Source organism: Lonchura striata, chromosome 12 (assembly GCF_046129695.1).
Source record: "Lonchura striata isolate bLonStr1 chromosome 12, bLonStr1.mat, whole genome shotgun sequence".
In the NCBI taxonomy this organism is placed as follows: domain Eukaryota; kingdom Metazoa; phylum Chordata; class Aves; order Passeriformes; family Estrildidae; genus Lonchura; species Lonchura striata.
In genome coordinates, this window is record NC_134614.1 from 19,546,561 (window position 1) to 19,688,098 (window position 141,538).

Genomic DNA, 141,538 nt, shown 5'->3' on the forward strand with positions numbered 1-141,538 from the left:
AATTTACATTTTAAAAAGTCTGAACCCAAACTGCAGTAATTGCAATTTACTGAAACAGGTTTTTTCAACTAGGCCTGTTCCTTCCTTTAAATTCCCTCAGCTGATGAATAAGAATAGTTGAGATTTTGGGTTGCTGTCTAAATTTGAGATAACAGCATTTTTCCAATCGTGAATTCCTCAGCAGTTAGGAAACAATTCCTACGGTGCCATAACAGCCACAAAAACTCTATGACAAATTGTAGCAGGTATTCAGATGTCTGGAAGTTCTTGAGCATGGTCAGTGCACATGGTGATGATTAACTCCTCAAGTTCTCTTTGGTGGGCTGAGCATACCTGGGATCAGCATCAGACATTGTAGAGAGAATTATTTTGTGCAAGGCCACACCAGTTGCAATGACAGCGTGACATAACAAGCAAAGGTAGTGCCACCCAACTCATCTCATCATAGAGAAATATATAAGGAGAATATATACAAGGAGAAATGGGATTCAGTCCAAATGAAGGAAATCCTCACCAGCTGCTTCCTCCCAGAGCTGCCCCCGAGGTCCCAGTGAGTGAGCCCCAGGCACGATGGCTGGTGGCACATCTCTTCCCAGGGTCATTTCCTCCTCCTAGGGCTGTATTCATACAACTATCTGTACCAGAAAAATACCTAAATCACAACCAGACCTAGATAACAACCAGAGGTCCCAGTTTTATTCCTCTAGAAAGCAACCAATGGACACAGAACATCCATCTTTAAGATGCTCCTCCAATTCACACCACAACTCCTGAGGCCTCCAGGCTGATATACACCATGGGAAGAACATGCCTGACAGAAGGCAATTTCCCTCCCAAGGCTCACCCCTGTTCACAGCTCCTGTCTTTACCCTATTTGAATCCCCTCTGCACAAACAGCCCCGCTCTCACCAGTTCCTGCCCCCTGACACCGCATTCCTAAAGGCAGCACCCCACAAAAAGTTTGCTTCTCATTATATTTCTTGATCTTCACTGCTGCTGTCACCTCCTCCCCCCACACCATATGTTCCTCATCTCTTCCCTGCTGAGCACTCTCTGGTCTCTGAAATGTGACAGCTGAAGTGACCTCCCCTCCTGGTCCCCAGCTCTGTCTCAGCAGAAGTCAGGGACTGCAGTTGGCACACACTGCTCTCCTCTGGAGCACACCTGCAAACAAGGGTAAAAGCACGTCCTCATTCCACCCTTAATCAGCTCTCTCTCCTGATGCTGGGGGGTTTTTGGGACATAGAGGTCTTCTGTTATTTGGCCATAGAGTGTTTAAGCAGATTCTCTCACCTGGTTGAGGTCACTGGGTGCTTCACAACACAGAATCTGCCCCCCTATTACTACAGACTATCCATTTCTAAAGCCTTTTTGTCACATTTTTTTCTCACCAGTGCCACAGAAGAGCTTCTGCCATAGTGTGAACTCTCAAAGAGATTCTCAAGACACAAGGTCAGAATCTCACCCATATACAAACCAGTTACTCCTGTTCGTGCTTCAGCTCCACAGCCAGGACTAAAATAAAGCAAAGTCAAGTTCTCTAATCTTCCACAGTATAAAACACCCAGCAATCAGAGCTTATTAGCAGATAATGATTTACTTTCTACCCACCAGTTATTTGCAAAGATCATCCTCTCTCCCTGTCTGAAGTATCATCAGGGTTTCTCCAAAAGTCTACTCCATTTATCATTAGGGGGATTTACACTGTAAACAGGACAGCTGCATTACTAAGTCTAATTACCCTGAGAAGACAAAGCACCGTGTGCCTACACATCACCCTGGAATTAGAAGTCCAGGTAGAACAGGAGAGAGGCTTTTAATTAAACAAAGTCAGTTACCTCTCACAGAAAGCCTATGATTTAATTTAAGCACACATACAGGAAGAACACCAGGTCAAGCACCTTCCCCATCTTGTGAACCTGAAGCCCAGTGATTGCCACACACAACAATCATTTCTACCCACCTGGCTCACATTTCTCTTTAGGAGTATTTCATTCTCTTCTTGGCTTTCTTTCCTTTAATTAGGAGTAAGGAAAATGTTGTAGTGACTTCATAGCATGTCAGATTTAATCTGCGTAAGACCCCACCACATGTTGGGGGGATGTGTGGCAGGAGTTTTTAATAAAGGATTACAGAATGCACCTGCTGTGGCTGAAATATTGTGAGCTTTCCAAAGCTCTGGGAGGCCTGCATTAGTTCAGCTCTGACTTGAACATTTATTACTTATCAACCTTTGGCATTGGGATGGAGTTTGGAGCATGGTGATGATATCAGCTGATTTAAATTGCCAAAAAAGTGATCAAGTTGTTTGCACAAAACCAGAGAAGTGTTTGTCTTAATGGCTGCTGCAAAGATGGGTATGATTCCTCTGCCCCAGACAATATTGGTTTTTTTTGTTCCCAAATGTCATCAGATAATGACTTTTATGCCAACAAGTTAATTGCAAAAGCAAAGCAATGAAAATATATACTGAACCATAGTCATGTATTTTCTACATTTGCTTCTAATTTAATGTAATGAACAGAGAGTTTTTTGAAGGAAGATTGCAGATGCCATGGAAAATAAATGCTGTTTCTGAACAAAACCATCATGCAGCCAAATGAGCTGCCAACTCCCCTTTTCTTACACCTCTTGCACTGCTCATTTCTTCTGTTTTCCACAGGGTGTAGGACATGGGGTCAATCACTTTCTCCATATGAAGGAGTTCAGCCCAGATCTGCCCAGGACACACCTTTGGCCATTTGATGCAGGTTTGGGACAGACATCCTCACTCCAAGCAGCTGCAGCAGCTCCACCTGGCTCAGGCAGCTCCAGGATTACTGGGGCAGGCAGAGGCAGCCCCTGTACACTCCCCTGTGTGTTTGAGATGCCTCCTGCTCACACTTCCTTTCCATTTTCTGGTTTTGAGGTGATCTGAACTAAGAAAAGCTCAGCGTAGAGCAGTGCTGGCATGTGCAGCCGCACTGCCTGGTTCAGCAGCTCTGACACCCTGAGCAGAGCCAGGCAGCAGCAGTTACACAGATCACTTCACCAGGGCTGCCAAGGTGGACCAAGCTCTCTCAGAAACAGCCCCCTTTGGAGTTTTAGATGTCTCCTTTTGGATAAATCACTTGTCAGTTCATCGCTCACAGCTGCCAGCGTGCACCAGACTATTTACTGCATCCCAGCCCTGTGCTTCTAATGGCTCACAAAAGAAGTGAGAGACATCCTGAAAATACACGGAACACTGACAAGTGCTAATGGGGCTGCTCTCCTGCTTTAAAGCAATTCTATTAACACATTATGCTGCAACTGAGGGTAATTATTTCCAAGGGAAATGGCTCCATGACCCAGGATAGGCTCTCATAATGGCGATTAAACTCACATGTGACTAATACACATAAGACATTAACTGAAGTTTGAGGATTTATTAAGATTTGCAGAGACATCTCCAGGGCCATGGAAGACAGTCTGCTTGAGTTGCAGAAACCAAATATAAAGTAAGAAATGTTCTTATTGGCTTATAAAGCTGACTAAATTCATTTCAGATTTTTAGTAATACTTTTAATTATAAAGGAATACCTCTGCAAATCCAACATTTTATTTAGTAAACATGTGAAAATGAAAGGGTTTTCACTCATAATATATAATAAAATATTACATTTCACCTTCAGTTAACACTAACCTACAAGACTGAAGAAGATTCAAGAAGTATTTGGACAACACTCTCGGGCCCATGGTGTGATTTCTGGGGCTGTCCTGTACAGGGCTAGGAGTTGGACTTTGATGATCCTTGTGGGTCCTTCCAACTCAGGTTATTCTATGATTCTACCTCTAAATATTAAGACAATTTAGAAAAAATTAGAAATGGGTTAAAAAATAGTGTTTACATTCCACTGTTCCTCATCTAGCATTCTCTCCCTTCCTGCAACCTGATGGCAGCACAGCATTGTGCATTCAATCCCTCCCTGCCACACATATAAACAAAATACTGATAAATGGGATTCTCCTTGTTCCTTTGCAGCACCCAACTGGCTAAACCAGTGCTGGAGAGGGAGGAAAGCCAGCAACTGATTCCTCTGCCACTGGAAAATCTCCACTGTCTCCCTCATGACACTGGCTCTGTTACATGCCAGTCATGCTTTCATCCACCACCAATGCAAATCCAATCCCAGCAGGGCCAACAGTAAAAGTGACAATGCAACTTCTGCTGTGCCACGCATGCTGCAGCCTCCGAGTGGAGCAGCCTTGCCAGCAGCATGAAAGGAAACCTTTCCAGGAGGTTCCACAGTGGCTTGTTGTGAGCTACTGAGCTCCCTCCCAGACTGCTGAGAGGGTACCAGTGAGCCACCAGCCTCCCACACCTCTTGGGTGGCTCTGCTGTGTCAGGATGGCAGCTGGTTGCAGCTACAGAGCAGTTGGCAAACCTTTAGCCCTTTACAGGAAACCATTCTGCAGCACCTGTCTGCAAGAACCAAATGCTCTTATGGAGAGTTTCCCCGGCTGCACAATACTGTAAATGTTCCTGAAGAACAAATTGTGCTGTTTTGAAAGGATAAATGACTCTCATCTAATTCTGTCCATGCAGGAGGCTTTAATGACTATCTCTCCATTGCCTTTTGAATGTGTGTTTATGCACAGTTTGGATATAAGGAGTGGATGGAAGAGGAGAACAGAAATGAGGAAAATTTAGATCTACATCTCGGGCTGAATGAGCATAGCAGCAGCTTTTACCACGCAGCCAAATTTCCCACTGCCTGTAAAGCCTCACAGTAGCTGCACACAGTCAATATTTGATAGACAAGTTGGCAAAGCTCTTACATCTCACATTACCTGCTTGCTACACAGCAGACTGGCTTGTAGGCAGTTGGGCTGCAGGAATCCACACTAGGGAAACACCAGTCTGGCTTCTCCCTTGGACCTGTGCCCTGGGGACAGGATGGGAACAGCTCTTAGCTCTCACTGTCACAAGCATAGAGCAGAGAGGGACAGAATTGCTTTCCAACACTGATGGAAAACCTTTGGGCTCCATCACTCATGCAGGATTTCTATGGGTAAAGGTGCACACCAGGACATCCACTGCATTTACCAGCCTATCTGCATTTATTCAACCAGCTTGGCACTGCCTGTGTGTCACAGCCTGCAGCTGGGTCTCAAACACAGTCTCCATGGCAGGACTCTGGCCAGGAGCAGCACCAAATCCAGCATTCCTCTCAAGCTGGTGACACTCTCTCCCAGCCTCCTGCTTGGCCACTCCCTGAAATCAGCTGAGAGCTAAACCCCATAGGTGCAGAACAGGACATTTATGAGTTTGATAGATGAAAAAAAAAAAAAATTTAAAAAATTAAATTAGTGACTTCATCAGTCATCAAATATTGATTTGTCCTAGATCTGAGGATACAAGGAATCACACCCCAGAACATAACGTGCAGTGGGCAAAAACATTAAGAAAGGAAATAGATCATAATTCCACAGGCTATTTATTAATATATATATGAATAGCATATATATATATATATATACCTATCCAGCAGGTAAAACACAATTGGTAGGCTCAATAATGTCATTCATTCATTAAAAACACTTCTAGAATCTCCAAAGGAATCCTTGAATCGGGCCTCCCATAAGGAAAAAATAAATATTATTGGAGAATACAGAAAACATTCCTGCCTCTTTCATCTTGTCTGACAGAACATAATTCTGCACACCTATGGATCAGCAGATCAATGATCCAGGAACATAACTCTGTTGAAATATTCTTGATGTGGTGAGCATTAATGGCCCAGAATAGGCCTATAGGGTCTCACCCATCAGTGCACCTGCAGCAATTCAGAAAACTGTAACATCTCTGAAACTGCCATCAGCCCATTAAACCACTGATCTACAGAAGCACCTCTCTCTAAAGGAGGAGCAAAATCTGATTTGATTTGGCAGACTCAAATAGCCTCATCAGAACTATAAAGTAAAATATCTTCAAAGGTGCTTATGGGGGCTTTAGGTTCCCCATGGTTGAAAACCCCACACCTTTTGCATGCTGTGAACCCAATGGATAAACCAAGACTCCATTCATGAATTCATGTCAAAACAACACAGAAAAACCTCCCCTCATAGCCTAGCCAGCCTTCCCCATCCATCGGGGTCTTTCCCCAAAGAGAGGGCATCCAAAAGGGGCTGGATTTGTGCCATCACTCTTCAAGGGTACCAGGGGAAAAACAACACAACATTTAGAGCTATACCCAATCCATATTTTAAAGGTTTCTCTGCAAAAATGCTTACAGATATTTGGATAAAGCCTCTTTAAAATAGAAACTAAAATATTGATACATTAATCATAAATAAACATGTACCATAAATGCAGCTCTGTAAGAAGAATACTGAATTATAAACAGCTCAAAAAAATTCTTCTTTCATGAACTTCAACACTCCAGATCTGTTCGTTGCTAGGCTTAATTTTCATTCATGGGAAAAAAAAGGTTTTGTTGAAAGGATGCAAATATCCCTGTGCTTCATAAAAGAAAGTTCCTTTTTTGACATGATTACCCCTAATCTAATTAAAAACTGCGCTTGTCACATCTTGGAAAATTAACTGTCTTCACATAGGGCGAATGCTATCATTTCAAGAGGTCACAATAAATTACTTATAAACAAGAAAACAAAATTAATTCCTGATCTAAGCACCAAATTCTTTACAGACCTAATTAAAGAGCAAAACTCAGCATCCTGAAGTGACTGAACAGAAATCTGCAGAATAGAAATCTGTGTGTTTAAGGGAACAACTCAACACATTTGGGAAAGAGATGGAAAGCACCAAATGAATAATATAAAAGATGAGAGACAGGATTGTATGCAATTGCAATATGAATATCAATACACCCCAACACTAGAACAGTGAGTGCATCATTATTGTGGAAACTGGAGAATTGGCTTTGTTGTCATTCAATGCCAAAAATCACTGCTCAGTATCCTTTTCTCATGACACTGTTACAATTCATAAATTATTAACTGGAGTCTTTTGTAAAAAGTTCCTGTTTACAAGGTTACTCTGTAAGTTAAAATGTTTGTTTGCCCTCAGATCTCTACTGTAAAGCATCTGTGGGTAGATTTACATGATGAAGTTGATAGATTTGTATTTTGACAGTACATCTGTCATCCTCGCTTCCCGTGTCAAGAGGTCAGGTGTGCACTTGGAGTTATCAGGTGGCTCATTAGTGTCCTGTGGGATGTGCTACCTTGTCTGCTTTGCTTTAAGTGACAAAAAAAAACGTTTTTCTAGCCCTTGCTGCAGGAATTCACAACCCATCTGCAATTGTTTGTGTTTTCCTGCTGTCAGATTGGACTCTTAGCACATGAACAGAATGTCTCTGGACACAAAACCATGCGGGGGCAAAGCCCAATCCTTTCACACACACCCTGATCCATCAGAGGGTGTGAGCACCCCCATGGCCTCTTCTTTACAAGGCCTGGAATACATGCTTAGAACTCAGCACAGCCACATCACATCTTGCACCATCCCTGGGTAAAAAATGCACATTAACCAGAGGCAAGAAGCTCTGAGCTCGCTGCTAACCATGGGCAGGCACTTGTGCTCCCTGCAGGGGCAGAGCCTAATCCTCAGGCTGTGCAAGCCATGGGCTACTGCAGGATGAAGCAGCTTTCCCATGACTTTCCAAAGGCCCTGTAAAAGTTGTTGAAAGCAGCAGTACATTCCTCTGCTCTTCCTGCAATATTCCTCCCGGATTTGCTAATGCCTCCTGCTGACTTGCAGGCACATCTTCAAAAGGCAGATAGAGAACATCATTGTGCATTCATCTGGGCCCGTGTGAACTCATCAGCTCCAGGAGTTCCACAGGAATCCTAGTGACAGCAGAGTTTAGTCCTGTGAATAGCAGGGCTGTTTTACAAAGCACCGATTTTATTTTGTTGGGAGTTAGAGTAATGCATTTTACATTGATTTTACCACTGTAGTAGATTACTTTGTGAGCTACTTAATTTAAAAGGTAAGCAAACAGCTGACAATTTTGCTTGCAAATCACTTGTTCTAGTGAATTTTAAGCGATGGGAATATTTATCGAAAAATGTGGTAAAGAAAAAAAATCATCATGATTCTGCAAACTTGAAAATCACCCAGCGCACAACGAACTTGGGTGGATCTGCATAGTACTGTACAGCAGATAAATAGATTCTGTACCTAATTTTGTGTTGCCTTTTAGGCTGTTTTTCCACTGCTGTAATGTTCATCTCCTTCTCACAGTGGCTCATGGATGGCCTCGTAGATGTTCCTTTAAGTTGCATGAAAATTATTTTGCAATTTATTGTGGCTGTCTAAGGTCTCAGCCATATGAAGGCCACAGGTTAACAGTCCTCAAAATGTCTTGAATAATGTTTTGTATCCATAACATGAAGTGTCTTGAGGTAAAGTTATTTACCCATGTCACACTGCCACTCTTCTGGCTGACTGAGAGCATTTGTGGTATTGGATGAGCCTTTGCCCCTCATAAATTTCTTTTCATGTCTGAGCCAACCATTCCCTCTACTCAGAAGACCCAGTAAGAAGTTTCCTGACTGGAAGGCATTTCTGAGAAAAACCTCTCAGGTGATTCAAAGTTTTTTTTAAAAAATGGAAAAAAAATACATCCACCCACAACCTTGAACTGCAAAGAGCACAAATCAGGATTCAACAGCCAAGAGTCACAAATGGGAGCTCCAAACCTTCACCCAGAGAGAACACTAAAGAGCAGAAGGGATGCTGAATTATTACAATTTATACAAATTTGTGTAAATTCCTGTACCAACCCATGCAACCCCATGGCAGCATGGATTGTGATCAAGGGAAGCACAGCTCCAGTGAGCAAACACAACGTTTGTGCTCCTATTTCTCTGCTGGAGGACTTCAGTGCATCAACACCAATCATGTAAGTGGGGTCAGTTTTGCAAAATTTCATTCACAAAGACGTGAATATTTTGGGGTATTTTAACACCCCAAAATTAAGAAGTTACTGCTAGTGCTGGATTATCCAGTGTCCCTAAATAACCCCATGAGGCAGATGCAATGCAGGTTATGGCTGAGACAGACAAGTGAGAGAGTTAAGAGGGCTTTAAAGGCTGCAACCTTCACAGCAGCTTGAGGTACCTCCCTTTATAACCACAAGGAAATAGGGTACCTGCATTTCAGCTAAAGCCCAGTGTCCTGGTAAGATCACTGCTTGACCACTCTGACCATACCTTCCAAAATAGAAAACTTCCATTGGCTAGAAGAGATTTATAAATCTCTGAGTTTCAGTCCTAGAAAAGGGTACAAAGACTGAAGGTGCAAACATTATGTTCTCTGTTATGGAATGGGACAGGAGAGTGAAAACAGAGCTGATTTTCCACTTAAATCTCCCTCATGTCTTTTACACCTTTTACAAGTCATTACAGTTCAAAGGACCAGAAATATATATACATTTCCAAGACCCATCTTGGGCTGGAAAAATTCAACAGTGCCTTTTCACAGGCTTGAGCCTTCCCATTCAGAGCAGCCTATAATGATTTTTCTGGCAACATTTCACTGACTGTCATTTTGCATAAATGATTGTAATAACAATATGCTACCAATAAAATGTGCCACCAAAACTGCTCTTCTTTTGAGTGCATGTGATTTCTCTGTATTAATGGGAATGTCACACTCACACACACAGAGCAGGGCAGAATGGCCCCTGAAGTGTTTTTACTCAATTTCTCCTGGTGGGTGACTTTGTCCTCATAACCATAATAAAGCAATGGTACTTTATAAAATGCAAAAGGTCTCCTGAAGGTTGACACATGCTGTTATTCTAACCCCCATTTGTGAAATTTCATCCAAATTAGAAAAATCTGGTAACTGAGACATATTCACACAGCAGAATTCTAGATTCTAAAATACAAGCTGTTAACTCTGCCTGGGCACTTTTTTGTTTGTTTTTCTTAAGTAACTTTAGCAGCAAAAGACATAAAGGCAAATTATTTAGAAATATGCTGCTTATTCATCAAGGCAAAGTCATGATTTGGGGAAAAACACCAAGTTTTTTTCATTGTTTAGTTAATCCTATTCTTGAAAATGAGATTCTAGTTTCTCAAATAAGCTCTAAAGTAACTGAAGTGAAAAACAGTACATACTTCATATTTTCAGGTGTAGGATTCTCATTTCTAGACAGCGAGAATCCCTGCAGCCTTAACCACCCTCCTGAACATAACCAATATATTCCAAATTCCAAGGTGAGCACATCCATTCTGAGTTTGTCCAGAATCATTACCCCAGTGCACTGCTGAGAGACACCGTGCTGCAAAAAGCAGTTCTTTAAATGGCATTACTGCAGGTTAGAGGTACTAATTTATCCCAAATATTTGTTACAGGATCGTCTCTATCTTGATAGCTATAGAAGCACTATTGTTATGACAGAAGTCTTAACTGTTCTCTTACCTCAGGGTCTTTTCAGTCTGCAAGCAAACAGTAAGTCTTCAAAGCCATTTTCTATTGTTGTAGGTTTGTTATAAGCTAACCCTTGAGAAAATTTACAGCAAGTGTAAAAAATTCATCCACTCTCTTTAGATCCAGATTTGAACAAAAATCCTTGAAGATAAGACTTAGAGGTAAATGGAAAATGGAAAAAATCTATCATAAATTTAACGGAGTTGTAGGATGCAAGAGAAACCTTGAAGGGGGTTATATTATGATAATTTAATTTCTAGATAAAAAAAGCCATATATCTAGTTTAATCAATATATTCAAGCATTTATTTTGATACCATAGATATTTCCTTATCTAGCTGGACAAGACAAGGATGGTGGTAAGGAATGGCTGAGGAGTGAACAGTGGCTATTCCTGCTCCTAGTGAGACAGGATGGAGCTCCTCACCAGTCAGTCCTGGCAGTGTTCAACACTCCCAAAAACCAGCAAAGGCAGATGCTAAATAGAGCACGTAATTCTGGCAATCTGTGTTCAAAAATATTCACCAAATCTGCAAGGGGGGCTACAAAGACAGGCAGAGGGGAGAAAAGGGGACATGGCCAAGCCACAGTTTTATTCCTACTCAAATGTCACCTGGATGAAAGGAAAAGCATCGGGGTCATCCTGATGAGGGACAAAAAGAACACAGGTAAGAAATAAGAGATAGGTTTATGAATCAGTTCAGCTTGGATATTAATATATCATCAGAGAAGTGAGTGTCTGCAATCATCTCTGTTTGAAAATTTATGAAAAGACACTTCTACTTTTAGAGCAGGAGGATGATTCTCTGAACCAGGACAGGAGAGTCCCTGTCCAAACACAACCCTGGGTGTGATGACCCACAGGATTTAGCCTCCAGAGGCTCAACAGGGGCTGCAAAGAGATGGTGAGGATTGCTGCTTACAAAATCTGCTCTTCTAGACTCAATAGTTAAACACAAACTGTTCCAGAGAGAACACACCAAGGATCTGAGGTACAGATCTCTTCCACTGACAGAGCAGCTGGCACAGACTTGAATTCTGCTGTCCCTCAGCAGAAGGGCAGAGCTGGTGTCAGATGCCAGACAACAGCATTGGAAGCAGCAGCAATGCTCCAAAAAGAGGCAGGCACACATCACAGCATCTGAGCAACGAGTCAGAAAAGGCTGTAAATCAACCCAAGAGCCTCTGGAACAAAGCTTCCTTAGGAATATAAAATCTCTGTCATGGCCTGGGCTTCTAGGAAGGCAAGTCATTCATTTGGGCCATATTCCATCATCCCATGCTACCAAATTTACATTATAGCTTATCCCCTTCCTCAGTGACAGCAAAAGAACCTTCCAGGGGGTTATTTCAGGGCATGTGACATCCTGCACCCCTTTGGGGTAGGACTGAATTAGTGAAGTTCTGGTTTTGTTCTCAATTCCACCACAAATCCAATGTATGAACACTGGAAAGTAACTTAGGTTTTTTTTTGTATTTAGCTTCAAAAATAGAAAACTTTTCTTTAAAACTCTTTTTTTCCCACCTAGAACATCTCAGCAATGGTTTTAACTAAGCGTCACCATAGAACACTTAACAAAATAGATAAATAAATTCCAGTTATGGGTCAACACTGTATAAATAGCAAATAAAAAGGATTTTCCCTGATGACGCCATGAATATATATGCAGAAAAACAATAGAAATAGTAAAGGTAATTTTGAAATTTAATCAGAAAATCAAAACAATGGAAAAATATTGGGAATGTAGAGCTCATTAGGGCAAGCAGAGTCTATTAACTGTTCAGCTGTCCAAGCACAGAGCAGAAAATCTCGTTTGCTTATCACTGAGTACAATGACCACTATGATCCCAGCTGTAATCACATACAAAATTGAGAGTGACCTAAACCAAGGAAATCAAAACCAAAAAACACAAGGTCAGATATTTCCACCCCTGACTCTGGTGGAATTAACTGGCTGAATGCTCCCACTCACTCCAGCAAATCAGAAGTTAATAATAATGACCCTGAACAGCTTCCCACTGCTCATGGGATCTTTCCCATACACTAGAGACCTTATGCACAATGACTTACAATAGTACTAGACAGCTTTTTTTTTTTTCCACCTTTCAGTCTATATAAAAATTGGATGTGCATTATTACTCCAATATTTACAGAAAGCATAAGAATGACTTTTGTCTCTGGGTCAGCAGGAGTTCAACTGCACCACTGCACTTCAGCCTGCTGCAATGTCAGGGGGAACAGACTGGCTACAGCTTCACCTCTACCCTTTATTCTATTTATGAAGACTGATGACAAAAAATTCTAACAGGCAAATAAGAAAAAGAGCATGAATGCATCTACAATAATAGGGAACAATTATGTGTCTCAAAATGTAACTACTTGGAAATTCAGTCTGTCAAGGAACTGGACATTTAATTATTATAATCATTCTAAACAAGAACTAATTGAAACTGAAAATTCACTTTTATCTAGAATTTTGCTTATGAATTTTAAGTCTGTTACCTATTAGGATATAACCAAAGCAATGAAAATCTAAACAAATTACTCCCCTTCCAGTAAGCCTTCCTTATGCAGTACAAGCCTGCTCTCCTTTTTCTGAGGCATCTCAATGAATATTTCTAGCTAATGGCTAAATTCTTTTCCATATCTAGATTCAAAGAGGCAAGGAATATGTATACTTTGCTATTCCCCTAGAGAATGGATTTATTTTAGGACAAGAAAAACTATGCCTGCTTTCAAATTTTATCTCTTCCTCATGCTTTCCTGCCATCACTTATGAATGTAAAGGTTAAACTACCTAGAAATATCTAAGGAAATAAATCCAATTGCACAGCTACAACCAAAGTTTGCCCTACAATAATTGCTACTAATTCTATAAAAGTTCCATCTTTTCACCTTCATACCACCTTGATAGGTACTAAATTACAGTTGAAAATACACTAAGACATAATTTACTAACACGATCCCATCAGTTCATTTGGATCAGCTTTGTATTTTTATGTTGTACTGTATGCAAGAAACACCTCAGACAAATCCTTAGAATCATATAGGTTGAAAAGACCTTAGAGATCATCTGTACCAGTTCTAATGTCAGCATTTTCTTTCTATGATCCCCTAAGTTACATTCATGACCTAAACTCATTTAAAACAATTTTACATATCTTTGTGTCATTAGGAAAGTCTTATCCTTGGTGCACCACAAGAAGCTCAGGTGTGTTCTTCCACAAGACAGGTCTCAGATCCTCGGGAATCCAAGGTGCATTTCAGGTAGAACCAAATCTCCTTGTGTTTTCTTGTGAAATTACAATGTACCACTGAGCAGCAAAATCCAGGCTGAGGAACTGCAGCCACAGCTGAAAGGAGAAGTGCTGTCCTTTTTCCCAACTCCTTTGCAAGTTCAAAGGATGAAGTCAATAATAGCATGACAAAAATGGGTCTCTGTGTAACAGCCAAGGAACAGTCCCACGTGCCATAGTTCTGGGAGTGACCCTCAGGTTCAGCCTTTGCTACCGTGTTACCTATAAAAGAAGAGGAAAGAGTTACTAATATAGAATTGACCAAGAAAAGGATGATATCAGGTGCATTGTTACTGCAAAAGAACTGTGTACACAAATAGACAATGAATAAACTTGCCCTAGCCACACCTTTAAACCACACAGAGAGGCAGAATCTCTATAGAAATATTAATTACATATTATTTGATAGCATGGGGTGGGATTTGCAGACAAAGAAATGGCAGTTCACCATTAAATTTGCCTCCAACATCTCCTGGCCATCTCCTCTTTTACTTTGCTTCATGCCATTCCCAACACCGATGCCTCCAGCACAAGTGTAGGATTTACATCCCAAAGGACCATTCATGTAAACTGCTGCCCATTCCCAGGGGTCCATCCTGTGGGAGGGAATCAGGGACCAGGCAGCACATGGGGGAATAAATTGTCCTTGCAGCAGAAATCCCCCCCAGCCAGCAGAACTCCCCCAGGACCCTGGAGGGGCTGCAGGGATGTGTTCAAGCCTTGATGCACACCCAGGGCACAAACCCAGCAGCTCTGGCTGCACAGTGAGAAGGGTCCTGCTGGATTTCCTGTCCTGGAAATGGATGAGAACAGGCAGCTGGAAGGAGGAAAGCTTTGTCAGCTCTGCTCTGCAGTGTCTACATGTGTCACAAAACTAAACAGACACTCAGCACAGAGAAGTTTTTATTTCCTTCCCTGAGGGAACTGATGGAAGATGCAAATTCCTCAGCTTTGCACATTTTAACTGTCCCACTCAGACACTAACTATTCATCTAAACACTGAGTAGTGTCAGCAGTCTCCTCTGCTTCAAATATTTTAGTTACACTATTTTTTCTTATTTTCATGGAATGAAAAGATAGAGGACTTAAAGTTGATTAAATAACATTTCCTCCTTCAGTGTATAATTAACCTGTGGAAGCCACTGTCCCACATAGCACTGATCCCAGGGTCTTAAAAAGCTTTAAAAATTGATTACAAATTTAAATTGTAATGAGATCACCTTTGGTGCATAACACAGAAAAAAAATGAGTATGGAATGGATCTCAACCATTGTGTTTTAGACATAAGGCAACTATTAAATTGGAAAAAATTCATGGATGAATACACTTCTGTAATTGTTCCCAAGGGTTTTGCTGTGATTTGAGCTTCCCATTGCTGAGGCTCACAGGTGGCTGAACAGCCTGGGCTATGGGTCTGACAGTTCAAATAGTCCTCTTTTTGTAAAATTTTAATAACATACCTAAGAAATATTTTTTTTATTGATCTAAGACAATTCTTTGGTTCATTTTCAAAATAAAAATGTATGTTATGCCATACTTCCCTTTTCCCTGTGATGAAGGAACTTGCCTTTCCATTCTAGTTTCCTTACAGCTGTCCAGAGAAAGGAAGAGGCAGCTGCATGAATGAGGATCTGACAATTCAGACATCAGTGCCAACATAAAAGTCTTTGTTCTGCCCCCCACCCCTTGAGCGGTGCCAAAGGCATCAAGGATAATTAACCCTCACTCAAAGGATAATTAACCTGATTCACTCTTCTCCAATGAGGTCCTTTTGGTATAGACTGTCATCTCTCTTCTGGTTTGGCCAGAGATGAAGTTGCCTTGTACAATATCTAGAGCCCCTGATCACCAGTCTCACCCTTCAGTGTGATGCTACAATGCCACTCCTTATCTACAAATGAGTAGTTAAAAATCAGCTCTGGGAAGAAACTGAAAGGCTGAGGGTAATCTTTATCTTGCAATAACTGAGTGCCAGTTATCCACATTGATTCCAGAGTTTGCAGGCCAAATTCCAGGTGTAGTGTCCACCACAGGAGATCAGCAGGACCCAGGCATGCTACAGACTACATCATTGGCACTTGATAAATATCATTGGCTATACAATCATAGAAAGGTTTGGGTTGAAAAGGTTCTTTAAGGTCTTCTACTTCCAGCCCCTCTGCCATGAGCAGGGATGCCACTTCCTCTGTGCCACTGTGCAATGTCTATAGATCAGCAGTACCACACCACAGCTGCCCAAAACATCCAATTTCCTCTCATCCATCCAGAAATTAGTGCAGTTTTCACTCCTCAGAGCAGCCTTCACTAAACAACATTTGGTGACAGTATTGCTTATTAACTCAGACTGTAACCTAATGAACAACATTCTTTCCCAGCTAGAAGAGGCTGTAAAGGGAAAAGCTGAGCATATGTCTCTCCTTGCCACTGCCTGCTAAAGACTCCTGGTTTATGATGTATTTAGACAGGCAGTTTGCTGTGACTTGTTGAACTTCAATGCACTGAACCCTTTTTAAATTGCCAAGCAGACAGAGGACACAATATTTTCTCTCCATTAATTAAGAAATAAGATGACATAGCAAAAGTTTGGTTTGAAAAAAAAAATCAGTCCAGCTACAGGGTGGTCTGTAATTAGAAATATTCTGAACCAGCCTAATTTCCAGTGGTGCTCAGTGTGGCACAGTGTCATCACTGCAGGTTCCCAACAACTCCCAAGCCAGACTGGTACTTTCAAAAGGTAAAAGTTTATGTGACAGTGGTAAAGATGTTGGACCCCTGTACTCAGTCTGCAAATTGAAGAATTGGTTCTGGAACATAATTATCCCTGAGCACAATGAAACAGTTTCTTTGGTTCACTACAGACAGAATCAGGACCATTTTCAGTTTGACTGCAGGAGTGAAGGGGCAGTTCTGACCTAATATTTCCTATCTGAAAGCAACGAATTAATCACAGCTTTCCAAAACCTTGAGAAGGCCAAGACTGGTGTTCACATCCCCCAGACACAATGCAATAAGAGCAATCAGCAGACTGGCACCTTTAAATATGATGATCTCTGTACTTGCCTTTGTGGTTTTGACTTTATTTCCACTGCTGCAAGACCAACCTGAATAGTCTGGTAGTACTTTACAGTCCTCTCCATCCAAACAGGGGTTCATGTGACACCACCACTTCTGCAGGACAATGGAAGCTAGAAAAAAAGAAGCAGGAAAGAGAAACAGTATATTTTTTTATCACCCTTGTGGTTTTTTTTGCAGGGAGATTTTCTATGCCATGTTCAATTAGTTGATTCCAAAAGGTAAAATCAACAATTACTGGTTTAACAGTGAATTACATGGAGTGTGTTTGAGATAAAAAAGTGACTAAACACTTCACCAGCCCTCAGAAGGGTAAATGCCATATCCAAATGGTAAAGAGGCAAGTACCAGCAGAGACTGACTCCAACATTTGAACTGACCTCTGGAAGTGCCTTTCCATCTCCACTGACTACAAAAATTACTTCTCTCCTTCATTTGCATGTTTGTCAAATACCTGCTGAAAGGGGGAATGAAGCTTTGGCTTCTTGTTTAATCCACAGATGCATATGGGAGACTGGACAGAGAAATGCCAGTTTCTTCCTTCACTGGGTGAAAAAATAGAATTGCACAGAGATGTAAACCCAAGAGGTGTGTCAGCAAATACTGCAGGTAAGAATGGAAACCTCTGGCAAGCACTAGAATATTGACTAAAATCCACTTGCAGTCACACTGCCTCTTTTGCAGTATGTTTTGGAAGGCTACAGTTGTACGCCTTAACTGGGCAAATGCATTAACTTTCTACCCTTAAGCCAGTTTCTATTAAGATCATGCCTATTATTTTTAGAAATGTAGTCATGACTTTATAAACCTGCTGTTAACAACAGCACAAACACCTGCATGCATTTCTCAGTTTTGCATTGTTCATGGCACTCATCAAAACCCAGAAAATTATTACGAAATATATCAGTACACAATCCTACATAATCTATATTGGATTTCAAAATAAAATAAGGCTTAAGATGTTGATTCAGCTAGTCTGCATTATACTGCTATGTGCACAAACTATTGAATCACATCCCTTAAAAGATAAGACATTCAGAAGAGATGAACAAAAATAATGGAGTCTACTTCTTGTAAAGCACTTTTTTTCTTTTTAATTTCAAGACATATTTGTTCTTCTGCAACCTTTAAATTGGGGTGTCAAGCAGGCAAGCTGACATCAGGATATTGCTGAAAGGTTCATTCAATTACATTTTTACTGAAAAATGTTACGAAAAAAATACACTTCTGGAACACTGCTTTGGCTTTTATAAACTAATCTTTCAGTCTTACAACATTGCAAAATAAATGCATGAACTTCCACCAGTCATCTGGGTCTTGCATTGATACTGACTGGATGTGGGCATCAGATGGTGGACAAAAAATGGGTGAAACCTGACTGTGCTTCCTGGGAGGTGAGAGATCATTTCTGATAAGGCCAGAAAAGGTGGAGTGAAAATCACCCAGAGAAGATGGCAGCAGCCAACAGAGCCTGGGGCACAGAGAAAAACACAAAACAAGGGAGTGTGGGATGGATGGAGGCACCATGATCCTTCCTGGAGGAGTGGGAATGAGGACTGGCAAGCCACAGGTCTGCTGGGGCAAACAGGGCAGGGTGATTTGAGGTAAAAAAACCAGATACCAATCACAGCAGTGATCAACAGCAGAAAGAATTGCTGTCCCAGTCACCACTACTGGATAAGGTCTGTAATTCAATGAAAAAAAAAAACAGCTACAAGCCAATTGCTTTATAAAATATACAATTTAAAATTTTTTTTTTCTTATGTTTTGGGTGTATCCTTCTCTTTAAACCCAGGGCAAAATATAGGCAAATTAAACAAGCCTGTATTCAGGACAAAGGTGCTGGGAAAAGACCCTAAATATCTGTATCACTCTGTAGCATGCAAATTGAAGACTCAAGCAGTTTCTTGCTTTCACAGTGTAGGAGTCTACTGAAGGGTATGTACAGAGTGGGAGAAAACACATCAAATCCTGAGGCTGAGGAGAGAGTTTCAGCTTCTGTGCTGCAGCAACTCACTGTAGTCCCAGATGCTTGCAAAAATAAGTAAAGCCTGCTAAAGCATTACCCTAAGGAGTGAGGGGGAATCAAAAGCTTCCACTTGAAAAGTCAAAATCTTACATTCATAATATTTTGCTGCACTTAATTGCAACTACACTTGAATACAAAAAAGCTGTTAAATTCCTTCAGCAACTGTTGGCTGAATCAAATTTCTGCAGTGTTTATATATTTCTGCCATAGAATGACAGTGTCACCTTTGCAGTCTTTATGTGAGTTTAAAATAAGGCCTGTCTTCTATTATCTGTTATATGTAAAATATTTCTGTTATTTGATGTGTCACCTAAAAATGCAGAAGACACTTCTGACTTCTGACACTTTTTCCCTAAGAAAATGCACTGTTAAACATTACTGTATTACTCAATTACAAAGCATAAAAAAAGTAGGCATCTAAATTTCTTTCTAAATCTACTTTTTTAAAATATCTGTTTTGACAGCTTCATAATAGGTTTTTAAAAAATCAAAAAACAGATTCACACGTATTTAGAGTTTTACATCTGACACTAAATATTTCTGAATATTAGATTAAAATTAGACTTTGAAGCTTTTTGTTTTATGTTTAAGTGAACCAGTTGCAATTTCATTTGCAAAAGAATAAAAACAGGATCTTGCTTATGAATTAATGAAATGAGGGATTTTGTTAACTTTAAGATTAAGAAAAAGTCTGTATTTGAGTAGATTTACTAGCTTAACAAGAGCATCAATGTTTACAAAAAATAGGCACATTAAATGGTGAAATATTGATCTAGAGAAAAGCTCTCCATGTCAGGTGTCCCAGCACCACCTGCATGCCCAGTCTTAGGGCTGCATTTATTATCCAGTGAATTTTTAGCCAAGCTACTAAGTCTTAAGACATCTGGAAGAGTTAATATCATAAGCTCAAATTTTTTGGCTCATGCTTCTTTCAAACTAGCTTCAATTCTTGTGTGGAAAAAATTAAGAAGTTTTATTGGCACAGGCATGAAATGGACCAGTACATATATTAAGAGGATTAATTACACCAAGATTTATGCACAGGCTCATTATCATCAACTCGCAGAGATGTTTCCGAAATTAACAAAAAGGATGGATTACGCTTTTTGAGGCAGTGGGAAGTCAGACATCAAGGAGACTAAACTAAACCTTTCAAACAGTGCTAAGGAGGCAGGAGTGAGCAGAGGCTCTCACCTTCCACGCACGAGGGCTGAGCCCGCGTGGTCCCGGCCACCTGCCCCGGGAAGCAGGAGCACTTCACGGTCTGGGAGCGCTCCTCGATCCGGTTCTTGTTGCAGCACCGGTGCACGGCCACCACTTCACACGTCCCTTGCTTCACTTGGTGCTGGCCTGACAATTCCAGAGGGAAGGGATGGAGAGAAAAACACATCAGTGCCTTAAGGAGCCAGGTTGTGCAGCCCTATGTCGGTCTCAGATTCAGTTAAAGAGAGAAATGGAAAGTTTCTAACCAGGCAGAAGCCTGAGAAGGTGCTGAAAAGAATGTAAATGAGGCTCTTTATCTCTCTTGTTGTTCACATTGTTCATAGTTAAGTTCTACCACTGTGTGTCATGCACTGTGCACCAGTGGGGTGAATTCTTTTCACTTCAGGACCAATGGAGTTGATCTGCATGAAGCTCTGTATAAAGAGCAATGCATTTTGAAATAAATCAGAGTTTTACTCTCTCAGCCTTCTGAAGTGGAGTCATATCATTCCCGTTCTGCCTCAACTACATCAGCCCTACAAGATACTGAATCTCCTCAGTACCAGCTTAAATCCCAGGAATGCAGGGAAGCAAAGAGTCTTGTAGGATCTTGCCAATTCTTTTGCTTCTTTTCTGCCAAGGTCAGGCTTAAATCGTGAAATGGTGTTTCTTATTTGGACTCAGATGTTTATTAGTTCTTATCTATCACAGTCTCACGAGCCATGAGTTCTACAGCACTTCACTAACAAACTACAAAATGGAGCCCCATCTCTCTCTACCTACAGGCCTTTTAAGGATAAACTGTCCAATTAAGAAATGACACCTAAATTTATTTTTACTTTTAACCCAATAACCAACCACCCGTGGCTTGCAATGTGGACTTTTTATCCAATTACACAAAACCACCCAAACCCATGGAGAAGAAGATGAAGAAGAAGGATCCTCCCCCATAAAACGTCCATCTTGCTTTATATCTATTACAATATTCTAAAACTTTAAGTTTTCTACCATGCAATGTTACACACTTCTATTCAAGCCACACACCCATAATCCAAGTTCCATCATTCAATTTTGGAAGCCTTCTCCACGGCCTCAGGACAAATGCAGTGTTCTCTTGGGAGTCAGTGTCTGTCAGCACAGAAAGCCTAAAATTTTCAGCAACCAGGGTTCCAACAGGATCTGGCTCATTCCCTGAGTTTATATACTATTCTCTCTTATGAAATTACTTTTATGTAAGTCAGTTTTCCAATCTATCTGCCCTCATCCTTACAAAGCCAGAGCAGCTTGGAGTAATCAGTTAGATGATGAAGGCAAAAAGACAGAGCACACCCATCTTCCTTTGCCTTCCTGACATCCATCAGGTTTTATATTTAATTCTTTATTTAATTATTTTCTTTCATAAATGGACACAGTGGATAGGATAATATTTAAAACAAGAGAGACATCTTAAATAGTCGGGAAACTTTTTAACACATCAACATGTAAGCGCTGCTTGCTATGTTTGTCATCACAGACAGGCTGAGAACAAGGTAGGCTGTAAAGCTGTTATAGATAGTCAAGTTTTATCCAAAAAGAAAAAAAAAAGCTGATTTTTCCCCTCCCTTTCTCTTCTTTATTCTTGCCTTCGTGTCTCACCTCACCTCACTGCTCCTTGCAGCTGATCATTTTCCTCCACTGCCAAACTTCCTCTCCATCCTGCCAAAACCTTCTCTCAGAAACTCCACTTCACCAGCCCCTCAGCTCCTTGCATAAGTCATTTCCATGTCCTCACTTTCCTGAATAACCTTCAAGTGCTTCAGCTTGCATTTGTCTTGTCTTATTTAGAGTAGAGCCTTGGATGGCTCTTATCTGTGTTTGTAAAGCACCTTGTAAATTAACAGCACTACAGAGCAGGGTGAGTTATTTCACAAGAGAGCCAGACAGAGAGACAACTCTGAGAATAACAAGAACAGTCACCATCAAAGCAGCACGAGGTATGAGAATAGAGACAGGCAGATATTGGTGTAGGTGTGGCTGATATCAAAGGCACAGAGAATAAAAAAATGCAGAGGGAAGGCAGAGAACTCTCCACAAACAGCCAATCCTCCAAGTGACAAACCTGAGAATTATCCTCCTTCCTCCCACTCCGTGTTTGCCCTGTTTGGATGGTTTTTTTTTGATATTTTGGGTTGGTTTGGTTTTTTACAATATCTTCTGCTAGCTAACATTGGGCACACCTTTACAAATGAAATTTTCCTGAGGGATAAAGATCACTGTAATTTTTGTGCAGAAAATGTTATTACTTGATTAGGTGTGAAATCTTAACTTTCAAAAAGAGTTAGCAATGCAATTTAGGTTTCGGTAGGGGTTCTTTTTTTTTCAAAAAGTATTAAATACATACATATAACTTTTTTAAAAAGTTGGCTTGGCATTATTCCTTGCTGTGTATGTTTTGGTTTCACAAGTATTACAAGCACAGCTGAAATACTTGTGAAAACACTTGGCTGCCTGAATTTTGTTGCCAAATTTGTATTCATAACAACCTCAATGGACAAGAAACTATGCATATTCAATCTTTGAGTGGAAATATGGTGTTCTACTTGAGCACTCAACTTTTTAAGAAATAATATATACACAGATTTTTGGGGTTTTTTTCCCTTTTTTTTCCCCGAGGACAGAGCTACACTACTTAAGCAAAATGTGCTACAGTAGAGAAATAAGGTATTTTACAGAAAATTGGAAAAATGCTGAAGATAACATAAAAGTATCTTACAGAAACACTGTAATAATTTTATTGTCAGACTCTGACTTTTCATGCAAGTACCTAATAGTCATATAATAATAAACATGGAAAAAAATTGAAAACACCTACTAGTCAGAAGGACAGCAGCTTCTCTGTAAGTCAATATGGAAAACAAACACACAAAAGAGAAAGCAAATTTGCTACTTCATCCCAAAGTATTGTTCCTCAAAATATCTGACATGACAATGTTTGGAGAAAAGCACAAGTGGCACAAGTTCTGACAGAAAAGATTTTGTAAAATGAGATCACTATTTAAGAGAGGTTGTTAATTTATTTATTAAATAAATTTAAAATTTATTTCATTATCTGTTTTTTTAGTGCTATAGCCTGAATCAAAACTCTTTGAAGTAAACAGGAGAAAATTTACATTGGTTTCCTACAGTACCCACTGTGGTGGTCCTGCATTCACTGGAATCAACAGCAAAGTTTCTATTCTCTTCAGGAGAGCAAGGTCAGAGTATGCTTGGTCTCTTGAGAATGAGATTTTATGAAGCAAGCAATAGAAGCAAAAATTTTGAGCTGCTCAGGCCACATATTTGTGTTTGTCATGTATCTTATCTGAAAACCAAGTGGCCAGGCCTTGCCCTTAAGCAAAGTCACTATTCACCAGACTCTGGGATAAGAGAATAAACCTTTTTTTCCAGAAGGCACATCATAAGGATGCCCAAGATCCAGCTCCAAGGATCAATATGTAGCTGCAAGGATGTCTGTTTTCCACCTCAAATCCTTCTTCCTTTAGGTGAACAGTCCTGTTAAGCCAATACCAAAGGAAATCAAACACGCTGGCCCTGAGCATACAGCCCCAAAAACCTGGGGCTCTCTTTCAATTATCTTGTTTGACTTTTAAAGCAGTGACAGTGGTGCCCTGAAGAGCCAGGAGTCAACAGACACAGTGCAGTTTGCAGCAGCTGAGGTTAAGATACCTCATGAAAGCAGCCCTTGGTTGAGGAGCTGTTTTATTGTCACATTCCTGCCTGGCAGCTCCACAAGCAGGTGAGGGAAGGTGTCTCCTCTTCATCTCCTGGCAGGAGTGGGATCCCAGGTTTGAAAACACCACTGCCACACAAGGGAAGGCAGCACTCCCCTCCCTCACCCCTAATGCACAGCTCTCGTGGAGTACAGCAGTGGAGGCACTAAAAAGCCACAGACATCTGCATGCATCATTTACATTAATTGGATTGCCCTTGTAATAGTCTTTCCCCTCCTACACGCTCACATCGATATTTCCTCCTGCTTGTTCACACACATCCTGACACTTTTTATGCTGCTGAGCACCATATGAATTTCTCCTTAATATTCAGACACATCTGTGAGCAGGTGCTGAACAAATGCTGAGGGTTAAAGTGGTGCCTTTCAGTGCTGTTTTTGCCAGTGTTCAGAAATCTAGAGGATAAACACACTTTCACATTTAAGAAAATTCACAGAAAATCTTAACCAACCCTAACTCAATCTATTCCTCCCTAGATCTACTGAAACCTGTTGTATCTGCATTCAGGGGCCCAACAGCAGCAAAAAAGAAAGAATATAAGAATTCTCTCCTGCATGTTTGAATATTCATCTTGCACTAAATAAACCTTCATCTCAGGTTTAAAGTACACTTAACATGCAGCTGACATTATACCAACAGAAACGCTCAAGAAATGCTTTAAAATATAATTGATGGATTCTCTGGAAGCCAAGTCATTAGAAGAGCAGGGAGTGAAGAGTTTTCAAAATGTGAAATCACAGTAAATGAGTTCTATGCTGGACACGTCAAGAAAGCCATTTCAGGGAGAAATGCAGTGAGAGGGAGGGAGAAAAGCTGTGGAGAGCAAAGCCCATACATTCATAGCTCATCACCTGTGAACTTATTCAGATCTGTGACTTCAGGGTTGTTGGTATTTTGGGTTGAATTTCGGTTTCATCTTCCCTTTTAAATAAGAAAACTCTCCAGAGGGAGAAACATTTTATCAGCAGCACCACCACAGCAAGGTCTCTGTCACAGAGCACCCTCTGCAAACTGAAGGGAGAGCATGGGCCAGCCAGGCATGGGGCAGGACAGGGGATGGGTGTTGAAAACCACACATCTCTGAGTTCCCTCTTATCAGCAGTTTGGCATGTGTGTTGCTATCCACATTTTAGCTTCTTTACAGCTTTTCTTCCCCAGAAACACCAGTGCTGTTTGGTTCACTAGGGACACCTTCGCTGTCTCCCAGTACAGGGCACAGACACAATGGGACAGGGCTCCCTGATGGAAGCAACCCCCAGGATTCTCCCTGCTGTGAATTTTGCTGCCTTCCATAATGAGATACCTACAGATAACAGCAGCCCCCAGGTGCCCAGATCTAGAATGCTTCTTAATGACCTCAAGAAGTGGCCACATGAAGGTTCTGTGACCATTTATTTGTCATCTGTAGGGTTTTTATCCCAGAAGAATGTTCTGTGTAGGGCTGCAAGGCAGCACCCCAGGATTTCAAAGAACACAGACTTCTCTGAAGAACAAGAAAGTACAAACCAGGAAGTTATTGGACTTGACATTACAAGCCAACACAAGTGTTGTCAGTAGAGATGACTCAATAATCACTACTGAACTGTTTATTCTCAGTGGTATTCTTAATACTCTCGGTATTATTCTTAATATGTTTTTTTCAACAAACATATTTGACAAGACTTTATTTTCACTTTCCCCATAGAAGTCAGAGGGCAGATACCAATTAATGCTTCTAAAACTTCGAAATGCTCAAAAGAAAAGAGGGAAATACAATTATTGTTAATAAAATATCAAACATGGTAGTGATGCACTTCAAAACCATAGGGAACATATCAAAGAAGGAAGCAGGCTTTCAGAAGGTTGCTAACCAATTCTGTCCACATGCATTTCAGCTCTGTGACTAATTCTGATCACTCCCAGGGAGTGCTGTCTCAATGCAATATACATGCAGGCAGCACGCCTCTACCAGAAATCCTGAAAAAACGCCTCTTTCTTCTAATTTCTTGGCTAAGAAACATAAGGAAAAGACAAATTTAAAGGGAGTTTTCATCTCTGTTTCATAATCTGCCACCTCTGATGAAGAGGAGCTACAATGCTGTGGAGAGCAGCAAATCTGGAGTAGGATGAGCCCAGCTCAGCACATTCCTCAGAAAGCCTCAAAAGCAGCAAGCTTGGTCTGCACAAAACCAATTGCATCATTTATTTAAAGGGTAAGAGGATGGATGTCAATAGGAGGATAAACAGCTATGGAACTAAATATTGCAGACAACATTAAGAGAAACAAATGAGTTTAGAAGTCAGCACTGATGCTGTTTGGAAGAGGAAAGCACTTTAAGAAGCATGGAGCCAGTTTATCATCTGCCTTCATCTCATGCAGGCTTTTGCTTACAAATACATGAGCACAGGAAGCACACACCAGAAGGCAAATATTGTTAGAAAAAGACAAATATGAGAGGACATAACATTTGCTATTTTTCATATTCTTTGCCAAACATACTTAAAAGAATCAATCCGGCTCACAGGGAGGGGTTTTTTGAGGGGTAAAAGTGGAAAAGGGCTGTTTCTAAAGATGACAACTCTTCTCAAGAAAAGAAGTTAAAAGTCACTTGGAAAGTAAAATTTAAATACCATGTTAGAGGCTGAGAATATCACCAGAGCTTTTTCTTTACTACCATTTCATCAGTTACTGTAATTTTTAATAATTTCACACTCCTGTCACAAGGTTCTATCATAGATGCTCTCCTCCTTCAAGGGTATACAGTATAGATAAATATATACGCACACACTTTCTCAGAAATTGTCTCTGAATACACAAATCAGTCCAGTTCCACTTCGAAAGTTCAACCGTTTCACTTATTGGCAGTAAGGGAGTGCTCAGAGATAGTCCAGAACTGCCCCAAAAGCCCAGTTCAGTTGTTCTAGGAATAAATAGACAAGAAATGTTCTCCCATAATCACCTGCCCATGATAGCAGGAAAAGTAAGATGTAACACACAAAAAAATCAAACAAAAAAAAATGGGAAAAAAGAATCCTGTTTGCTAACCACTACTCTTACAATCCTCAAACACACTGCAGGATTGTGATTCCTAGTGCTAACATCTGTAAGGAAAAAGCAAGCAAAGGTACAGCTATTTTACAGATGTACGAATAGAGGATGGAGCTTCCACAATGTGCAGGTTTCAAACCAAAGAGTTTTTATATAGTTACAGATTTGTCTCATCAAGACATTTGTGCTTTTTCTCTTGTGGAAACCAGCAGTGTGGTGCATGCAAAATCACAATCAAGATTTTAATCTTGATTCAGGGAATCATGGAAGCAGCCCAGAACCACTTTAACTTGTTTCAGGTGAGAAGTAACACATGGGGTAAAAAAATCCAAAGAACTCTCAAAACAAGCAACTAAGTAGAAAGAAACACCAGGGGTACAGTGGGTGTACCTCTATATCTGAAAACAGGTGAGTGACCTCAAACCCTGGTAATGAGACCCAAAGAGTTAATGAAATCATAACCCTTCAGAGCAGGTGGAGGAAGCTGCTGACACAGCTGGAGAGAATCTTGTAACACAGTGTGTTGAGTGTCAGAGGTCACATCCATATGGAGATTAAAGTCCCCTGGAATAAGTAGCACAGGTGACCTTAGATCAGACAAAAGCACGGAGACTTCTCCAAGGAATGAAGCATTAAATCTGAGTGGTCAATAAATCAAAACAGCTGAGAAGGTGCTGGAAATGCAGGGGGGAGGAAGGGAAAACTGCTGCAAATGGGAAGGTGGATGAAGGGTGACCTGGAAGCAAAAACAAATTAAAAAATGAGTGTCTCTATCTGCCAGGGGGCTCTCTGAAGTCAATGAGGACTGCTGCCTTTCAGCTGGGCACCAATACTCATCTGCTTCAAGCACACACTTCACTTGTACAGATAAAATCCAAGACTTAAAACCTCATAAGGCATCTTGGAGTAAAGCAGTGTTAATCATTTCCTATGGGCAGCTTCCTGCTGTGGGGCTATTTTAGGTGAGGCAGAGGAGAGAATGCAAAGGAAAGATTTGGTTTTCAATCATAACTTGTAGCAAATGAGCAACATTGTGCTCTCTAATGTAGAAGAATTTCCCAGGTGTCCCATTAACATTCACTCTCACTATTACACACAGACCACTCTTTTTCTCTCATTTGTTCCTTTCTTCACAAATTTATCATGAGAGAAGGGAAAGAGAATGAAACCAGTTCCCTGGAGAGGTTTCTGCTTGCCTGAAGAAAGCAGGTACACACACATCCATACAGGCCAGACTTATGGTTACTCACCACTTCGTAAGCAAAAATTTAATTCTCTGCCTCAAGTGGGAATTGATTTCCTCTTACAAAAGGGTTGTTCTTGCCATAGGAAAGCAAAAATTGCATATTTGGGACCATAAACTGAGAAAGGCAGTCCCATCCACACCAAAAATGAAGCCATCCTGCCCAAGGTGTCACTAACACAGCCCTTGCAGGCACCAGGAGCTCTCTGCCATTTGCAGTTGCTCTCCACACCCAGTCTCAGGGCTGTGTTTGTTGTCTCAGAGCAGCTTATTGCTGCTCATCTATGGCATGACAGAAGTTCATTTAACAGTATCATAATTTTTAAGAAATTAAAAAAAGGAAGAAAAAACAAAAAATAAAATCCTTTTAAGTCTGTCTCAGGCATGCAACAAAATATATTTTGAGGATTAAGCCCTGTGCCTTTCTGAGCATTCCTCCAGCACCTGAAATAGCTAATGATCATTTCAGGCTTACTTGTGTAAAACAAACATTTGTAATCTTCTAAATACCAGAGGTATTTTTAACCCAGTTCAAGGTCGTTCATCAGAAAAGAATGATATTTGTTTAGAGAATATGAAACACTAATTGTCATCTAAGTCATTAGGCTCTGCAGATTAAGTAAATGGAAGCTGCCAGAAAACAAAGTAGATGTTTGGGGAAAAAGCATTCTCTTTATTTCAAGTGAAAATTGAATCTTTATTCTCATGTCCAAATAGAATCAGTAAAACTGGGGAGAGCAACCAAGGAAACATGTACTGTACTCCATTTCACTGCTCAAAAGAGCTCATATCTCACAAGGCATAAAGAACTTCTGCTTTTCTGGGGTTTATTTTTATAATGCAAAAGTACATCAAAGGTACATTTCCCTCCTTAAATTACTTTGATGGGACTAGCTAGAGGTAGGCAAATAAATAATTATTAATTAATTAACCCTCATTTGGCAAACTGTTCCAGAAGAGCTAAACATAACTGTTATCACTAAATGGTGTGGTTTATGAAACACTTCTGGTTGTCCTGTTAGACATTCTTAATTTAAAAGATAGGCTGTGAATCCCTCTTTCCACTAATTGCTCTGTGTTTCTTAAAATCATAGAGCAGCATTTGTTGCCAGTGGAAGAACTGTTTTCTGCAAAAACCAGAACCAGCAGATAAGACTGAATTTGAATGATGGATTTCACTGCAGAAGTGGGATGAAGTTTTCATGTGACAGGCAAATTGGGCAAATGGAGTTCTGAGGAATGTTACAAGCAATCAGACCAGTTAATGCACTGGGCACCAGGCCACCATCTCCTCAGCTGCTCTTTAATCCCTGGGAAAAGCCCTCTGTCTTGATCACCACTGATTAATTATTTTCAAAGTTTGTCTCATTTTATATCAGGTTTTATACATCTGTAATGATTACCTTGGGTTTATCCGATGGAATAGACAAGGAAAGCATCACAGCAAGCCAAATATAAGATCCAGATGCCAGTTAAGCAATAAAAGGTCATAAAACTAAATTGAACAAATGCATTTTTAAGTCTGAGTGGCATGAGGATTTCTAAGTGGTTTCAGCATGTACAGACTCTATCCAGCCTGGCTGAACAGTTAATTGAAGTTGTTTTAACTGCTAGGTCCAGAAGTGCAAACCAGAAGTGAGGTTTCCAGAATGTCAACAGACATTTTTTTTAGTCAGCACTGTTGAACCATGGGGGTTTTTATTGCAAAAAAAAAGCCACTACAGGCTGCCCACCACTTCATGTTGCACTGTGACAGACACACAGTAAAATAGAATCACAATGAAATAAAGTGAGAATTAACCTGGTAACTGCTTCTCATAGGCCCACATTTAAACTCCTGATCCTCCTTTACACTGCTAATAACAGAAAAATAATTTAAAGGTCAGAATTCAGAAGTTGTCAGGGTCTGTACATTTCCTATTTTATACTGATGACTCTCTGTCAAAGCATCACCATTAAACTTTTGCTTTTCAAGATTCTGCAGCTGTCTTGAGCCTCTCAACTTTCACTTTTTAATCTCCTTTACCTAAGAATAAAGGTGTAAGACTAAAATTTTAACATTCCAAATGCAAGCTGTAACCCAAGAAAACCCCAGAAGGGTGCAGTTCAAAGAGCCAAATGTGGAGATCTCTGCTCAGTAACTGGGCATGCACAGGTGGGTGCTGCCACAACACAAACTGTCCTGATCTCTCACCTTATTTCCTCCATGCCATTTATACTATTAACCCCATTATTTTATGCAGCAAAAAAGTTAATTTTGAATTGAGTGTACAGCTAGTTCGACATAAATTTAGCTTTTTTCATTTGGCAACTAGCAACAAGAAAGATTTCACCCAGGCTTAATATGTGAATTACTACAAAAAGGCTGCTCAAATCAGTAAAGACAGAGTGTTAACAGACCCTTTTCAGAAATTAAAGAACTATCAGTTAAAACATTATTTTTTTTGTTCCATGCATCCTATTCCAAGTACCCATGAATTCAGCTCTTCTTCCATTCTTATTAAAATTGACAGTTCTTGACAACAATTAGGTATATTTTCCATTTTAATTAAGCCATTGAGCTTGAAGTGAAAAGTTAAAACGTAACTTTATAATGGTACAGAAGTCACTATATCCTGCAATATGTACCACAGGAACAAATGGAGAGTAGCATCAAAAGCCTCCCCAACACCATGTCACAGCTTCAACAGAAAGAGATCACAACTCTGAAAAATCCGAGAGTTTGATTCTTGAATCAAATCCAATCCTCACTACCATCCCTCAAAAGAATAAGAGAGCTCTTGACTCTTGCAGATTATGGGATTAGGAAGAGTGTTTTTGAGCATGAGATGGAAATTTGCCCCCAATAACTGAGCACATTTCTTTTGTGATGCAGCAGATGCAATAATAGAATTTCCTTGCGCCTGTACGAAACCAGACAGACACTGGCTTAGCTCCAGGACACTTGACAGAGCAGATTTGGATTAGAAACTCAGAGGAGTTAGAATTGAAGGGAAAGTCTCAAATTCCCAAGGGCTTTTAAATGTCCCATTCTTATGTTGGCAATGAAATCTATTTGAAATAACAGTAATTAGATGTTTAAATAGCAGGAAGACACATGGATATTTTTCTAGATGTTGGCGAGAAAAAAGCAAATTATGCAGTTAAGTCTGAAAAGAAGATTTTCTTCATTTACTACAGAAAAGAGGGATTACTCTTTTTAGCAGGAACACTTGTCACAACTGGGCAAATTGCAGAAACAGTGTAGTGAAATTGTCCCTTGAAAGTATCCCAGCCAGCTTGTCAGATTTGACAAAGTTGCATTCTTACCAGAAAACAACAGGCTTCCTCACCTGGAGAATTTTCCCTTGGCCCTAATAAGACTATCAGCAAATGCAGAGATGAATTAGAATAGTCATTAAGGAGGCAGAGCATAAACAATGAGCCACAGGAAAGGTCAGAGCAACGAGGGTGAATAAAGAAGAGCACGTGCCCTGTCACCACCACTGCAGATGTGGAGGAAACAACCAAGGGAGAGAAGCAGATGTTCCTGTTAAAGCTGTGCAAATTTCATGGCTGCTTTCAAGGATAATGGAGCAGCCATAGGTGGCAGGAGGACATGCCATTACCTTCTGCAGTGCTGGTGAGGCTCCCCCAAGAGCCATTGACTTTAACAGCAATGCTGCAGCATCTCCTGTCTGAGGAATTTAGAGGTGACCTGGCACAGTTATCATCAGTTTCACTCTTTCCACAAGGATGGTACTCTAAATAAAGCAGTTGGGTTTTCCTCTTGAAGTCAACATATGAAAAAGGGGAAACTATTACCAGGTTTCTTCTGATCGTATTCTCAAAAAAAAAATTCAACCCACAGTTTATGGGGAGGTTTTCTACCCTTAAAAATTGTGTTGACTTTAACTCACTAGAAAACAGTTTCTGCCAGGGTGGTTGGTTTTTCTTGATCTCAAAACACACATTGCCCTGCAATATAAATTGTCAGAATAGCAGATAGCTTTGAAAAATCCATGCACATTGTGAGATTATATTCAGTGTCCTTTTGATACTTCCTTCAGCTCAGTGCCTCAGCAGGGACAGGGTGGGAAGCAGCCATTGTTTGCAATGGCTGTTCCCACAGAGCAGCAGCAGCTCCATAAAGGCACATTTCTCTTGCTTGAAGGTCCTGAGAAGCCAAGAAAAGGTCAGTTTAATCTGTAATGAATCCCAGCAGCAGTGAGAGCTGCATTAGTGCCACACAGCCCTGCACAGCACTCTTGCTGCATAGCCCATGGAAAAAGACTTCCCTTCCATTCACACTTGCTCAACTCCTGTTATTTTCAAAGCTTCTCAGGATGCTGTGTGGGGTTGGACTGCCTCCCTCACACTGTTCTTTGAGCCTTTAAACGTGAACTTCTAGCAGGCTCTGCTTTAAACACGAGCTGCTGTCCTGCCTCCTGCTGCTGGGCTCCTTGCAGTGCCCACGCCAGAGCCCTCGTGTCCAGCAGCATCATCACTGCCCAGCAGGCAGCTCCAGCAGCAGGAGCCTGCCCAGAATCACATTCATCTCCCTCAGCCAGCACAATCCAAGAAAACTGCAGAAATTCTGTCTCCTATCCGGATAAGAGGGAAGGAGACAGTCAGAGAGAAAACCACAGGCACGGAGATTTTTCCTCAGCGAATTTGTACTTATCAACAGCCCTGAGAGCTCCAGCTCACTGCAAACCAAGCACCTGGCTGAGGGCATTCCCAACAGCAGCAGCAGGCAGATCTGCCTTAGGAACAACCTGGAGGTGAAAGGCTCTGCATCTCATTACCAATCCATCAAGGCTTCCTGATCTCATGTGATTGCATCTCGTAATTATTTAAATGCAAGCGCCTCTTTCGAGCACAAGAAATTACAAGGTTTTCTTTGTAGCGACTGTCCACCTTCAGAGCATGCAAACCTGACCAGCTGAGATTAAGCAATATAATTAACAGGTTGGTTCCTGCACTGCCACTTACCTGGAGAGAACTCAATTGTCAGCACACTGATAGTGTTGGCTAGCCCAGTTTAATTCTACCTTGGCAAACAGAACTTTCTAGGAAAATAACTCACCCACTTGAACAGCCATGACTTTTCTTTAATGAAATAGTCTGAGTCCTGTAATGTAAAAATGTCTGCATTTCTGTATTTAATAAAAATATGAGTTTTGCTTAACAAATATTTTTAAAAATTATTGTTAGGGAACAGGCATGGTGGTATTCAACATGACAATAAAGAAATAGAAATAGCTTTTCAAAAGTCTTTTGTTATTTCATATGTGATTAAGTGCCTGCAAGATTTCTGTTTAAATACTTCTAACAAAGTCATTTACTTTTTAGTCCTGAACTACAGGTGAAACATGTAATAATTTTAATTGCAGTCTCAAACAAATTGCTTCTGAGAATGCAAAAATGGCAGTACAGAATCTAAGGTAAAATTTCCCCTTTATTTTTGGGCAAAGGTTAAGAGAGAGACAAAAACATGGAAGACTCAAAAGATTCTAAAATGAGTATAAAAAGCTTATTGGGTTTAAAACAAGAAAATACAGCAAAAGACACATTCCACTGTGAATCAGTGGCTGTGATAAGGCAGGATATATCTAGACTGAATATTTTAACTCATTCTGAAATCAGTGCTGGATGGCCTGAGGTTATCATAAATATGTACACTTTGGAAGTAGCCTTAGCTGAGAAGGGATCCAGCTTCAGCAGCAAAACCCCAGAAGAGCTCACTGACAAACAAGAGAACAGGTTTCTCACTGTCCTGTTCCAAGCACTCTAAGTTCTGTGAGGCTGCAAAATGATGATTTATCTTTAAGCACAATTCAAAACTACACAGCAAGCCAGATTGGTGAGCTGACACTAAACATGCTCATAATTTGACCTGGCCATGTGTAGAGTGATCCTAACTCCAAGTTATACAAAGCACTGGTTTACATGGCTCAGCACCAGACAGAATTAGACCTTCAGATATTAAAAAGATATGACACTTCACTTAGAGTGTCCTGCTTTTACCTGAAGGAAATTTGCCATGCAAGTTTCCTAAAAAAGCAGGGAAGCCCCAGAAACCACATCTACCAGCATACCCAGTTTCACATGGGGTGAGTAAACTGCACATTTCAGCATCACCTCTTCCTCAGAGGCTCTTAACTCTCACACACCCTAGGGGCAGGAGCTGGACAACTGAACCACAGCAAGATGTGATTCTCCCAGGTATCAGGACAACCCCAAGGAAGGGAGCATCTACAAGAGTTCCTGAGCCAAACATTCTGCACTGGTGGTGGACAGGACAGTGGAAGAAAACTGTGACAATCATAAAATCATCAAATCACAGATAGGCTTGGATTAGAAGGGACCTGGAAAATCAGTTCCAACCTGCCTGCCATGGGCAGGGACTCCTTTCTCTAGACCAGGTTGCTCCAAGCCCCATCCAGTCTGGCCTTGGACACTTGCAGGGATGGGGCTGCCACAGCTGCTTTGGGCAGCCACCCCAGAGTCAAGAATTTCTTCCCAATATCCCACCTAAAGCTGCTCTCTTTCAGTTTGAAGCCATGCCCCCTTGTCACTACGGGCCCTTGTAAATCAGCCTCTCTCCATCTCTCTCACAGCCCCTTCAGTCCTCACAAGGATTTCTCTGCTGTCTTTCCACAGAAACACAGTACAGCACTCTGCTGGAGCCAGCTGGAAAACGATTTCCAGAAAAGAACTTGGAGAAGTTTTCAAGTTTCCAAACTGACTGCAGCAGTGGGGCACCTGAAGGCCTGAACCACTGAACTTAGTATAAATTTCACTCCTTACATAAGTTTTAGGTATAATTACCTTAAATATCAAGTACCTGAAATATCAATAGTAAAATCTCAGAACACCAACACTCTCCTTTAGTTAAAAGGCTGCCCTTTTTCACTCCTCTTGAAACCTATTGAGCCTGTGAGCCAGGGTAGATTTGTTCCCAGTGTGCCCTGGCTTCACATTTATTCTTTCACACAGACAAGGCACTGAGAGCACAGAATTGCCACCTGTGGGTATCTTTTACAAGCAACTGAACAGCAGGGTGTGTCAAAAGAAGAACTGAGCTCCCTTCCTACTGAGAACCATTCCACTTTTCAGTTTGTACTCATTAAATTCCACTAACTATTAGACATGAAATCAGACATGTTATTTGGCAACAAACCTGACATCTATTTGCAATGGTCTAGAAAAAAAACAGCATTATTTCTCCTTCAGGAATGCATTTTGCTCTCTAAGATTACAAGGTACAGTCTTTTGAAAATCATAACTCATTTCTCCTTTTATTTATTTAAAATAATTGACATTTCATCAGGAACTTCAGCAATATATTGTTATTCAAAAAGCACTGAAGTTAGGTAAGAGAGAACAGATTTCTATTTCTTCTAATATTCCTATCAGTTCAAACAATAAGGATATTTTTTTAGTTAACTTTTTACATGTCCATCAAATTTCAGAAAAAATTCCAGTCAGTAGAGAAGAAAAATTTGTTAATCTAGACTTCATTAAACCTGAAAATACTGCAAGTGAAGCAACAGACATATTTGTGCATGAAACACCTTGTCAAAATTGGGACTACCCTCCTTAAAAGAGTTTCTCACCTCTCACTTCTCCCTCCTAGCATTATGAGAGCAGAGCTGTGACTGATCATGATTCACAGCTTGAAGCACAGGTGAGTTCCATAGGAGAGGTGGATGGGAATTTCCAGGATGAATAGATTCTGTGTCAGAGATCCAGCATGCTGCCAGTCCAACACATCAGCCTTTGTCAGCTTCTGAGCAATTTTAAGCATCTCTATAGGGCTGGATTATTTGGTAGTTTATGTTTTATGGCACACAGACCATTTATGGGGAGTCTGTTAGAAGTGGAAAAGAGCTTTTTTTTGCAGGAATCTCTACATGGTTTCCTCAGATACCTTCACACTGGAAGGTGCTGCTTGCATGGGGGCTGAGCAGGGACCCTTTTCTCTCAGCTGACACCTCAGACCACACAACAACTTGGAAAGTGATGAATTAAAGTACTGAGACACAATCCTGGAGCAGGGAGTGACCATTTCTAGCTAGAGGCAGAGAGAAAAAACAGGATCTGTGCTGCTTTCAGTAAGCAATCAGGCCTGGGTGTAAAGGGAAATTCAATGTGGTTTTTTCTTGTCTTCAGAAGTACTGAACCAAGACAGGCAATTAGCCAAAATGAGAATGGACTCAGTGAAACAATTTGTTATTTGTTTATTATTCACTAACATCTGATAGAGACTCCACAGAAACAAAATCCCTTCCTGGAGGTCTTTGCCTTGCTTAGAACTCATTACCCCAGAGACTGGAGATATCACTGATTCTATTTTAATCCACTAAGCTGCTGTTGCTTAGCTATGTGGCAATTCTTATAAAACTCTGCTCTCCACAAAGCAAAATCTTCTCTCTCCTGGCAAGAAGTCCTTGAACTTGAAGGTTTGAATCTCTAGCAAGTCAGACTGTGGCAAAATGACTAGTCATAATAGCAGTGCAGGATAATGCCTTACATTTCCAAATTTTAGGTTTTGCTGTACTGTATTAGTGCACATCCAGCAGCTCTTGTCACCAGTAATTACTATCCCACAGCAACTACACTCAAGTACCCACCAATTAACTAATTTCATTTTGACAGTTTTAGAAGCAGAAGAGGAGAAATATTGATATCTCCGAAGCACAGTCAGCAGCTGACACACATCTTCTTTCTATCCAAAGGAGCTGCTGTCAAATGAATTGCTTAAAAACTCTTTGAGGTGATTCTATAGAATACAGCAAGGATGCACTGCAGAGCCTCCTGCGAGTATTAATTCTTGGGGTGCTGTTAAGATTGGTACAAATGAAAAATACTCCATGCCGGCAAAAATGACAACTTGAGAAAAGTGGTATTTATAGATGGCCAGTGTTTTAAAGGCTGAGTGAGTTTTTAGAATAGACATTTCTTCTAAAGAAATAAAGCAAATCTTGACTTTTTCAGCAATATGCACTAAATATTTAATAAGGGATCCTGGAGCTCAAGAAGGTTTAAGACATTGTGTTAGAATATTGAACTAATAAGCTCCTCCAGAAAAGCCTCTAAATAGGTATAGTTAAACATTACCTAGTTTATTTTAATTATTTAACACAGAGACTGAAGGAGGTTAATGTGACCCAGTGGACTTGTTTATGTTGAAAACTATTGCCTCTCCTTACTCAAAAATCTGCATGCTGAGCTGCATCAGAGCACAGAGCTACAAGGGAGCCATAAGGAATAGAGGTTTACAGCCGCCTGCTAACACCAGGATGGGAGTGTTTGCACCAGGGCTGTGCCTGCACGGAGACACAGCCCATAAACAAAGTCAGGCCCATTAATTTTATTTACATCACTTGGAAAACTAATATACTTAAGTTAGAGGTATAGCTGAGAACGCCCTGGATGAAAGGGGATATTGCTCATTTCCAAAATTCAGTTTTAGAAATATAAAAATCCCCATCATTTACTCTTCAGTTCACACATCCTGATAGCTAGTGGTCCTTTCTTCAGACTATGGATGATACTTCACTTGGATCTTCAGCCTGGTCCTCCAGCTACAACAGGAGAGAAAGCTGCCTTCACTAAGCTACAGAAAATCAATAACTCAAACCACCCTAGAAAACTCAAGTGATAGAGGATAGCTACTAAATATTATGGAGAGAAGGCCAGATTTGCATACAAAAAGAAGGAGATGCGGGAAATTTAACTATTCATGGCCCCCACCAGGGAAGAGGGGGAATAATCCAGTTTTAAACAATGCCAGCTAAGACCCAGCATATTCACCTGGATATATCCTCTATAGAAAGACTAAAAGCTAGTCATGCATAAGTAAAAGGTTTGAGTTTCATTTTAACTGGGTCTCTTCTTTATCAAAAGAAATCTTGTTCAATGTTTGTTTTCATTTGTCCTTGGGAATGCCAGCACAAGCTAAGGCTTGTGTTCCTTCTTGCACATGGAATGCAAAATCATCCATCCCATGCACAGCACAACGTGCCAGTGAACAACATGGCTCAGCTCTGCAATGTCTCTGCTTCAGAGAAATGTTCACTGTGATTCTATAAACTGGTATTTTCCAGTAAAGGTTGTTACAGACTAAGGAGAAAAGCCACTGAGAGCAGAAGTCAGGGGACCCTTAGAGGATCAGCTGGCAGAAGGAAGGCATTGGAGTTCTCTGTGCTCATGGAGCCACGTGCCCTCAGAAGAGAATATAGAATGAAAATTTTGCATATGTGTTTCCTAGAAACAAAGAATCCTCTGTGCTAGAGCAATCCTATCAGCAGATCCATGCACGACGCCCTGTGCTGCTCTGCCATGGGAGAGCTCCTGGCAGAATCCTGCCCAAAAGGATGGCAACCACCTCTTCCAGCTTCACAAGAGACCTGCTCTGCCACCTCCACCCCTTCTGACCACCAGCACCTTCCTGGGGGTTATAACCATGACTGTGTTTTGTTTCTAATTCATTTCTCTTCTTGAGTGAAAGGTGTTGTATTTTTAAACCTTCACAATTCCACAGCTATTCAGTTTCCAAGATTTAAATAAATTGGGGGTTGTGCTTTGGAGCTTTGCCCTCTAGAAAAACAAAACTTCATAACTTCATGGAGATTATTGATCTCACAGTAAAAACAGCCTGGTTTTCATACAAAGCTGAGGTAAAATGATGCAAAACCTCCAAGTAGCATCAAAATCATCTTCAATCACCTAAAAATCTCAGTACTGGGGAAATCAATGGGGCAGAAACTCATCCACACAAAAAGAATATAATAATTAGTGATTCAAATGTTATATCTGAGAGTGAGCCCAGGGGGTACCAGAGTCTTTTTTAATCCCAGTCCTGAATAAAAATAGCACGCTTAAGTCTTAATTTTGTTGGCTTATTTTTCCTTTTCTGCAGGAATTTCATTAGTGCTTTCCTTTAAAGCTCTCCCAAAACTTGGTTATGTGCCTGGAGAGATTTTAAAGGAAAAGTTCTTACTCATTTGGCATCTCCCTCCAGCCACTCTAGCTCTAATTACAAGGTACAGATTAAAAATACAAATTAGTTCTATCGCCGCATTCATGGCCTTTTGGGAAAAAAAAAAAAAGGGAGGGGGAGCCCAAAAACACAAACAAAAACATAAGCAAAAGCCCTAGGAGGAAAAAAAAAAACAAAACAAAAAAAACAGTGGAGCATCCAACCTAAGGTAAAATGTTAAAGTCAAGCAGCTTGGACTGGAAGAGGGGGGAAGAAAAGATGAAGTCCAATTTTTTAAAAATTTCAGTGAAAAGCTCACATGCCCGTGGCAGTCTTGCTTGAGTACAAAGTTGTGCAGTATGCAGGTGACATAATTAGGTCACTGGGGGCAAGGCTTCTTAGAACTATTATATAAAGAAATCCATAAAAGTTCTCAAATTACACACCTTCCAGGTTTCAAGAAGGTTCAAAACAGCAACTCTGCAAGCAACCTGGTGTAAGCCCTTCCTGGCAGCACAAAGCATTGCAGTAATATGATCTGACTAACTAGCTGCTTTCCATTATTCTGTTCTCAGCTTGCAGTTTTCTATGGGATCCTACTAAACATATTTTATAACTTTGTCATTAACACAAAACAACATTAAAGAAATTAAAGGTGAGCTACTATTGGTGCTTCCCTGTCACTTGAGGATGAGGAATGACATTGTTCATGTAACAAATGTGACTAATAAGAGACTTTTCAGATGGGATTTTTCAGAAGAGTCTTAAGGGAACACTGAAAACAACAACCTTTCCTGTTCAGCATTTGCTGATGATATCTAATGCATGATATCTTGGAGGGATGGTATCTAATAATCAAAGTCTAATGGCACAGAAACCCAGTTTGAGCTGGACACTCACACCTGAGAACAGCACAGGCTGTGCTGGCAGGGATGGACCCAGTGTTTGGGTCACAGTCTGCACTGCACAACCTCTGCTGGCCCAGCACTCTCAAAAATTACTGGGGACTCACTGACAGGTGGAGGCACTGCAAAATATCATCTCTCCTGCTCCTTTAGAACTTTCAGTCCTTCGGGGCTAAGAAGTGTTTGAAATTCAAGGTGAGCACATGGTTCCCCTTTAAGAAGGCATAGTGAAATGCAGAGTCTCACTAAACTCAGCAAACCACAGAAAACTCCTCTGCAGCAGTCCCAGTTCCATTTACTCTGAAGCATTTCATAATTAATTCAGAACATGCTGGATTGTTGGATTGACAAATATCATAAGAACAAATTGAAATGTAAGGAACTAAAGAGAAGAAATCTCTTGCTTAGGAGCAGAAACAAAGCATTGTTCTTATCACCTGCAGCCAATCCCTACACTTGGAACAAGACACCAACATCAGGATGAACTTAACAGCAGCCTGTCTATACCATTGTTACAAGAGCATAAATCATCTCTTGATTAAACTGTATCATTTCATGATGAATGTACAGGACCAAATCCCAGTGCAATTCTAAGCTGTACCCTTACAATTTCCAAAGTTCCCTAAAACTTCCCAGTTTCATATGGATTATTTTATGTGTCTGCCAGCTAGAGCTGTTCTGTCCTCTCCATGGATATTCCATCTTCTGTCACCTGGAGCATGCACAGTACTCTCCCACAGGGCCAGGCACAGACCTAGATTAATAATGCTAATGAAATATCTTCCCTGAATGGCACAATTAACCCAAACTAAGGGATCTCTTTACTTTTAAAAAATTCTCCTTCAAAGCAATTTTTCCTTTCGGCTTTTAAGCCAACCAGATAAATCCAACGGCTGGGAGAGTCATGTAAATCAAACAGCCCCAATTTCCATAGTGCAGCATCAGATAATGCATTCAGGCAGTGCTGGTGTTGATAAGTTTGAAACAGTTTTGTGTCACTGTATCTGCAAGCAAGTTCAGAAGGAGGTGAACAAGTTGCCAAAATCTTATTTCATTCCAAGATGAAGGGCTATAACAGAGGTCATGTCTGTACCAGCTCCAAGCCTGCATTTTTTTTTTTTTCCAAATAGCAATTTTCTTCACTTCATTGTTTCCATATTCTTGCCTAAAACCACCATAAAGGCCTGTGGCTGGGATTGTCTCTTCTACATATCCAAAAGGAAATACTGTAGATTTACTGTTAATAATTCAGCATTTATAGCACTGATATTCTAGGGAAATAGTCTGTTCTGATCTCATATTTCCTGCTTGCAACAAAGAGCACTATCCTTATTGCAACCACTTAATGCTATATTCACACCCTAGTAAACACAAGCATTTTCTCTTAAACTTAAAACCACCTCCAAAGAAAGTAGGTGTGATCTAAAATAGAGATTTGTACAATCAAGGGTCTCTCTTCAACATGAGAAAGCCCCACAAAAATTAAAATTCAAATGATAGTCATATTTTGGGTATGTAGGTAGAGCCTGAACTTCAATCAGCAAAACAAAGCTTTTTAGTTTTTAACATCCGGTCTCCTGAAACTAAATGTGGAGAGTCAATGCATTGCTTTAAATTGTTCTTGGCTAATTAGTAAATATAGTAGCTGACAGCAAGATATTTTCTCTCACAAGACAGAGTCCACATGTGAATAGCTAAAAAATACAGCAGTGACACTGAGGTGAACTGGCCACAATTTCATCCTAATAGACTGTTAGCCTTGGAGCTGAGCTGGATCTCATTTAAATACTAGCACACATATAAAGTACTGCAGGTCCGAGCACTCAGCATAAAATCATGACAGCTGGTTATGAAACATTTAGTTATTATGTACCTTTATAACATAAATGCTAAACATCTTGATGCTATACGAGATGCTGTTACAAATTTTAAGAAACGTAATTTACATTTTAAATAGACTCCAAAATTCAGATACTGCTGCTAACGTGAGGATACTAACATGAGGAACGTGGGGCTGCTTAAGGTCAAACCTAATTACAAAGCCTGCTAAGATGAGGATCATTTTTTAAGCAGTGCGAAATTAAATTATTTGTCAGCGCTATCAGGCAGTAAATACCTGCCTGTTTTAATTGCTGTTGATACAGCCTAATAAAACTTGGAAAGAAAACACTCGGGTTTAATTTAATTTCCCTTCTCAGGTCCAGATCTGCCCGAGCAGCAGCGGGCTGGGCTGGTCCTGGCTGCAGAGTGGCCACGCCAGGGACGTGTCCCCTTCTCGCTGCCTCACCTGGCCCTGGTTTGGCAAAACCTGGAATACCAACACATGGGCTTGGACACTGAGCAAACGGAAAACAGAGCTGTGCCTCTCCTGGACACACAGAGGCAAATGAAAGATTAAGCAGGGAGAAAATCCCGTGGGAATCTGGGAGGATACGTTCCCAGCGGGAGCGCGGCGCTGCTCGGGCAGAGCCTGTGGCTGTCGCGCTGCTGCCATCCAGCGGGGCTCGGCACAGGGACCCCGCAGAGGATGGAGAACGAGCCACGGGCACAGGGATGCTCCTTCTGCACCTCGTGGCAACGCCCAGCCAGGCTAAGTTCTGCAGGGAAAGTAAAATAAAGGCAGGCGTGAAGAAGAAGCCTTTGTAAGAGTCGGCTTATTGTAAATGCAGGCAAGCCTGATGGGAAGAGATGATGTCTGACTGCAGTTCAGAAGGCTGAATGATTTCTTTATTATAATTATACTATAATACATTAATATACTATTTAAAGGAGATATTAAATGTAGTTTTAATATCTCCGTTAAATAGTATATTAATTACCTACTTTTTTCTAACTACCATATCTAACGCACAACTCATGACCCTTTCTCCAGAGTCCAGCCACAGGTGGGTTGGATTGGCCACCAGCTCAAACAATCCTCACCAGAATCCAACCAAGCACTCACCCCAGGTAAACCATTCTCCAAACACATTCCACAAGGAGCACAAATAGAAATAGTTTTCTCTTTCTTTCCTCTGTGCTCCTCTATGAAAAATCCTGCAAGAGAGAAAAATGTGCCTGCCACATCTGCTCCTTCTGCATGAGAACAAAAGAGGCACCTCCTGCCCAGACTGCTCCTGGTGCTGCCTGAGAAATCACCCCATGGACTCGATCCACTTCGACCCTGCAGCTCTTCAGCTGGTTTAAGATGCTGGAGCTGAGAGAGGAATGGTGGCACAGCTTTGTAACGTGCAGGAACTTATCTTATCTATCTTACACCAGCACAAATTCCAAGTCTTCAGGTCTAGAATTTCATTGAATTTCAAATGGAGGTTCAGCACATACCTTGTATAAACTCTCTTGAAAAATCCTACTGGCTGTTAATCTGCTGTGATTGGTATCTAAATATCTCATTGAATCTAACTTTAACAGTTTGTATCTGCCTCGTTTCAGTACTTGGGAGCTGAGAATACGTGTAAAGCAAAATGAGATTCTGATATTCTGCTATCTACTTATCATCTCCTCAAAGATAACAGGCTAAGAATTTGTAAATGATAGCATAACATTTTCATTATCAACATCATTACTTGTGGATGATGAAGCAAAGAGAGTGACAACAATTGAAAGCCAACACAAATTGTTAGGGTACCGTCTACAGGGCAATTTATGAAGAAGATAAATTTCTGATGCTAATAGGAGACTACAACAAGACATCAATGGCACAAACTCCTCCAAACCTAGGAGAAAGAGAAGGAAGCGGGGGGAAGGTTGGCTGACTTGGGACCAGGAAAGGAAAAGACAAAGCTTTCCTCAGCAGTTGAGCTGTACTCTGCTCTGTGAGACTCTGAAATGCTGCTGAGAGAGAGAGAAACAAGTGTCAGTCTCTGTATTTTTCATACCTTCATATTTCCTGTCAAATTGCTCCAAGAAACATAAAGTGATCACTTTTAGTTTAACTCCTCTTTAAATCCCACTACACAGAATTCTCCCAAAGAGCAGCAGTGGTGTAGCAGTCAACAAAGAAGGGGATGATGCTTTATGGTGTATGAGGGAAAACAGGTGAACTGTGACTGATAAACACTTAGCAGTACCTGATATTCAACTACACCACAGGCAGAGTGGGAGAATTATAATCCACATTTCATCTGGTTTGATTATTTTGGGGTTTTTGTAACACTTTGAAAGCCTGACATGTTGTCCTCCCTGTACAGTCAACCTCCCTGAAAAGCAGGGGCACAACCAGAACTCCTCCACTCTCCAGAAAGTCCTGAATGCTATAAAAAACACTCTACTGGAGCCTCGGGCAAAAGCCAGGGCTGCCCTGTGATTACAGGCTGTACGTTGCACCAGGCACCAAGTCAGCTTTTACAGAGAATCTGCAAGGGTATCTGCTTTGATTTGCTGTCATATGTTCAATTCAGCTTTGAATGACACACCCAACCCAGGACATTCCCAGTAAATAACTTCAGGAGGACTCATTTAGGATAGTTGTGTTCTGTCAGTAAAGAGATATCCTTGATTTACCTCTATACCAAAACACAATAAATCCATCTGCCTGTTAAAAAAGTTAACTGGGGCATTAAAGCCCTGGTAATTCACACATCCCTATAAACAAGACTTGCACAGCATCTAACATGGAGAATAAACTCAGCTTTGCACATTTCTACCATGTTCCTTCTCAAATACATTTTGAATTTTAGCACTTGTTTGGATACAGGACCATAGGCTTAACTCAAAATATGTTATTTGATTCTAGCCAAGAGGTCATGTAATCATTAGTGCAGACCAATTAATCTCCCTCTCATTTCATCATTCAGAAATTTAAATGTGATTTTTGAATTTCAATTGGCCTATCAAGTGCTCAATGACATCATGAGATCCTGTTTCCACTGAAAAGGATTTCTGCCTTTCTTCTCCATGGAAGACTCACATCCTGTTCACTCTACCATGCAGTCCATTCACAAAGCAGATAGCTTAAGTCATCAAATTTATACAAAAAAGACTAAATAACTATCATTGCCCCAGAGAGCACATTGCAATTGGATGCCGTTTTTACACACTCTTACTGAAGCACGGTGTTTATCCTTGTGATTTTCATACTGATTCCTTTTTCTATTCAGAATTACTTTGTTTAATGCTTTATTTACAGTGTGTTATAACATCACTGATCCCTTCTCTGCTGGAGGCCAGTACATGTTGCCCCTGAGCTCCTGGAACCTTGGTGTCACCTGTGCTTCACTCTGCATGAAACGAGGGTCAGCCAGTGGGTACACAACCTGTGTCCTTTACATCTCACCCACTCACCTGAGACACAAGGACCCCATTTCTTCTCTCCCCATCCCCACAGCAAACCAGTCCCTAATCACCATGCTGATATAAGAGCAGTGGCAATTAGCAATTTCCTCTCAGTACAACCATCTGCTGAGGCTGCCACTAACCAGACATCTTTCCTCTGCTTGTCCTCAGACTGAATTCATCATTGCACAACAGGCAGTTTTCCCTTGGTCAAGGAGTGACCCTGCTGATAATATTTATCATCTAACAGATCTCAGACTGAAAGGTCATGTCATATTCCACCAAAAATATATAGTGAGCAAAACCTAGTAAATAAGGATAAATGTCCTTGCTTTGCAGTGCCTTTTGACCAGCTCAGCTGACAGACTCTGGACTGAGAAATGCTGGAAATAAGTTTGAGAAGGATCTCCCCAGTCACTTGCCAGCTCTGATAGGTGGTTGCAGTGATGGTATTTAAGTGTATTGTTCACATAAAATCACAGCCCAGCCACCAAATCCCAGGCAGGATAATCTAAACCTGACCCCTGGCTCAGTTCTGCACCTGAGACCTGTTGGCTCCCAAGGCATGGAAGTGCTCACCATGCACACAAGGCTTTCATCCCCCATCTCTTAAATGAGAATAATCACACTTCCGTTGTACAGCAGGTCACGTTGCTGACCAACACCTTATATTGCTTTGATTTGGCTGCCAGAGGAGAGATCACTGTTTATTTAGGCTGCAGAATTTGGGGCAAGGACCCTTCTGGTTTTTGGAGAGACAATAGAAAAAATGCTGAATCACCTTTATTCCCTGAATAACTGGTCCTTCTGCAGCCATAGTTCTTTTTAATGCTGCTTTGATGCTGTTCTGGCTACAGCTAAAAGGAAAATGGAAATGATTTTGCAAAAAAAACCTACTCAGGTTTTGGGTTTGATCCAGAATTCAGTCAATCCAAATCCCTTGATACCAGGGAAGGGTCAGGGAAATTCTTTCAAGTCACTGCTGGATTAGATTTGTTGCCCCAGAAGAGGACATGTTTTCAGAGTAAACTCTCTTTTCTCTCTGGCTTGGCACAAAATATCATGTGATGCAGCCTGATAAAAGGACGTTTCATTACATTAGCATAGCAGACTTATTTGTCAGTTGCACACTAATTATCTTGGCTCCTCATTTGGGGACTGTGGCATCCCTTGCAGTAAATTGCATTTTGCTGAGGGCAGCAATTTTACTCAATTTCTAAAGAATGTCAACACAAAGTTGTGGGGTCTTTTGTATTTCCAAATAAAATATTAAAAATACTGTGTGGTGAGGGGAGAAAAATAGCCCATCTGTCACAGTATTTCTAAATGAAATATCAAACTATTGCTTTTTTCTATATAATTCAAACAACATTGAACACAGGTCTGATAATAAAACCCATTATATTGTCTTCATATTTCTGAAGCCTTGGAAGAGGAACAGAGCCTGAAATATTAACTCTATGCTAGTAAATTATTAAACTCTATTGTCAGCAGCCATTCCTAAAAACAGACAACAGAGTTGGACACCCAACCAAGCAAGTGACAATCCTTGCAGAGCAATCAGACTTTCTTTTAACAATATGCATTTAGAAACACAGAAAATAAAATTATCAGCTACATTTTTTTCCTCAGTGACACAACAGTACTAACTCTAATAGAGCGCACGTAGAGAACAGCAAGGAACTCTTTCTCCATTCAAACTCTCTTTTAGATGAGAAATTCCAGTCGACTTAGTTTTAGTTCAGGTTGGTTTTTTTTTGTTTTGTTTTGCATTATTTTTTCCATCTGGAAGAACACCAGCATCTGCTGAAAGGACTCACTGGACAGAAATCATTAGCACAGCCACAATTCATGCCAGCCACTCGTGTTGCTGGGGTGAGTTAAGCCAGCTGATACCCTATGCTCTTTTCTCAAGTTATATTCTGACTTGATTTTAATATTTTCAATCACTTATGTTTTCTAAAGACAAATCTGAGAGAACTTAGTAACAAGTGGCACTGCTGACACACAGTCTTAAGATCTTCCTGATTGATTCCCTCTGAAAAGGGCAGATCCTCAACATGGCAAGTCAGGAGAGATTTTGTGTCCCTTTCAGAGATAATCCAGGGATACCACAAACAAGGAAGGTCAGTGTCTCCATCAGCCTTATTTCCTCTTATGGAGGAGGAAATGTCCTGAGAAAAGAAAGGAAGCTGTAGAAGATGGGATATACACAGCACAAAAGATACTTTAAGGTTTTACACCCAATCTGAAAATGAAATGAACCCAAAAGACTACTTTGGTACATTTTGATTTTTGCTTTACAATCACAGTTTTGTTTTTGCCATCAGGCAAAACCAGCCAATGTGATGCAGCACCCTACAAACAGCTGTTAACACACTCCAGGTCTGCTAAACACAGAGGCTGCCATTCCACCCCAGCTAATTTGTGTCTGTTTGTGCAAAAAAAAAAAAAAAAAAAAAAAAAAAAAAGACATCAAAAGAAATCTGCTTATTCCAAAATATTCACTGCATCTTAAGATGCTACTTAAAGGAAACACAGGTATAAAACAGAACTGGTATCAGGAGGATGCAAGCAGGAAATAAAGCTAAGAGAAATCTTGCCTCACGCTTACCTGGTCATTATTTCTCAAAATAACAACATAAATCAGAAGACTAGTGACCATTCATGGACTGCAAGGTGTATGTATGATATCCATAAGGAGAAAAAAATAGGTGGAAAGAAAGGAAATAAATAAATAAAGGCAGGCCAATCAGTAAGCAACAGGACTGTTGATCCTAGAATTTTTCACTCATAACTTCTGGCATTTCTGGAGGTATTATTAAAGATTGCCACCCTGGCAGATAATGAATGTCAGGTGTAGCTTCCATCTCCAGTGTGATGAGGAGAGATTACTCTGCTGAAGCCTACAAGACATCTTTAATCTCCTGATTTAGAATCCATTGTCTGCTATCAGTTGTCACTCTCCTGAAGGAATGCAAGAATGCTGCCAAACACTGAAAAACAGCTGCAGCAAAGGGCTACCAGCAGCAATCCCGAGGTGCTCTGCCAACAAAACACTTAAATGTTAGTTTAAAAAAAAAAAAAAATCCATCTCCAGGTTCTTCCATTGTTAATTAAACATTTTCTGGTTTCCAAGAAGAAGTGCTTGCTCAAAGATGTCCTTGAAAGCAGGAACATCAACACCACAAACTTTCAAGGATAAAGTCGAGGGGTAGCTCTGTGGAGTCTGAGTGGGTCAGGCACAGGTGGGGCATGTTGGATGCTACAGCCAAGGATGCCAGCAGATTTCCTGCTCTTAAATCAAAGGTGAATGTTTTGTACTCACCCACAGCCAGGTGGGCAAATGAAAGCCACCATGGGGAGTCAGCCCACCCTAGGCAGCCTCTGAACCACCCTTCATCAGGTAGCACAGACAAAAACAAACAGTCTAAATCACCAGAAACTGCAAGCCATTTCCATGGACATTTATTCAAGCCTGTGCAGCCACCCATTTGGGATGAAAGGCCTTACAAATGGATTGAAATGGGACTTTGTGTTCGGGGCAGGCTCTGCAGGGCTGTCACAACCGATGGACATGGAGGCTGTGGCAATGCAGCCCAGCCAGTGAGCACAGACATGGGGATCGATAGAAAAACAAGCCCTAAAACAGTTTCCATCCTTCAAAATGGCAGTGATTTGCCAGTGGTGAATTCTGTGAGTGACTGGCCTAAGCTTTAATAAAATCATAACTATGCAGTTTAACTTTTCTGCTGAGACACATCCGGAGTGGGCTGGAAACTAAATGACAGAAGAATCAAACTCACACTTCAGTGGGGTCAGGGCTTCATCTTAGGCAGGTCTTTTAATCATTTCAGAGCAAGGAACTCGATGCAAGTCCTTTACATCTCAATCTCTTGCCTTCATCACTCTGGCATCCATCCTCCCAAGGACTCAGCATGCTGACCTCCATGGAAACCCAGAACAGAGCTTTTTGTTGCATCACTTCACTAAGTGAACACCATGGACAAGATCTTTTCCATTCTATTTGTGGATTTACACTTATCTAACCGTTTCTGTCTCACACTGGCATAAGACAATCCATTTGCAATGTAATATTTTTTTCTGTTATCAGATCTAAGTTTGGGAGAAGTGGATTTAAAATAAAAGACACAGTGAAAAGAAAGCTTTCCTGGTTAGAATTTTGGTCAATGGAATATGAAGATTATCATTTACAGCAGGTGGCAGCCATGTAAAAAAAAAAATATGGTGTCAATGAAAAATGAATAAAATAAAGACAATATTTTCACAAGCTTTCCCCTATGGCTTTAAAATAAGGTCACTTTGGTGGTTTTCACTGCAGGAAAGAGCTTGGCATCAGCCTCCTGCTCAACAGTTTGACAAACTGTGTTTGACCATATGTGTTAAATGAGACTCTCTCCTTTTTGTCACAGAATTTCCACACCCGCTTTTGAAACAATGACGTTTGAGACATCAACCTGCACATTTACTAGTTTGTAATTCTGCCCTTCCCACCCATCAGCTCCCACAAATACACAAATCTTTTCATGTGCAGTCACATTCCACACAATTAAAGTATACATTCTTGAAAAATGACACCAGAAACTACATTTTACCCTATTAAAAAAAAAAAAAAAAATCAACACTAAATTGTTACTTACTGGTAACATAGCTATGCATCTAATTTGAAGTCATTGTCAAAGTCTGTAATATATATCAAAAGCTCTCATTGTTATTTAAGGAAAAAAAAATTAAAGGAAAATAATTATTTCTTATGCTTTTTTCTCCTCAAAAATAAGTACACCAGCAAACTTCACACAGAGAATTCTGCTCCTTTTTGTCTTAAAGGGAACCTATTTCTCAAGTGAATTGCCTTCCCTACCTTATTACTTGAAGAGATTACAGTCAGGGTTGTATATTGTAGCTACCCTATATTTAGAAGCTGGGTAATAAACCACATAAATAGCACACTGAATAAAACATTAAGACATAAAAGGAGTTAAATAGAACAAAGGGCTAAAGCTTATTGTGCAGTAACCATGTCTGACCCGTGGAAATACAAAGGACTCATAATTCTAGTTAGCAAAATGCAGAGTTGGGATTTAAATCAGGAGGAAGGCAGTGCTGGAGCCCCATCCACAGCCTTGCAGGGCCCTCTGGTGGAAACAGGAATCCATCTCACGGCTGCCCAACAGCACCGCCAGGAAAAATGATGCTCCAACCCCAAAATAAAGGGAGAACAAGCAGCATGGATTTTCCCTATTTTCTTGAAAGCAGCAATATTTCTAATATAAAGCTGCATTTTTCAGCTCTCCTTTAAGGAGATTAAATCCTGGGGCCTGTGTGAGTAAAGAAGTTTTCCTCTGACTCCAGTGGGAACAGAATCTGTCCATAAAGCCCTGAAAGTAGAGAAAATAAGTCCTTAAAGTTGTTGAAAACTGCAGTTAATGTGGAACATTCTGCCCAAAAATTTAGACCCTTCAGCAAAGCTGGAAGCATTGCAGGTGAGCATCATCACATAAAAGAGTCTCAAAAAAGCCAGGCTGCACCAGTAATTCATAGCAGAGACTGCTCAGCTGGCTGTGCCAGCTCAGGGTCTGCAGGGCCAGCCCTCACATGAGCTGACCTGACAAAATGTCTTTTCAATGCTTCTTCATTTGTGACTTTGAGCAGTGAGGTGGTAACAAACCCTTTCTGGTGCTAAATGTATGTTCTTTCATCCAGCACAGCATGGAATTGATCATTATATTGGTATTAGGTACTCAAGAGCCTGAAATACTGCCCATTAAAAAAAAAAAAAATATATTAAAATTGGTGCTTATACTTCCCTTAGTTATTGTCAGGGCAGAAAAACTCTTCAAAGGGCATTCACAGCAAGAAAGTCAGATTAACATTCTCATGTTTCTTCTCCACACAGATCTACAAGGAAGCTGCTAAAATAACCTGCACAAGCAGCATCTTCAATGATCTAATGGTGAGGAGAAGGAAAATTCCAACTCTGCCTTTTGCCTCTATCAGTCAGGGCAATTACTGTTCCAACGAAAAACAGGTTGCAGCCTCCAAGCTGGATTCAAGATCCAAACTGCTCCAAAGCAAGGCAGGATTGACCTCTCCTCTGACAGGTATTTCAGGGGATATTTGTGATTAATATTTCACAGAGCAAAAGAAAGAACCAGGCCTGTCTTACACTTCATTACAGGGGAGAGGCCTCCATTGTGAAAGGGAATTCTCAATGCCATTCTCTCCCACTTTTCAGGAACAGCATTGGCTGTTGGGTCCATAAGATCCAGTCTCTGTGCCTGCCTGAAGAGGGCAGACAGCTGAGAAATGACATTTTTTTCAGGCACCATCTAGCATGACCTAGGTCAATAATTGTCTTTTCCCAGATTAGGCTCCTTTAAAACAGCAGTATTTTGAAAAGCAGAAGTTGCTTCCCACTTTTCATCTTAAATTCTCTTGTCTGCTCTTAGTTAATAAAGATTTTTAGCTGTGGTGAGTACACATTTATTTAAAGGTGGTGATGATGCCAAGTACATCACTTGAAGCACACTGATTGTCAGGAGCAGACACAACCTGCTCTTAAAAACCAGCTCCTCTGGACCTAAGGGACAAAGCTTTTGCTGAACCCAAGGCTTGGATTCAATCCTCTAATGTGCTTCAGGATGTTTTACTTTGAAAAATGGGAATGCTGCCTATTGACTGCAAAAATTTTATCTCCATTGCTACCAAGAACATGTTAATTTGTATGAAATAAATGAGGCTAATTATTTGCTTTCCACAAAACAGGCTCTGCTAAAAGCCCTGAATTATTTGTTTTCCTGATGAACAAGGCAGCACCTTGCTCACATAATAGATTCCATCAGAGATTTGATTATCCATTAGAAGGTAAATCTATGTGTCGTGTAAGGCAGCAAAGATAAGATGAGGCTGGGAAACAGGCTCCTTGAGGACAGAGCTGGAGAATCAAAAATGGGATCACTGCTTCATCTACCACATGGAATCAAAGTGGGATGGGGGTCACTTTAGTGTACAAAAGAGGGAAAATCACATTTGGGGCAGAACAGAAAACCACAGTCTAAAATGTACATGAAGGCTCCAGCTTCAAGGGTGTCCATTTAAAAAAACATCTCCACAGTTGGACCAAGCTATTGATGAGAAGCAGAACTGTCTTTTAGCTCATCAGAGAAATCAGAGCACACAAAAAGGCTTAAAGTCAAGCAGGTTGACTGTGTTTGTGGTACCTCTTTGGTAGGGCAGAAAGAATTCCTGGTGACAATTTATGGTATGCTCTCAAGCATTCTGAAATTCTATGTAAAAACATGGTCATGATTTACAGAATACACTGTGCTCATCATACAACACAAGGTCACTGCTGCCTTACTACAGGTATTACCTTAGGTACTCAGGCAAAGTGCATCTTGAAAGGACAAAAATAACATTTCTTCTGACAAGACCACTCCTCAAATAATAAAAGCTGCAGAAGGCTCTTGTCCAGGTTTTTCTGTAAAATCAGCCCTGAAATGCTCTGCTATTAACTTGTGATTGTGCACAGACTCCCTTCCTCATGGAAGGGATACAACAAATTCCCAGAACAAAGCAGCAATAGGGGTCATCCTCCACCACTGCATTCACTGGGGCCACTCCTCAGGCTTTTGCCTCACAGTGCAGTTGTGGAGTTTGTGGAGTTTGTGGAGTTACTCTCCATAAGCTTGGCTGTATTTTACAGCAAACATGAGTGCTGCACAGCCAGGGGAAGCAGAGCAGGTGATGGGGGAAGGCAAGGGGGAGGTTTTGTAGCTCTCAGAGACACAGCAGCTATGTGCAGGTCAGTCAGTCCTGCTTGCCAGGTCTGAAGATATTTTGGTGAGCACAGGAGGAGCCTTCAGCTCCTGCCTAGACAACCACTGGAAGCAGCCAGGAAAGAGATCAATAGTTTGTCTCTTCTGGAGGATGGAGCCTCTACCAAATGCATCCTCACTTCCCAGCCCTGACCTGAACCCACAAGAGTCTGGCTCAGAGCTAAGAACATTGCATATGGATTTGGGGAGTAACACCTGATTTAAGAACAGGGTCACATCACAGAGAGTAGCACTCACAGAAATCCCCAGGCCAGCATGAAGCTATGATGCTGAGAACAGACCCATTGTGGGGTTTGCAGCCAGATTTTGGCCTCTCCTGAAAAGCAGCACTGACAGGGGGTATTTTGTCACCTTATCTCTCTCTCTAGTGGGATCAAAGGTGGCACAGTCTTAGCACAGCTATCCCATTCTATTTGGGACTTGCACAGATACATTGGCATTAGCACTGGCACATCTTTTGCTGCTTTCAAGCTGATGCCTACATGATCCTACCAGAGATGTTGCTACAAAAATCCAGTCTGGAATTCAATCCAGCTTGTTCTGAGCTTTTTCTGGCATTTATAATATGATAACACATCATGGCTGGTAGGTATTTCCCTACTACAATTGTGCATCCTCTTAAATGTCAGTTAGGAAAAGGAGAATATCAGAGGCTGATCTCAGCACAGGTCAGAATTTGTGTCAGTCAGTGAAAGAAGTGGCTAACATGAGTCTGAGGGCTTCGATTTATTGCCCACCAGAGCAAATGATACTGCTGTAAAGTCAGTTGATAACAACAGGATTAAGAGGGTGAAGATAAAGATACATCTCAGCATGTTTTTGGATAAGGATAAAGCAATATGACACAAACAAATGCCAAAGTCCTAGCAGTCATCAAGTCACTCCAAAAACCCCCTGGCAAGCTTCAGTACATAAATAACTAGAGAAAAGCCATGAAAATTTACAATAACTCTTTTCCTTGTTGGTGGTGTATTTTTAACCTATTGCACTGATTATAACATGCTGTCAACAGCCTCATCAATTATCCATTGCTAGAAAGTGGGCTCTAACATGCTGCAAGTGGTATTAATTGGTCTCAGTAGCACATAATGAGTTTAAAAGCTCCTACCTGTGTGCCCCCGGGGATGGTGACTAGAGGCGGACAACAATTTACAGCAGACCATTAACACATAGACCAGAAAGAGCCAGTCAGACAGAAGCATTGATTTGGCACAGAATCTCATCCTGGAGGCAGAAAAGGAAGCAGTTGAGTGAAAGAACAATGCGAGCAGGGAATAACATAAAAACGATGTGGGGAAGGAAAAGCTGAAGAATAACTGATGTGGCTTATTGCAAGGCAAACACTCACAAAATCATATTTATTACTTGGTTGAGATCAATTCTTTGTTAAGGACATTTTATAATTAGAAGCAATGTCTAGCACACATCACATTGCCCACAAATACATGTTTATAATAACACATTATGAGTGTAATACAGTTCTATGAATCTAAGGGATGGGTTTTTTTTGTCTTTTATTAAGATCCACCCACATTCAAATTTAAACATACATATTTATGATTTCTACTATGCTTTTTGAACTGCATCTCCCCCAGTGATTGAAGAAAAAGAGGCATTTTTACTTAACACTTCTCAGGACATATTTACTAAACTACCAACTCCCCTGTAGCCATGCACAGGACTTGGTTGGGTCTCCCAAACACACAATATTTGGGAGATTTCCTGGAGATCAGTTAATTTACTGAAGGTAAAACACTCATGGAGCAGCATCTCAGCCAAACATGCAAGGACTCACTTCTCTGCCAGGGTGTTGGAAACTGCATTTCAGAAAACATTTGCTCTAAAGAAGGTGTTGTTATTCTTATTCATGTTATTCTTAGAACTAAGATCCCAAATCTTCCATAATTTTTCTGCAAATATCTACAATTAAATCCCTCAATAGCTTATGTTATGCCATTCATCATACAGAAAGGGAATCTAATCATCTTTTTAAACTGAGTTATGGTGATTTATTGCTTGCATGATACATAAATGGGCGTTATGTACTTGAACCCTTAGATACTGTGTTCCACAATTTCAGCAAATTCTGCAAGCAGGAATACATCAAATTAATTAAAGGCAATTTATAGATTTGCATAAATTGAACCAAATACTGTTTTCATGGCAGTGATGTTAGTCTGCAGTTAATCAGCACGGTGGGATTTGGGCAAGTTTATCACAACTTTATTTGCACCAAAATGTCCTTTGGGAACTGCTTTTCCCCTGCAGATTCCAGTTCTGAGTCTTGCAAGTATTTTCTAAAAAAGTTTATCTGTATATCTTAAAAAAAAATAAGACTATTCAGCTAATCCAACATTCAAGTGCTGAAGAGACAAATTTAAAAAAAGAAATCCCAAGCAACACAAGGGCTGCCGCAACCAGGTGACACACTTGGATGCTGCTTAAATTTGATAATCTACCAATGAACCAAAACAGAGGCCATGTTTGCTCAGTTAAAATTGCTCACACAATTTCCCTTTTCACACTTTGCAGAACAGCATTTTTTCTCTAATTGCAAATGCTGATAAAGCCCAAACATATAAAAAATATACTTATTAATAACAAAAGTTAAGAGACCAGAAGCCTGCTGCATGTGAATATATTTTGGCAACAAATTCTGGTTTACACTGTAGAAAGAAATACAGTGGTGCAAACCCCAGCACTTTCAGCCTACAATTTTTTTTTTTAAATTACATTAATATTGCAAAAAAAAAAAAAAAATAACCAACTCACCATATTTCAGAGAATGAAAATTATATGTAAAGAAGCCACACTTTAAGCACTGATTTGGCAAGAGGGTACCTTTTCTGGCTTTAAGAAGATGCTCTGTTCTGACCCCAATATGTTTCCATGCTGAATACAGGAACAAACATCCTCATGGCCTTTTACAGCTGTGTATGGGAGACTTCCATGTGTGTGAACCAAGCCCAGAAGATAAAGACATCACTGCTCCTCACCCACCTGTAAGTCCCCTCTTCTGCAGCTCTCCCAGGCTAATTCAGAGCAGCTGAACCAAATTCACCTCTTGCATGCAGCTGAACCACATAATGTCACTGCAGCTAATGGGATTGAGTCACTGTGAAAGCAGCATAAATGTCACTATTGCTGTTGGCCCAGTATTATCCTAAGAAAACTATCTGGTAAGTTCTAAAATCAGTGTGCCATTTCAGATTTTGGTCATCCAAATCCTTCCTGGGTGACTGGTATTGTTTGTTTGTTTGGTTTTTTTTTTTAGGAGTGAGCAGAATTTAACCTTTGTTTTCTTGGCCTGTCCATGAGAAACACACAGGTTACAGCTCATGAATAGAATGTCATCATCCACTCAGCTTCCAATCCCATCCTTCTGTTGCTCTAAATGCCAACACTCAGATCTGGTCCAAGTATCAGTGGATACCCCCAGCTCTGGTGTCACTCTGACATATCACCACAGAGACCTTCCTCCAGATTTCCTGTGGAATTAAAGACCCCAGCTCAGGCATTCTGAACATGCCATTTCTGGTGGAAGGGGCAGGTGTGATGATGGACAGGTCCCAAATTATGCATCATATGCTCATCAGCTGCTGCTTCAGCACTTTAGTGGACCCAGGTGTTCCCACCATTCCCAGTGCAGTAGCAAAACTGGTCTCAGTGGAAATGGTCTTGTACTGGCCTCTTTTCAAAAGTTTTCCCCAGCTGAGTTTGACTCTTTTGAGCCATTAAACAAGGAATGTGCAACCAGGGCTCAGCAGGTTAACAGGATAACCTCACCCCTGTGTAAGAACATGGAATTCCAGGAATAAGTGTATCACTACAAAGCATCCACTCCATCATATCCAAACTGAAAGGCTGCTAAAAGCATCCAGTACCATCCAAATGACACATCTGCAGACTTTAGTCTGCCTTGCAGGTAGACAGGACACAAGTTTTCAGCCTGCTAATGTAAAGAAATACAAGAGGATCTTTGAAAAGGCAGAGAAAAAAATGAAATTTGGCAGACAGATGCAGCAAGGGGTGCCGAGCCCTTCAGCGCCAGTGAGCTGCTGCTTTCAGAAATGTCAAGCCTTCATTCTCTATTGGATTCAAGTGGATATTGTTGCTAACCAGAACAGAGAATCTTCAGTGTCATTTGAAAGATAAAAAGTACTCTTACCTTGGGGACTTTGCAAGAATTTTGTTCCAGTCAAACACAATTATTTCAGTGTGTTTTTCATAGTTATTCCAGATTCCCATTTGCAGCAGCAAATAAGCCTTTCTGCATCTCAGAATTTTCCTTCACTTCGGGGACCTAGAAAGAAAGCCACATTACACTGCAATTAACGTCTGCAAAGGTGCTGTAAAACACATCTTTGTTACCAAAATCTTAGTTTCACAGTGCCATCTACAGTGCAATCCGGGGCAAAAGGCAGCAGCTGCATTTCTATTTTCTCTCTGAGAGCACAGAGGAGCTGTGGTGAGGCAGCTCTGAGGTATCCCTACATTAACCAAAGGCAGAGTTTGCAGCTCACTGGGGTCTCACCATCACCTCCCTCTGTCCACCAGCTGCTGGGAAAGCTGTGAGGCTGCAGCACAGTGCAAACACATTTCCACCTGGTTCCATGAAGCCTCCAACGGTTTGAAGCAGAGATTATTGAAGATAGTGAGAAAAATCTGTCACTGTCTTCATAAAGATTTGGCCAGGCCCTGGAGCCTGCTTCAGCAGAGGGTCAGATCCACAGCAGTGTGTCTGGGATTATGCATTATTGCATTATTGCATTATTGCACCCTCTGACCCTGCTGCCTCTCCTCCCTTCCAGCATCAGCTCTCACACCCAGCCCCCTACACCTACACCCACTGGTAAATTCTAAAATCAGTGTACCATTTCAGATTTTTGTCGTCCAAATCTTTCCCAGGTGACTGAACCTCTTATTTTTCTTTTTTTCTTTTTTTCTCTTTCTTTTTTTTTTTTTTTTCAGGGGAGAGCTGAATTTAACCTTAGTTTTCTTGGTCTCTCTGTGAGAAACACACAGGTTACAGCTCGTGCTGTAACCCAGGAGTTACACTTTGAAATCTCCACATGGAAACACTTTTACAGCAGCTCTGACACATGCTCTGCAGAATAAGGAGCTCAAACACTCCATTTTATAGACACTCCGGCCTCTTTGCTTTTGCTGTTTATATTTGTTCTCTCACTTCCATCCCTGGGCACAACTTGACCTTCTGCTACTGAAAACATGGCACAGAGCAATTTGTGAGAGTAATAATAATGTGGTCTTCACCTAGACAGCAATCACAACAACCTTTTCTCATCTTACCCACCACTCTTTTCATTGCTCTCCTCCTTTGCTCAATCAGAAATTTGCTTTTAAGAAACACAAAATTACAGCACCACACTGGAGGGCAGAGCACGTCTGGGGTTATAAAAGCACAGAGGCAGACACTTTTCAGTAGCTCAGGAGAGGAAAACTCCTGGCTCAACACACTCACAGAATCCCAGAACCTTCCAATCACAAGCTGGAAGGGACCTTAAAGCCCATCTTGTTCCAAACCATGGGCAAGGACACCTTCCACTGGATGAGGCTGCTCAAAGCCCCATCCAACCTGGCCTTAACAGCTCCTTTTTGTTCAGAATGCCATGAGAAAATACAGTAATTGCTGGACTTAAGGAGGGGCCAGGCCAGCAATCTGTAATTAATCACATTTTACTCTCTTTGCTTTCCAAGGTGGAATTCCAGGGTGAGCCAAAATCAGCATTTCTATCAAATCAGCAGTGGCTATCAAAACAAAATGCAGGCAAAGAGTTGTCTTAAGAAAAAGCACTACCATCCTGCATTAATCCTTTCTTCCATAAATATACATAAAATAAAAAATAAAAATAAAACAGCAGTGTGCCTCAAAAGACCTATTAAGAAGAAGCAAACAAACAGGATTTTCAATATAGCATTGACTGACTGAAATGGTTATGTGGTACATTTTTACCCATTTCATAATAGGACAGGTAGATAAATACATTCTTACAGCGCTCTTGTAGAAATCAATACTGCGATACACTAACTTGGGTTTTAGTGCTTATCTGTTCCATAATTTTTATTAGAGAGGAAAATAAAACCCTGTGCAGATGCGTCTGCAGGTAAATACAAATATCAGTGTAACCTGTTGTGTAAACACATGTTAAACACTGGTAAAAGGCAAAGGGAGTATTGATTAGTCCAACTCATTCTAATTAAGTAGATGCAGTGAAAGTGACAGACGATACGTCCACCTGCATATCTCCAGGCTTTCTGATGCCTTCCAGGCAGTGATATTTCTTTTAAAAATAGAGTTGTATTAGGGGAGATTAAGGCAAACTCCTGAAACCAGCTTCAGCTGGTTTATGTCAATAGAGGAGACAGATCAGAACAGAAGCAAGAGGCTCACCTGGTTAATAACTGTAAAAGGAATTCCAGGCTTTTCATAGCAAAAGCATGCTTTGTGTGTGTTTTGTGGGTTTAGCTGCTGGCCCCTGTCTTGTCTCAGGGTGACACGTTACTTTGGGAAACAGAGCTGCCTGTTTGTTTTTATACAAAGCTCTGGCCAGTGAGCAGCTGAACCCCAGCTCCATCTGCAGCAAGGATACAGAAAAGGGGGAATGGGAGAGGGGAAGGGCCCCATTTTCAGCATTTATGCATGGACTGGCCACGAGCAACTCCTGCTTTGCACAGAGTTCCCCAGAGGCTACAGCACTTCCCTGGCTCAGTATTTAGGGCAAACGAAGTTTGTGGGTTCTGGGATCTGGAGGGAATTGCAATGGTCAGGTCTGCTGTGCCTTGGTCCCAGCACAATCCGTGTCTTTGTGGCTCTCTGTGCCCCTGCTCTTGAGTAAAATCGGTATAAACAGCATTTCCCTGTGCCAGGGAAGAGCTTCAAGAACAGAAACAATAAAAGTCTAAAGTTATTTGAAAACTGTGTAGGCACTGTATAATTCCATTGACAGATGGAATAAGATAACACTTTAAATTAGGTACATTTCCTACCAATATTTACATGTTGTAAAATGCTTTTTATGGCTACTTTCTGCAAAGAATAAATTACTAAACCATTTTGTGCCATCTTTTATAATAAGCTATTAAATAATTTAGAAAACCTCATTTCATTAAATATTTAAAAGGCCTTAATTTCTCCATTCTGAATAATTCCTCACTTAAAATACAACTGTGCATCTCTTAAAGTCTCCTCTTCTGTAAAGCAAGGGGTGAGAAGGAAAGAAATTTGGGGGCCATGGGGATTTGTCAGCCTGACTTTAACCCCAATGTCAGCCTGGCCAAACTCTTATCTCATACAGAATAAAGGACAAAGGGAAAACAGAGGTGACATTTCTTAGAAGAGGGGGGAAAGATCTGGTCACTGTGTGTATTTGAAAACTGCTGCTATTTGAGGAGAGCTAGAGACAAAGAGAGAGTTAAAGCAAACACCTACACACTGGCTGACCAACCCAGAACCCATTTTGGGGCTAAATCACTATACAAAGGGTAAGTATTCAGTGACAGTACTTGGAGGGGGCATATAAAAAAGAGGAAGAGCAACTTTTTACACAGGCAGGGATTGTAAGGACAAGGAGGAACATTTTTTAATGAAAAGAGAGATTTATATTAGATGTTATATAAAAGTTTTTCCTGTGAGGTGGAGAGACCCTGGAAAGGCTGCCCAGGGAAGCTGTGGCTGCCCCATCCCTGGAAGTGTCCAAGGCCAGGTTGGATGGGACTTGGAGTAACCTGGGATAGTGGAAGGTGTCCCTGACCATGACAGGGGGTGGAATGGGATGGGTTTTAAGGCCCCTTCCAACCCTGACCATCCCTCGTTGTGTGCTGATGCTGCCCCATGGCCGGGTGCAGTTCCAGGGCTGCAGGTGAGTGATGTCCCTGTTGGGGTGCAGGGGCCACAGGTGACTGTTCCTGTCAGGACACAGGTCACTGTCCCTGTCACGACACAGGTGGCTGATGGCCCTGTAGGGGTGCAGGTGATGTCCCTGTCACGATACAGGTAGTGATGTCCTTGTCGAGATGCAGGTCACTGATGTCTTGCATCTTGACAGGGATTGGTGATGAACTGCATCTTGTTGGGGTGCAGGACACTGTCTCTGTCGGGACACAGGTCACTGTCCCTGTCATGATACAGGTGGAGATGATCTGTTGGATCACAGGTCGCCGCTGTCCCTATCAGCACTCAGGTCACTGTCCCTGTCAGGACACAGGTCGCTGTCCCTGTCAGGACACAGGTCACTTTCCCTGTCAGGACACAGGTCGCTGTCCCTGTCAGGACACAGGTCACTGCTGTCCCTGTCAGGACACAGGTCGCTGTCCCTGTCAGGACACAGGTCACGGTCCCTGTCAGGACACAGGTCGCTGTCCCTGTCAGGACACAGGTCACGGTCCCTGTCAGGACACAGATCACTGTCCCTGTCAGGACACAGGTCGCTGTCCCTGTCAGGACACAGGTCGCCGCTGTCCCGGTGCCGGGGCCGCTCCCAGCGCTTCCCGAGGATCCATCGGGGCGGTGCTGCCCCCTGGCGGCCGCGCGCCTCTCTCCGTGCGGCTCCTGCCCATTCCCAGCTCCTGGCAGCACTCGGGAATCTCCCCCAGCCCCGCTCCCTGCACCCCCAGCCCCGCTCCGTGCACCCCCATCCCCGCTCCCTGCACCCCCAGCCCCGCTCCGTGCACCCCCATCCCCGCTCCCTGCACCCCCAGCCCCGCTCCCCGCACCCCCAGCTCCCTTCCCGGTACCCCCAGCCCCGCTCCCTAGCCCCGCTCCCCTCACCCCCAGCCCCTCTCTCCCCGCACCCCCAGCCCCGCTCCCTGCACCCCCAGCCCCGCTCCCCGCACCCCCAGCCCCTCTCCCCTCACCCCCAGCTCCCTTCCAGGTACCCCAGCCCCGCTCCCGGTACCCCAGCCCCGCTCCCTGCACCCTCAGCCCTGCTCCCTGCACCCCCAGCTCCGCTCCCGGTACCCCATCCCCTCTCCCCGCACCCCAATCCCCTCTCCCGGTACTCCAGCTCCGCTCCCGGTACCCCCATCCCCTCTCCCGGTACCCCAGCCCCGCTCCCGGTACCCCATCCCCTCTCCCGGTATCCCAGCCCCGCTCCCTGCACCCCCATCCCCTCTCCCGGTACCCCCAGCCCCGCTCCCTGCACCCCCATCCCCTCTCTCCCCGCACCCCCAGCCCCTCTCCCCGTACCCCCAGCTCCCTTCCCGGTACCGCAGCCCCGCTCCCTGCACCCCCATCCCCTCTCCCTGCACCCCCATCCCCTCTCCCGGTACCCCATCCCCTCTCCCTGCACCCCCATCCCCGCTCCCGGTACCCCAGCTCCGCTCCCGGTACCCCATCCCCTCTCCCCGCACCCCCATCCCCTCTCCCGGTACCCCATCCCCTCTCCCTGCACCCCCATCCCCTCTCCCGGTACCCCAGCCCCGCTCCCCGCACCCCCATCCCCTCTCCCGGTACCCCATCCCCTCTCCCGGTACCCCATCCTCTCTCCCCGCACCCCCATCCCCTCTCCCGGTACCCCAGCCCCGCTCCCTGGCCCGGCCGAGCCCCGGCCCGGGGGACCCGGCTCTCCGTGCCGCCTCCTCTGCAGCTGTCCGGGGCAATTAGCGCGGCTCATTAACCGCACGGAGGCGTCGCTGTGGCAGGCGCGGGCTGCCCTCGCAGCGTGGGCAGCGCAGGACGCGCTGGCCGCCACCCCACGGGCACCGCCGTGTCCTCCCGGCGCCCATCGGGAGATAACGCGTCCCACATTCTGGATTCGGTCCCCTAACCCTCAAACAGAAATCACTACATCGGCTCACGTACCCGCGGCTTGATCTGAAGGCTCTGAGGGTCAGTAAATCCACCTCGGCCGAGTTATTCCAACAGTTAATTAACCTCACCTTAAGCACTGCACCTTCCAGCTTATACTTCCCGATACATTCTCATTGTTTTCTCAGCTGGCACATCCCACAGGGATGTGTCAGACCTTCAGAGGCCTGGACTCTGCCAACCCTTACTCACAGCAAGTAAGGGTTACACCAGGTAGGAAGGCACTGGGCAAACGGAGAGAGGACTTAAAGTTACCCATGTAGTACAGTCACAGGATCACAGGATCACAAAATCACAGAATCACAGACCTTTCTGCATTGGATGGGACCTTAAAGCCCATCCTATTCCACCCCCTGCCATGGCCAGGGACACCTTCCACTATCCCAGGTTGCTCCAAGCCCTATCCAACCTGGTCTTGAGCACTTCCAGGGATGGGGCAGCCACAGCTTCTCTGGGCACCCTGTGCCAGGGCCTCATCACCCTCACAGTAAAGGATTTTTTCCTATTATCCAATCTAAACCTACTCTCTATTAGTTTGAATTCATTCCCCACCATCCTGTCACTTCATGAACTTGTAAAAAGTCCCTCTCCAGTTTTCCTGTAGGCTCCCTTCAGGTACTGACTAGAAGGTAGCAGAAGACTAAGCTCACAGTGCAAGAAAATAAAACTTTTGTTGGACCTATTCCCTCTTCCTCTTACTCCCAGAGCTGACATCGGCTCTTCTGCTTCCCTACAGGAATCTCTGAGGGATGCAAGTCTGGCCACATCAAGCTCCCCACAGCAAAGTGAAGTGAAAATTCACTTTGAACCACACAAAAATCATCCAAGCAGGTATCCAAAAACCACAGGGTCACTGCAGCAGTGCCCAGCACTCTCAGACCCCAGCAGACTCCCTGAACAGTTCATGGGCATTTTTTGAACTGTTTTTTTATGCCATTACATCCCATTTACAACATCAGTCTCTGCTGGAAGCAGCTCAGTCTGTCACCCCTAGTCAGGCCTTTCCACAGAAATATTTCAAAATCTCACTTAGCAAGAACTGGGGGTGGCGGGGAGGAAAAGAAAATAATGCCAATGAGAGCTAGAGGGAATAAACCCCACATCCTCTGGAGGAGGGAGAGCTGAGCTGCTGTTATATCCACATAACAGGAGGCATCAACCACACCAGCAGCCAGACCATGCACACACACACAGACATCCTCTGTGCCATGGGTTTGGAGGGACCAAGTCTGTCTTCAGCAGCACTTGGACTTCTCCAGGGTAAATCTGTCCTCACCACTTCCTTTAAACATGAGAACAAACCTTTTGTCTGTTGTGGGCATGCCCTGGGAGGATATCCTGCAAAGCAAGCCTAAATCGCCTGAATTTTCTAGCCCAGACACCACAGATTTCATTAGTTAATAGTGCCAAAGTCATAGTAATGACTTGGGTGGATCATCTATAGGAAAGGTTTTCAGCTGGACTCATTTTATGTGAGTCTGTGGCCTCCAAATTTGAGCCAGCAGAGCTCAGGTCACAGAGAAGCAGAAAGAGCAGTGCACAGGATCAGGAAATAAATTCAAGCAAAGGACTGAGAGCAAGAAGCAGAGGGCTGACTGCCAGAAAACCCAAAGTCCAGGTAGAGTAAGGAAGAGTTTAAAATCAAGGCTGTTGCTTCCTCTGCTCTCTCAACACAGAGTTCTCATCTTTCCTCCAGGATAAAGTCCAGCAAAACCAAGAGGACTGCTCAGAGAGCAAAGTGCAGACTGTCAAGTGTACAGAATAGACCCTTTGCTCCATACAGCATTATTTATTATTCATCACCACCCCACTAAGGACCATTCTGCCAAACTCCAGAAAAGGGAGGTATCACCATCAAGGTTTCATTTTAAAGGTTGCACATGTGGACAGCCAACACAGGAGGTCTCATTACAGCACAGAATTTCAACTCTTTCAATTACCCTTATCAGAAAGAATTTTTCCTTGTGATTATCCAGGTTCTTTCAGTTCCTCACTGCAGCTCAAAATCTTCTCCACCCCCCTTTGCAAGCCCTGCTTAAGAGGTGTGCAGGCTTCAGGCACTCTGTTCAAGGGAGAGCAGAAATTACTCCAACCATGTTCAAAGAGGACACAGAGCAGAGAGTGCCCTGCTCCACTCCCAGCTGCCCTCCCAGAAGCAGAGCAGCTCCCATCTAAAGCAGGCTGCACACCAAAAAAAAAGTGGAGAGAAATATCTTTGAAGGAAATCTCTCCAGCAGAATGTTTCAGACACAGCAAAAACACATTTTCTCCTCCTGTAAACTTTGCCTGCCAGGTAGCAAAGCATTAAAGTTGTTACACAGGGTATCTTGAGACTTAAAACACTGTTTTCTATACCCTGAGCTGATGGAGGAATTTAATTTCTCCCATGGAAGGCAAAGATAACTGACCTGCTGTCAAGCAGGTCACTCACATTCCTTTCCTCCCACCAGGGACCCAGGTGAGCTGGTGGTTGTTTTGGTCACTCAGAGGAGGGAGGAACGGATGGAAGGGATGGAGGAGGAAAACTCGTGTCAATTTGTGCCTCTGGGAGGCCCCAGACCTACTCTGGGTGTGTGGTGGCTCACATGCAAGAAGCAGGTAATTCCTAGGGGTGGCTGTTCAAATTAAGAACAAGAGGCAACCCAAGGGAAATAACATGAAAATTAAGAGAGGCAGCAAATGTAAGTGGTAAGAAAAGGTGAAAATAACTGTTTGTTTAGTCAAGAAAGAAGAGTTTGCTGGAGACATGTCAACTCTCCCCTTGAAGAGGCTTTCTTTAAGGAAGGGCAGGATTTAAAGTGATTCTCTGTAGCTACTGCAAATAGCATTAAAATCAATTCAGTGTCCTGCAAGGATTAATTGTGTGCATGAAGAGGAACTTTCTGTATCTAAGTGGGGGAAACTAGTGGTACAAACTGCTCAAAATGTCATGGAGCCTGGTTGCTGGAGATTTCTTTAAATTGGATGAACACCTGTGGGATGGTGAAGGCTCCCCTCTCCATCCACAGGGTTGGATTACATGTTTGCTCAGGGTATGTGACAGGACAACATATCCTTTATGCCCTGGAGCAAAAAAAACCAGTGGGATATAAATGTGAGGTAGTCAGTCACTGTTCAGTGTCCCCTCTATACCCTGAATCAAGTCAGAGGTTACTGAGGAAAATCCTGGCAGAAACAAAGTCAAAATGCCTCCTGCACATGTTGGGTTTTCATGCAGGCAGAGTCAGGGTGGGTTGTATTTAGAGATCTTTCTGGTGGTTCTTAGGGCCCTCATGCAAACAAATTTGGTTCTTTCTGGTTCTACTGCATTAGAATATTTTATTGTCTTGTTATTCCCAAAAACACCTCACTCACAGCATGTCCACTCGTGCTTCCCTAAGCTGTGTCAGGCCCTGTCCATTTCTGTGTCACCAATGTAACCTGTCCCTGCTTTTGTTTCAATTCCCAAAATGCTCCAAGAGGAAAGCACAGAACAGCCACCTTTGCTTTTAGAACACAAGCATGTTTTATGAGCTCTGGATGAACACAGGCTGATGAAGAATCCCCACTGTCTGGGTATATGGGATAATTGTTTCACTTGGGACTCATTAGCTAATTATTTAAAGATTCTAAGGAAAAGCATTTCATAAATACAGCACTAAATTTCCAGAAGTGTAATTACAGGCTGAACACACATTTTTTTAGCACCTGTGTTATCCACTACACAAGCCAAGAGCAAAGTACCTTGTGCTGTGCTGTCCCTGCTCCCTGGCAGGCGTGGGGCAGGACAGGAAAACTGCTAGGAAATTGAAAGGGAGCATTTTTGGTATTCCCATTTTGGTAACAAAAACAACACAGTCATCTTGGGGTGGTTTAAAATTCTGCCCCTAACATACAGAATCTCAATAATGAAGCATAAAACCTGCACAGGTGAGGGAAGCACAGACCAGGCAGCTCTAACCCAGATTCTTAATCTGGATCAGCTTCTTACTCAGTGTTAGAACACATTTTTTGCTTATCAATAACTTCCTCAAGTTACTCTGGAAAAACATTGCTCTAGTGAGCAGAAGAATTCCAGACACACCAGTTTGGGAAATAAAAAGTGCCACATCACAGACTGACAAAAATGAGGCAATTGTGTGGAGACTTGGACTTGGGTCAATAAACAGTTGCATTTAAAAGAGAACCCAGTCTTGTTCAGTCTGGGTTCTCATTAACTGAGCAAAAGCATACTTAGAACCTACCTCAGAGCTGTATTTGCTTTTCTATGGTTTTGTAACTCATGCTGGATGGGAGACCTGCCCATCACACCCAGTGCACCCACACTGTGCATGGGTTCTACATCCCTCCAGCAGCTGCTGCCTTTCTGCTGGTAACCAGAAAAATCCCAATATGAGTGCATAAAGCAACACCCCCAGCTATTTTGTTTCAAGAAACACCAGGAACTGCATTCCCTTATGCAAGAAAATTTCATAAATTTTGCTCCTCACTTCCAGAGGGAATTTCCTCCATCCTTTCTTCTTCCTGCCCAGTGCTTTATGCCTCCTTCCCTGCGAATCTCAGCCCTCTGTGCTTCTTGTTTCACAGCCCCTCTCCCTGCCTCCTCTAGGAAGTTCTCCTGCTTGGCAGCAGCCCGTGTGTGAATCCCCAAAAAAAGGGCTGGGAAGCAGGGGAAGAGACCCCCCTGAGGTACCTATTGATGAAAAAGATCTCCCATGGCAGGTTAATCATCTGCTGGATGCTGTTTTCATCCCTTCACAGGCTCGAGGAAGCTACACAGAGCTCTGGGTGCTGCTGCAGTGGAAAAGGAACAAACCTCTAAAATTCCCAGACACCTTCCTGTGGCTGCACTGCCAGGAGAGGAGAGCAGCAGCCACAAAAAGCTGAAACTTGCTCTTCAGAAACAGTGAGAGGTGTTAACATGGTGTTTCCTTCTCAGGTACCTGGATTGTCAGAGCTCTCCTGGCTCAGCTGAGGAAACATGTTACCCTGCACGATGCTCAGCCAGTGCCTCTGCTGAAGGATGACCCCAGCCAGGCTTTGAATGAGCAACACCCTGTCCTCTTCATGGCTGAGGCTGGAAACTTTCTTCTTTACATGGGGTTTCTCTCTCTCTGTTTTTTTCTTTTTTTTTTCTTTTTCTTTTTTTTTCTTAATAATAATCCTTTTCACAAAGCTCAGAGAAGCCTGAACTTCAGTTCAGACTTGCAGTTCCCAATCTGCCTGCAATGGATTTTTCTTTTCTTCATTCTTGGAAAAGCCTCTTCATGATCATGTAACCATGTGCATGACGGGAAGGGCAAGGGGAAGGGCAAGTAGTATAATTTTGATTATGCTTTGAAATGCTCAGGGTTGGAAATGAAGTATGAGATTCCCCTTGCTTCCCCTGCCTCTCTTGAAGGCAATTATGATTGCCTTAAAGATGTGAGATCTGTTGAAAGTAACAAATCGTTGATTGTTTATTTTCAGGGTAGACAACAATCAGCTTTTAATCAGCTTCTACTCACTGCTAGAGAGCTATTACCTCTCTTAAAAATAATTAGAAAACAGAAAAGAAAAATCTCCAATTATTATCATCCAGGAAACTGAGATTTTATTGGGGGGGGGGGGGGGGAACACACCTCAAGACTCACATTAAAAAAAAAAAAAAAGGTTAACATAGTGGTACATTAAATTCTCTTTTAGCAATGAGATATTGTTTGCCAGAAGTTGGATTGTGCTTCCTGAGTTTGTATGAGGTTATGGATATTGGCACCTGAATAAGAAGCAGTATTTTCAGTCACCTTGGGCAGACACTCAGATATTTCTGCTGAACATTTTTGTTTAAGGAAATGGATTGCATGAGTCTTCCATTTCTCTGATTTCTGACTGTTCACAGAACCCTGGCTTTCAGATTCCCACAGCACACATTTTTTCCATTTTTGAGCAAATAGTCTGTGAATTTCTGTCCTGGGGGAAAGAGTACTCAAACTTAACTACAATAAAGAGAGCAACCTCCACATTTCAATTATATTGGAATTAGCAACAAGTATGAAACATCTCAGATACCACTTTTTGTGATTTCAGATGGGCAACTGGATAGACATTTCAGCTCGTGCACAACTTTCCAAAAGCTTTCCCTACCAAAAATGCCATTAAAATGTCCCCTCAATGTGCCTCATTTACTACTACCACACAGAGTTTTAATAGTACACTGCTTGTAACTCAAATGTATCTCAAATAAAATCAAGCAAGAGCATTTTGCAGGGTCCTGAGACAGCTGCTGCTCTCCTGGCCAGCAGGTATTTGCCTTTCAGGTGATGGCCAGGCAATTCTCAGTGTTCCTGGGGGGCAGTTACACAACAAGGAGCCTTTAGTAAGGGGGACAGACAGGTTTTGTCACTGTCACATTGCAGGGAACCTGCCCTCCAAAAATGTAATGAACTGCAAATCCCTCATGGACTTTAAGGGAGAGCTCTCTAAAGAGTGTGTAAGTGCTCAGCTAATTAAGTTCTCCCCCACCAGGACCTCAGTGGCTGTGTCTTTTTATTTTACTTTCTCTATTGCCCATTGGAGATGAATTGTGATTCGTTTAAAAAGGGATTCTTCTTGTCCATTGATCAGTGTTGTACCCACTTGACCTACTAGTGTCTCTTTAAAGATTGATGAACTGGAACACAAAAGTGGAGCTCTCTCAGTTTAACTGTTCCCACCTGAGTTTCCTGCCCTGTGGGATACATTTTTAGAGGCCCATGGAGAGTTTGCACCATTGGTTCAAATTCCAGGGTTATTGCACACAGAACTTCCCTGGCCTGGCTACAGGCAAGGCAGCAAAGGCAGTCACAGGACTGGTTTACATAAAAAACTGCTTAGTTAAAAATGTGCTACATGTCAGGACCAGAGCAGGACTTTAAGTCTTCTGCTTCAGTACTGGTCATTAATTAGATAAGAAACAGCAACACTAATTTAAAGAAAAATATGGAAAAATTTACTTACTGGATTTATATTTTCCCCTCACCAACTGAAACCCCTCCTTGCAAATGACCATTTTTTTTTGGCTAAGATTAGCAAGAGAGGCTGCAGGCAGCCAAACCTTCACTCACCAGAGGGTACCACCACATCCAAAAAGGAAGATAAATATTTTTAATTTAGAGATGTGCCTTACACTAAGTAAACCCCACATGTTCTCACATAATTGTGTACTGCCAATTTAGTCTAATATATAATTTTCAAACTATGGATTAAGTCCTGTCCACCTCTATCCTCCCTTAAAATTGACAGGCAATGGCAAAAACTCACTTTTCTGCTTACAGAAATTGTTTGGTGAGCCAAACCCAAAGGACATTTTCCAGATAGTGCAACCACCCTTTTTTTACTTTACTGGTCCTTTTTGTTTTTCTAAGCTGATGGCTTTGGGCAAATAGAATAGCTACTTGGGTGTTTATTTGTTCAGCTTCATTCAGATTGTATGATTTTGAGGAGTACTTGTGAGTATAAAGTGTCTTGTAGCAGCTGTGTGTCAGAAAGACGGAAGAACCCACTTGGAACGCAGATATTGCTGCATAAACCAGAATAAATGGCCAGTGGAGAGTATGGTTTATCATTTTAAATTATTTTCACTCTCCAGCCAAAGACAGTTGGTTTCTTAAGCCATGATTTTATCCTTTCTAATTTGACTTCTCAATTGTACCAGAATTCTTAATTATTTCGCTGCTTGCAATAGCACCATCCAATTTATCACCTGAGAAAAGCAGCATAGCATAAATAATCTATTGACTTTTTAACCTGAAGGTCTCAGCATTTAGTCTTCAAGAACATGAAAAATTTTGAATTCAATAATGGAAAGTTCCTGTGACGGTCACCCTAAGTGGAAAGTGTTGGTTTCTGAAGTCTCCTGTTCTCTCAGGAGAAGTCAGCAGAGCTCTCTGAGCTCAAGCCCAGCTTAAGCTCCATTCCAACAGCTGGAAACAGCTGGAGGTTATCTGGGATGCCCTGGAGATCTCACCTACCAGAAACCCCTGGCCACTCACGTCCTGAGGTGCATGTCCCAAAACACAGAGCCACAGCCAGGTCCTGGCTGTGTGTTGAACAGTGTTGAGCAAAAACCATGAATAAAAGGGAAAATCCAGAGGTTGCTCCCCAGCACATAGGACCAGGAATCTGTGCTGTGAGTGGGTAAATTAAAAAAAAAATAATAATTTTTATGACTTTTACATTTTTTATATTATTAGGATTTTTAAATTATCTCTAAGAAAGATCTGCCTTGTAATAAGAATATAGACTATTGATTTTCTTTGGCTCATATTTACATCTTTGATTCTGAAAGTCTTGTTCTGGACAAGAAACACTGACTCCCATCCATTACTCCTAACAGAGCAAGACCCACAGTGTTTGTTACTCATCCCAGAGACACAAATATTATGCTTAACCAAGAGCTGAAGTGAGATTAAATTAATAAAAGAAGGTAAAACAAAGTAAAGCCTGAAGCACCAGAGCATCCCCAGCACTTTGCAGTTTAGTGTGGCATTGCTGGGTAGAACAGAAAGAGTAAAATTTGCTGTCCTAATTGCACTTTACTGTCAAACCATCCTGTGGGAGCTGTACAGAGGCATCCTGCTCAAATCATGCCCTGTCTGCCAAGCAATTCTTTACCCAGAGGTCTTACAAAGCCTCCCCAGCCCCTTCCTTTACAGGTATGGCCAACCTGCAAGCTGCTCCTTTTTCTCAGCACCCAGCTGAGTCTCTTCACACAGGACAGCCCTGAGTTAGCAGAAGGCAAAATCTGCAGATCTTTGTGCAGCATCTCTGTCCTGCCCTAAAAACCAAACAGAGATGTCTAAAAAAGACAGGAATAACTGAACTCCAGCCCAGCCATTGGACAATGCATTTGCCACAGAAAGGCAGTGACCCAAGGGCCTGAGGCAGAAGCTCAGCCATGCTTGTCAAATATTGCATTTGTAGCTGCACTGAGATTTGAGAGCCAGGCTTGAAAACCAGCAGGACTCATGAGTCCCTTAGAATGGAAGCATGAGGGCTGTGAAAGCTTTATTGCAGGTGCAGAGCCATGCACAGCATTACTCCACCAGAGAATCACTGGTGGGATTGGTGTGGGTGCCTGCTCCATTAACAGGAGACTGGAAAAAGCCCTGAGTGTGAGACACAGGGGAGCCCTTCCAGCACCAGGATGTTTGTCTCCTCCTTTAATAACACCAGCTACACATCTTAATGGAGCAGCTCCTCCTCCCAGCTCCTCCTCTGCCCTGGCACCCTGATGATGCCTCCTCAATATCAAAAGCAGCGTTGGATGAGAGACGGAGGTCCCGAGCCGTCCCTTTTCTCATCATGTGTAATTTGTAAAGCTAGCCAAAAAATAGCAAGCAATCTAGCCTGGAATTTTGCCAGCTGGGATATTCATAGCACATGTGATCAAAGAGCAGAATTTGCCAGTCACTGGGAAAACAATCAGGCTCCGTAAGCCGAGTTCACCGCCGAGCACTGAGGCTGTAAACATCACTATTGATCAGGGCAGAGCTATTTCCATCAGGCTGCACTGCTCTGGACATGATACATCTGCAGAGTCAACACCTACACAGCTGAAGTTAGAGCAGATAGCTCCAAAAATTTAACCTTCTGAGACATGAGCGATTTCCAAAAGAATTAGCAGCCGAATTACACTGAAAATTGGAGAGAAAGATATCATAAATGGATTTTATGTAAAACTCTGGGTTATGGTACAGCTTATTGACATATACAACAAATTAAAACAGCTAATTCATCTTACTACCTTCCACTGATAATTTTTTAATTAAGTTACTTATCTTTATCTACATATTTAAGAATGTAGGTCTTTCATTATTCATCTCTTAAAGAAAATCAATGTTGTCCTGATTTGCTACAGCTCAAACAAGGGAGCAGTATTATCTCTGCTAGGACTGACTAATAGAAAAAAAAATTCATTAACTTTATTAGGAAACCCTAAGAAAATGCTATTGAGCACATTTTCATACTCCTAAAAGTCTGAATTATGAACCAAAAGCTTAATAGTGTTCAGTATGACTAAAGAAGGCATCATGATTTTTTTAAAATGCTTATAAATTGAAAAGGAAAAGGTACAAAATTATTGAAACAGTCTAACAAAACGTTTTAGAAAGCTCAGCCTTAGTTCTGGATTGTATTATAAAAACCACTAGCAAAAAAGCTTTATATTCTTGGTTTTTATTATTTATCAATTATTATTCTTCATTTTCTTTATTACTCAGACTGGAAGCTCATCTGTAGCACTTGTTAGATGTGAATGTCTAAGTGCCTATCCACTACACAGTTTTGAAATATTTGCACATCAAAACAGACTCTGGTTTTATACTTGGGATTCTAAAGCTTTATAAAAGACACTGAAAAGAGTAAACTTTGAATCTCAATATCTGGAGGAAACAGACCTTTTCTAGTCATCTAGAGTGTCCTTTTCTTTTCAAGGTGACCTTAAGTTTCAGATTTGTGAAATTGTTTCCTCTTGTGCTGAATGCTACGGTGTAACAAGTTTTAAAAATGACTATTTATCTTCTTTAATATATTAGTCATATATAGCAGGAGAAGCCTCTGTGGGAATTTTTGCTATCAGGTTTTCTCAAGCCTAAGTCAATGCTGATTTACAAAACATAACTTACCCTTAGTAACAAACAATCATGGATATATTTATTGGAATAACATCTTCCCATTCTCCTCCAGCAGCGAGCTTAGTTTATCAGTCCCAGTGCTGCAGATTGGGGGATATTTACAGTGACCAAGGCAATTTGAAAGTAATGCTTTTATGTTGCCCATCTTATTACAATTTTACAAGCCTGAATCGCTGGCATTTGGCAAAACAAATAGATGGATCTGAAAAATGTTAATGACATGCAAATTAGCCAGGCAGGTGTAAGTTATATTTATGTCAGAGAAGTGAGAATTGGTGCATTGCTCAGAAACTGCCCATTGCAAAAGTTATATTTAATGAAGTTTAAATTTTTTTAGATTTTGCCTTGCTAATCATGACCTCGGCTGCCTGCACCATGTAATGACAATAATGAATAAACATGCTGTGCTTATGAAGAACTAGAACCTAACAAGCTGATCAATTGTTAATTCTATAAAGTGACTAAAACGTGTCTCTACTATCAATAAGTAAATCAGCTTCTATTTGCAGTACTAATGCACCTTGTACATATCCTCCAGCTATCCTGCCCTTCTCTGTAATAATGTAATTATCAGTTTGGTCATATTTAAGTACAACCTGAATGGGATTTGAAGTTATTTTTGTCTTGAGGGTGGAAAAATAGGAGGAAAAATTGTTTGGGTATTTAAAGAGACACAATACATTTATTTGGAGGATGCAGATTTTCCACTTGCCCTCCAATTAGTTATAGAAAATTATTCGTTTGAAAGCCAATTATTTTACAGCATTATTCTTAAATCATACAGGCTATTATCAGACAGATATTCCAGAGAAGAAGGCCTTTTTATTATTAAAGCCCTTTTGCTCTAAGCCTCTGTAACAAAGACTTTAAACAAAAGACAACAGTGCTCATTAACTATAACAGAAGATGTTTCTTCTGTTGGGGGGAAAAAGCATTTAAAATAAGACTAATTTGGCTTTATTCATGCTTTATTTTTCCTCTTACATGAGGAAAGCACAGAAGGTAGATCAGATCTTTAACCATAATACAATTATGTATATTCCAAATATGCTAATTGCAAAGAGCTGTCTCCACTGCATTTCCAAACAAGATTTAGCAGCAATAGTTCATCCATTGCTGAAGAACTTGTTCAAGAAAAAGGATGTTTAACCCATGCAAAACCCAGGAGTTTTGCTTGAATTATCTGATTTCCTTCTCATTCCTAGAGCTGTCTGCAAAGACATTGGGAGGGAGCAGCTCCCTGTTCATCCACCCAAAACCACCACCCACCTCAGCCTGGGGTGGAGCATTTCACAGGTGAATGATCCACACTGGAGGGTGAGTAATTGTATTTAAATTGGCTGCACCAATTGTATTAAACCGGCTGCCCCCTTTTCAGAGTTATAAACAGTAATTTTTCTTAATGTTTACAGATTCTGTAACTATTCTTCTGTCCTTAAACTGAAATACATGTCGCAAAAATACATTAGAAACTTTGCAAGGAGGAAATGTTCTGGAGGGAACTGCTCTTAAGAGTGTGGATAAGCTCACTATACCAATTAATTTCTAACACTTAACCAAGTGTCATTTCTCAGGTGGAAGGTCACACTCATTCTACCAGAAGTTGTCCCACCTTGGTGTAGAAAAGGAAGAATAGTCCCTTTTACCTGCTACTCTCTTAAATTAATACAATCAGCAGGTTTTTTAAAGATATTTGATCTAACAAAGTTTTGTTGTTTCAGTTCAGTCCCTGAACAGAAACAGATCTATTAGTAAACAAAAACAGAATTAATAACTTCAGCAGCACACCAAAAATACTGGGACAGTTCAATACTAAAACAATTATTTTGCTTTTTCCTCCTTCAGCCCCAGTTAAGCCCATATACCACATGACTGGCAAAGTACTACTTATTCCAGTAGTACTTTGCAGTTAAATAACCCAATTTCAATTACTCTGTGATGTGCTTCCAAACAATGGAGATTAACTCAGGGGTTCAGAGGCACTGTTTAAATGGGAAGTGTAACAGGAATACACACACACACGACAATCTCTCCGTATTCCACAAAATAACTCTTCCTTTTTGAGACTCAGTGGCCTGGTTTATGTGCAGGTCCTTTTTGTAGGTCTGTGTTTGGGGAAATTTTCATTGCACTTGACTTCTCCCCGTGGTGCTTCAGAGCCACTGACCTGGCAGTGCTCAGCACAAGCACCAGGCAGCCAGGACCAGGCTTTGGCATCCGCCTGGATCCAAGCTGAGCCAATTCCTGCTGCATCCCAGTTTTCCCTGGGGAGGAAGCAGTGCCCCAGAGCAAGGCAGCCACAACACTTCTGTCATTAAGACTATGAAGATTTCCTTCACACTCTGCTACTTTTTCTAGGAGTAAAGCAAATTGGTATCCTGAGTACAGCCCTGGCTGTACTCTTCCTCCTCTTTCCTGTTATATTCTCCTCTTTTCTGTTTTTTCTCCTCTGGCCAGTGCCAGGATCTGTGGCAATCACAAATCCTGGCACTGGCCAGAGGAGAAGATAACAGCAAAGAGGAGGAGATGATCTCTCCTTCCTCCCTAGCAACCCTGTCTGCTGAGCATTTGCCAGGAAATGGGAAGGAAACCAGCAAGGAACATGGGCTCCTGAATGCCCAGTGAAGAGACCATCACCAGCAACCAGAGCTTCTCTATTTTCTTTTCAGAATTGTCCTGGAATCATGGGATGGTATGGGCTGAAAGGGACCTTAGAGTTCCAAAGCCCATCCCAGCATGGCCAGGGACACCTTTCACTATCCCAGGGTGCTCCAAGCCCTGTCCAGCCTGGTCTTGGACACTTCCAGGGATGGGACAGCCACAGCTTCTCTGGGCGCCTGTGCCAGGGCTTCACCATACTTACTGTGAAGAATTTCTTCTCAATATTCAAACTAAACCTGTTCTCTTTCATTTTAAAGCCAATCCCCCTTTCCCTGTCACTACAAGCCCTTGTAAATTACAGGGAACAGAGTTCCAAGGACTAATTTAAGCAGGGCACATTCACCCCCTTACTTCTGTCAAAGAACCATACTTCCATTAAAGAACTCAACCACACCTATTTGATAGTTTAAACATAACCAGAAGTTTCATTTAGGACTCCAAGCTAAGTTAATTTTGCTAGGAAATTCTAATATGGATTCATTACATTAAATTCTGAAAGGTGGCATTTCTCTTCCTGTCTCCAACATTATTAGCATCTTACAGTGGCTTGAATTAAAAAAGAAACATTTATTTTATCACCCTGATATCAGCCTGCTGCAATATAACATTTTTGAAACAGGGAAATATCACAGCTTGGCATCATAAATCCAACACTGCAAGAAGATAAATCCTTCCCATTAATGTAAACCACTGTACTTCCCAATATATCTGCATCTGCAACACACTTGTGTTTGCTGATCAGACTATCATAAACACACATAACTCTCAGTGAATAATGGAAGCAGCAGGAAAATCCGAGGGTAACTGCTCTCCAGACTAAAGCAGCCACAGCCTGGCCCTTCAAACAGATTCCCTCATGCAGGGGTGCTCCTGCTTGTGCTCAACAGCATAAAATACCATTGTCCTCCCCCCTGGAATCCACATAACACAGCAAAGGACATCGAGGTACTCTCACTCCTCAATTACATGTGCACAGAATGGATGCTGGAAGCTTTATTAGCTTACATTATATATAAATCCCAGAGATGCACAAAGGAGAGGTTGGGTACCCTATCAATTAAGAATTTCAGGATTTCTCACTGAATACTTAAGGTGACAGGGAATTGACATGGCAAAAAAAAAGAAGCTCACTTAATTTTGTTAAAAAGAAAAATCATGCAGTGCTTCCTACAACAACTCAATTTCCACCTTTTCCCCTTTACACTGAGATCAACACTCTGAAACTTGTACCAAATGGGAATTTGGCACACAGTTTAGGAAATGCAAACACATGAATTAATAACCTGAATTATGCAAATATGAACCTGAAATTTGCAAATTTTTTTTAAAAGCTGAAAGAACTCCTCTTAATTGGTTTATCCATGTCTAGGCATTACTCAGATGATTCTGGTTTAGCAGTTAGCAGCCTCTTGCATGCTCAGAAAAACAGCCTACAAATGCTTTAAGAGCTAAAGCACTGAGTTCTGCTCTCTCCTCTATAAGGAAGAGGTTTGTTGCTTCCAGAACCAGAAAGTCCAAGCTGATTCCATGTTCTCAGCTTAAAGGATGTAGCACATCACTGAGTCATGCTTGGCAAGAGGCTGGAGAACAAAAAAAAGGGCAAAAGCTCTGCACTGAGGGTTGGGGAGTAAATTCTTTAACCACCTTTTACCATCCTGTAACACCAAGGGTGGGATTGCTGCCTCTTAATGTATTTACCCTTGTTATACCTCACAGCACATCTGGCACAACTGCTGTGCAAGGAGGGAGAAAAATATCCTTTTAGGAGAAAGGCCTGACCCCACCAGGGTTTTTATTCACAGATGTTCTCTGTGAAGTGTAACTGAAATTGAAACAGCACAGAAAAGGGAATAAAAACAATGGGTCACCTTTGGAGTCACGGAGATACCCGGTGCTACTTTCCCTCATTTGAGCTTTACTCTGGCACAGTTATACCAAGTCTGAGCAAATCAGCCTTTCAGCTCACAGCCTTTCCAAAAGGAAAGTCCAAATATAAAGTACAGCAAAAGGGGTGAAACCTGCAGCCCTTTGTTCCTCCTCAGAAGCCTCTTCAGAATAGCAAAGAGGCCTCGGTGGCAGAGCGTGGCAGGAGCCGGTCCCTGGGAGCGCCGGGGATGCTCCGGAGCCCGGGCGGGAGCGCGCTGTGATCTCCGACCCGCAGGGCTGGCACCGCCTTCAAAGCTGCGCCTGCCTGATGCTTATCACACCTTCAAAGGGGAAAAGAGATGCTGAAGGAGTCCTACTAGACCTTGAGAAAAGGAGTCCCAGGGCCATAAACTCTGAGAGAGAGAGAGACAAGGAAAATCCAATACCTCGGATGAAAAGTATTTGTATAGGATGGATCTTTATTCTGAGTGTGCTTCCAAAATCCAGGACAAAACATTGTGCTCGAGATTTTCCTCCAGAGACTGGAATGAGGCCTAGGACTCAAAGGTATCTTGCTGTTCCGTATTCATATTGATATTTTTATTCTTTTAAAAGAATAAAAGATTGGTCTTAAAGAGATATAAAATATTGGTAGTCCAAAGAAAAATTTTTGCACTCACAAATTCAAGTTTAGCTCTAGATTTAGATCTCGTTTTTTCAATGGCCAACCAAGGTAGGTAGAATTACAAAACTGCAATAATTTCAAGATGTCATAAGAAACTTTATTTTACACAAGGCTGAGAACTAATTCCTTTCCATTAAGTATTTACTTCTCCATGTACAATTTTTCCTAACACTGGAGTAGTACTGGCCAAATTCTGCCCTTTTCACTCTCTGTGAAGCAGCCCAGTCCTTCATTGGGAAGCTTTCCCTGTGAAAGAACAGCAGGTGCTGGCCTTCAATTAATAAAAGATTGGCATGGGGAGATCAGGGGCTGCTCCCAAGTACCACCAACCAGTTTCCAATTCAGACCCAATCCAGAGCCATCACATCTGGAAGGCAGCACCAGCTAACACCTGCACCTGAGCTGTGAGACCAGCAAAACTGATGGATTCTTATGCAATTTATATTAAACTCAAAGAAGTCAAGGTGAATTTTTTTTATGCAATTTAAATAATATTCCCCAATCACCAGAGCAGCCTTCTAAACAGCTGAAGAAAAGGGCCATGGAATAAGTGGCAGGAACCCAGACAAGCTCTGCACCCTGGAAAGGCAGAAAGCTCTTTAGTGTTGGACTAAAATCTATCACCAAGACTCTTGTTTCCTTTTGCCTGTGTTTTTCTTCGATAATTGGGAGATTTTAGTTATCAGAGTATGTCAAACCTGTACCTTCCACAAGCACTGAAGTCACTCAGACAAATATATCAAACATCGATATGAAACTAGAATGGAAAAAAGAAAAAAGTCTGCTACACCATCATCTAAACATAAGACACTAAGTAATAGCATTTTTAAAAAATCTATTTCACACAGATGAAAATCATTACAGCTCTCTAGAGACCCTCTCTCTCTCTGCAGCTCCCCATGTCATTTCCTAGCTGGTAAAAATGTGCCACAGGATATCAAAAGACGGTTACGTTCTTCTAATTTTAATATTCCTCTAATCCAATAATGGCTTGTTTACTGCTTTCTAATTTAAAGGTAATTCATTAGATGTATCCTGTCACGTCTTATTGGCAATGAAGGCATAAGGATCTTACACAGAGCTCTGAGGCATGTCAGTCATATTGCTAATATTCTGTGTGGGTCCCTCAATGCAAAGGGCTATCGATGCAATGGCACTGATAAGGGACTCTGTGTGTGTAGCTACATACAAATCACAACCAAAAATATTAAAAGACTTCAGGGGTGAAGTCTGGACCCAAAAATTTATGGTTTAGCATTGAGAATTCTAGCAAACAGAAATAGAAGTGATTTGAGTGCAAATATTTGTGATAGTCACAAAAGGGTCTTGCACAGCCTGTGGGGAAGCCCCTGCCTGACCTGCAGGGGAATTGGATGAGTCTGCAGCAAATGATGAAGGTTAAGGAAACATTAGACAGAAGAGACAGCCTGAACTCCAAAATGAGCATTTCAGGAGCCAGACCATGCCAGGCAACATCTGTTGTGATTCTCCAAAAGCTACCCCGAGTTTTTGAGTAACCCCAAGGCAAAGGGACAGGAACTCAGGCCAAGGGCTCCAGACCTGCTGGACCTTGGCAGCAGCGAGGCACCAAGGAGAGGGTGAGAGCACAGCAGGAGCCACTGGCACAGCGGGGCAAGCATCTTTCCTGCCTCACCAGCCCTGGCAGCATCCCCCTGGCTGCACGGTGTCCCTCCTCACTCCCACGGAGTCTGTGCCCACCTCCCCGGGAGCTGCTCTTCTCCGAGCAATCAGGCAAAGGAAAGCAATTCACTAGAGGTGAAAGCACCGTGTGCTCAAACACGCTGCCCAGGCAGCGCTCCTGCCACAGGGGCTGGGAACTCTTTGGCTGTTTCCACTCTGCCAGCAACCAGCTCAGCCACACCAGCTCTCTCTGTACCAGGGCACTGATATGCCCATTTTCAATAATCTCTGCCCAAGAAGTAAAACCTTTAATCAACCAGACTAACCACACACGTGTGGCTGCTCAGTGAATTGTTGATTATCTCAGAGGAGGACATAAGGCTGAGAAACACAGTGGCACCAGGAAACCTCGCACAGACTGGGGTTATTCCCCAGGAGCACGGCAGGATCACCAGTTTGGAAGCCAGTTTGGGTCAGTGAGTGTCCAAACCCATCCCCTCATTGGCTGTCGGTGATGTCATGGCCGTGCATTAATCCCCGGTGACTGCAGCTTTAACACCACACGTATCACCCCATCCCTGCTAACGACAATGACCACGCGCCTTGGAGGAAATTACTCGAGCAGAGAACAAAGCAACTTGTTGAAACAGGCAAAGTCGCATCTCTTAAGTGATTATTTCCAGCTTTTCTTTTGTCAGAGTGAAGTTGCTGGGGTCAGGAGATGACACGTGCCTCGCTGAAAGGAGTGAGTATTGTTAGAGCTCTGTTTTAAAGAAAGTAAATCCTCCCACTCAAAAATGTGGAAGTGCCAGTGGTGGGAAACCAACTGCTCTGGGAAATGAAAGTATCTCAGGAGCTATAAAATCGGTAGCTGAAATTATAAACACTTTTTAAAAGAAAAAGAAGTGGGGAAAAAGGAGTGACATTTAAAGCGCAAGGCTGACCCTTTGCTAGACCCTCATCCCTGGAGGAACGGGGGCAGTAAATGAATTTCGCGCACACACCCCAGTGCAGACAGATGGAACTCCAGGACCAATCCTCGGAGTGCTCCGGGCTGCCGCTCTCGCAGCCGCTCTCCCCAGCCTGCCCAGCCCCGGCGCTCGCTGCAGACGCTCTGGGGAGCACAAACACCGCAGGCACCGCCGGCACGGGGGTACCGCTGTGAGCATCCCTCTGCCCCCGGCCGGCCAGCCCCGGGGCCTCGTGGGGAACAGAAACATCACTGTTAGCCCCGCACGGGCGGTGATTGCGCTCCGAAACACAAGTTACCTCGCAGCTGGAGCGATGCTTCTCTCCCAGCTGCCTCCCCCCGGCGCGCATCGCGCATCCCCCGCCTGGGACGCGCAACCGGGGGGAAGCCCAGCTCCAGCCCGGCCCGGCACCTCCCGGAGGGCAGCCTCAGCTCCAGCCCGGCCCGGCACCTCCCGGAGGGCAGCCTCAGCTCCAGCCCGGCCCGGCACCTCCCGGAGGGCAGCCTCAGCTCCAGCCCGGCCCGGCACCTCCCGGCATCGCGCACCAGCCCGGGCAGCCGGAGGGAGCCCAGCCCGGCCCCGCGGTGCCCCAGCCCCGCTCCCGCTCACCTGGCCGCGCCTCGGAGGCAGGAGCGGCGTGCGGGGAAGGGGAATCACCCACGGGGGAGCGAGGACAGCGCTCGGCGTTCAGGCTGCCAGGAGGATGCTCCGCACAGACTCCCGCACGTAGCGGCGCAGCGCCCGAAGTGGCTTTGGAACTCCCCTCCCACTCCTCCTCCTCCTCCTCAGAGACCGGGGAGGAAGCACGGTGTTACGGCTTCGGCGTCTCTCCCATCTCCGCGGAGCATCCTCCCTTGGCTCTCCGCTGTCCCTGACCCCACCGCGCACCGGGAGCGCAGAGCCAGAGATGCTCGGGCGAGCTGCCCTCTCCTCCCTCCTTCCCTCTCCTCCCTCCTTTCCTCTCTTCTCCTCTCCTCCTTCCTTCCTTCCCTCCTTCCCTCCCTGCCGCCGCCGGGGAAGATCGCGCTGCCTTCCGGAGACAGAGCCTTCGCTCAGCCCGGGTTTTTAATGGCCTGACGGAGTCCTGACCTTATCTCAGCATCCGAGTGGTCGCTGCTCAGCCGAGGGAAGAGGCAGGAGATGTTTCCTAGCTCGCAGCCGGGCCGGAGTTCGCAGCATCTTTCGGAAACACCTGCAACTCGAGAAGGGAGCGGGGGCTCAGGCCGTAACCTCCCCACTCCTCTCACCGCATGTCCACAGTCCTGCGGGTAATCAATAAATCATCATCGTCACAAATTTGGCTTAAATTGTTCAAAATGAAAGCTGGTGTTTCCCTGGCTACAAAGTCGGGGTCACTTTGCCTTTCCAGCAGCCACGGCGAAACGAAGTCTGCTCCTTGCTCTGCCGCTGACTCTCTGCAACCTTTATCCCTCCACTTTATGCCCTCGGATTCTCAGTAGCTCTGCTGCTCACCTAAACAGTGACGTCCAAATAAATGCTTTGGGGGCTGTCAGGCATTTAAATATGTGCAGAATGGAGTCTCATTTCTGTGAGAGAGGGCAGTGTCTCACCGTAGGTAACCACAGGGCTCAGTGCAACAGTAGGTTGATGTCAGCTATATTACCTAAATCCTGTTGTGATGCAAATCGTCATCTTCCTGGACAAACATTCCTTTAATTGGAAGAATCACTGAAAAAATGCCTTGTGGAGCAGAACAAGCTAGTTTTATCACAGGAAAATCCTTGTTGGCTACTGTTGCAGAATGGAAAATTGCCTTTAGAGTTGTCTTTGTGCAAGTTCTCTAGTCCACGTGTGAAAAGCAGTAAAAATCCCAGCAGTTTCCACACCACCGTTCACAGAAAATTAATAATCCAGAAGCAGACTCTCATATCCTGGAAAAATTCACTTAGCCTGAAAGAAAGGGTCCAAATCCCCAGCCTTAGCTCTCCCTCATCTCATGTTAGCACAATTCAGCTATGCTCTTTTAATCAGCAGGACTTGCAATATAGTCAAAATTGGAGGGAACAAGCCCACAGCATGAGACCACATCTCTCCATCTCATTCCTTACCTGAGGAGCTTCTTTACCTGTCACCTTCTTGCCTACTGTTCCTGACACTTAACACCCCTCCAGACCTCTAGTGAGCCTAGGAAAGGGGAGAGAGAAAAGCCAGAAGGAAAGTGCTCCAAGGTTGCATAAAGAAATGTGAGATGCAGATGTGGGTAAAAGGGAGGGAACTGGATGTACTGATGGGAAATGGAAAGATTTAGAGGACAGGAGACACAAATTAGCAGGAAGAAAGGTCTCGTCTTGCTGTCTGGGGTTTGTTGAAAGTAGGCTGGTCAGGACATCAGACAGGGATTATGCAGGATCAACAATCCCCTGATATGTGGATGGAGCAGTTTACCAGCTGTGGGTGCTTTTACTGGGCTGCTGAGCCACAGGAGACAGCAGTTCAAGCTCTCCCTGGCCTGGTGCTGTCCTGTGCTCATAATTCCTCCCTATCTCTTAGCCTCAGTTTTCCCATCCAGACAGCAGAGACAGCCCCATTTCCAGCACTGGGCTGCTGTCAAAACGAATTAAGAGGTCTAAAGAGTACTTTGAAATGCAGATATTATGCTCACTAGTTTTAATGTCTCCAAAGCGGCCCCCAGATATCTCTAAATCCTCAACATATCCCTGATCAATTCCTGTTTTGCATAGGAGGAAGCCAGGCAGAGGGACAGAGGCTTTAGTCCATCCCTTTTATGTTTTGTTCTGAGGGTCCCCCTGACCTTGCCACAGCTCAGGTTCCCAGGTTTTGTCCCACAGTGTCTGATCCCACCCAAAGCCACATTTTGCTGGTGATACAGAACAAGCTTCATGCATGCAGAGCCCCCACACCTGATTATTAATTACTACCCAATTAGTAATAAATGACTACCCTCTAGAAAGCTATTCCCTCTGGCAAGTCAAGCTTCCATCCCCTCCCTCTCCCTGGAGTTACACCATAATTCTGGCATCCACTGTGCCCTGCAGGGCCCTCCAGAAAGCTTGGGCACTGTGGGGCTGGACTAAAGCCCCCACTGTATTTTCCTTGCCTTTGCAGGTGCACTGGGAAGGAGCAGGACACAGGAGCTTCTGGTCCCCAGGCCTGTGATCGAATTATCTCTCCCTCTGTCACACATCCTAATCATCACAGCTGGCGGCCATGCCAACAATATTAACGCTGCTGAGTAGCTTTCAGCTTTGCAATTAGCAAGGTTTTCTCCTTCCCTCAAATAAAAAATGGGCTGGTGCTTCTTAGCACTGCATAAATGATAAAGAGACATTCAGGGCCCACGTTCCTGCCTTGTTGAGATGAACTGACATTAGAAGTGCTGGAGATTTTTTTAAGTCTTCTGAAGATTAAAATGGTTACAAAGCTTATTATTTCTAAACATGTTTATCCTGCCTCTCTTTTTTTGTTTGCAAAATTAGGCAAAGCACAGTTTAAACAAACAACTATTGTACTATTAAACATTGATTAAAGAAAAGGGTTCCGTTTAAATTATTAAGTGGTAAGATAAAAAAGCATCCCTTCTCTTTTGTACGCTACTTTATTCAGAAGTCAAACTTCTGTAGTCTCACTGAATGCTAATGAGCAGCATAATAATGCACAAGGGCAAGAGGGGGCTGAGTAATTAAAAACAGAGGCCAGAAATCAAAGGGCTTGAAATACACTTAAGAAAATAATTCAATTATACATTAGAAACCTGGGATAATCAAGACACATCCCACAGTTTCATTCATCATTATGCCCCAATTTTATATCTCTGCTGCTTTGCTGTACACAGGAAGCAGCAATTGGGACTTTCATGTGTGATGCCTCAGCTGGAGAGACAAAGGCAACATGCACTCAGGTCCCTTCCTCATCTCTGCTCCTTGAAAAAGGCTTCAGTTGAGTGAGTAGATTCTCAGTTATCTGATTTAGGGAAATATTTTTGGTCACAAGATAATTCTGTATTGGTTCTACATTCCTTTTCTCTGTAGCTTTGCAATTAATTAACACAAATTTCTGCACCCACCGTTTTATCTTCCCTACAAATCCATCTCCCACCACTCTCCTTGGCTCCTTCACCTCTTCCCATGGCTTCAGACTTGCCTGGTTATCCACAAAAACTGCCTGGTTATCCACAAAAACTGCCTGGTTATCCACAAAAACCTCTGCCAAGCAAAGCAGTGGGCAGGTTTGTCCAGCAAACCATGTATTTAGCTGGGGTGGCATCATGAGACTCTGAGGTTTTCATGCAACACAAGCTGGGTCAAAAAGTCCTGATGTAGCTTTGCAATGTCACTTTTATGGGTCAAGGAGTCCCAGCACAGCTCCTGGTTTCCAAGACAGCAAAGCAGACTGTAACACTTGTAAGGAATTCCAGTGCCATGTAATAAAACAAGGAAAAAATGAGACAGTTTAGTCTTGCTCAGTGACTTTGGAGGATTTAAGTGATTTTGCTTTGTGCAGTCTGGATGCAATAAGCAATTATCAAACTTAGACTCACTGCACTGACTCCAGCTTAAAGGAGAGAACTGTAAGTGATGCATTGTCATGGAAAAAAAACAGAAAAAATGAAAACTTGAGCTTCCATCTGACAAAGAAGAGCACTGTGTTCACAAGCTTTGCAGATGCACAAATTACAAAATGTTACCTCCTTTTGGTACATAATTAAGGCAATGACAGGAAAAAAACCTTGGAAACAACCCAGAAAAGAAAGAAAATCAGGAATTTTAGCAAAACCAACAGCATATCAGCTTCCTGAGAAATCAGAGTCTGTTTTTCTCATTAGAAATTTTAAAGGTTTAAGCATAGAGACTATGAACTGTCTCTAATGAGCAATGGAGTCAAACCAGAAACTGCTGTGCTCCACAAAACCAGAGGAGCTCTGAGTCCTGCACAGGTCACAACTTTGAACTGTGAGAAAGGGAAACAAGAACCTCAGGTTGAGTTTTCCAAAACTAGGGGTCTCAAAATGAAAGTTCTGACTCAGCTGATGGGGAGGACTGTTTCGAGTTGTTCCAGCTATTACTGAGCTTTGCTGCATCTTCCATTCAGGAAAAAACAAAAGGCTGCATGAGAAGGTCCAATTTCAACCAGTGTATGACAGCAGCTGATGTGGCTGTCTCAAGATTTCCCCAGCCTCATCAGCCACATCTCCCTCAATCAGAAATAAAGCTCTCTTTGAGATTATTCAGCTGCTCCACCAAAAAAGTTGCACACTCACTTGTTAAATAGGAGATCATTAAGACAAACAAACCAGCTCATAATGTCAGTGGAGCAGTGTTTGCCAAAGGTGGAGAGGGAAATGTGCAAGTTAAGACAGACATTGAATTCCAACCTACAGTGAGTTAGAGAGCAAAATATGCATTTTCCTCCATTTTTCTAATGAGGAATTAATTTTTTTGAAGAGAAGACATAGTCAGACACGTTGCTTGATTTGCAGAGGGAGTGACTGGAAGTGGGGAGCTGCACCCAAAGCAGAGCCTGAGCCACAGAGGAGCCCCAGTGCTCAATATTCATTTTTCAAGTTTGTGGTTGAAATACTCCAACAGATATCTTAGTGACAACCTTTTCTGAGGAACAGTCTGGGGCAGTAATTCTGACAGGACAAGTCAGCTGTAATGAATCTCTTTCCTCAGCACAGATGGGGCCTCGCTTTACTCACATGCATTGCTCCTTCCACTCCCTAAGACTACGTGGAGACAAGAGAAAGCAGCTCTGGCCTCTTATCTTACCTGCCTGAAACAATATAGTGGCAATCAATAAATGAACTACATTTTCTTTAAATATGCAATTACATGGAATAGATTATAGAAGTGACAACACCCTGAACAACTCCACAAACACAGAGCTGGGCTCTGATTTCTATCAATATGAGATGAAAGTTGTGTAGTTGCTCGTTTACAGCTCAAAGCTGCATTATTTTCCCTAACTCAGGCTCTATTGGTAGTCAGCTGAACACTCTAAAGCAGAAATACCACCTCATCTTGATATTCCTTCCACAGTAAATAATGATTTACAAAGGAAGGGGGGAAATCTCCCTTCCCCTCCCTCCTTCAATTCATTAAGCTCAACTGTGATAACCAGTGAGGCATACAGGAAAGGGTTAGGTATCTCTGCCTCTGAATATTTAATTCAGGCCTAAATGTAATGCACAGCATCCTTGCACCCTTGGGAGTTCAGCAGCCAATATGCCAATGAATATATCCTGACAATAGTGATTTTTTCTGCACTTTGGAGGCATGAGTGACATTTGCTCACCACATATGTTACATCGGATGCTGAGGTCTACACTTGTGAGAAATTAATCAGAATCCATCTGTTTCCTTCTCATCCTGGACAATTTCATTACAACTTAACCAAAGATTATAGGATTCCCATGTCTGTGTCCCCAGCTCCCAGCCCAGTCTTGGTGTTTCTATACCGAATGATTAAAGCTGCTTAGTTTAAGTAAGGTCAGAATCAATCTTCCTTCCTGTAGGGAAAGGCATAATGCTCGTGGGCAGGGTCCAAAATCTGCTCTAAATTACATGTAGGTAAATCCAGAATATCCCTACTGAACCAAAGGATGTTCAGATTTATCACGGAGCAGGTTGGGGACCTTGATCTAGCAATACATTTTTCTGGTGGCTGATTTTGGTGGATATCAGGCTCAAAAGGGCACAAAGTCAGTCACTGCAGGTCCTCTGTTACATTTTCATTTACCTGTCCAGGTGGTGAAGGGGGATGGCTCAGCCCATCTGTGGGGCTTAGAGACACCATGACACTGTTGGGAAAAGGAAGTGCTCTGGCTTAAAATACTGCCTGTACTTAGGTGGCTTAGAAAATTCTTTGCTTATTTTGTACTTACTGGCACCTCTTTAATTCATTGGAGTACCAAGGGTGAACTAGACAAAAAGGTTGCTTGGACCCTGATTTGTAATGCTGACATTTGCATAATGATGGATGAAGAGCTTAAATTTGAGGGATTCTAGGAGTTCTTTGGGCAAGGCATAAATGGCTTAACAAGCCCAGAAGCAGAAATATCCATGAGATTCTGGTACCAAATTACTCTGTGACTGTTCCAAACATGAGGCTTCCTGAATGACAGAGAAGCCAAAGCTGTGAACCAAAAAGAGAGGTTTCCATGACAGAAACTGGGCAGGGAGACACAGAGTGGGAAACCTGGGAAAGCCCAAAAAATAGGAAAAAGAGCTCCAGGGATAAGGAGCTGAGAGGCAGCTGCAGCACCAGGGGTCTGCGGGTCAGGGAGGCCAAATTTGACTTGAGGGATGCTGGCTGCACACAGTCATGGCAAGTCATGGCAGGCATGGATGAAGGATGCTGGCAGCACACAGTCATGGCAGGTCCCAAAATCTTTTTGCCACTTGCCTGTGACTGTGGCAGAGAGACCTCCAGCAAAGGAATTCACCCAGCAGTGGGAGGTGGAAGCTGAAGGCAGCTGAGATGTGCAAAGCAAAACACCATCAGCAGCCTGAGAGGGAAGCTGGAGAAGCTCCTTAAGCTGCTGCCTCCCCCACTGCTCCCAGCCATTATTCCAGCTGACTTGCAGACACCTGATAGTTATTTTTGAAATGAAGGTGTGTTCAGATCACACTCTCACAGCCTGTCTGTTCAATCAGGACTTACTTGATCAGGTGGTTTTTTTGCTGTAACAGGATCACAGGAGACCAGGCCTGGAAACAGGACCTCCATTCCAGCCCTAGGGCTGGATGCTTCCTTGCCAATGAGATATTGACACATTGGGAGATAGCTGTAAAAGAAAAGGAAGATCTTGCATAAATTAACTTATGCTATTTATAGATGTGGAGAGCAGCCTATCCATGGGACCATCTGCTAATCTATGTCCCATGGCAATTAAAGTCAACATTTCACTATATCTTCTCCATCAAGGGCTGAGATTATGCACTGAACTCCTTTTTATAGTATGACACTAACCTTGTATCTGTGCTGTTCAGTGTCTCTTTCCTACTTTCCATGGCACTTTCCACGTCCATTCTCTGAGTGCCTGCTGCAAGAAAGAAAAAAATTCAGAAAGATTATTTTTATTAATTTATAATGAAGAAGGGAATAAGTTTCTCATGTTTCTCAAGAACTTATCTGTTTTGATAACAAGAAAACAGACATTGTGTACTAAATTAATGGATATATATATTTGATACAAAGTGATCTTCACACAATCAAATTTTATCAGTACATCTTGTTTACATCTTTGTCTACAAACAAACCACATAGATTTTCAGAAATAACTTATGATTTTGGACATTATGTTTTTAATGTTCCTACCCAAGATGCTTCTAAAAATTATCAAAAACCTGAGAACAGACCTCTTTTCTTCAGACCATCTCATCTTATTCAAGGAAAGCTGAAAGCATGAAAAGTATGGCATCCAAACATTCTGTTTTAGAAAATATGTAAAGACAAAATCCAACTGCAGTTACTGTACCACTTGTCCAGATTATAGATATAGAGAATTTTCTGAAGTAGCTTGAAAGCTTGAGTCCTACTGCCTGATTCTCTATCTTTTTATACACAACATATTTTTATTACTCCATGTAATTTTAATAATTTATACTGGCACCATCACTTTAACAATTGCATTCAGTACATTTAGCAATAGGAGTTTCTATAACAGCAAGGAAGAAAATACATAAGATTTGATTACCAGGAGGGTTTGCAGCAAGGCAACCTTACAGCAAGACTGAAGGGCTCCTGCTCAGGCCAAAGATATTATTTTACTGAAATAATTACAGAAATACATGTTTCATGGACACCAATACATCTGGTTAATTAAAAAAATAATAAAGGCTTTCTTAGCTAGTGAATTGATCAATCACACAAAAAAAAAAACTCGAGTAATGCTCCACTTCTGTCAGAGCTGATATTACAGAAAGCTTCTCTTTTCCAGCTGTGTGGGGATGTGTGTGAGGGAGGGAAAGAAATGGAAACATTAAGCAGAGACACAACCAAACCTTATCTCACGTTGGAACCTCACTACAATCACAAAACAATTAGAATTATGTGAGCACAGAGCCTCCCCCAGTTTATGCTGGCTGAGCCCCTCTGTGGGGAATGATCACCTCCCAAATATCCCTTCCCTCCCCTCTCTCTGGTTTCCACTTTCCAACACAGGATACAAAACCTGAGCTGTACATCCACTCCCAAAGGTCCAAACTCTCTGCTCAAAACCTAAAGGTTATTATGCAAAGTCCTAGAGGAGAAAACTGGTGTGATACCTTCCCTCTGCACCTCAAAAGACATAACAGACCATTACTGCCTACGGATATAACATACACAAATATGCCAGGGCAGAGATGTAAGTATTTGTGGAGAGGCTTTAAAGCCATTGTTGTCCATTTTTGCACATTAAAACCCACAAAGAGTTTTATTTAGAGCACTAAATCCTTTCATTTCTCTCTGGCTAGATTTTTTGCTGTTAAAATATTCATCATGCACTCCAAGAATCTCATTGCCAAGTATTTGTTTTATTTTTTATAACCCTTTAAAATAGTTTCTTTAAAATATCTTCAGGTGTACATATTGCTCTTAAAAAAAACACTGAAAATAATGCTTAATTGTAAAACAGAAAAGAGAGGAATGAGGCATCAGGCACAGCTGAGACCTCAGTACGACAAAGGGTGGATTCCACAAAATTCAGTGCAAAGGGCAAATAGAAAGGGCGTTTTTTCAAAGTTGGAAGCTTTCAAAGTTAAATTTTTTCAAGTTTCACATAAGTAAATGTAACTTTCTATTGCCAGTGGGGATGGGGGATGGAGGAAGGCTTCTTTAAAGGGGATATTTGTGTCAAAGGCTTACATTTACATTTCTCTTCAGATGAACAATATTTTTTCTGAGGTGTGTGGCTGACACTGAGAAAAGTCAGTATTTCCTGTCTGAAAATTCCCCTCTAATCTTGATAGCCTGGAGGCTGAGCCCAACTCGCCCTGCAGCTTTTGGGATGGTGGCAAATGAGGCACTTTGTGCCTGAGAAGAGCCTTTGGGCAGATGTTAGAACTCAAAATGTCTCTCAGACGTTTTTAGAGGTTCCAGGCTTTGGTCAGGAGCATTTGAGACCCTGGCAGGCAGCTGGAAACAGCTGTGATTTTGAGTTTGAGCCATGGAATGAGTTACCAACTTTGAAGGTAGAGCAAGCAGTCACAAAGGGTTAGATAGTATAGTAAAAGTAGTTACAAAACAGAGGGGAAATGTTTTTAGTATTGTACAGGGAGGTTTTAGCACCTGTACAGGGGGGTTTTTAGATGGAGGAAAATGGGCTGATCCTGTTCTTCCTCCTTCTTCTTCCTTGCCTCCATGTTCTTGGTGATGTTGGCACTCACAGATTGGTTTAGAGTAGAAAAGCACTTTGTAATATAGGTAGTAGGCATTGGGGGAAAACTGTAACCATGTAACACGTAATGTCCCATATAAAAGATAGAAAATCACCATTTAATATAGGTAATAGGCATTGGGGAAAACTGTAAACATGTAACTCGTAATGTACCATATAAAAGACAGCAGCAGCCCTGGGCAGGAGAGAAGAAGCAGTCGGGGTCAGAGAGGATGTCAGGGTGTGTGTGTGCCTCTGCCTGAGCTCTGAGCAAACCACAGCAGCCCCAGAAGAAAATCTTTTAGATAACTTGCAATAAACTGCCTTGAGACCGAACAGCAAGAGGCTGCAGAGTTTTTCTTTGGAAGCACGGGTTGGAGGAGAGACTTTTCCACCACACGAGACCCTGACCAAGCCCGGGGCTCTCGCAGGTAGAGCCTGTGCCAGAGCTCAGCTCCCACCCAGAGCTGTGCTGCTCCTCACCCTGCAGCCTCCTCTGCCAGGGCTGCTGCATGTGATCAAATGCAATCTGGCAGCTGTGAAGCTCAGTTACAAATGCCTGGGAAGAGATTACCTTCAGCTTCCAGAACATTTCTTTTAATCTGAAGAGATGCAGACACCTCCCATCTTCTCCCCATGCGCCTTTGCTTTACGCATGGAGTCAGCCTCATTCTCAACACCACAGTTTGAGCCATTATGTTCCATTCTCTACTCCCATCTGGGATTTAATTCCTTCTACATGGAAAAAAAAAATTAACTTTCCTTCTTTCTGTTTCTTCTCACAGAGGAAGGAGTCGGAGTGAGTCACAAACCTGAAAAATTATCTTACTCTGCTTTGGCACCTCTGCCAGGAGCTCTCTGGTGCTCCTTGGAGGACAAAACAGCATTTCTATGTGACTTCACAGAGCATTTGTGCCATTTCTTCTCTGTCCAAAGGGCTTCCATTCTGCATCTATATAAACATAGAAAGCAGAAGTTAATATTTACCCGTGATTGTCTCCCAGGAGCAAGGGATGTGCTTGTACATTGTTATTCCACCTGTTTTGTTTTCTCTCCCAGACACTGAGATTAATGAAAAAAAGGCAAGGCTGCATTTGTAGACACTGACTACACTGTTACTGAACACAGAACTTAACACTGAATGTCTGGGTCATTTAAAAAGTGGCCTGCATTTGTGAGAAAAAGCATTTGGGCAACATTTATGAACAATAGAGGGACACACTGGATTCACTACATGATAGGCTTCCCAAGCAAAATGCTCCAGTTAAGGCAAAGTAAAGACATCCCACAACTGGGGAGGGAGCTTATTGTTTTTCAGCAGATTTCTGGTTCTATGGCATATTAGGTATCATTAATGGATTAAATAACTTTTATGAAACATGACCTGCTATTTCCAGAAACGAGTCTCTTAACTTTACCACAAATATTTCCTCCAAACTCTTTGATTTTCATTTAGTGTCTATCTAAAAGGCTAAAGACCCAGCCACTCCACTCAGTTGCACTGACATTATCTTTTAATTAGCAGAGGTCACTTAATGCTTTTAGTGCAATCAACAGTTGCTTTCTTTCCATGATCAACTACAAGAGCACCACAGTTAATGCAGACTGATTAAAACTTGAAAATCCTTTAGTGCAGAAGTATCTCAGGACAAATATAATCAAGCTACTGCCTGTAGATAATTTTCCTGGACAGCTTTTATTGCAGCACCACCAGGAAGAACAATCCAGGAGCTGAAGGTGCAAGGCCTCTCTTTGTCCCATGGTTATCTCCACCTGCATGTGTTGGACATCCATTGAGTGCTCCCAAAATCTTGTCTCAGTAGGGGGAAACTAAAATTAGTGCTCACATGTTGTTGATAAATGATAAGTAAATCTCACACTGGAGAGATTTATACAACTTGCTGCTTGGCACTGCAGCTGAGAGCACACGTGAAAAATTAGGACTGACCTTATTATGTCTTGCAAATGTAAGTCACACTCCCTCATATGAAGATGAAGCTGGGATCCTTGTCTGATTTCAGTGGAGAAAGATCTATTGGTGGTGAGGAATTGGTCTGAAGTGAACAGGTTTCCTGGGATAGGGACCATGCTCAGTTCCAGAGAGTGGCAAGTCTTCTGTTTCAGCCACCTGCCCTGTTAAGGTTTTAAAAGCTAAAGGCAGACAGATTGGGCTATTGTCTCCAATATCTAATAATTTTGTTAATCCTTATTCTTTTGACCCATGCACAAATAAAATTATGCCAGGAAACCAATAGTAGCCATTTCTTTTTAATCCCAGCATTATATCTGCTACAGAGGTTGCAAAGTCAGTAAAATGAGAAGAACTCTTCCTATGCCAGTTATAAATTAATGAAGGTTTTTAATCTTCGTAGCTTTTCATTGCTAGACAAAGAGCATATGTCAGAAGACATATCACAAACAACAAAACCAGGATGAACCAGACTAAAAAAAAAAAATACAGCATGCATGTCCATTTAAAAAACAATTACACAGAACTCCCTTGGAATGGCCATATACATCCCCAGACCAGCTGCTTTCATCTCCTCTGCTGCATTTAGGTTATGAAAGGATTTAGTTTCCCAAGAAAAGAATTTGAGACACAAGAAAGGCAGGGCAATTTTAAATTAAACAGCATGACTATGGTAACATCTGCAATAGATTGGATGCCCTAAACACAGTGCAGGAGAGATCTGTCGTCTTATCTACGGTTTGGTAAATAATTTCTCCTACTTCAAGGGTCATTACATCTTCAGCTCTTTCTGTCATCTGTGATTCCACTGAGGGGCTGGAGAATAAAGTCTCTACAGGTGCTTGTGGTGCAAGTGAGCAGCTATAAATAACATCCTGGAGTTCTCTGTGCGGGGTATAAAAACCTCATTCCCAGCCTGACGTGCCTTCATTAGGCACTGACTCCCAGCATCTCCCGACATTGGATTTGGCAGGTGGTCACTAGGCAGCAATATGAGCCATTAGGGAAAAGGTTTCTCTGTTCCCCCACATCCCCAAAGCTCCATAGGGCACTCCAGAGAGGGAGAGATTTAAGGCTGGAGCTGGGGCAGCAGCATCTCCCTGCTGGTCCCTGGACAGACACAAACTTGGTGCTGTACCAATACAAAGAGGAGTCATGAAGAGCATAAAGGCTGTGGAGGGGTTCTCATTGTAGGGGTGCTGGTTTTTGGAGAGTGTCAAAAATAATAAGAGAATCGCCCTAATTAAAGAGAAGGGGGGGAAATCCCAACCAGATTTTGTGCAAAAGGTATTAAAACTAAAAGAGCTGAGGAGAAGGTGAAGGGGCAGGCAGAGCCAGACACGTAAGCGGTGCACAGAGACCTCATGGGACAAGGTTAGGACAGAAGTGACAGCTGGTCTGAAGAAATAGCATTTTTAAGATCCAAAACTCTGTCAGGAAAATCCAACCCGTGCAGCCGATAGAGGAGTTCAATAAAAAATGGGCAGGCAGAGAAAGGACACAAGGTACATAAATACATGCTTATTCAATAAAGCAAGAAATGGAACAGCAAAATTGAGCAAACAAGGCTGCCTGGTGGTGGGAGACAGCCTGATTTATTTGCCTTGCTGAGACACAGCAGCGTGGAAAACACAGCAGGGAAACTGTGTTGTCTCGGTAGGAATTATTCAGCAAAGGAGGGTTAGGTCATGGCTAGAGCATCACAAAAAGCCTCTGCAAGCCAAGTTTCCACAGGAAGAAAAATCACACAGATAATGCATAATTGATGCAGATGTACCAGGAGTGCTGAACGCCCTGGGGAGGGGGAGGAAAATTATTTAAAAGAAAAAAAAAGTCAACAAATAGTTAATAATAAAGCAGGAGTGACTTCTAATTACCTGTACAGAGCTGCCTACAGCCTGTGCCACAGTGACAAGCTGTTTCTTAGCAACTCAGAGGAAGCTTTTGGAAGGGCTCCTTCCAAGGAGGGAAGCTCCCACCTTCTGGGGACCAAAGTTCAGCAGTGAGTTCTGAGTGCACCATTAGGTTTTAGGGGCTGTGGTACGTTGTAGGGATGTATTTTGCCTCCTGTAGGAGGAAAGAAAGCATCAAAAATAAAAGATCTGGGAATGTGGGCAGGAATCAAGCAGCCCTGTAAAGGAAGATACTGAGATGGGTTTGGCAGGAGGGACACCCGGGAGTTTCTGGCAGGGGATGGGTGCAGCATCACCTGAGTCAGCAGCACACAGAAAAGTGCAGATTCTCAGGGCCAGATGGTTTCACCCAAAAGCTCTGCAAGGAGAGAGCAACAGAGCTGCTAATGCAGAGATCCTTTCCCATTAACCCCCTTCTTTAAGAAATGCTCAAGACAAATCCATTTCCCAGCAACATTTTTTTTTTCCTTGCCAAAAAATCTGATTATTTTGGGAAGTCAGCAAAAGTTACACGCATCTTGCTGAACAACACATTTCTACAGAGCAAAACTGCACCTTTTTACAAGCAAATCTGAAAAAAATATAGGAAGCTCAAAAAAAATCACATGATCTTTAAAATCATCTCAGGCACTGGCACTGCTAAGGACCTTTTGATTAGCCAAAATATCCAGGAGAGAGAATATTGCCATGGCTCAAGAACTGGTTAGGAGATAGTCATAGGTGGTTAATTTTTAAATGGATCAAAGACCTGAATCACCATTGATGTTTAATAAATTAATGAGATGGAAAAGTACACAAAGAATAAATGTCAAATAGCAGAGAGGAGCTAGGAAAATTGCAGGGGTTCAGGAAATCTGCATGGGCAGACATATAGAAAAATAAACACCCTCAGAACAGTCCTACTCCTTCATAGACATGAGAATTTTAAATCAGTGCTTCCAGTGATAATTAATAGTGAAAAAGAACAAAATTAATTGGAGCTGCTTACAACAGACCTGCCTGCACTTTTCTCTGTGGAGTGCTGGCTGGGAGAGTGGGGAGCAGAAGTGTCCCCATCTCCAGTGCCACCAGACCCCTCCTCTCATGCAATCTCAGTGCCACTTAAGTCCCAGGAGGGACAAGTTGTGGGTGTGTGGGCAATGCCAGCCACCACCCCTCACCTCAGACTGAAGGCAAAAGTCCAAAACATAACCAAAAAATAACATCAAAAAGAAGCATCTGGGGTCTGATTAACTCCAAGAGTAACAAAATATACTGAAGGTTAATTAACACTTGCCCCCAAAGGAGAGAAACTTGGGATTTTTTCTCAGTAATGAGAAAAAGGAAAATCAAAAAAAGTAAATAATTTGGGTGTCAGGCATTTACAAGTGATGGACAGATGTTCTGGTGGACAAAAAAAAGCTGCATGAAATGTGCTGTACTTGCTTCACAACATGTCAGTGTCCAGCAAGACCTTGCCCATGGTGGGATTTGCACAAGGATCTACACAGGATCTGCAGTCACATTCCTTTTTGTCCTCTTTCACCTAAATGTTCCAGGCACAACATTTGATATCAGGAAGTGATGCACTGTCCTGGTGCATTCTGGAGAAGCCCTTCTCACACAGCAGTGCTCTGATGTGCATTGCAGTGCAAATATTCTCCTGAAAGACACTTTAATAAAGCACTCTATTAAAAAGAATCTGCCAGCAGAGGAGTATTGACTGTGTAAATACGATATTGGAGAGCTGGGAGAAAGTGAATATGGGAACAAGCAAACACTCTTTTGTCAGGAGGGGGCAAACCCCCAAAGCCACAGAAATAAGCAAAATTGTTTATTATTTGCGAAATGTGAGGTAAAAGTGTTTAGCCAAGCACTGAGTCAGTGGGATGTGGGATGTCCTCAGCCAAGTCCCTCCTGATGAAAACAAGCTCCTGCCTTGCAGGGATTGTGCTTCCTCCTGCTGTCCCCAAAGTGACAGCAGCATCTTCAGCTGATGCCATCGCACAGAGCTAATATTAAATGCTTTCAAATCTGATCAAACGCTTTCAAATAAAATGGAACTTACATTAAATGGCCAGAAAGCTGTCAGTTCTGGTTTTTAGTCCTCGACTCTCTCCTGAGTTCCTGGCTCAAAAAGAAAACATTGTGGCTATTAAGTAAGTAAAGCTTGATTTATCACACAGCATTTGAAAATGCTTTCTTTGAAGCATGCACTAACAGGTCGAATATTCCCAACTTTTTCTTTGGCTGGAATGTTAAAAACGTGGAATAGATAACGTCCAGGGCATTTTTGCAACCAAGGCCGTAAGAAGGAGATTTGGAACATCTACGTTCCTCTCAATTTACTTAACCTTTATTTATTTTTTTTCTTTAGGGAGCGTTGTAATACTCTGAACTGAACTATCTAGCCACTTTTCTCCTGTCAGGGAAGGGCAGTGCTAGGAGCACACCACCTCCGGAGCCTGCGTTCCGATGCAGGCATTGCCCATGGACCCCGGGGGAATGACACATTTGGCAGCGTTTCAAACACGGGGCCCAGGGAGCAGAGAGATTGCTGCGAGAATTCCAATCACAGCCTCGCTCACACTTCACAACGTACAGACTCGTTTTTCAGCTGCAAATGCTCCTGTTGACAGCGATCCAACTTTGTAATTAGTGACAAGACAGGGAATGCTTGGCACTCCAGGTGCGCCCCCACCAAAGGGGTCCCCTGGCTCAGACACTTCTGCAGGGTGGGATGTGCTGCCCAAATGGATTTTCACCCAGTCCCAGGAGGGGAACTGCAGGTCCCAGCAGGAGCAGGGGTTCCACCACACCAAGAGTTGCAGTGTCCCATTCTCCCACCCTCCCTAAAGTGCCACTGAGCCGCTTTTGCTCTCAGGGGAATTCTGGGGCCTCAGAACAGCACCTGGGGCATCACTTCAGCATGTCCTTGTGCTTTGCTGGAGCTGCAGCACTCGAGCTCTCTGCTCAGCTCCTTTCACTGCCCAGCCCCTCTCCCTGTGAGCCCTCTGCTCCTCCCCAGGCAGGGGAGTGGGATGGGTGCAGGAGATGAGGGCTGGGGGATCAGCATCCCACCCTGCCCCTTCCTTTCCCTGCTGGAAAGCTGCTGACACGGATCCACAAATAACTGATAGCACTGAGGTACCAGGGAGGAGGGTGTTTTGTAAAGCAGAATGCAGGCTACTTAAATAATGAATTAAGAGGCATCAAAAATGCGTATGTAAAAGGACAGAGAGGGAAGGGCTGATAGTTTAGACTATGCTACACCACAATGAATAAATTATAAGAAAGGCTGAATACTTTACTAAGTATAAAGACGTCTAGCAAAAGAAACCACTCTTTTTATCCCCCACTGAGTCCCAAGTGAAGACAGAGCTGAGCGGGCTCAGCTGGTCCGTGAGGTTTTCTTTCCATGTACATTTTCATCTGGACTGAGGCATTTTTATTTAACAGCATCCACCCTGTCTTTAAGCCTTTCACACCAGAGACAGGCTTGCTTATTTTTCTGACGCTGCTGAAGTTCTCCCAGTCATAACAAACTGAGAACACCCAGGCAGTGTGACAGAGATGAAGTGATGGGTAGGAGGCACATTTCATTGTGCTATCAAGGCCTGGGCACAGTAATTGGTGAGGAAACAATTGGGAGCTGTCAGCTCGGAGCACACGCCCTGCTGCTGACTGCTGTGCAGAGCCCTGCCTGGGCAATAAGTGATGGCCACTGTGGCCACCACTGCCCTCTTACTGTGCCAGGCTCCTCCCAGAGCCCTGACCAGCACAGCCATCCCTCCCTGTTCCTCACTGCCCCCTCCTGCCTGTCCCAGGGGCTGGGGCAGGTTCCTACACCCAACACGTGAACATGACGAGGATTTTAATTACCTGCAAGATGCTCAACAAATCAAATGCCAAACAGGCAGAGCTGCCCACACTTCGTGCACGTTCAGGGTCTGTCCATGATCCTCACCTGACACAGATCCGCGGAGAATGGCCAAGAGATGATGAATTGTGCCAGTCATTTACTGACCTTGTTGTCCATGGCAGCCTTCCTCTTCTCACAGGATCTGCCCACCAGACAGTTCTGAACTGGTGTTGGTCAGCATGGAGCTCTTTAGGTTAGAAAAGACTTTTTGCATCACTGAGTCCAACCATTAACCCAGCAGTGCATCAGTGAAAGCAAAATGAGAGTTTAGGTGTTTGCTCACATATGGGGACACCAGCAAGCACTGACTCAACCACCAAAGCTGATGATGGACACCTTGCTCCTGCATCACATCATCCTTATTTCAGTGCTTCCATCATATTACAAACCTCACCTGCTTTCCACCCTTCTTGCATGGCAACTCACACAATTCCATCCCTGTATTAACGTTTACAGCTTGTTTTTGTTTTGCTCAGCTGCTGCAAGCTGTGGATCAGATGTCAGGCAGACAAATCATATCCCCTGGCTTTAGCCAATGCAAAGGGATAATGCTGGACACCACAGCCCTCCCTGGACAGCCAGAACCCTGTGTCAGCCCAAAGCTTCCCAGAGCTGGAAAGAAAAGTCAACCAATCCCATCTTTAGTGACCAGCTGGGGGATAAATTTGGAAAGGGACCAATCTGCAAAGCTCAAATATTTTTCTTTAAAAACAACTGTCTTTGTGGTGGTTGCTTTTAAAAAATATACAGAATAACAACTCCATCATTTTTCAATATTTTCTTACTATTTTTCAAGTGCCTGTGGCTCATATTTCCACAACAGCAGGTGCACATGCACACAACCAGCCTTCCTAGTGAGCTGCACTGGAGAAGTGTGAGGTAGTGGGAGGTGCAGGATATATTGCATGGCTGGGTGATGTGCTGCACAAGTGAAAATCAAGACTTTGCAGCAAAACAGAAATTGCATTAACTACTGAAAGGTGACAATCTGGCACAAAGTGGCTTTAGAACAAAACATGAAGCAGGATTTTGTTACAAAAGATTACCTGAAAATTATTTTCCAACACCAACTAAGTTGCTTAAAGAAAAAAATGAAGAAAAACATAGCAATATTATAGCATCTGAATCATCCTAGGCTAAAAGCTGAAATCTCCATGGATTAATTTTTTGCTCCTACAAACAGGAAGGAGGAAAAACAAAACCCTGACTGCAGGAGCAGTTGCTTTGTCGTCGGTGAGCAGATTCTGAATGTGAAATGAGATTCCCTTTGAGCGTTGGGAAGGGCTCTAGTGACACCTACTGCACTCTGGTACAATAAATAGAGAAAGCTCTCCTGCCTTACCTGGAGCAGGAGGTCCCTGCAAGGCAAGGGACATTTCCAGCCTGCAGAGACCCCCGAGGCGAGGCTGTCCCCTGCAAGCAGCAAGGCACAAACACAAAAAAGCTGCATGGAATGTGCTGTACTTACTTCACAACATGTCAGTGTCTAGTAAGACCTTGCCCATGGTGGGATTTGCACAAGGATCTACACAGGATCTGCAGTCACATTCCTTTTTCTCCCCTTTCACCTAAATGTTCCAAGCTCAACATTTGGTATCAGGAAGTAAAGCACTGTCCTGGTGCATTACGAGCCCCAGCAGTGCCAGGGAGGGGTGGGCAGAGCCAGCAGATTGCAGCTTCTGGAATGGGCATGATCAGCGTGGAATCGTCTGCAAGTCAGAAAGGAGATTTACATCGAGTCCAGCATTGCCAAGATCACAACCAAACCACGTCCCCACACCTGCTTGGGCCCCCAGGGATGGGGACTCCAGCATACCTGGTCAGCAGCCCCAGGGATGGGGACTCCATCACTTCCCTGCACGGCCCCTTCCGACATCTGACAACTTTTGGTGAAAAATATTTCCCTAATATCCATTCTAATCCTCCACTGGCACAACTTAAAAAAAGCTGTTCCCTCTGCTCCTGTCCCTGTTCCCTGGAGCAGAGCCCGACCCTCCCGGCTGTCCCCTCCTGTCAGGGACTTGTGCAGAGCCAGAAGGGTCCCCTGAGCCACCTTTGCTCCAGGCTTTATCAGTGATGATAGATTTGGTAAAATTTCCCTTTTTTCCTCTATGTTTTCTTTACTGAGACTATTTCTATTTGACTGCGACTTTATTATCGGCTCAATCTAGAAAATAACTGATGCATTCTCAACTTTCTCTTTTAAAATCCTGGTTGAACGTCATCTTTTGTTCAGTTTTCAACAAACCCAACCCTCAAACACCCGGCAACCAAAATTAACATTCTTGACATTCTTTTGTTCCCAGGTGATGGGGGAGCTGAGTTCCAGACAATTGATTTCTCACCCACTACTCAAAAGCTCTATGCACTTTGTCTACTACATTAATAAGTACTTTTCTAAAGGCCAAAACAAGGTCTGATTTGGGAAAAAAAAAAAAAAAAAAAAAAAAAAAAACCAAAAAAAACCAAGTCAAAAGAACAATGCCACTGTAGAAGTTATACATATTCAAAACAAATTTATCCTCAGTAATAGTGCAATTTACCTTTTTATTCTACTTCTCCTCCTTTTTGATTTGCCATGGAATGATTGGAAAGGGAAGGGAAACCAAGAAAACATAAAGGAAATTAAGAGATAGCTTGTTGAGTTTTATTCACCTATTGAAAAGATAATAGCAATAATAAATACTTAATGCTGTATCATATATATTTATATATTATTTATTCTATTATATTTATATTTATTCTATTATTATCTAATTACTATAATTATACTATTATATTATTATACTATTATTATAATTATTATCTAATTATTATATTTATTGTATTACATTTATATACTTATTTTTGTACTTTATCTATATCATATTTTTATATTATAAAAATATTTCAGGGTTCCAAGAGAGGACAGCAGCCAGTAAAAGAATTACACTTGTGAATAGGCTGTCAGCTCTACTCAACCCTGGCAACACCCCCTTCCATCCTGCCCTGCCCTTTCCTTCATCTCTCCAGCAAAACTCCCAGGTCACCACCCAGTTTTCCAGCTCTGTCCCTTCTCCTCACATTCCCCCTTGGTCAGGGATTCTGCTCCCCTCTCCTGGCTCAGACTCAAGGGAATTCAAGACCTTTCCTTTCTCCCTCCTGTCCGTCCCTGCAGTTTGTGATATGAATATTTTCACTCCCCTCGTTTTTGGCTCTGTCCCACAAGGTTTCCACACATTTCACTTGATTTATAACCACATTCCCAGAAGGCTCCTGAGCTCCAGGCTTGAGAATGACTCTCTGCCTGTTTTACCCATCTGAAACCTTACACTTGCTCCTCTCTCATCCCCCCTTGTGCATCTCTCTCCCCTCAAACACAAAATGCTGTTTTCAGCTGAACCGTGGCACAGTTCAAACTGCAGGGTTTGGGTGAGGCAGCTGGACTGGGCTGGGATGAGCTGAGCCCTGGCACTGACCCAGGAGGGACCTGACCCATTCTGAGCAGGGCTTGGTCTGAAAAGCCAGGTGTGTGCTAAGAAAGGCAGGAGCCTCTCTTGAAATGCAAAATTTAAACTCCCTCCCTCCAAATTATTATAATTTTGACATTAATGGTCTCTCAATCAAAGAAATGGGAGTAGGAATAACAGTTATTTTTTAGGAAAAATAAAAATGTAGTAATACAAAACACTGACAGAGTCAGAATCTGACCTGACCCCCTGTGGGTCAGGGAGGTGGCTCAGCCCCATCCCAGGGGGGCTCAGCCCTCCTGCAGTGCCAGCTGTGCTTCTGCTGGAGCAGGATCTGCACAAGGGGGGAGTTTTCCTCTGGAGCTCCAGGGCTGGGGGAGATGGGCCTGGGCTCCTCTGGGAATGCAGGGGAAGGAAGCTGCTCCTCTGGGAATGCAGGGGGAAGAAAGCTGCTCCCCTGGGAATGCAGGGGGATAAAGCTGCTCCTCTGGGAATGCAGGGGGAAGAAAGCTGCTCCCCTGGGAATGCAGGGGGAAGAAAGCTGCTCCTCTGGGAATGCAGGGGGAAGGAAGCTGCTCCTCTGGGAATGCAGGGGGCAAAGGCTGCTGTGCTGTTCCCAGGTCAGATTGTATCCAGGTAGGAATGCTTGGCTCCTCCCCTGGGCAGAGCATCTCCCCATGGGATGATGGAATTTTCTCAGCCATGCAGGGACACTCAGTGGCCATGAACAGAAGATAATTAATAATTAATGGCCCATGAACAGAAGATATCTCCTGGAGGGAGGATTGCCTGTGGGAGAGATTTAAAAAGCCTGCCCCACCTGGTTTTAACAGGTGGCCCAATGAACAGAACTGCCTCACCTCTCACAGGTGGCAACAGAACACCCACCCCCAGCCACACCTTGCATTTCCAGCCTAAGACAACTGGCTCCCTAGAGCAGAGGCTAGACAAGATTAAGAGCAGGTATTTACCAACAGGAGCACCTTGGGCAGTCCAAAGCCTCAGAGAGGGGCTACACCCAAGATGGTTTTTCAGACAATTATAAGTTTGGTCCATTCACATATCAGAGGTTAATCCTCCACTTACAGTTTAAGGTAATGAAGTCTTCTGCCTCCAGTTTACTCCTCCCCAATTCACTTTTCTTGGTACTATTCTGGGCCTAAGGCTGAAGGGTGTCCTTGAGTTTCAGGGATTGTTTTGTCTGACCAAAATGTGAAGACAGTTAACCGACACTTTATGAGGAGTTCAGAGTTATACACTAATTTGAATTAGAGTGTAGGATTTGAAAAATATAAAAGCTAAATTAGTGTATTAGGATTTGAAAAATATAAAAGCTAAAATCCCAAGGCATCGGGAGCACCCTCACACCCAGGCCTGCGGTGAAGACCTGAAATGCAAGAATGAGGAGAATTCATGACTGAGCAACAAAACCCAATCTTCTGTGGCCATTTCAGAGCCAAAGCCAGAGGGGATTCAGTAGCAGTTCATTTATTTCAGGCAAAAAGCCCAATCCATGAGAAACGTGTGTTCAGGAGTGGAAGAGCTCAACTTAAGGCAAACACTGCAAATTGAAACAATTATTCAGTGTTGAAATCAAACATTTTACCCTTCTGAGCACATAAAAAGCTTTCAAGGAGAACCTTTTCTTCAGTTTTTCTCCTTAAAAAAAAAAATCAGGATTAAGAGATATACTACAGCCTGAGTTATCTCATTAATGGTACTGGTAAGATTAACAGCAAGAATTAAACAGTTCCATTATTACTTAATGGCTTTTAAAAATGTATTGCCTTAATATTTATAATCAGACTCTTAAGATTAATAATGCTGATTTGCCACCTCCCCATCACAAACCATTTCTCACACCAACTTCCACAGAACTCTCCAAAGAAAAAACCTGAAATTACATCTTGAAGAATTCTGAAGTAAAAAGGAAAGAAACCACATGCATCCATAAATTATTTTTTATTCCAAATCCAGCTCTCGGTTTACTTTGTACAGGCAGCACAGGCAATCCCAAAAGCATTCAGGACTTGCAGCATTACACAAAGTCCCAAAACTGAATTCATCCCACTGATGCCAAGGTGCCCCTTAGACTCTAAACTTGCATAAACTGGAGAGACAAAAAAAATATTTTTAAAAAATCAGAAGTAACAAGAAACAAGATTCCCATCATCTGTTTGAAAAACTTAACCCAGAGCTACATCCTACCTTAAGATCAAGTGGCCCAAAAATCTCATGGATTCCCTCAAATTCCAGTTTCCAGACAGACCCGAGGTGGTCCAGATGCTTTTCAAGTCACAATCCAGACCTCTGCTGTTGTCCAAACTCCCTCAGGATTTACTGGCAAAACCAAAAACCCAACCAAACCTCCTTCTGCTGCCAAGAAAATTCTGTGCTATTTGAAAAGTTAATCAACCAAACAGTCTTTTCATCTTAGCAATATTAAGCCATAAATGCTGAATAACATGTTGGCCATCAACTGTTGACCCTGCACTCAAATTTGCTGAAACTGGTGAATGTTGGCAGGATATTTTGCCCTTGGATGAAGTCCCTGCAGCCTCTCCTCCACACATATGTTCAACCATTTGTTTTAGTGATGACTTGAAAGAGCAGCTCCTCATTAGCTGCTCCTGTGCAGACTCCAGCACTTGCTCACTGCCTTGAGCAGCATCACCTGCGCCACAGGAAGTTAAATATAGACAAAGATTTTCACAAACCAATCTTCAAATGCCCAGCACTAAAGCCAGCAGTGCAGGATGGCAGCATCACCTCTCAATGATTCTTAAGTAAATAGACCTGAATGTCACTTTGGACCTCAGAACATCAGCCTGTCATGGCAGGAGAAAGAAGAGACATGTGGCTCCATGCAATTAATAGTATTTAAAATATTTGCCTCTAAAACCTGGCAAACTACCAAAAATTTTACATTTTGTTAATTAAAAAGCTTTTTATTAAAAAAAAAATATGTGCACAGTTCATAATTAAATGTCTTCTTTCATTTGACTTGGTTTCATTCAAACACAGACATTTTACTGGCTTAAGTTTTATACATTTCTTTTACTTTAAAAATCCCACAAGGTAAAAACCCCAACAGATACATACAAATACAAAGGAAATGGTATTGCTCAAGGGCTTTTTGTTACCCCCCTACCCCTCATATTAAGAAGTGCAATTTTGCTTCTATGGTCCTTTAAAGCGAAACAGTTTTCTCCCTCAGTAAAACAACACTCTCCAGGAAGAATTGCACCACATACACAAAATCCATGAAAATCTTAGCTCCACCCAGCTTCACCTATGCACTGATTAAGGTCTGAGGGATCTATATGAAAATTGTGCTTACAGTAATTCATCCCTACCAGCGCAGACAGGTCAGTAAATGCACCCACACTCTGTGAAATTTCTGGGGAAGGAAAGTCAATACCATCTACAATTACAGCAGTGGAATGTTTGTATTTACCAGAATTTTCCTGCTTTTCCATACAAATGTGTGCCTGCCCCAGGCCACCTGAACTGTAGGGCTGAACTGCACATGGGAAAACATTCCCCAAAAAGCCATAACTTAACACATAAATCTAGGGTTTTATCTCACTGGACTTGAGTCTTCTCAAGTCTGGCTCCACTCAAGACAAAAGAACTACTACCTGTGTTTCCCCACTAGAACATCTCAGCTCCAAGGGGAACTTCAAAAAGAACTCGTCTTTGGTTTAATATTCCCTTCACTGAAAATAGTGAACTGTGCTACTGGCTTTGGAAAGATTTCATTTAAAAAGTTTTCTGGGTTAACTCTTCAACATTTTGAGGAAACAAGAATTTGAAAAAATTAGGCTTTTAGCGACTCTAAGAACAAGGTTCATCATCAGTTCCTTTCCTTTCAGCTGCAGCTGAAAGACACTCTATACATGTTATCATTTGTCTTTAAAAAAACTAGAAGGTTATTCCCTTTAGAATCCTCAAAAAAATCAAGTTTTATTCCAATTTTCTCAAGTTTTCCAATGCAGAGTGCTAGTTTTTGTGAAAAAGTATGAAATACCCAGATCACTTGAAATTTTAAATATTCACTTAGGAAAACATTTACCTGCTCTGAGACAGAAAACTGACTGAACCTACTGTGCAGACCTCTTGTATTGGAGCATTTATAACTACAAGAGTAAAAGTTTATATTGAAATGCAAAATCATAAGACTGTGCTCTCTAATGTGAAAATATTCCTAAATTTAAAGCAGAAGCTTGCAGTGTCTGTTGACCCTGGATCGACCCAAGAAAACCTTACATGAAATGGGTGGACATATCTTTGCATAAAGAATATTTCAGAATCTAGAATGTAGAAATACAGTGCAAAAAACCAGAAATAGTCTGAAAAATAGTTTTTACATATCAAAACCTCCCAGATTAGAAAGGAATTATAAAGACTAGGTACAATGCTAAGTAGTTGTCTGACAAATTAAGAATGGGTTATTTCCCTCACAGGGGGATTTTTTTTTTTTTATGGGCATGTAGTGACAGGACAGGGGGGAATGGCTTCAAACTGACAGGGAGTGAGTTTAGATTGGATACAAGGGATAAATTCTCTGCTGTGAGGGTGGTGAAGCCCTGGCACAGGTTGCCCAGAGAAGCTGTGGCTGCCCCTGGATCCCTGGAAGTGTCCAAGGCCAGGTTGGATGGAGCTTGGAGCAACCTGGGATAGTGGAAGGTGTCCCTGCCATGGCAGGGGGTGGAATTAGATGGTCTTTAAAATCCCTTCCAACCCAGGCCATTCTGTGATTAATTAAAAACAATATTTCAGTCAGAAGTCTAATTTAGAATTCATCATGTTTTACCCTAAATGGCCACTTTGAATGCTGTGAAACATGATTTGCAGCCAGAAGCACCAAATACATAAATTCTTCCACATCAAAGGAGTAGTTTGTAAATTTTGGATGTTCTCCCAGTGTTGGGTGGTGTCCCTAGAAAAACAAGATAAGGATTTTTAGACAGATAAGATCAATACATCTTCCATTCATAAAAGCAAGAAAAAAATTGAGGATCTGCCAGTTTAATTTATTACTTCTGATCCACTGATCTGCTCTGAGGCAAAAGAATCAGCAAAGGAACTGCATAACAGCCATGCTATGAATGGTTCATGGCCAATTAATTTAATTTCTCTTCTTCCCCCGACCATTAATATCAAATGATTTCTTAATTTTAACAGGGAAGATAATTTGGCCTTAAGAATGAATATCATATTTCAAATAGCAGAACATAGGCAGGTAAAGCAGAATAACTGTGAAGTCCTTCAGTTACAGCACCTCACCCTTCCTTACCTGATCCTGAGGGAATACTTTATTCCTTTTCCTCCAAGTGATGTAATGAATGCCTCTCAGCCTTGCCAAATCCAGGTAACAACGTTCATCTTCACAATTGTATCTAGCATCAGACAGAAAAAACATATTTACCTACAGAGATTGTGCTGAAGTTACCAGGGTGAAACAGGAAAAACTTGAAATGTTCTAAGGCAGTAAAACCATGGGTAAATTCAGAAACAACAGCAAGGGCTTCCCTCTGCTCTCCAGATGTGGCCTTGGAGGCAGTTTGAGGCACATCTACATGTCAGACATGTCCCTGTCCAGCTGCAGCAGCTCCTGGACATGTGAAAAACAACCCCTGAGTTTCTGAACTTATTTGGAGACTGGACAAAATATTCTGGAGCCAAGACTGTGCTGCAAAACACCAGTTCTGCAGCCTTCCCCCAGCAGAATTTCCCAGGATGGAGAATTCAGAGCTCTTGTAACAAGCATTCTGGATTTCTGCTTTGTTCTCTAGATTGGAGTGTCTGCTAACACCCCTACTTTGTGATAAAATATGTTTTAAAAGGAAGCTACAAGGTAAATGTAGGCAAAACACAAAACAAAACTTACCTTGGCCAGCAAGCTGGTGCTCATGTCCTGAGCAGAAAAAGGAGGATATAAAAACCTCCAGGGGGTTGCTAGCACATAATCAATTCATATCAATAATAGCCCTAGACATGCATAATCAGTTCACCTGGATCACTAAAACATCCTTAGACCTCAGATTCACCAAGCAGAACCTGAGCAATGAGGTTTTCTCATTGTTTGCCATTTTCCCATTATATTTATACCATGGAAGATTAAGAAATCACAGGCTAAGCCTGTATGATATAATTACACTGTATTTTATATTGAAAGCTCTGGTTTGGTCCCCAGGAGAAGAGGCTGACAGATATAAAATGTAAATAAGGCTGCAAGACAAACATCGATGATCAAATACCAGGAAGGGAGAGGCTTCATTAACGCACAGCAACAAACAGGAGCAGTTGTGTGTGCAAGAGAGGGAAGGAGACAAACAGACTTACAGCTCAAACACAACAGCCCAGTCTGGCAGAAAGAGCAGGTGGGTCAGGCCAGCTCCATGTATCCCAATGAATATATCAGAGTTGTGGGTAATTCTCAATTGCTCCGAAAATTCAAGCTCCCTGCAGATAACACAACAAAAGTGGTGATGATGTGGCAGCTCTATCCACCCCAGCAGAACATGGGGAAAGCACAAAATTGGCTGAAGGGAATACTGGAAGAGAGAACTGATTTTTCAATGAACAATACTAAGGATCACAAGTGCTGCAGCCAGCAGTAACTTAGCATGGAACGAAAAGAAATGCATGCAGGTTTCAAAACTTCACAGGAATTTGTTTCAAAAATATTTTGGTCAACTTAAAAGTTTTTGTACATTTAAGGGTTTTTCTTCTTACTTGCCTTTTTAAAAAATGCATCACCTTAAAAAACCCCCAAAATCTAAGAACAAAATACCCCAAACAAAAACCCCAGCATAAAAGACCTGTTTCTGAACTGCATTCAGTGTAATGTAAAATACACAAATAAACATCCTCCCACTGTCTCTGTTTGGTCAGAACACGGATGCCTCAGTGCTGCTTCAGTTTCTCACTTTTCCTGCATGATTCATGGCAGCTCCAGGTGCAGCTGCTGCTATTTGGGACAGGCATGCATTGTTTGGGAACTTTTCCTTTAGTTCATGTCTTCCTGGCACAGTGCCTACTACATCTGGCACCACAAACTGACCTCAAGTGGTGTCTTCAGGGACCACCAGAGCAGCAAATAATCAGAATTATTCCTAATTACTAAACTAAGCCTCTGATAAAGTAAGACACTGACATAACAGAAGAGAAACCCCTGTTCCCACAGTTATTGCAGAGCAATATGCAAAAAGGTGATGGGAACGCAGCTGGCTTTGGGAGAGGGAACAAAAGGGATTTCAAACCTTGTTCATTGCAGAGTAGCTTTAACCTGAGCCTACTAACCCCAATTAGTGCATTATGGAATGGTGTGCTCGACCACCTCACCCAACATTTTCCTTCCCAGTCCTTGGATTTTGCCAGGTTAGCCCTGGGGACAGACACAGCATCAGCTCACACCAGTTTCTTCCACCAACTCACTTGTACTTGTAGTCCACCACTCTGACCTCCAGTGTTGACACTGTTTTCAAAGCATTCACAAGCTGGGGAGAAGAACAAAAAGACAAGGATTTGGTGTCCTCCTTCAGTTAATTGCTCCCTTGCACTCCTGGCCTGGCGAAGATAAAACCAACTTCTGTTTTTGCCATTTTATCAGAACACAAACTACCTGCAGCAGTGGAGGCATCGCCTGAGGACAGCCCAGCAGAAAAAGCACAAATCCTTTGCTTTGTCTGCTCTGCCACTGAGCTACTGTGTCACATGAGCCTCAGTTTCTCCCTATATAAGGTGGGGATGATGATCCAAATTCATTTTTGTCAGGCTCTAACAGTAAAGAATGAAAGCAGGTATGAAGACATTAGATAATATAATTTTACCATGAAAGAAGTTTTTACACAAGTCCACGAAGTTGCATGATTCAAAAACATAAATCAATATGAAAATTCATTATGTTCTGAGTGCACAAACTCTGATACAAGGGCTTGTGCTTTTCAATCTGCAGGCATTACAAAGGGTTTTATTAGACTTCAACACTGGAGATGCTATAAATAAAAGGAATAATTTGAAAGTGAAATAATTTAATTTTATCAGAAGATCTGCAGTGGCTGTTTGCTCAGAGGAAATACTTTTAGTATTACATTTGTAGTCTTCTACTGGATATTTAGAAAGGGCAGCAAGGTTCAGTGTCTGGGGTACAGAAATGGAGACTGCCTAGAAGACATTTCAGAACAAATTAATATAAACATTGGACATATTTGTCCAAGATTTGCCAGAAAATAGATGTCTTGGTTGTACCTGGAAAAAAAATATCAATCCAATAAGCAAAATTTAGCTTCTAACAAATATGTTTTAAAGATATAAAGGACCACACCTCATTCTGGTTTAATATTTTCCGGTAATCTGTGCTGCGTGCGAGGATGGTGACTCGAATTTTCCCATCCTAAAAAGAAAGAAGCAGCAGTGTATTAGCTAAGAGGCAGCCCACACAAAAAAAAAAAAAAAAAAAAAAAAAAAAAAAAAGCCAAAAACAATCCCAAACTCTTCCATATTTACTTCTGGCAATTATTTGAGCAACTAAATATGTTCCTTCCACATGTAATAAATAGATGGTGTAACCACCTTAAAATGCACATTGTATTTTCTGACAGATTCAAAGCATCAGAAACTTTGTGAAAGTCTGATTATTAACCATGAACTAAATATTTTCTAAAAGATTTACTTTATTCAGTACAAAAGAGCCTTTGTATTACACATTATCTGGCAGTTTTTGAAAGCAGAAGAGCAGCTTTCTGGATGGCTTGTGCACAAGTTCCTTGGGAAAAAAAATATTTTACTTCTATAACAGCCCCTCCTTTTACCTCTTTTAATTAATTGGACTCACAGGGGTGAGCGTTCCAAGTGAAATAAAGAGATTTAACTGCATGGCTCGCATTAGTGTCAGCAGGGGAAGCATAACTAAAGGCCTGTGCAGAGCTCTGAATGTGCCCCTCAGCAACGTGTGGCTACTCTCCAGCAGACACTTCAACCTCAACTAGCCCAGAGCTGCCCTGGCCACCAAGGCAAGGTGCAAAAAACATCAGTGTGAGCAAAGAGAGGAGCCCAGAGCAGACAGATGGTGCTGGGCAAGCATGCAAGGAGCAGACTGCTCTGTTTCCAGCTCTGATCCCAGCTCAGCATCCAAGGGGATTGATACAGGGCAAGCTCTGCCCTGCTCTATGGGATCCCCACTGATGCTCCATGGAACTCGTGTCTGACTCAACTAGGAAGGACACAAAGGCCTCCAGCACAGAGAATGGACACAGGGATGAGACCCTAAGGTCAGAAGGAGAATGCTCTAAAGTCTGTCCTACAGAAGTAAGACATACACAAATGTTTTCTGAAGGCCTTTGCAGTGAAAAAAACAACTCTAAACATCACAGGAAAGGACAAAAAGTACACAGGTACACCCCCATTCCCCAGTGGGTTCAGTTTCCCTCTGCTGTTCCCTGGCAAGAACCACCAGCTCCACGTTGCAGCTGCACTTATCCCACCTTGGGTCCTTCCTGGGTGATATTTAATCTGTGCAGCACATGTTGAGAAAAGGCTCGGAACAGCCCCGTGCCGTGACAGCCAGAGATCTGAAATTAAAAAAGGAACTGTTAATCTATGAAGTTATTTTGCTCAGAAAACTGAGCTTTGTGATCAGGTTTTTACCATTCTTGTGGAACAAAAGCCCAGTGTCATGCACTGTGCTATTCACTGCAACACAAGTGGCACTCCCATTTAAAAAGAAATATAGCTCTAGTGCTAGAGACTGAGTGTGTGAGCTAATACCCTCAGGGAAGTCTGACTGTGTTTAAGCTCTTGTGCTCTGCAAAAATACAGTTAGTTCACAGTGCCCACCCATTAAAGAGGAATAATTTGCACCTCCTGAGCTTTGACACAGGAGACTGCACACAACCAGCTGGAATAACTTTGAAATCCCAATCTTTAGGGAAGATCATTCCTTTTGGAGCTGGAGCCTTCACTGCAGCGTATTTCACGATATTGGAGGGATTCCCCAGCTCAGATTCCCCCCTGCCACACCCTCCTGGTGGGAATGGATGGACAAAGGGACTCACCAGAGGTGTGTTATAGAACAATCCGTATCGCATCCGAGGCAGCAAAGAGAACACAGCTTCTTTAAAGCACACCTGGAAGGGGATCAGGAGGAGTTACACCCCACTGCTCCTTCCCCCAGCCCATTCCCTGCCAGCCCTGCTCCCAACGAGCCAGCAATTACTGCTCCTGCCAAGGACAGCCCGACTTCCTCGGCTGTGCAAATGAAAAGAACAAAGATCCCAAAAGAGCTCTCCTTTGGGACGTGCAAGTGTGGGAAGAGGTGATGAAAACACCCCAAAGCAGAACAAACATGGACTAAAGAGAAGGAAACCAGTTAGGGAGTTTATGACTAGGTTGTAGAGGCTGAAATGAGCTCTGAATGGATGCATTTTTTTTTTTTAATGATAAGCAGCAGGAATGCCATGAGTTACAGGGGGAAATAAACACCTCAGGAGGACTCGGAAGACTTCAGAAAGAACATTTGGAAAAGCTTAACTTCAGCTGGGAGTCCTGCAGAAGGAAAACCCGTTCATAAATACCACCTCTCAGGACACAAAAGTTAGGTCCATTTATATAAAGATAGGCACATCACAGAATCAGGTTACAGTTCTGTCTCTTGTTTCTAAGGTAGAATACTCATATTACACAAATTAAACATGAATGGAAAGTATTAATGCTTTCCCCTGGAACACCCATAGCTGCAAGAAGCTTGGGAAGTTGTCATATTTGCTCCCTAGTGACCATGAATTAAAACAAAGTATAGAATTCCATACCCTTTTAGAGTCAAAAGTTTTCAAGTGAATTATTTCATAGTCAGTAAATGCCTTCCATGTCTCACTGAACAGGTCACCATAGCCATATGAACTCTAGGAGGAAAGAAAAAACCCAAGGGTATAACAATTACAAAAATGCATCTAGAACCTCTTTTCATGATTTACAGGTTTTGTATATGAGTTTTAATACAGTTAATATGTACAACACCACCACAGGACCCAAGGCAGCCTAGCACAGAACACAGACATTACACAGCACCAAACTCTGTGTTTGCACTGGCAAGTAACTCAAATTACCTCTCAGGTGGTTAATTTTTAATAAAAACTTCTATAAATTAGCAAACTAGACAATTTCTTCAGTAGCAGATTATAATTTCTGAATTAGGAGTGAGAATTCCTTACTACCTTTCCCAGAGTCAACAGAACACAAGTTAAATTTGAAGTAACACAAACACAGGGATGGTAGGAGGCCTGAATCTCAACTCCTGAGATTAAAAAGAAAAAACAAAACACCTGGAAATTCAAATGCAGCACTGAAGTTAGAGGTAAAAAGTCACAACAAGCTTGTTTTGCATTTGCCTATTTTGGGATTGTCACTTGCATATGGCACATGTGTCACAAACTGAAGGCAATGGTCTGATTTGATGGAAGAAACACCTAGGGGGTTTCTATGAAGAGCAGTAAAAAAATTTCCTCATTGCAGACACGTTCTGTGAGGAGCTTTTTAAGAGCCATCTACTCCCTACGATGTTATCCCAGCTACAGGGGCTCCTGCCTTCAATCTGTCACCTTTCCTGCACATCCCAGGGCTCAGTCACCACCTCTGGCTCTCTAAATGCAATTAAATGTGCCCTCAGTAGCCCCGGCGCAGATTCTCACTGAAGCTTCCTTTCAACTCCGGGGCTAGCTCAGGCTGCTGGGAAGGTTGTGTGGGAACATTCTAAATAAGAAATTTGAAAATAGGACTACAAGTGATAGCAGGAAAGAAGAGATATCTAGTGAAATGTAAAAAAATCTAAAGGACAGCAGATTTCCTTTGGTTCAGGAGGCCTTCCTCTTGCTCTGCCATTAGGTATTAATAAATTTTACAGTCCAGACTCCCTTCTGGCCATACATTACAAGAACTGCTCTCCCAGATTAGAAATGGAGAACTGATGAAAGCACCACTTTCTAACTCTCTCTGCTCTCCTTAAAAGTGCTTTATAAACATTTCTTCCCTGCATTCACAGATCATCTTGCACACCAACACCCAGTGGAATTCCTACTCATTTTCTGCTTTGTTTAACCTACATCTAAGGGCATTGCTCTTTAATAAGAACAGTAGGCAGGAAGTATGCCGAATCTAATTACATCAAGGAAGTTAAAAAAAGAGAATGAATAATAAGCTCAAGTCCACCTTTTGATGAGCACAGTTCATCAGCAGTTGACTGGTGCCATCACCTGGTTTTACATAGCAATGAACCTCCAGCTGCCTGAGCAGGTAATGCTCATTTAAATTGATAACAGTGTGGCACTACTTTGAATGGTACATCTTAAAGAGTTATTTGATTCTTGACATAAGACAAAGAGTTGCTTTTCAAAGTAATTTACAATGGTGTCTGACACCTGAGCTTTTCAGAGAGCCATCAGAGCTGGATTAACAGGTCCTGCGCAGCACTAGAGAGATCACTTATCTGACAGATGGCACTGATTTTAGTTTTAAAATACAATAGAATTAGAAAAAAGAGTCTCTTCTAGCCGAACAGGTTTCTCATTAAACAGCAAGCAGGGGGTATTTGCAGTTCTCTATTGAAGTTTAGTTATCCTAGCTCTAAATGCTCAGAGGAAAAACTCAGCAATTTATGATCACAAAACATGTGTGGGGACAGTGACATATTCAAGAACTGTTATTTCTAGACCTAATTATGCACGTTATCTGGCGTATTACAAATTGCCTAGTTGTTTTTTATTTAGTTTAATACCCTCCTAAAACACTGTCCAATAAAACTAGTATTACTCAAACACATGGTTTCGACTCGGCTGTACAGCAGAAGCAGCCCCATTTAAAAACTTGTTTTATGTTATCATGGCAATGTGAGAGGTGACTGAGGGAAGTAACTCCAAGAAGGCTACTTAAAGGAATTAAATATTAAACTCTGTTTTAAGCTATATAAGGATTTAATCTAGCTGTTTTCTTTACTACAGGCTACACATTACTGATTTACAAATGTGCAAGACTGCATTTCTTCTTAAATATAGAGCAAACAGTTGAGCAAATCTACTTCAGTATTCCAGGAGAAAAAAAACTTACAAAAACCAGTTAAAACTTCAAATGCTACAGATAAATAGTGATCAGATTATTTTTGAGGCCAAAAAAGGGCAAATTATGGCATAACAAAAAAAAGGCATAACTATGTGCTAGCAAAGCTGGGCATTCCAACAGCACATGGTTTATCATAGAAAATCTGTTCTCTAACTTGTATTAATGCACCTGTATTAAAAGGATCCAGAAATTTATCAGTTTATTTCGTTTATCAGCTATGGCCACAAGACAGCTAAAGATTGGCTACTTAAACATTCAGAGCCCCTATAAAGCAGAAATATGACCCATCACAAACATGTTAAAAGCAGAGCAGACTTACAGTGTCCCACATGACAATGTTGACATCAGTACTGAAGGAATTATTGATATGCTGGGTAATGTAGAGATTGACAAAATCACAGAAGTGATGGTACATATTAACACCTGAGAAAGAAAGAATTGTTAGCAAAACACTGCATTACTTGCTCCACTTTTATTGGTTTATGCATTTTATATTAGCTTCCCCTGCTTCTGACTCCTTGAATCCTCCTAATACACCCTAAAAAAGGAACATCTAAAATTAAGGAATCGAGGAAAGAAATCTGAGGTAAAATGTGTTTTTTAAATAAAAAAAACAGAGCTAGAAGAGTGGCCAAAAGACAGAATAAGATGAGGTTCATGTGCTCACTTCTCTTCCCTGTCCTCCAAAGCACACAGATCTGCTGCTGAGCACGCACTGCAGGACACAGACACCCATACTTGGTGTGTCATGGTATGGAACCTGTCATGCAGAAATAGTCAGAACAGCCTCTGGCACAAAGCCACAACACTGCCAAACTACAGAACAACTGTGCAAGGCAAACAACAGGAAATCGTTCTGATTTTTTTTTTTAAATCAACTGTGGGAAATTACAAGATTTTCAAATTTTGGTTTCCAATTTTGTCACTGGAACTACACCAAAAAAGTAACTAAAAATTCACATAATTTTTCATATTACAAGTGAGCTGTCACAAAGGCATAATGTAGATGGGCAAGTTGAATATGAGTTTTTTCTACTGCAGTACAAAAAAAAGGGAAAAAAACTAAAGATACCAATTACCTGCATCTAATTTCATGAAGTATGTTGGTTTTTCAATAACAATGTCACACTTCCCATCTTCTAGAGGCCTGAAGTCTAATGCAGTGAATGTCTGGAGTTCTGCAAACCTAGAAAGATTCAATCACACAGAATATGCTTTGACATCAACACATTCAAACAAATGTACTTCATATGTCTCAGATTTAGTAACTGTCCTTCCAGTCTATTTCAGTTAGAAGGACTGCTGAAAACTGATAGAGTCTGACAATTAAAATTATTTGAAATTATAATGGCAGGATCTTGAGGGCTTCTAGAGGTTAAACACTGACTTTGATCTCAGGAGTGAACAGCACCTTTGATCTCCAAATCAAGGCAGCAGGGATGTAACAAAGAGTTTCAGAGCTTGGATCTGTGGCTCCACACAGCTTGATCTGCCTTGCCAGAGACACTTAAGTGAGATTTCCATGCTTTGTTTAGAATAATGAATGTAGAGGCAGCATTTATTGTTCCTGCATCTGAACAAGGATGAGCAGCTGTGATGACAACAGCAGGTAGAGGAGAAAATTCTTCCTCCTCTGCAACAGTTCTTGACTTAAATAAAACATCAATGAAAAATGGAGGAAGAAAAAGAAAATACAAGCAAAGCATAAGAATGAATTGTTATGAATTGTTCCTTCATCAATTAACTGGCAAGGCAGCTTTGAAGTGCTAGCAGGCAAACTGTGATGCTCTGCTCTTCCTGCTCAGCCTGTGGACTCAGCCCACCTCACAGTCCATCCCAGGTTCCCTGGGAATGGTGCGAGACATCCAGATCATCCTCACCAAGGGCTGTGGGAACTCACTCAGGAGGACCAGCTCAAGGCATCTCACCACAAAACAAAACAATCACCCCTTCCACACACAGGTGAGGCACAGCACCAGCACCTTGCCCAAAAACACCTGGAGGTTACAACTTCCAACTGCAAGGAGTTTTCACATCTTTTGTTGCTGCAAATGAGGCAGGACACAATTACACACAGTATGGTTCAGACTTGCTGCAGAGATGTAATTACCAGAGGTTTCTAATATCAACTCTCAAATTGACCTTAAAAGGAGCAAGTCTTTCCTCAGTATGAAATCCACTACACACAGCTGGTAATGCCAATAACAAAAAAAAATAATAATTAGCAAGTGAACTTGGAAGCAGCTTTGAGAAGAAATTCTTACCAAGACTGCAGAGGGCTCTTGCGTTGACCTTCAGCCAAAAATGCTTGAACATCAAGACTACAATGACCACCAATTTCTCCCTTCTGGAAAAAGTCTTCTTTGAATCTAATGCAAATTAGAAAAAGTCTATCAGCTTTTGTGCAACAGGGCCACCAGTGTCCTGCAATCTTAATTACATACTCAAGCCAGTGCTGCTTAGTCTCAGTTCAGCAAGGCACTTCATACATATTTAAAACCTGAGTATTTTCCTCAGTGTAAATCAAGAATTTCCCACAATTCCCAAATAAAAATAGTGGTGTACTTGAAGGTCTAGGCATCATCTTAGAAAGCAGCAATAATCCATCCAGGATGTTATTAAAAATGATTTACACATACCCACGTAAGTAATTTAATCAAATTTTTCTTCATGACAGTGATGCATCGTCATGAGAGGATCATCACTGGTTGGAGTTCTTGTTTGTTTCTAACCATCTCTTACTGAAATTTACCTCAGATCTCACAACCCACTTTGCTACCCAAGGATTTTATATGACATGTGAAGAGTGAGATGCAAGAACAAGTTTCCAGAAAACAAGTTGCCAGTTAAAAGCACTGTCTAAATCAGCTTTCAGAACAGGCTGTGATGATGACAAAACCCATTCTGAAGGGTAATATCACTGTCAGTCATGAACCAGATCAAGACACTGACTTCAGAGACAAGTCAGAGGGTCATGCCAGCACCACTGGTATGTTTTTTTCATCCAGTTTCCAATATGTGGCTTTTTAATTCAGGATGTAGAAGATCCAGGTTCAGCTCTCTCCTCAGTCACTCAATACCTAATAATGCAGCTCCTGAATCTGGTATAAAGGCACAGGAAATGTCTTGGTTCCTCAGACAAAAGCAATTGTATTCTACACATCATCTAATCAAGGAAGGACATGGCTGAAGACACAAAAATGTCTTCATCTCTTCCATCAAGGAAGATTTCAATCACCCATCCTCATTCCATAAAAGTGAGAACTCGGGTTTTTACACCAGCAGCAGCAGCCAGCAATGAAGAGGGGCAAACCTTTACAGGGCTTCAGCAACAAGCCTCTGATCAGCAGTAAAAAGGTTAAAAAAAAGTAAAACCCATAGCAACAAGCAAACCAGCTTTGTTAAACAAATTCTCAAATCCTTTCCCCTGCCATGCCATTTTTGCTATAACCCAGGCAAATCAGAGACCTGTCGTGGTTTCTCTTTACAGCTCGTAAATCAATGTACAAGTTCGTTGCTCTGCAATGCTGAAGGTACTGGGAGCAGGTCAGAGATGAATCTCCCTGTTAAGAACAAGTAGAATTCTGTCAATAACAAAAATTATTTTTAAAAACAAGTGCAAAGTATCACATTTATCAGAAATACCTACTGTTGCTGCAGGCTTGCAATGGGTTTTCACTTCACTGAGTCTCTCTTGAACATATCCGAAATCTGCTTGTTTCCAAAATATCTGCTGGGCTGTCTCGATGTCTCTTGCCCTGATGTGTGAGAGAGAGAGGAAACAAATCAAGGTTCTCTTGCTCAATCCTAGTAATAACTTCAACAGATCACATTTTTCTACTGAAAGTGGAACACAAGAACCAGCCAGTTATTTTATTGGCATTTAAGATGCCAAAACAGGAAGCACTTATCAGCTGCATGTAAGTGAAAACATCAATGACAATTTAGAGCTATTCTCCCCTAAAAGGGTACACATTTTTTTCTACATTTTTCCTCTGTTTTTAAAGCTAAGAAAGGAAATACAGCTATTTTAGGAATCTGTATTCAGGGCTAAATCAGAATAATGAAAACATTCTGGCAGGAAGCACTTGTAGCAGTATTTTCTTCCTTAAAACTTGTAATTTTTTAATCATGTTGAAAGGCTCATTATGCATAAATACACACATTGTATATACACACAGGTGTCCAGACTTTAAATTCTAATCATCACAATAATGTTTACTTCACAAGTATATCAAAGTGAGCACTACACTATTTTTTTACCATAATGTACAGTAGACATTTAAAATTAAACTTACCACCCAGTTTCAACATAGTCACACACTGGGTAACTGAATCTGTTCTCTGATTTGCAAGATTTCTCATAACCCCAGCAGGATTTTAGTTTCTTCAAGTGTTTCTGCAACACAGAATCATGTTTTGCAACAGGAAAATGGGAAATGGCTGAAGTAAGTTGTTAGCTTTAAAACGACATCTAGCTCATAAATCTTCCATAAAAGGCTTTTGGTTTGGTCTGTTTTCAAACAGAGTTTGAGAAACAACGTCCAGATTCCTCAGGCACAGCAGAGGCTCCAAGGTGGACACACATGCACAGCAATATGACTCTTTTACAGGTTCTGAGACAAATCCTTTCCCTGACTAATTGGCAAGGAGACCAATTAATCATCACCTTCAACTGCTACAACTCCCAAGAACAAACCACCCCAACAGGACATTTGAACAGTCAAACAGGAAAAAAGTAAACTTACTTTATATGGGCAAAGAGGATCCTGCTTACAGATGTCAGCAACATGCTGGTTATTGTGCAGAAAGTAGGGGATGTGCTCATCTGGCAAGTTGATTGTTTTGTAGCTGTAGAATGGCTCTTCTGGAATGTTTGGGAATTCAGTAGGATTTTCAGCTTGGGAATTAGCCAGAATTTCTTGCAGTAGCAATCCAAACACAAGCAACATAAACATGGCAACCTGTGAGTTCTGTACTTTATAAATAAAATATTAAAAAAAAAAAAGGAATTAACATATCTGCAGCATTTCAAGCACACAGAACAAAATTCAGTCAGAGTCGGACGTAGTCAAAGAATTTGTACTTGGATTTCTGGGGTGGTTTCTTTTTCCTGTGAAGACCAAACTTTCACTGAGAGGCCAGACTGCACAACCTCAGGATTATCTTTGAATCATTAGTCATTGAGTGTTATTACGCACTACAAACTCCCAGTCAAGCTAAAATGGGTGTGTTTACTTTAGCTAAATGCCAAGGGATCCTGAGAGTTCAGTGTGGAAACCAAGTATAGAGCATGAAATATCCAGTGAGAAGGGAAAAAAAATAGAAGAACTGGGGGGGGAGGGGTGAGAAAAGGAGGCTTTTTAGTTTTAAAGTAAGTATGAAAACAACACATTCTCCATTTTGAACTAATAATTGGCTGAAGGAAAAATAGGCAGACACAAATAGAGAGTCACAGCTAAGTCTTACAAGATGCCTATTTTTAGTGCTTAACATCATGTTAAAGAAACTTGACTACTGAGTATATTCTATCTATAATTTTATATATAATAGAAGTGTATTTATATATATATACACACATGTACACACACACAGGCCCACACAGCTGTATACCCTAAAGCTGACTGCATACCTTCCTGCTAATACAACCTTCTCATCTAACACCCCTGCTTTGAACCATTCAACTTCCTGAGGAAAAGAAATGCATGGCCTGTATCTAAACTCCACCTTTTTTTGGCGTTATAATTTGCTAAAAATTTGCATGCTTGCTTTCAACTGAAGCCTTTAGCAAAATTCCTACGATACAAGCAGTTTTACCTGTTTGGTTTGAGAGGAACCACTTCAGATTTCCCAGGTACAGAAACCTAGAGTGGGGGAGGAAGGTGGAGTTAGGCACGTCCTGCAAAAGGAGATTTCCTCAGGACACTGTGCTGCTCCTAGGGACACGTTCCCAGCAATGAGAGCAGCTGCCACAGCCCGGGCACCGTGCTGAGCCCTCACTCGGGTCCCTTTCCAGCACACAGCCCGGGCACCGTGCTGAGCCCTCTCTGGGGTCCCTTTCCAGCACACAGCCCGGGCACCGTGCTGAGCCCTCTCTGGGGTCCCTTTCCAGCACACAGCCCGGGCACCGTGCTGAGCCCTCTCTGGGGTCCCTTTCCAGCACACAGCCCGGGCACGGGCTATTTCACACGGAGCACGCCTCTCCCACCACGAACCCGGCAGTGGCCCCAAAACTCGCGGTCCCTTCCCCACCCCTGGGCGCTGGCTGAGGGGCTGTCACTTGGGGAGGGTGCCTGGCATCCTGTGCCAGGCCGTGCACGATAGACCCAGAAACGGACCCGGACCCAGCCGGAGCTGGTGCCTGACCCACGCTCGTCATACCCGGCACCGCCGCCCCGCCCTGCGCTCCCCTGCCCCGGCACGGCAGCGCATCTCACCGGGTACCGCACCGCGCATCTCACCGCGTACCGCACCGCACATCGCACCGCGTATCTCACCGGGTACCGCACCGCGCATCGCACCGCGTACCGCACCGCGCATCGCACCGGGTACCGCACCGCGCATCTCACCGCGTACCGCACCGCGCATCGCACCGGGTACCGCACCGCGCATCTCACCGCGTACCGCACCGCGCATCGCACCGGGTACCGCACCGCGCATCTCACCGGGTACCGCACCGCGCATCTCACCGGGTACCGCACCGCGCATCGCACCGCGTACCGCACCGCGCACCGCACCGCGCATCTCACCGGGTACCGCACCGCGCATCTCACCGCGTACCGCACCGCGCATCTCACCGCGTACCGCACCGCGCATCGCACCGCGTACCGCACCGCGCATCTCACCGCGTACGGCACCGCGTATCTCAGCCCCGCCGGCCCCGAGGAGCCCCGCGGCCCACGGGACCGGCCGCTCCTCCTGTTCGGCGCTCGCCGCCGGCCTCAAGCCTCATGTCCGGGGGCAGCGCTCGGCCCGGCCCCGCCGGGCTCCGGGGGAAGCGGCCGTGCGGGTGTGAGGGAGGGGCGGGCGGGGCCGGGACCGCCCCGCCCGGGGCAGCGGGAGCCGGGGAAGGACGGCAGGGAAGGAAAGCGGGGAAGGAAGGCAGGGAAGGAGGAGCGGCCGGGCCGGGCTCCGGCGGCGCGGCGCAGGTGGGGCCGCAGCGAAGGGCACCTGCCCGCGGGGGAGCGGCGGCGGAGCAGCCGCGTCTTCCTTCTGCTGCCGGAAATTAAGCGCGGCCGCCCCGGGAGCGGCGAGCGCAGGATGCGGAGGAAAAGGGCCTTTTCCTGCCGCGGCCCGGCAGGAAGCGCAGGCTCCGGCGCCCCATTGTTCCAGGCGTCCCCCCGAGCCCCGGCCGGCCGCGCTCAGGGGCAGAGGCTGAGCGATGCGCTGCCCGCTCCCCCTGACACGCGGCAGCGCTCCCGCCTGTGCCGGCGCCCCGCAGCCTCCCCCGCTCTGACCCAATTCCCGCGGCGACGAGCGCCGGGGGAGGCACAGGCGCCAGCACCCAGAGCTTTGAATCCTCCCGCACAGCCCAGAGCTCTTCTCACCTCCTTCCCAGGTGGGAAACGAGGAACAAACGCTCAGCCCGAGCCGGGAAACCCGAGAGAACGCGGCGCCGGCAGAGGTGCTGACCCTGCAGGGACACCGCTTACCTGAATAAAGGAAATTAGTCTGAATTTCACATTATTCATAACCCCGTCGCTGCTGTGCATTTGGAAATAAACCAGCTCCTCGTACGTAAATACCCACGGTACCTCAAAACTTCAACTGGCATCTGTGCCTGTATTCCAATTACATCTGGTATCTTCTACCTTAAGTACTATTTTCCTTTCGCAGCACTAGTTTACACCCACCCTCCCCAGAATTATTTTCTCAAAGAGAACCAGAGCACACTGTTAGCGGAAAATTTTATTTTACGCTCACCCGTGTTTTTTACAGTTTATACATATTTTACAGCTAGAAACCAAGGGGTTTAATTTCACTGTGATAACCATTTCACCTCTTATTAAGGATTATTATAGCCCTTAGTAAAATGTAAGCACATAAATTACAACAAACATGTAATAGTAAGAAAAATAGAACTAACCCTTCTCTCACATATTTTGACATGGGATTTTGAACATGGGCTCTTGAGTTCCTAAAGGAAGTATCAGAGTAATCTATTCCTCATCCAAACCCACCTACATCCACAGAGGCCTTTCCAATCAGCAATTCAGCTCCCTCTGAACACTGAGTAACCTTTAAATAACATTTCTGTACTTGCATATGCAATGAAAATGAGAGCTAAATTAGTTGCTTTCAGAAGAAATGTTCTAAAATAAAAAATTTAGACAAAAGTGCTAGAATTCTAATTCCTTTCATTTTGCACGTTACTCTTCTAGGCAATCTCAGTAAAAGCAAAGAATTGTGTTCAAGCAGACACTAACGTTTCTTCAAAACAAGCATACAATTAGATCAAAGATGAGCAAACCATGATATTGTAAAGTCTGTTACTTTTCAACAGCCACTTTGTTTTCTAAGGCTTTGATGATTAAGACACAGAAGGCCGTCTGATTTTCAGGTGATATTAAAGGTTGCACTACAAGGGTATATAGAATCCAAAAATAATCAATATGAATATTTATATCTACTTTAGTAAAATTTTTTAAATCTAATACCTTTTCTGTTTTTACACTTAAAACAGTAAATGCTGATTGCATGTTAAAATTTCCTTTTTACCTAAGCTTTTCCTGAAAAACAAGATAGCCCAAGGCATTCTCAGAACTGTCAGTCCTTGAGGAATATAAAATAATTTATTTTTCTTTGCTGCTGCATTTGTCAGCCAAGATTGTAAAAAAAAAGTTGAAAAACAGGAAGTTATTGATTCACTGTAGTAGATAAAAGCTGAACGGAATTTCTAATCTTTGACCATCACAAAGAGTTGTTTTCTTAAGAAAAGGCTCAACTAACCCTTGTACATCATAATTCTAAATCAGTAAAATTCCAGCAAGTGCTTTAATATGGACTGATTTTTGTTTAGGTTTGATTAGTCTAGGATTTTCCAGAAACTCAGAGCAAACAACCATGCTTTAATATGAAGTGTTAAATTCTGAGGTTTTTAGAATAAAAACTGTACCACCAAGGTTTCCAAAACTGAAATGAAACCAGAGAGTAATCCCCTCCCACCTCCCAATGAAAAAAAAAAAAAAAAAAAAAGGAAGAGAAAAAAGTATTTTTATTAAAGCAGTCAGAAATTTCTATGACAGATGGGGAGTTACAACAAAATTAAGTGTTCTGGCTCTATGGCTTCAGTGAAATCTTCACAGAGTAATTGCCTGAATCTCAAATCAGACTAGGGTTTTCCATTGCCTGTGTAACTTCAGTGAGGAATAAATCCTGTTCTCCCAGTGAGGAATAAATCCTTAAGACCCATAGTAAAGTCATATTACCAAGAGGCATTTTTCCAGAAGCAACTCCTCATCCTTCACATCCTTTGTGTGTCAGGCCACCAAATACCCAAGCAGGAAAAGAGTTCCCAAATTATGACGTGCGCTGGTCTGGGAAAAAAAAACCTCTCCCGACAGAGGCACTGGTGTGATAAGCAAAGAATTTCAACTGCCCAGTATTTCACACGAGTAGGTTCTGAGATGCAGCAAAATATTTGCTCTCTGGAATGCAGAGAGGAAGACGACAGCTTCTTCTCAGCATTCCCAAGGGTCCCATTCAAACATTTCCTCTGACATTACCAAAAATGCAGCTCAACTCCAAGTCACGTGAGTGCTGCTTGACCAATACCTCGCTCAAGGAATGGCATGAGAAATACTCTGCAGCCACTGGAGACTTGCTCAGTTCAGAGACTAAGCCACAGTTCAGTTTTACAAGAAGTCTAACCCTTGCAACTTATAAAAAGGAACCATGAGATGTGCAGCAAATTATTTTTAAAAAATCAGTTTCCTGCATTCTTCTGAACAGTTCTAGCTATTGTTAAAAATCAGCTACTAAATCTAGAACAGATATTTAACAGCTCAGATTTCTGGTTTTAAAAGTTGAACACATTTATCATTACAAGCAGAGCTGCTGTCTCCAGAGAGCACAAGCAATATAAAAGATGAAGCTGTAATTTGAAGTCTCATCTGAGTCTCACACTCTGCTTTAAAGGACTTAGTGTTATGCAGTCAGACTAATCTGATTTGTCTAAGAATAATCACCCTGACATGTTCAGATGTTGTAAGCACAAATCTAAGATTTCATGTCATAAAATATCCACCAGGAATGCTTCAGACAGCAAGTCCCTGATACTTAGTTATTAAAAATTATCTGATGAGATTTTAGAAAAACTCTTATGAACACTTGAGAAAGACTTCTAATGTGATTTTCATAGGTTTACAAAGATTATGAATCAAGGGCTGCTTTAGTACTACTCATGCCTTCCAGTGCTGTCTCACAAGGTAACAACCATAATTTCTCCTGTTTATGTAAAATGACCCACCATTTAGCAAAAACTTAAATAAAGGGATGACTGAAGAAAAAAATTAAATATTGCACAAATAATTTAACTGCAGACAGAACAGGACACTTAAAGCATTGATTCTTCTGTCAACATATGAACTCTATTATATAGTCACAATTTCTATGATACAGGGTTTTTTACAAGACATTTAAATTCAGCATTTACATAAACAGTTATCTTTACAGTCTGTCACCATACAATGCTAACAGTTCCACGAGGAATTAATTTTGTCTTTGTTTCAAAAGTTCATCTATCTGAGTCTTGTACATGTTTTTCACATCTTCCAGATCCAGTCGGAGCTCCTCAGCCTCCTCTGCCTTCTCCCCATACATCTGGAGAATGGTGTTGTACCTCTGATCCAAATCCTGCAAGGACACACGGTGTTACCTCACTGGTTTTTATTCTCAGCTTCAAACAAGCTGCTGCTGGGACAGTGTTTGACACTGCCAGGGGAAATAAGTGCAGCACTACCTCATCAAAGTGTAACCACAGTGAAGCACACAGTAAACTCTTCAAAAGTACTCTGTGCTTTGAATATAGCTAGATTTATAGTCTAGATGTTAAAGGAAGATATTCCAAAGATCATAAAAATAATTAGTGCTGGTTTCAGAGGGCCCTACTGAAACACCTTGAAGTTCAGTTGCTATAAGCATTAAAAACAGAAAACTGCACTACAGGAATGAAAAGTTTGGGAAATGTTTCATGAGAAAACTGAACACTCTGTATTAAAAAATTATTCCAAAACTCTTCAAATATTCAATTTAAATTCTTAAACATTAGGATTCAGTTATTTGTCCTATTTCCTGTATATCTACCACACATATATATTCAATTTCTGCATTAACCTCAAACCCATGCTATCAATCAAAACCCTCCCTCTACTAAAAAATCCAGTTCCAGACAAGCTCCTAATGATAGAAACAAAAATGGTCTCTCCTTGACTTCGCACATAGTCTTATGCACAGCACATATTTCCAACAACTGTGTTTTGAAGTGACTCTCTAACATGGAGTGGGCATTTTTAGATTCTACTATACATATAAAAAACCCCCATCAAAACCCAGGCTCTCAGTCACTTATGATTAGAAACATATATATGCTTGAATATATTCCTAAACTGATAGGACTACTCCTAAAGAAATGAAATTATTTACATTTTACGGTGGAGTTACACCAGAAATGCACTTACCTTTAACTGTGTGCGTAGTTTGGGTATTTCCTTCACTTTTTCTTCAAGTTCATCATTTTGATTTGTTAATTTAACCAGCTCTTCTGCCATTATTGATCGAGTTTTCTCCAGGTTTCCAATTTCCAGCTAGGGTAAAAACACATAACAAGGAGGAGAAGGAAAGAATTCACTGTATTTATAAAATACCACATCAAAACACAAGTATAATTAAGGCTTATTCTTAAGCCAGACTGTGAAACAACACAGCTCCACTCTTTCTCCTCAAATCTTAGTGTCCTGGATATTTTACTTTTCAAACAGATAGGTTTTCTGGATAGCTCCTTGCCAAAACAAAAAAGGAACCAACAAACCCTTCTTGTGCTCATCCCTACACAGCTGTGCTGTTTCACAGAATTCTCCTAACACTGACCAAGCTTTCTGAAGATACCTGTAGATGTGAAATTTCTCCTTCTCTTAGTTTTAGCTGTGACTGAAGGTTTTCAATTATACTTGAACCCGATCCCATCCTTATTGCATCATAGAGATTGCTTCCACTGGTAGCTATTGGTCCAAACGAGTGATCATGAGGATCATCCTACAGATAGAAGGTTAGAGAAGCTGAAAATTAGACAAAAAACATGCCCATTTTGGAATCTTCCCTCTCCTAAATATGACATAACTTAAGATTTAAAACACACTGTGCTAGGCAAGCATTTCAATGCTTAAAGCTTGTTTTCAAAACAAAAGCTTGAGGTGAACAGGTACAATTTGGGATAGCTCCCCACTGGCAAGTTCTCCTGACACTTCTAGAGGTGCCATTTAACACTGGCAGCATGAACTGGACTGACAGGACAGGAGCAGCAGTAGGAGACAGCAGAGTACAGCAGTCAGTGATGCTGCCTAAGGAGCAGGGTTGTGCACTAAACCAGGAGTGCAAGGAAAAATAAATCACTTGCATGTTTTACAATCACAGATATCTTGTAAGCAGATTTTAGAGTTTCAGCACAGGATGTTACCTTGTCTAAGGCCAATACATTCTTGAAGAGTCATTTTTTATGCTATTAAAAGTTCTTGAGGAGGAAAGTAAGTGGGCTTTCAAGGAGAAAAAAGCCATTATAGATGATCTATCCTACCTGAGAGAGGAAAGAGGTCTGAAGACCTGCCATGTCCACCCCACTTATGGAACTGGAGCGGGACATTGATGGTGTACTTGATACAGTTTCAACTGTAAATGACTTTCGGTCCTTAAAAACAAACAGGCATCGAATAACACCAGTTAGAAAAAGAAAAAATATCCACAACATGCTAAAAAAAATCTATAAATAGCCTCCCTTTTTCCACCAACAACTATAGAACACTATGTGATAGATTTTCTACTTGTCCCATACCTAAAACATGAAAGTTCAACAGCAAAGAATTTCTGTGCTGTAACACAGCCTATCTTCAAGATCTTGGACCTTTCAGGAATTTAAGACAGAAGCTGCAAATTACACTGAAAAAAGGTTCTCTTTCAAGTAGCCAAGAGAGACTCAGAGGCAGTTTTGTACACCCAAATGTATCATAAAAAAGAATATCTCACACCCAGAAGAACATCTCTTAGAATGAATGTTAAGGACTTTTTCTTCTTTTCAAATAAAGTGTATGAATTAAATTCCAGAATTTTTCACATGCTAATAATTTACTGATACGTCTTCAAAACAGACTGGCCCCTTTTTCCATGCTAGCCACTGAAGGGGAAACCACTTAGATTTTAGGACTGGAGACAGTAACAAACAAACAACAGAAATAGTTTTACTGAATACTAACTGCTAATTAGTGGTCATGAATTTAATGACTAGTGAGGATTGCTCTGTGACTTGTGACTTCAGCTGGAAAACATGTGGAACATTACACACTGAAACAAAACAAGAATTCAGTGGAAGCAATGCTGGTAGTCTAAGCAAAGGAAATAAGTAGCTTCAGAAGAAAAAGGATCCAAGAGTGCTCAAAGAGCACAGAGGAGTGTCTACTAAAATAAAGACAGTATCAATAAGACATAAATGTTAAGTTTTGGCACCTTCTCCTTTGCTGCTTCTTGGACAAGAACAGCCTTCTTTCTCTCCTGTTCAACCTTCATCTTCTCCATTTCTAACTGAGTAGCCAGCAGTGCCTGGAAAGAGAAATACAAGTTGTTAATCTCCTGCTAGCTCAGATTTCAAGCACAACAGATTAAAGCTGAACTAGGCAATACCTTTTCTTTCTTTGCATCTTCCAGGGTTTTTGCATACTCATCTTTGAGCCCTTCTAGTTCAACCTCATACCTACACAGAGGAAGGAAAGAGGTAAAGTTAAATAAGTATTCTCCATTCTATTCTCTGTAGATTCAGATGCTTTAAAAACAAACACAACTGCAAGGCTACAAAATGTTATGAATGTAACACTTTTAAATCTTTAGCATGAAACAAAGTCTCCTCAGCAACATTCTGGAACATTCTGCCAACATGTTGCACAGTCATATTAACAGTCCTTTTCGCTACATTCTGAAGAAATGCTGTTAAACAAAATTGAACTCACCTGCTGTTCTCATTTTCCATTTTCTTCAATTTGTTTCTCTCCACTTCCAGCTGAGCCTGAAGCCGGGTATTTTCTTGCCTTAAAAGACTATTTTGAGATTCAGAAGAAGACATTTGAATTTTATTAGCAAGAAGTTCCTCTGTAGCAGCCCGTTCTCTCTCAGCAGCTGCTGCCAGAAGTGTTTGAGACTCACCTAATGGTAAGAAAAAAAGCCATAAAATTTAACATTTTTTGATCAAATACCTAGAATATGAGTAATTTAGTTATATATCAAAGTTGAATTTGAGAAGTTTTTTATATGCAACCAATCTGTCCTAAAAATATATCTTTTTTTTTTGTAAAGGAAATTAAATATTTTCCACATACAGACAATCAAAGCAATGCAGAATTAACAGATTTCAGACTCTTCAGAATGCAACTACAAGCTGTCTCCAGAAAGGATATAATTTCTTTAGGTCCACCTTTGGGCTTTTAATGTATTTTTCATTTAAAACAATAGGTTACTACTGTATCAAACAGTATCATCACCTATGCAATCAGGTAAATTATTCCAAACTTTACAATTTGGAATCTCAGCATCAGGCTCCATACTGTAACACTTTCAGTGCCTCAATGCCCTTAGATGCTGTAAGGACATGTACACCTTACCCCCTCCACCTTACAATTTTATGTTACAGTGTTCTACAGAGAACCACTGGATTACCTGTCCAAGAACCTTGGCATAACCCCCCCACACCATTTCCTTACAGGAAAGCATTTGCTGCTCATCTCTCCTGATCCACCAGCTACATTTTGGGCAAGTGTTAAGCCCTTTACGTTTACCTTCACACATCTCACATCTTCACCCAGAGCCTCACAGTTCAGTAGAAGCTGAACCACCTTACCCAGCCTGTCAGAAAGGTTCTTTTCCAGTTTCTCCCAGGCAGAGGTCTGTGCTCCCAGCGTGGCCTGCAGGTTCTCTATCTGCCGCAGAAGGGGCCGCGTAGCAGAGGTGACACTTTGGCTCAGCTCTTGGTTCCTGCTCTCTGCTTCTTGGAGTCTCTGAAATCACAAATTAAATACCATTTAAATCCTATGATGGATTGAAAGATTCATACAGAATTAATCTAAATAAACAGCAGCTGCTTTACATTCTAAAATTACTGCTTTACAATCCAACATTCATGTGGTTCAAATTCAAAGTAAAGTGTGAAATTCCAGGAGAGAAGTTAAACATTTTTAGATACATAATAGAGCAAGGGCCCAGAAATTCCAGAGCTCTGGACATAATTTGAAACATTCTGGCAGCAGTATACACTCTGGCCCTTAAGAACAATAAAAATATTCTTAAGAAGAAGATAAAGAGTCATTCAGAAATGCATTTGCCATGAATTTAACACAACTATCACAGAATTAATGCCTATATTTTGTCTCTTTTTAAAAAAGGACAGTATTCCATTTAAGAGGCATCATAAAAAATGATGACATTTTTTCCACTATGTGATTTAAAAAAACATTTCCATTAATATTTTTGTTGCTCCTCTGTAAAAGACAACCATTGCAGGTAACAAGGAAAAGAAAGCCTCTCTTTCAGGCTGTTCATGTCATGGTAGCATTCTATTTTTGGGTATTTAGAAGTCCTCCTTGCAGATGCAAGTTGGCATCATCTGTTTGTTCTATTACCTGTTGTAGTTCACCAATTTCCTGCCGTAAATAATCTTCTTTTCTTGCTGCCTGCTGCTCTGCACGTTGCAGTGCCAGCCTCAGGTCTGCTACCTAAATAAACACAAAATTGTTACTAAACTCTTGCCAAAAGTTATTCCTTGCCACAGTCCCACATCATTTTCAGTGTTAGATAGGATATGTTTGTTTACAAGTAAAAGCTTCATTTTTGCACACACACAAATAGTTACATTGATTTATTTATCATTAAAAATTCCAAGAGTTAAGAATACTACAAATTTAACATAGAGTGTGTCAAAATAATTTCATTTAGACAATTAAAATGATAAGTACTTTTAAATAAAAGTAGTATTTTAAATGTTAGCACAGCCACCTCTTAATATGGAACAAGTTCCACAGGGAAGAAAACCTCTGAGTATTTGCTAAGTACACAAAAAACGAGTTCCACCTGATCCATTACATCAGGTGTACACAGCACCTCAGGGCAGTCACTTGTTCAGTTAAGAGTTTATTACTGCATTTCAGACCCACCTGAATGGCCAAAGCTTCCTGCTGCTGCCGAGCCTCCTCCTGAGCCTTTTCCAGTGCTAACCCAAGCTCTTCCTTTGCCTTCATCTCCCGACTCAGGGCTGCTTCCTGAGCCTCACTGTCCTTTGTAGCATTAGCTTTATGAAGATCTGCAAGTTCCCTGGGGAGAAAGAATAACCAAACAATTAAACAAACCCCAGTGCATTTAAATGCCACAGCAACTTGGAAAATAACTTTGTTACATGTAAATATTTCACGAGCGTTGCAGAAGAAAGAGCCACAGTGTGAAGGTGAGATTGCTTTTTTACTTGTATGCGCTGTCGAGTGCTGCCTGCACACTCCTGTTCCTTTCTTCAAGTTCCTCCACTTCTGCCTGAAGTTTAGTAAGGTCCTTTTCTTGTCTCTCCACAACACTGTTCAGTTGTTTAATGCTGTCTCGATGCTGCTTCTCAAGGTCTTCCTTGCCATCAAGCACCTGTCAGGGCAGACAAGAAACATGAAACAAACCCCAGGACATGGGGCTGACAACTGCCTGCCTGAGGACAGTGACAACAGAGGCAACCAGTTTGGGATAAAGTGGCTAAACCCACCTAACACTTGGCACAAAGAGAAAAGTTTTGCTTCCCTGCCTTGCCCAGAGGAGGGAGCTGCTCTTCACCACAGCTTCACACAACTCCACATCCTGGGTCTGAAATTAGTAAGGTCTTGACTCAATCACTAACTGTCCAAATTTTGGTGGTACAGGTTTTCCAGCTCACATGGTAACAGTAGTGCAAGTGCAAACAAGCAGCTGAGAAGATCCCACACTGCAGTTTTACAAGGAATACAAACATAAATCACAACTCAATGCTCCAATAATGTGAGATGGTAAGACCCTGGCACAGGCTGCCCAGAGAAACTGTGACTACCCCATCCCTGGAACTGTCCAAGGCCAGGCTGGATGGGGCTCGGAGAAACTTGGGATAGTGGAAGGTGCCCCTGTCCATGACAGAGGATGGAACTGGATGAGCTTTAGGCTCCCTTTCAACCCAAATAATTCTGGAATTCTATGAAATAGAGAAGTCTCCAGAAAATAAAAAAATATCAATTTATCAAGAGCCCTCCAAAAAGGCAATTTTGCAGCTAATATAAAAAGCTTTTAAAAAATTAACAAATATCTCACCTGTTTTAAATGCTGCAACTCCTCTTCCAATTCCTTAATCTTTTTGTTCTGTTTTGTGTTAATATTTTCTCTCTCTTTCTCTTTGGCTCTTAATTTCTTAATAATGTTGGAATTCTGCAGCTGCTGTTTGGAAAGCTTTTCTCCTGTTAAGAAATTGAACATGAAGCTAGTGCATATTGGTGATATTCTATGAATTCTCTCTACTCACACCAGCCTTGCTCTTTAGTCCCATGAAAATAATACTCCAGTAATATGGAAATACTTATTCTTAGAATTTTTCATGCAAGTTCTTAAGTTTAAATCTTTCTTATCCTGAGATACCATTGCTACGCTGAGCTACAATGAGATAGGAGAGGATGCAAAATGCTTTGAAAATAAAGCAAGAGACCTCATCATGTTAGAAAAAAAATAAAACTCTCTTCTCATTTAGGGTCTATATTTTACTTCCAAAATTAAGAAGTATTAAAGGAGACACTGTAGAAATGCCATGATCAATGCCTTTGTTAGATTTTTTCCTGAATGGAACATGGAATGTTGCTCTGCATGTGCAGATTTTATCTCTCAGCACCTTTTAATATAACTTGCAAGAAGCACCTTTCCAGCCACCTGTACTTGGCCTGACCACTCCTGTTGCTCTTTGTTATTCACTAAAAGCTTCAAACATTCAGAAACATGCAACATGCTTAAAATTTAGCACTTTTTCCCCACATAAAGAAGGACTGTAGGCAAGGTCAGTACATTTCAAACTATTCTACACATTTTTACTACCAAAAAAAAAAGTAAATTCTCACCTTCCTCCATTAATCCTTTGATTTGCTCTTCTTTTTCTTTCAATAATTCAGCAGTTTCATTGGTATTAAGTCTAGTAGCCAATTCCTCTTTAACAGTCTTTACTTCCTAAATAATAGGATAAAATACTTAAGACTGTTTATTAAAATACATGGAGGGAAAAACACTGAGTGATTACACTGATCACCTTTTACTTCTGCCCTTCCTCTCACAAGATTTGGCTTGGAAAACAATTTAGGTTGGAAGGGAACTCTGGAGATTATATGATCAAAACAGATTGCTCAGAGCCTTATTGCACCAAGTTTTAAAAACCTCCAAGGATTGAGACTCTGTAAATCCTCTGTACAATTTGTTCTAACTTCCCCATCCATTTAATTTTCTTGAAACTTTTGTAATAAAGAAACACCAACCTGTCCTATTCACACGTAGCTACTGAATAATTTTTCTAGTTCAACTCACTGCTGTATTAACACAGTGACAAACAGCTGAAAAATATTTGGTTTGCAGTGAGATTTGAGTTTCCTCTTTGCATTAAGCTAGAGAAATGAAATGCTGTGACACCAAATCAAGAACATTTAAACCCCATAAACTTTGCTGCTGTAGATTCCTTTGCTCGTTCCAAATCAATCAGTCATCAGCCCTTCATTTTCCTCCCAGTTAATCCCCTAAAGAAGCCATTCCCATTCTTCACCCCTTCCTCACATCCCCAGGCCATTCTCCCTCACCACTGCAAATACTTATTTGGTACAAGGTGAATGAGAGCACAAATTAAATCTCTTTTTTCCCCAATTAAATGAGTTCCCCAAGCTGGTTCACAGCATGGATGCAAGAACACAGATTTGAACACCAAGCAGCCTGGATGGCTGGAAACAGCTCATGCTGGTTACTAACAGCCTCCTGCTTTTCCCTGGGTTAATGTTAGCTGTTTTTCCTCAAGAAATTCAATTGTGTCATAAACTAATAAATATTAATTTCATAAAAAAAGCCAAATTACCTTTTTAGCTGCATCTCTCTCTTTGCAGGCTAGTTGGAGCTTTTTCTCAGCATCTGCAATTCGCTGAGCAAACTCCTCTTTAAGAGATGAAAGGCTGCTGCTCTCTTCTTTCATTCTAAACATTTCACTGCATTTAAAAGGAACATTTCAGAACAGTTGCATGGGTATGTGACACTCCAGATGGTTTGCAACAGGTTGTCTTAAATGCTTTTTAAAAGTATTTTACTTGTATTACACATGATAAGCTAAAGTCAAAAAACCTCACATCTCTCTCAGAAGTCCTAATCAAAGATCTTTATTTTCAGTATTCAGTATTTTACCCATGAAAACAAATAAATGCTTGATTTATCTATGTTTTGTCCCTTGATAAAGTCCTTTTTAGTTAACCTTTTAAATTAATAATATACATTATATAAATGGTAAATTATTTAATTTATTTTTAAGTTAGGATCAATTTAGTCATTAAAAAACAACACCACATATCTGTTCATTTTTTAACTCAATATTTGATCAATGAGCTGGTAAATACAACTTTCCATTTTTCTTCTTTTAACTTTAAATAAATTAAATAATAATTTCAGTTTTTTCCCTACAACCAGCCCTTTTTCCATGGTTTCCCTGCCTACATTTTAATCAACAAATTACTTAGTAAATCAGGTTCCTCCCTCTGTATCAGCAAAGTCAGTCTCTTTTAATAGCTGAATCCAGTCTTGTAATAAAGATCTTTATTTGTAACCAAGACTGATTCTCTACATTTGTCATTCCTAATGCTTGCTTACTAAAAACTCTTCCCCAGCCCCTTCTCAAAGAAATAACACGTCTTTAAAAAAATCCCATCACAGCACAGGCCATCACTATTGCCACCTTTCACAAACAGTGCACATCCCCTGTAACCGTTGTTCCTGTCATAAAGCTCCTTGTTTTATCTATTGTCTAAGATTTTATTACAGCAAAGTCACAGTTACAGCACTGAGTGTATTTTCATACTTACTCTTTGAGGTTATCATAAGCTTCTTCCAAGCGAGCCCTTTCTTTACTTGTGCTTAATAACTGTACTTCCCTCTTCTCCAGCTTCTCAGTTAATGAATCAATCATCTGGACAAAGTTTTATAGATAAAGATCAGATGAGTGGGACAATTAAAACACAAGAGGGGCAAGGCTTTCTGTTTCCCCCACCTCATTCCTTCACAAGATTATTTAAAATTGAACTGGTCAATGTTTCAGGAATTTGAGGCAGAAGTCAATGAAGGTTACCATGTTTCTACCACACATCTGAGCATAAAGACACCTAGTTTTTTTTCTACAGGGGTAGAAATTCAACTAAATCAGCACATGTGGCTCAAGTAAATTCCTCAACAAAATGATCAGCAGTGATATTTAATTATACATGAAGTTTTTAACTAGAGCTGATAGCCTATAAAACTATGGCTTACATTAAGCATTAAGACTCCCAATGTTCTTTACAGAATAATTTTTATGGGAAGGTTTTTTCTGGGAAACATTAGCACAAAGCAGCAGAATAGCCTCAGATGAGTGAGGAAAACTTTCACCCAGTATCAAAAGCTCTTGGCTCACATCTTCAAAATAATTTCTTAATACCAGATTTTGGAAAGATGAATATAAAACTAACAAAAATACAAGAAAATATACAAATGTAAACACCAAATAATTAAAATAACACATTTGATCTATGAGACTTCCTGTTTGCCACCCCTATTCACAATTCACAACAATGACAACCAGGTGGATCACGTAAAACCCACAACTATCTGATCAGAAACTTTACCAGTACTGTTCCACTGCAGGATATCAGGGACAGTTTTCTACAGGGTCAGGTAGTTCAGCATCGATTAATTTATTCAAATAAGCTGATATAAGAGATACAGGACAATGTAAGAAAATGTCAGAAGTCTCATTTGCAATTAAAAGGTGTGTTTGCAATATATGTTTTACTTACCTTTTTAAGCTCTTGCTTTTCAATGTCCTCTTCTACCAATTGTTCCCCAGCATCCTGCTGGGGCTCGGCCTCCTCCTTCACAACCTGTTCTTCAATAGTTTGCACAGCAGCAACCAAAACAACATCTGGCTGCTCAGAATTAACAGGGGTTGCACTTCTCCCACTCTCTTCCATCTCAGCTTCCTCAGCATGTAACACAGGAGCATCATTTAAGTTTTCAGACTTATTTTTCAGGGCGTCAACCGTTTCTGTCTTTGGCACAGAAGGACTGGCAGCAGCAGACGCTGAAGCAGAAGCCCTGCCTGATAACTCATCATCTGAATTGATTTCACTGACACTCCTGCTATCCAAGGACTGCACACTGAATGAATCAATTCTTTCAAAAGCATCCGAGGAGCCACAGCTCTCAGTCATTTTCTGGAAGTCATCTAAGCGATTGTAATCCGCACATGCAGACGTGGATAAGAGTTGGAATGACGTCTGCATGAGGTGAAGGCTGGATTTGGAATCTGCAGCTTCTTGTCTGGAACTTACTGAGCTCTCACTTATCACACTTTCGTGGTCCAGAACTTCAATATCACTAGTTGTGGAAGTGCCTGAGGAGAAGGTGCTGATGGGAGGTGATGGGGTATTGCTTTGTCTGTCCTCAGTCTTTCTCTCCTTCCCTTCCAAACTCAGATCTTTCGTGCCTGCTCCAAGGGGTTGAGAAGTGCCCTCGGGTGGAATTGCTGCTCCATCCCCTCTTACACTGGATTTTTCAGTAGGAGAATCTTCAGGTTCTTCAAAATTTAGAGCAGACACCTTTTTGTCAGTAATTTCATTTGTGCTTGCTTCATGCTGGGCATCAGATTTAAGCACAGCATTCTCTTCTAATTTCTCCTTGGGAATATCAAGGCTTTTCAAGTCCAGGACATCTACGGAATCCTTCACCTCTGCCTCTGCTGTCGCTGGCCCTTCCAGCTGAGTGGAGTGTTGAGACTCCTTTAAAGTGCTTTTCACCTCCTCTTTGGGTCGCTGTGATTTGGCTGGAGGTTTGGACACCACTGGGTTTTTCTGTATACTTTGAACGTCTGTTGGGGAGAGAAAGGCACTGAAGAAGTTTTCGGATTCATCCACTACCGTCCTCCTCACTGGCTTTGTGATGGCTGTGGGTGATACTGGCTGATTCTGGGGTTCTGTATTTGAGTTCAAGCCCCAGGAAGATGTGTCCCATCCTCCACTTATGAGAGAATTTGTCCCTAAAAAAAAGGAAAAAGGGAGATAGGCAAAAAAACCCACTTTGAAAGCTACAAGCAAAAGCAAATATGGCCTTCTGCTTCCCTTGAGTGAAAAGAGTCCAGGAAAAACAACCTGAAAAACTGTAGTTAAGAGAATTATACTGATTTTAAAAGGAGGAAAAAATTACAAGGCCTTAAAAGTTATCTGCAAGTAGCACATAAACACTTCACACACCATTACAGAAAACAGAAGGGAAAAGCTTTAAGTATTTGCAGAATTTACACTGTAAGAAGGTTTCTTGCCCTTCAGTTTCTGATAGACTTCACTTTTCCTCAAACCAAGCATCAGCATGGAGCTGACAACAAAATTCAGCATCAGCCCAGCTGAGAATTTTCTTCTTCTGTAAAGAAATACTGAATTGTTTGGTTCTGAGGCTGCCCTAAAACAACATCAACAATTCCAATTATTGTATTTCTTACAGATTTTCCAAGACTTGTCAACAACAAGAACAAGAATTTCAGCATCAAATTACAGTACCATCTGAAGTAAGAAGGAGAAATCAAAACACAATATCCAATTTGGTACCTACAAGCATAATCTGTGTAACATAACTGTTTCAGGCTTAAAAACCATCTCACTCTATATGGCAGCATCTATTAAAAATGCTGAGTTACAATATTTAAAGCTGGCTTCTACTTTCAGAACAGTTGATAGCTGTTGGCCTCAAATCTGAAATCCAGATAATTACTGTTTTCATTGCCCAAAATACTACAAACGTGTGATTTATTACTACAAGCATATGACTTTTTAATACCTTGTCCATGATTCAACAGCTTCAGAAAAAGCTGAGTTAACAGTAAATTCAGAACATATTTTGACATCTCTTAAAAACGTTTTCCCTGAAAACCAGATGCAGGCTGATCTTTGCTGTTCTTCTTATGAATTACAGAACTACCATAAATACTAAGATACTAATAAAATTTTAAAAGTTTGGACAAGTGTAAAGCTTTGAGAAATTAAGCATGACAGAATTTTCTATAAACAATTTCTGCATTTTAAGATGACATCAGACTACTTACATTTTGGTTGGACAAGAGGTCTTTAAAGATTACTGGACCTTCATGTCACAGTAGTGACATTTGTCCCTCAAAGGGACAAAAACATCCCAAACTGACCTTTGCTGAGAAACCAACCTGGAAAACATTTTCAGTTGTTACAGCTTTCAGTTTTCAGATATCTCAATGCTGTGGTTTCACCTGGAAATAACCTCCTTCTCCAAATACATATTGTTTTTCTAGATATAGGTGTAACAGATTCCAGATGTCTTTGTTTCCCATATCTTTATTAGTAGTAGTAGTATTATCTTTAAGATGTTATTTTGGGGAGAGTTTTTAATAAGAGGGCTCCTTTTTGCTCTCTCCCTTCCAAAGAGCAGCTTAGGTTTGACCATTCCTCCAGGCTCTCCATTAGCCCACACACAGGGAAGACACTTCCTCATAGCCATGACAACTTTTCTACCAGCACATTCCTTCCAACAGATGTTGGAGGATTATGAAGTGGAAGCCACGAACAGTGGAAATTTCATTTGGTTCACATGGACCAGACTTTCAGTTTCTACTCTGCCGCTCCTGTTGCAGAGAGTGAATCCATGCAAGCCTCTGAAAAGAGTATTATTTCGCCTTTTATATTGCTGAGCAGTTTTCACCAATTATTACCCCCTCAGCAAAAAAAAGCATAACTAAATAAGGCCTCGAGAAGCGGGGACATGAAGCTCAGCGCTACCCATGCGATAAAAGCAGGACGCTGGTGATAGCAGCCGGGCTCGGAGCTGAGCCTGCCCCGGCTTCGTGTCGGTGTCACCCGGTACAGGGGCGCGGGAGGGAGCAGAACGTGGATTATTAAACCACAGGGAGCTCTAAATTATAAAAACCAGGGCGGCTTTGGCAGGGTGGGCGGTTAAACCTCCCCAGGGAAGGGGGAGGCACAGGAGGAAACACAGGAGGAGGCGGGCGAGGCTCGCCCTTACCGTCACCGTAGTCGGGGATGACGGCGTCGGGCCAGGGGGTCTCCTCGGCCTGGATGTCCAGCACCCGGTCGATGGATTTCTGCGCCTGCGACAGCGCCTGCTTGGCGAAGCTGGAGAGCTGCGAGGCGTTGAACCAGCTCATCCTCGGCGGCTCCGCAGCGCCCGCTCGCCGGGGCCGGGCCGGGCCGGGCGCGGAGGGAGCGGGGCCGAGCGCAGCCGCGCAGGCGCCGCCGGATCCACGTCGCACCGGGCCCGCGCAGCCGCGTCCCGCCCGCACGCCCGGCAGGCGGGGCCGGCGCCGCGCCCGCCCCGGAGCGCTCCGGCTCGGGGCCGGCACCGCGCCCGCCCCGGGGCGCTCCGGCTCGGGCCCGCCCCGGGGCGCTCCGGCTCGGGGCCGGCGCCGCGCCCGCCCCGGGAGCGCTCCGGCTCGGGCCCGCCCCGGAGCGCTGCGGCTCGGGGCCGGACGGACTCAGCAACCGCCGGTGCCGCGCCCTGCCATGGGCACGCACAGCTTCTGCGCCCAGCCCCGGCTGACCCGGCCGGGAGCGCTTCCAGGGATCCAGGGGCAGCCACAGCTTCTCTGGGCAACCTGTGCCAGCCCCTCACCAGAAAGAATTTCTTCCGAGTATCTAGTTTCAATTTCTCCTTTTCCAGTTTGTACCTTGTCTTACCCCCGTATTTCCCCTTGCTCAATTTGTTTCCACTAATCCTCATCCTTTTAAACTATGCATCTCACAATTAAAAAATTATAAACTTCAAACACAGCTAATACATCAGACTAGAATTCACTGGCACTCCTTAAGCCTCTGACTAAAGCCGCCAAATGATGCCCCAGATTTTTTAATCAAAGTTATAAATTCTCTTGAATGTCCACAGAAAAGCCACAAACTCAGGAGTCTTTCTGAATTTTTTATTAATAAATACCTTAACAGCACCAATGATATTTG

General features: G+C 42.2%; 3 protein-coding genes across 7 annotated transcripts; all 3 read right to left on the reverse strand.

Annotated features, from left to right (window-relative positions):
• Positions 1-11,063: 11,063 nt before the first annotated feature.
• TAFA4 (TAFA chemokine like family member 4) lies at positions 11,064-82,221 on the reverse strand. Its single transcript, XM_077786028.1, has 7 exons — positions 81,965-82,221; positions 57,243-57,377; positions 54,183-54,298; positions 20,018-20,173; positions 16,779-16,907; positions 14,519-14,539; positions 11,064-11,119 (listed from the first exon to the last, which is right to left on the reverse strand). The coding sequence occupies exons 2-7, from the start codon at positions 57,320-57,322 to the stop codon at positions 11,064-11,066; spliced, it is 558 nt and encodes a 185-aa protein (XP_077642154.1). The 5' UTR covers positions 57,323-57,377; positions 81,965-82,221.
• Positions 82,222-104,876: 22,655 nt separating this feature from the next.
• EOGT (EGF domain specific O-linked N-acetylglucosamine transferase) lies at positions 104,877-123,060 on the reverse strand. Of its 5 annotated transcripts, none has more exons than XM_077786165.1 (17): positions 122,898-123,060; positions 121,863-121,909; positions 120,794-121,018; positions 120,344-120,444; positions 119,695-119,803; positions 119,514-119,608; positions 118,310-118,414; positions 117,125-117,231; positions 116,365-116,468; positions 113,744-113,836; positions 112,991-113,062; positions 112,421-112,507; positions 111,262-111,330; positions 110,373-110,434; positions 109,278-109,397; positions 108,229-108,331; positions 104,877-107,871 (listed from the first exon to the last, which is right to left on the reverse strand). In XM_077786165.1, exons 3-17 carry the CDS (start codon positions 121,001-121,003, stop codon positions 107,725-107,727), a joined length of 1,584 nt encoding a protein of 527 aa, XP_077642291.1. In that variant the 5' UTR covers positions 121,004-121,018; positions 121,863-121,909; positions 122,898-123,060; the 3' UTR covers positions 104,877-107,724. The 5 variants fall into 5 exon arrangements, with proteins under 5 accessions (XP_077642291.1, XP_021406585.2, XP_021406578.2 ...); XM_021550910.2 differs by having other exon boundaries at positions 122,891-123,060; XM_021550903.2 differs by having other exon boundaries at positions 120,794-121,023; positions 122,891-123,060.
• Positions 123,061-125,241: 2,181 nt separating this feature from the next.
• TMF1 (TATA element modulatory factor 1) lies at positions 125,242-140,804 on the reverse strand. The gene is made up of 17 exons (XM_021550891.2): positions 140,592-140,804; positions 137,348-138,585; positions 136,382-136,485; positions 135,391-135,517; positions 134,399-134,504; positions 133,608-133,750; positions 132,754-132,920; positions 132,449-132,605; positions 131,918-132,010; positions 131,140-131,296; positions 130,256-130,448; positions 129,933-130,002; positions 129,759-129,851; positions 128,836-128,946; positions 128,151-128,297; positions 127,724-127,849; positions 125,242-126,899 (listed from the first exon to the last, which is right to left on the reverse strand). The coding sequence occupies exons 1-17, from the start codon at positions 140,731-140,733 to the stop codon at positions 126,756-126,758; spliced, it is 3,318 nt and encodes a 1,105-aa protein (XP_021406566.2). The 5' UTR covers positions 140,734-140,804; the 3' UTR covers positions 125,242-126,755.
• Positions 140,805-141,538: the final 734 nt, after the last annotated feature.

What these genes read in the sequence shown, in the direction of transcription:
- TMF1 (XM_021550891.2), bottom strand. Translation starts at nt 140,733, where the DNA reads ATGAGCTGGTTCAACGCCTCGCAGCTCTCCAGCTTCGCCAAGCAGGCG. An exon ending in GAACCTTTCTGACAGGCTGG is followed by an intron (nt 130,449 to 131,139) that starts GTAAGGTGGTTC and finishes TCTTACCATTAG; the next exon opens with GTGAGTCTCAAACACTTCTG. An exon ending in AACTACGCACACAGTTAAAG is followed by an intron (nt 126,900 to 127,723) that starts GTAAGTGCATTT and finishes GTGTCCTTGCAG; the next exon opens with GATTTGGATCAGAGGTACAA.
- TAFA4 (XM_077786028.1), bottom strand. Translation starts at nt 57,322, where the DNA reads ATGGGAATCTGGAATAACTATGAAAAACACACTGAAATAATTGTGTTT. An exon ending in ATTCTTGCAAAGTCCCCAAG is followed by an intron (nt 54,299 to 57,242) that starts GTAAGAGTACTT and finishes TTCTGCCTCCAG; the next exon opens with GATGAGATTCTGTGCCAAAT. An exon ending in CCATCCCCGGGGGCACACAG is followed by an intron (nt 20,174 to 54,182) that starts GTAGGAGCTTTT and finishes TGGAATTGTCAG; the next exon opens with GCCAGCACCAAGTGAAGCAA.
- EOGT (XM_077786165.1), bottom strand. Translation starts at nt 121,003, where the DNA reads ATGTTTATGTTGCTTGTGTTTGGATTGCTACTGCAAGAAATTCTGGCT. An exon ending in GTAAAGAGAAACCACGACAG is followed by an intron (nt 118,415 to 119,513) that starts GTCTCTGATTTG and finishes AATTTGCATTAG; the next exon opens with ATTCAAAGAAGACTTTTTCC. An exon ending in AAACTTTTGACTCTAAAAGG is followed by an intron (nt 113,063 to 113,743) that starts GTATGGAATTCT and finishes ATCCCCTTCCAG; the next exon opens with GTGTGCTTTAAAGAAGCTGT.